We start from the raw sequence: 144,179 nt of genomic DNA, 5'->3' as shown, positions 1-144,179 counted from the left end.
TTACTACAAATACATACAGTAATAAATAAATACAATGGCTGGTTGTTAGTTTATTCACTATTAATGTCATTTTATATACTGGATTGAACTTGAGCAGTGGAAGAGAGAAGGAATTTAATGAAATTATGGAGATTCAGAGAGGTAATGTTGCGCAATGTTAAGTTAAGCACGGTTTAATTCAAACCAGCTGAATGTTAAACTTCAGTGCAGCTCAACGGATTTCAGTTAACCTTAAAGTAAAATAACTTTTTTAAAAGCTAAAATACACAGCAGAGAAATACAGGTTGAGAAGGTCATTCTAATAATGACGGACAGCAACTAACACAGATGTTCAGCGGTAAGTTAGCCACCTGTGTTAATTAGCCCGCTAGCTAACTTAGCCGCTTAGCTAGCTAACGCGTCCGGACCAACTGCTCAAACACGACAAAACACAACTCTTCACAAGTCGCTGACTTAACGTACAACAAAACAACGCTACAGGTTAGAAGTATTTATCTTCTTACCGTGTTTTACTCCAAAAACAAGATCAACAGCAGCCAGAGATGCTACCAAACGTGCCGACCATAGATATACAAAGGCTAGATACGCTAGCGTGCTGTCTTCTATGGTCTGACCAATCACTGCTCTCTGGCTCCGCCCTCTGAGAAACTTGTTGTCGTTTGGCTCCACACTTCCTGATGACCACTTCCGGTCTCAGAAAATGAAAAAACTGACCTTTTTTCGTTTCTGTCTCTTACTGATTTTACTTTCTTGTTATTCTAAATATAAAACGAAAATTAAAGCATTTAAAAAAAAAAAAAACAACGTATATCCCTTTTTGATCATGAAAAGGAAAAACACCTTGTATTTCAATTTTTGTATTTTAAAACGAAAAATCAAATAACCACTCGTTTTTTGTTTTTCAATACCCGTTTCAGAACGGAAAATCCAATAACCAGATCCGTACACGGACCCTCCTGGCGACTACTAGAGGCGGGGAGGACTAAATACAAAAACTCAAATACACTGACTCACATTGGGTAACACCCAGGCAAGAAAGCTTCACTAATATAAAGAACGAAAATACAAAAAAGGCTCAACTTAAGGCGAAGCTACAACTAGGAAGCCTGAATGATAGTCAAAAATAACCGAGACTACTTGGAAGATCGTTTCTAACATAAAACTAACTCTAGGAACAATGGCCAGATTCAAAATCTACAATTCACGAATACACTAGATACTGGGTTCAAAATCAGAAACTCAAGAATACTAAACTTGATTTAGGACACAAGATGATTACAAGACTCAATTCTAAATTCAAGAACACCTACTCTAATACACAAAGCTAGATTCAGATTTCTAGGACAAAAACTCATGAATACAAAACAAGATGCTCGGACTGGGCTCATAACTGTAAGCAGCAGGTGGATCTAGACGGATGGGTTTGAGACTGGACAATGAAAGGCGAGTTGCAGCAACAGGTGAGTGTGGATGGACGCCAGGATGGAGGAAAATGGCACAGGTGAGTATTTCCAGAATGCTGAACAGAACAGGATACTGGAGGTGAAGAAGAAACCAGGATGAATCGAAGCAGGAGCAGGTGGAACCGTGACTGAAACAAAGGAGGACAAACAGAGTTACCAGGAGAATGAGAACACTGAACTGTGGCTGGAGTAACATTCAGAACTCAGTATTGGCTGTGTTACAATCCGGCGCTGAGAGATAAGTGGCGTCTGGTTATATTGTGGCGAGAGTGGAGCTTGATTGGCAAATCTCCAACTGCTCCTGCACCAGCTGATGATGACTGTCAATGAGAGACACCTGCCGCTGCAACTGCACTGCTGACAAACCTAAAAAGGAAAAAGAGGTGGAGAAAAGAGGAAGAGGGCACTATCTGGGCCTGGCAGCTGCCAGCCTGACATAAGAACCAACAGTTTTAATTATAGCGTGAATTTTTCTGTGTAATTAAAATATGATGATTTAAACCCTGAAAAATTTAAATAATAAAAATTTCCTGGACAAAATTAAATAGCAATGTTTAGACCCTAGAAAATGAGTGACTGGGAAATTTAACTGACTCGTTTCTAAATGAATGCCTAGACCTTACAAAATTACACATGCAAACCTCACTGAATCCAAGAATTCCCTATGAGATCACATATTGGCAACCTCCAGTAGAGCTAGGCTCAAGGAAGGAAGCCGTCTGCCTCAACCTGGGTGAGGGTAAAACAAATAAAACATAAACACTGCACAAGTTGGTGGAACCATCAGCTGCAGATCGGACCTGTGCAGCTCCACATCTAGAAATACAAAGAAAAAAGGGAAAGAGCACAAACTACAGAGGAGAGGAAGCACAGAGTTAAATACATGCAATAGTGTCTATAAACACATGGAGGAAGTGACAAGAATGAACACGTGAAGACAACTATATGAACAGCATAGCTAAGGTGAAGTGTATTGGCTAGAGGTGGAACTACAAAAGCAAAAGAGAAAACAGGCAACCAGTCAAAAAGAAACTAAGAGATGACACGACTAGAGCAGCTTCATGAAGAACTAAAGGTAATGGAAAATACAGCAAGCCTTTAATTTTGATTTGACAAGATTTATCATAGCGTGGAAGACGTAGCAACAAAATAATCCCTGGTGCTTTTGATTTTGACACTTGAGTGATGGACTGAGAAGAGCAAAAGTGATCATGATCTAAAAAAACAGAGTTTACATTTTGTATTGTGGAGCTAAATCAACCAACTCAAATTTGTATTTCATTGTCAGTTAAGAGGCTGTCACAAGTTCATATTTGACACTGTTATATATATTGTGCTACAGTGGAGTATAAATTGAGTATTTATACCATATTGTTTCCAGGGTGAAGAGGACTAAAAAGATGGAACTGAAAAGAAAAAAGCACAACAACTGATTTGTCTGCTACTTCAGTACCAAGGACAGCGCCATGGATTTCTCAGTTCAGTTGGACTGCTGATATTTCAGAGCCACGATCAGGGTCATTGATTCTAACATGGACAAACTTTAGTGAGATAAAAGGTCAGTGAGTCAAGGCTAGATGCTCTCTGCCAGTAGGCGATAGAGCAAGGAGGTGGCAGGTTAACAAGGTTTGCTAACAAGGGGGAAGGTACCTTCTCTTATACCCTCTCAGATCACCTACTGCATATAATGTGTGAATGAGTGGGTTTTAAAGATGCTAAATTGAGATAACACTACACCAATAGTTGTATCTGCCACTGGCATCTATGAGAAAGGTACTGATTTTTCCTTTTTCTTGCATATTTCCCAAATATTGAACTCCTTTATGAGCTACGCTACCAAAAAAAGTCTTTAAGTTAGAATAATGTTCCAAGTTTGTAGCCTTCTGTTAGATTTCTTTAGAAACATCTTTCAAACACATCATTTTGTACTCAAAGAAAAATCCTTTTAACTGTGACAGAAGTAACATAACTGTATTTGAGAGCAACTTCAAGTCTACCTACTGCCCACTTTAGTCTCACCCATCTAACAAAGACTTTAGGAAAAGATTCATTTGAGGACATGATGGTGAAGAGAAACTAACAGGGAAATAAAACTACCCAAAATGTGGAGGAACTGGTGCAAAATAAAGAACGAAAGTGCAGGAAAAAGGGTTAGAGAAAGTAAAAAGAAGGGGCGTTTGCTTCTTGGGGACAAGTAGCAAACCCCTTTTCCATCCATCATCCCTGTCTCTGTCCCGTCCACTGAGCAGGGGAGGTAATGAAAGTAATTTAATGTACATCTATAATTAATATGCTCTCTTTGGGCGGTGTGGTTAGGCCGAACGGGTGATGGAGTGTGTTTATTATGTGTGTGTGAGGGAACTGGCATGACGGGGCACCGGGCCACTGACATGGTAATTCACTAGCCATCACTCCTGCAGAGCCGAGGTCAGATCGGTGCAGCTATATGGGGCACTGCCGGCTTCAGCACTCCCATAGGTACTCACAGAAAGTGGGTTTTTGTTCTCTCCCATCTCCTCTGTTTCTCTTTCCTCCTCTCCGAGTCTCCTGAAGAAAAGGGAGAGAAAGGAGGCCCAGCACGTAGCAGCACCTCAGGCCAATGTTCTCTCTCTATGTGTCCCTCACTTCCTCTCTTTCTTTCCCTTCCCTGGCTTTCCTTCTGTTGCCTTCCAGTTCATGACTCCCTCCTCTCTTATTCCTCTCTGGTCGTTTAGTAACCCCCTCTATTGCCCTGTCTGTCTGGCTCCACCACCTTCTCTTTATATCTCCTAATATTCACTCCCCTCTCCGCGAAAATTCAGTGAATGCACTTCAGGAATTTCTTTCTTTTTCTTTCTTTCTTTCTTTTTTTAAAAGACAGACTGCTTTGCACAAACACAGTTCAAACTCAACTGCCCTCAGTGCTGTCTCCTTTTGAAACTCCCTGCTCTTTGAATACCGTCCGTTTGAAGAAAATGCCCTCTGCATTTCTTTTACACAGTCACTCAAGCACACTCACTCAGACTCTCTTGCATTTACACACGTACACAAAATACACGGTCATGCTGGACTTGTGTAGAAACGTGCTCGTAATTGCACACATGCACACACATACACCGACTTGCATCAAAACACACATGTATGCACACCTTGTACATCACTTTCCAGTGGTGTCGAAAGCACAGAGAGTGAATTTCTCTTCAACTTTTAACTCCCTCATTTGAGTTCCCTCTTTCTCCTTCTCACTTGTATGCACGGCCTCACTCCGGCCACTGGCCACTCTCCAGTAAAGGTCTAATTCAGGTTAAACTACTTACATGCAGCTTTTAAATCCCAACAAAGGTTTACTTTTTATTTGTGCCTTGAGCAAAGCAGTTAACGTGCCGGTTCAATGAAATTACAAATGAACATTTATTCCTAATTTAGCTGCAGTCCAACAGAGCCATGCAGATACACTTGGATTTATTTGCAGAGGAACTTGTCTTCCTAGGGACAATGCCAGCATTACTGAGGAAGGAATATGATGCCAAGAGGTTTGTAGGAAGTAGAATAACCAAGGTAAACTTCATTGACTGCACAGAGTGAAGTTTAAGCACCACTGCAGCCGATGTAGAAGAACAGATGCAGAGATAAGTAACTTTAAAAACACTTTAGAATATCTTATTTATTATGAACATTCTGCTTCATGCAACTGAAGCATGAAACACTGAAAAAAGGGCACTAATTTCTATGATCACTACAATAAATAGTCATTTGAAAGTACACTGAATCAAATAGTCAAAAATATTGTTAAAAAACAAAGCAGTTGCGACAAAAATGAACTGTATATCAGCTGAATTTATGGAAGTAGAATCAGGTGGTGGGTACAAAGGAAGAAGTTGGATCCTCCTCTGAAGAAACTGGAGATTGGAGTCTTTCCTCCTCACTGTCTCTATAGAGATTGCCACTGACTTTCTGATAATGTCCTTCAAATATATTTCTGCTTTGTCTTCTGCCATATTTTGCTTTGAGTAAGAAGTACAATATTTCACTGCTTTTCTCTTGTGCTTATTCTCTGACCTAAGGGGAATATGGAGATGAGCCAGAGAGAAAGCAAAAGTTAGAAGCAAATCATTATAATTTATTTAGCAATCATTTAAGGTCTAAAAATAAAATGCAGCACATTTAATTCTATACATTGTCATAATTTGGGAGTTCCATTTAGCCTTTAAAATACAGTTAATGCATTGTCTATAGAAAGAAAGCAGTCCCGATAAGAAGAAACAAAAAATTGTTCACACAGAGATCTATTGAACACAATGTTTTGAATGCCTTCTTCTTTTTTTTTTTAAGAATATGATTTATTGTTGAGAGCAGCACCACAAGCCAATATTTGATTTCCCTCTGTTGTATTTTGGTGATGGGAAAAATATACCTCTTGTTATTCAAGTATAGTCTGTGTAAGCAGAATCTGGTACAGTTCAGCAGCTAATTTCTCTCCAGTAATAATGAAAAACGGTGTTACATCACTGAGCTACACTGTTAGACTATGTGACATGTTGCTGTTATGGTGCTGTTTGATGACAACTAATACATCTGAACCTTATGTTTAGTAATGGAAAGAGCCAGCATTCCCTCTGGTAGTCTTCTTACAGTTAATGATACTTTATTACATGATTTGATCTGTTTACAAGTCACCTGAAAAGTGAATGTTTGTCGCGCGTAAACGTCTCTTTTTGCTGTCCCTCCCCTGTCGGCTGTCCTTTCCCCCTACTCCGTGCTGCATGTGTTTAAGGCTTTGTCAACAGATGTGGAGAGGGTCACTAAGTGTGTGGACTTTCGCGAGCCGAGTGCCCACATGTCTGTTTTTAATGGGCAGCATATGGAGGTGGTGAGTGATGAGTGGGTCTCGGCCGGTGACAGGTGCTGAGTCGTCTGTTGCGCTGACCCCTCGCCCCACGACGGACCAAATCAGAGGACACCTTCATTCAGCAGGCCCGACCCTACCAGACACACACGCCCACGCACGCACACACACACACACACACACACAAATGCCTGTGACTCAGAGTTGCTTTTACATTCATTTGCTGGTAGAAGAGCATGCTCACTCCTACGCTTGCAATTATAGACGCATACGGAGAACACTCAGTCCTTGCTGCACATGTAGTGTCCTCCACTTGATTTTCTTGAGTTTCTGTGCAGCTTTAAACATTAACCTTCTCTCACCAGACAGGGTTTTACTACGGTTTTCTGATTGAATTTTGTCCTGTGTTGTAGGTTTTAAAAACTGTCACCTGTCTTGGAGCTAGTTTTGTAGAGCTGATGATTGATTCTCAGACGTAGACAGAGTAAACCTACTAACACATGTTTACGGTCAGATTTAGAGCTTTGGGAAAGAATGTGACTAAGAGAAATTAAACACGAATATGGGGAGAGCATGTGAACTTGTGACAGATAATACATCAATACAATACATCTAATAATGAAGATATAGTGGAAACAGTCTCATCAGAGTAAACCTTAAAGGCCACATGAGACACAGCGTGTTAGTGTGTCGGTAGCTAATTATGGAATGAGGTAGTAGTAACATTTCTGTTGCTTTGTGCTCAGATTTCTTTGATTTTATGTGAACTAGGGATGAAAACCGACACGATCTTTATTTTTTCCCATTGTCATGCAATAGTATACTATGTTTTGCTGCTACTTTCAATGTAATCACAGTCTTTATTGGGTTCATTCCAGGTCTATCAACCCAGTTTCATCTTCGTTAAACCTGTTTTTATGTTGGGGCTGCATTTGATGACTTAAAGTCCACGAGGTAAACATAATCTTATTAATAAATAACACAGTCTGAGAATGCACCGTGTTAAAAAGCTATTAAGCAGCTGCACATTAGTTATGCATTTGGAACTGGAACACCTTGCTGTCTGCATATTATGCTGTTTATGCAAAGAGATTATGAGCAAATTGTTCAAAAATTGTCACACTAAAAGTTTTTCACAGAGTCGTGAAAACAAGTTTGTGTCTTGCAAGTCAATGCCAGCATTTTGTGTGAGGTTAATTTGTTTAGTAATTGGGTTTTTTGAGGCAACGACCTTGCAACTTCCTTCCCCTTTTTTCTACTTCCCCGCACTTTCCTATGATTCAGAGACAGGAAATGCTGTTTGACGCAGGGCCCAGAAGATGCAGTTGGATTCTATGGCAACTGGCGCCTGCAATAAGGTCACATAGGAGGTGTTTAATTAGTGGGCTACAGCCGTCCCTGCGGAGGAGCTTTTTATTACCTCAATATGTCACAGAGTGCATCAGCTAGCAGTCACACACATGCACACATGCACACAGGCATGTACAAAAACACGGCAGTGTCGCCAAGAGAGAGGATACCAAGACGGAAAAAAATACTGAATTTGAGTGTTTTTTGGGTGATAGTAGAAAACAAATGAGACAAACAGGATGGCACAACAAGGGGGTGAAAATGATAAAAGAGGAACAGAAGTGTAGAAGAAAAAAGATGAAGAGACTGAGTGATTATCAGCAAAACAACAGCTAAGTAAGGATCAGCCCTAAAAACTGGCCAAGAGCAAGGAAAAGGACAAAGAGAAAGTAGGAGAGCTAGAAAGGCAGCCACTGTGGCGAGGCTCCACGCTGTGTTGTCGCCCAGCGAAGAATTTACTCCCCTCGTTACTAGCTTGCCCAGATTTTTTTAGGTGTTTAGCCAGCTTATTGCTGGGTCGCTTTGGCCAGCAGAAATGAGTGGCATCTGTTCAGCCCCAACTGTATGTGCTCCACTGAGCCAGTTGGATGTATCGCTTTACCGGGGGGCGTGGGGTGCCAGGGCCATTAACACATGCCAGCCCTGTGAATGGCGACGCAGCTACAGCATGCGTGCCAGCGCATCATTAGCGGAGGCAGAGGATGACTGCAAGACAGAAACAAACACACAGGAGGGGTGTATGGTTTTGAAAGTGCTCTCTGACAGCTGTTTGCACATAATTTTTTTAAATTAATTTTTATTTTCCTTTGGAGGCAGCGTGGGGTTTGTCATGTTAAACTGAAAGGAGTATATGAAAGTGTGCATGCTCGCGTGGATGTTCATTTACTAGAGTGCATGGGTGCATATTTGGTCAGTGTGACTCCACTTTTTTTCGGCTCCTTTTTGCACTTGCTCCTTGTCATTCGAGTCACCCCACATGGCCGGAGAAATCTATGAGCACGTCTGGGCCTGCGAGGACCCCCGAGGCAACCCTCCCCTCCACCCCCTCTCCCCTCCGAACATGCTCCAACTGCTCTGAGCTTGAGGTGGCATCTTCAGCCCAGCCAGGGGTTCTCAAATGGGAAAAAAATTGAAAAATTATGTCGATATAGGTGAGAGTGACATCCTGCTTGTCATCTTTTGTGCTTTTTTTTTCTGAGTTCACTAAGAGAGTGTGCTGTTGCTATGTCATTAGCAGCAGTGCACTGTTACCTCTCCCCTGGTGACCTTTTTAACTTGGGCTGTGGCAGTGGGGTGTTTAACTGCGGGTTGCATTGTGTGTGGCCCACACTGGAGCAGGTGATTGATTACATTTTTATAAGAGCAATGTCGAACCTGCGCCAGTAATTGGCACAGTGCTTTGTGTTTTTTTTCTTATTATTTCGACTCCTCAGCGTGCTTGAGCTTGTTCTCTCTCACTCACACAGCGGATGATTTAAGAAAGCAATTTTAAAGCCACTGGTGGAAAAGTGTGTGACAAACAAGAGAGGTGTGTTTGCCAGGAGAGGTCAGTATTGCTCCATTGATGAGGTTGCAGGTTAGTTTTCTTCATTTTCTCCCTTCACTGTCTCATTTTCTCATTCTCACTTTTTCCAATTCATCTTCCTCTGTGGGTCGTGTTTTAAGGGAACATTATGCTATGCACTAATCACAGTCTCCTCCCTCCTGATTCTGCCTTCAAGTACAGCAACTCTCTCCGAACAACTGTGTGCTTAAATTGCATTTGACTCCACTTAATCTAATGGCTTTGTGAACAATGGAACATAAAAGATGTGCTTTTAATGAGGAAATCCAATGAGCAACCTGTGAGAGAAATTAATAGAGTTGTGTGAGAGAGAGATCCTAACAGGGTATTGACACAGATTAAGACACACACACACACGAGAGAAAAGAGATTAAAATTCCACCATCCCTCCCCGATATTGATTGGCGAATGTGTTGTTGTCAACGTTTAGATTTGATTACCGCTGACACGCAGGGCTGAGGCTGAAACACAAGGCTTGTAATGGCCGCGATGCCTTGTGCATATCAAATATAGCAGGAATCCTACCGGAGTAATTAATATCACACTGTGGTTATGAATTTCCTGGCATAAACGACCAATCGGATTTGCATGGCTTGCACGGTGGTAATTAAGATGAAGCATCAGGGAAAACGTTACATGAATGTTTCAGCTAATTCTCCCCTCTGTGTTCCTTTTTTGCTCTCCAAGGACTTCTCCTTTAGTCACAGCTTTCTTAAATATTTGCAGGGAAAACGAGGTGTTGACATTTTGCCTTTTCATTGTCATGCAGCTCGGAGGGAAACACATTTGGGTAATTTCACAGCTGTAACATAAAAGGCCACGCCGAGTTATCTTTTACACTTATTCTTCCTCAGAAAGAAACAAGGCCTTCAGCTTGGGGTAGGCGGCCACAAAATGCTTTTCACAGGTCTTGGTTTTCACATGTTTCACTTGTGTTTAGATGGTTTTGAGTGCTGTCTGTCCCTCTAGGGGGGAAGGGGGTTTGATCTTTTTTTTTTCTTTTCTTTTTTTTAAAGCCACCTCTATCCCATTATACACTGGATTGTATTTCCCATGTGCTATTGGCCAAAACTCTCTGGGGCTTTCATGGCGGTTTCTCAAAAATCATCCCATCAAAAAGCTGTCAGTGTAGTTTGAGATCAGTCGGCTGTCATCAGGTGCAGGCAGATATTGACCTTGTGGTAGGTAAGCTACACCACACACTGCTATTTTCAACCCGTTGTGTGCAGATGTGGTGATTATCAGGCTGTATTAACAACTGCTCCAACTGCAGTGAAAGAAGGTAATTATGAATGCTTCAGTTCATATATATATATATATATATATATATATATATATATATATATATATATATATATATATATATATATATATATATATATATATATGTATATATATATATATATATATATATATATATATATATATATACAAACATGATATATATATAAAATATACACAAGCAACAAATTTAAAAAAAAAAAAAAAAACTAATTTAAAGGTATTTTTCAATTTATTTCAAGGACCATAAATGAAATTAAACTCACTTCAGTTGGACTAGGATGCAGGCAGAATGAGTTGGATATTGCAAAACTTTTTAATTGCATTTGCTGTTTATATTTGGTAAAGTGTTTGCAACTGTGATATTTCCGAAGGGGCTTTTTTGGCAAAAAAAAAAAACAAATAACACATATGGATATGTTTCTGCAATTTGAGTGAACAGACCTTTTAAAAGTACTAAATGAATATCTTTTTTTTTGCAAATCTGTTGGCTGTGTGAATAAAATACCCTCCTGCGCTCAGCACCTCTGAAGAGATCAAGTGCCCCCAATGTCCTTAAACCATAATTGGCCCGCATCATTCTCTGCATAATCCTTCTCTAAAGCCATATTTAAAACTCACACATAAAATATTATATTCTGGCGAGTGTGTGTGCAGAGAGAGCACGTGCACGGATTTCCCATGGTGAGTTTGTGTATGTGCCCGGCGGTGAGGCGATGCGTCTTTGTCCTTCCTCCTCTCCCACTGCAGATGAGATGACTGATGCTGGGGTATGGGGGCTCTTCCCTCACTCCATGTCATTTCCAGGCCAGCAGGCCCCCAGGGAGCCTCCATGACGTTCCCCTACCCAGCAGCCCCCCAGAGCCCCCCGGGCCTATGACACACATAACACATTGGCTCTGTCACTACCACAGCTTATTTTAGAGCGGCCTTCTTGGCTGCCGGGAGAACTTTAACTTTATGTAAATCATATTAATAAATTTGCGGGAGTTAGGGGAGGAGGGGTGAAGTTGCTCTGAGGATTTCAGCACAGCGCCAGAAGGTGAGCGGGACAGTGACAGTAAGTCAGCAGATGAAGGAAGAGGAGGAGGAGGAGGAGGAGGAGAGATGCCGTACAGTACGGTCCAGTAAGTACTGTGTTGTGCCAGAAACACAGAGTGAAAGAAGGTCAGGAGAAAAATGATTTACAGTTACCTGCAGGTGGGGATTGTTATGGCCGGCGATTTTATGGGTGAAACAAAAACACTGCAGCCAAGTGATAGATAACATGACAGATACAACACATTAGCTGTAACAAAAAGTAATTATGGTGGAAAATGTGGTGCAAAATGAAGACTGTTCAGTCATCGAAAATGTAAATTGAATGTGTTATATTAGAGCACACATCTCTGATCATGTGATTCTTGCTATTGAGCCAGGGGAATTTATGAATCACATCCCACCGTCTGTATCTGTGTGCATAGGAACAGGATGTGTTTGCATGTTCCTGTTTATTCTTTGATAGGATTGCATTCAGTTGGCTATGGGAAACCAAGATGAAAACAGTGTCTATTTGCTCAATTGAGCCCCCGCTGCTGGCTTCTAATGGGTCTTTCCACTGAGCTCATTTTCTTTACATCATCTAACACCTGCCTCCCTGTCACAGAGATGGAGAGAGCAAGAGAAACACTGATTCCATCTCTCAGCTGAGGATCACATTTCTGCTGTATTTCCAGATTTTTTCTCTCTCCCCCCACTGGAAAATGAACACATATGATGAAAGGAAATAATAGGAAAACAAAGGAAAATGCAAATCAACACGACTTTCTACATTTTCTAATGTCATACATGATGGAGACAAAACAGCACTGTGGCATAAGAAGCCACAGAGATGCGCTGATGTGTCAATGTTGGGTGCTGAACACAGCTCAGGTCATTGATTGTTGCGGAGGAGATGCTAATGCAATCGATGCAACACGCTGATGAGCATGTTTGCAGGAAGTGAAGCCCATCATCTTCCTCTTACACCTGACGTCCACATCAAGGAGGCAGATTTAAGAGACAGGGATGGAAAATGTGAAGAGAGGATGGGGGGGTGAACAGCTCTCAGCTTTCCCCTGACAGACATTTAACCTTTATTTACTAAAGACAATATGTGATGAACATGCAGCATGCTGTGTTCACTTGCTAAAAGTGCTGACACATTATGAAGGAGGAGATTCAGAGTTGTTGTATGATCTTTGTTCCAATACAATGTGTCTAATCATTTCTGTGTGTGCAGTATGCAGGATTACTAGCAGATAGTCAGTGCATCCTGTTAATGGTAGTGGCCTTTAATTAGAGGATAAGGCTAGTATGTTCTATATTATTCTAACTGGCAACAAACCCCCAATGAAAATGCCAAAAATAACAACATGTCATTTTTTTTGTGTTATAATCTGTTGCGCACAGTCCTCTATTTTTAAAAAATTATTCTAAAGGTTATAAATGTAAATTAAGGTCTAAATAATGTAATAAAACAACAGTATGCTTTGGTTTCCTGAGCCAATAAAACTCAGTACAACAAGGATAGGGAACATTAATAAATTGTGTACATGTTGGCTGCTATTTTCAGTTACAAATTAAAAGGTTTTTTTGGATGCATGAAGACTGTGCTAACAGTGGACAAATCAGAATGACCTTTTCCAAACTTCCAATGAGGATGTTTCTTACGACAATTTGTGCACATGGCAACTACAACTAGAGAGACACTCTGGCTACAGCAAATAAACCATGCTGAAGATTTTTGATCACGCAAACAAAACCATTCAGTTAAAATGTAATGATGCACAACTTCCCCTTCAACCACACTGAGTTACATGTCTGTGTTTTCAAATTTACTACCTAAAGGTCCCATAAGGTAGTATAATGGCATTGATTTAAGTCTTATATGCCCCCAAAATGTGTCTTCCAGCTAAAAACACCACTAAGATAATAAATTTTATTATGACTGTATAACCTCTGACTTTAGCTCTTTTCTAAAATGGTTGTTTAAGTGTTTGCAGCTTTAAATGCAGCTGAGATGCTGCCGTTTATGCCCGCTTCAGGAAGAAGAATCTCTCTGGGTCTGTGATTGACAGAGCAGCGTAAAACAGCTGACATAAATGAATTACGTGAAGGTGCATGTGAGACCTGGACTTTCAATAATTTCTAGATTTCTTTCTGAACAGTCATTTTTTCATTTTTAACACTGGTTATAAAATCAGTATTTTAGTGGTGAAGAACTAACTGCACACTGGGAAAAGCTCTGGAGTCACTGCTTGTTTCATTGCCTGCCGAGAGAAAACATATAAATTAGAGCAGCTTTATTGGGAACTGAGTTATATTAAAATGCAGTATAAGTGAGCACAGAGAGCAGGAGAGAAGCGAACAGATGAGTTTTGGTTTGCAAAGCAGGCAACACGAAAACACAGTAACCCACCTGGTACTTGATTAGTGGTTTCAAACAGGTCTTAAAGTTTCCACCATCTGTGAACATCCCTCAGGGTTTTAGTTTCTACAGACCTCTGAGCCGTGGACATTCAATCAAAACCAATGGTAACACTAGCCAGTGCATATTAAGGTAACACTAAGGATTTTCACTGTTTGTTTTGGTCACATAGTCATCAAAAATAAAAATAATCCATTACTCTTTAGTTCTTCAGGTGCTAGGCATGCATAAAGACTCTTGTGGTCACCCTTGCCACTAGCAACAGAAGATTCAGTGTACTTTTGCTCATGGCTAAGAGTTTTCAGAGTTAGCAGAAGCAGCTCCGGCAAGTAAATAATTCTGGTGGACTGTGAGGCATCTGTCCACTCAGAATAGCTTTCCTTGAAGCAGTGGGCAGTGACGACGCAGGGTTATATATATTTTTATTTTGCCAATTTTTGGTTGCTCAGTTTTTATTTACCAACTGATTAAAATTCTTACTGGTTTGTAAAGTTGGGAGGCTATCTAGGAAAGGCAGTAGTAAGTGTTTTCATATTCTCACAGCTTTTATTTTACATCTTCAAGTTTCCAAGACATGCAAAACACAATAAATAATACATTCTCAATATATGTCACCCTAAAAGGACACACCGCCTCCTACACAGGTATGGGTGCATTAGGTGGCCCAGTTTTGCATCACAATGTTAACCTTATTATGATTCAGGGAAATGAAATGGTTAAAAACATATATGTACAGTATAGCACAGTATGGCAGTATGTGAAGTGGCAAAATGTAAATATGTGGATGTGTTAGAGTTAAGCCCTTCACAGCTTGTTTATCTTGGTAATGCATCCTAGCCAGAGGGTTTTTATAAATGCAACCTGATGGGAGGAGTTGGAATGAGTAATGGAGGGCATGAGAAGGCTTCTTTGTGATGAGGGTTATTCCTTCTGATGCTGGACTGGGCTGATGTATGTAAAAAAGTTGTCAAAATAACTGCCCCTGTTCATCATTATGAAGTTTTAGTGCAATGATGAGGCCAACTGATGTCATTGTCTGTAGTAGTCTGGCTGTAAAGACATCTTTGCATAATATTTATTAAATATTCACTTAAAAGATTCAAACTACAATATATTTACAGTTTTTTTCCAGTGTTAATAAGTCCCTGTCATTTTCAACAGTGTGTTTTATTAGCACAATGGATCACTCACTCACTATATTGCTCCATAGATACATGCACATTCCCCAGTGTGTGGCTCTTAATTACAGGCAGCCTTTGGCGGGACGAGAGTGTCGGCAGGCAGAGTGAGGAGGCGTTGGGGTCTTTCTGCACCCAGAGGGTCACTGTCACACTGCTCGCACAGTTTACCGACAACCAGAGACGAATACTGATCGCATTTTACACACTGGAGGCTCACCACAGGGAGAGAGAGGGAAAACGGAGACGCCAATAAAATTAATTAGCCTCTGTCAGCCTCACGATGCTGTTCAGGCCAGTGATATTCCAATGACAACTGTGTTTGGATTATTTTTTTTTTCTGTGCGAGTGTGTGTTTTGTGAGTGTGTGGCTGTGAAAACTGAATGGATAATTCAGTCTGTTCACACACTGTAAATCTGATTTTGTTTATCACTTTCAGTGGAGAAGTTGTTTTTTTTTTTTATTTTATTATTGCTTCTTGGCTTCTATATCTGAGCACACATTTAATTTGGATACGCTTGTGTCATGGTTTACCTATTTCCCTCAAACCACAGAGGGAAGAAGTGCATTCATTCCTTGGCAGAAGCAAGCAGCCCTACAGCCCATGTGTTGATTACAAAGCCCAACACATATACATATGTTCCCTGTCTGTCTGGCTCAACAAGATACAGACTGGTTACATGCTTTGCTAATCATTCCAACAGCACATGCTCTCCAGGGACACGAGCCAAACTCTGTAATTCAGTGTGCTCTTTTCAACATAATGGTATCAACAGCCCTGGAAATGTGATAGTACGGGAGAGGAAGACAAACACTGGAGTCTGGTGCTTTCAAATAAAGAGACAAATGTATTCTTTTGGTTAGTTAGTGTAACATTTTATTAGCTTGTGAAGGGCTGCAGTAATTGTTTTGATTATTACTTGATCTACCTATGTTTTTTGATTATCTAATAATTTTTCAGTGAATCAAATGCAAGTATGCAAATAATGAGAAATAAGCAAGCCCAAAGTAATATCATTAAATAACTAGTTTTGTCTAAATAATAGTCCAAGATGCAAAGGTATTCAGTTTACATGTAGTAAGAAGCAGCAAAAACTTACAATTGGGAATATGACATAAAACTGTGAATTTTTCCTGGAAAATAATGATTGTAATTGAAAAATGCTATGAGATCAACAACAATCAGATTTATATTTTATCAAGCAAGTAGGATGTTGTATTACAACCGATATATTTTCTCATGTTTTTAATTCATTACATACAGATGGATAATACTTTCAGACATTTGCTTTGACTTTTTCATTTTTGTTCTACCAGTATTTAGTTTTTCCTCCTTTTTTGGAAGATATGGCTTAAATTAACACTATTACATTTAATTTTCTGCTTTTGTTGTTTTTCTAGTGGGTAGGAAACCGATACAGATGTTCAGCTGTAATTTCTTTCTAGTGGCAGGTGATCACGATATATCTCTCAAAGATGTTTTTTTTTCTGCTGTTGTGAATACTCTAATGAAAGCTTCATGTCGGAACACTGACTTTAGCACTGAATATATAAAACTAATTATTTCCAAATAATAGATCAAATAAAAGCATTCAAATGAAAATAAAAATGACAATTACATCTCCATGAGTACAGCTACCAATTTTGCTGTCATTGCTTCTTTCATTCCTTTTTCAGCACACACATCCTCTAGTGGTACTTTTCTCTTTTTTAAGCCTCTCACCAATTCAGGCTTATCTCACAAAAAAAGGGGGGATTAAGTGTTGAAGGATGAAGTCTCTCCCAGACGTAGATATAGTTTTCATTTCTGAGAGTGTTAGTCAATGAATAAAACTAATGACAGCCTAATAGGATATAATTCCAATGGACTGAAGGCAACACTGCCAGATAGGAAACAATACAGCAGCATTTCTACTGTTGGACTCTAAGATTTTGTCACTTTAGCTTGACCTCTTCTGGTATTTCTAACTTTTTTGCGCAGCATTTGGAAATAATACGTTACGAGTGATAACGTGCAGGAACAGAGCGAGCCTAAAACTTGCTCTCAGCACAAAGCTCTCTGTCTCTGTGGCGTAAAACTGGAGGAACGGAGCATTCGATCATCTTCACCCTGTCAGCACAAAGACAAAACGCTGCCTCCGAGCAAGCAGAGCTGGTCATAGGTGAGTCTCTCACACATACACACACACACACACACACACACACGCACACACACAGGAGGATACAGAGACAAACCAATGTACTTGGATACACACTAACACACACATCCACTCCCACATGCACGCTGAGCCACAAGAGACGAGGCTGGCTGCAGGAGTATCTGGCTGTGGTGCCCTTGGCTTGATCTTCAGGCCACTGTTCATGGACACAGCGGCTACACATCACACTCTTTCCACACAAACACACACACTTTTATCATGCCCCACCATTCACTAACCTTTGTTGTCCCTCTGACCCCCCACCTAGGGGCTCCTGCTGTCCTGTCACACTGCTCCGAGATCAACCCCAGTGTCCTGCTGGGCAGCCGGGAGGTGGTGATTGGACTTTGGGGCACATTGCGAGTGTGTTTTGAGGTGGAAAATAAAAGAGGACTCAGGGTGCATCAGCAGCCAGCTGATGGTTATCAATTGTCTGTGTATTATTCCACTTCTCCCCCTCTCATTTGTTTACCATCTCTTTTCTAAGATAAACTGGGGGAAAAAAACAAAACAGCCTTCTCCTTGAGTGACCCAGTGACTTGTTTGTTTGTTCAGGCTTCAAAATTCATAAAGCTTCTGAGGGAATTCCCATGATCACCTGCTACCCGCTGGCGGCCACTTACATGATTGACACATGGCAGTGTGTGGAGCAGTGTATCGTCCACATGTGAAAAATCCTGCGACACCCCACACCCCCTCAAAGTCCCTCACATGTTTTCTTCTGTCTCATTCGATGACAAACTGCCAATGGCTTCTCACTGTCATTCCTTCAGGGAAATATTGATGTGCGTTTTTTTTTTTTTTAAAACCTCTGCTTGTTCGTGTCTCACTCCAGCTCTTAGAGTGAGGCACAGGCAGATAGACCTGCTGAAGACTCAAGTTCACTTTACAGTTATGTAGTCTTGAATCCCTTTTATGAAGGTAATAATGTGCACTTTAGTAAAGTCAGAAGTTAAAAAAAAAAAAAAAGTGAGAAATACAATGGAAACGTGGGATATTAGCAGCCACAAATGTCATAAATTATGAATTATAAAGGTATAATCCAGAGATGGACATTTCACAATAAAACACACAATTGAATTCCATATTAATCTATCAGAATGGATCCAGTCTATGTTCATGTCAAGTTTTGCTTTGATAGATAGAAGGATTGCTGAGATAAAACTCAATTCTTCTTTGGAAGCTTTGCTGCCACAGAGTTTTGATGAGAAAAAAATCCATGTATGATCATCTTTGTGAAGTTTGGTGTGGAGGACATTTGAACCGCTCTTGGTGAAGAATGGGAAAAAGAATGTGAATTGTGATTTCTTTTCTTTTTTTTTTGTTTGTTCCTCATAAAATACAGTATAGTGGAAAAAATACTATAGAGATAGTAGATAGTAGATGTAGATAAAGATAAGACAATTAGTCCCAAAAACAACTCTTTGACCAGATATTGCTCAGAAAACAAAATTACATTAGAAAACATCTGTACCTAATTAGAAAAGAAACAAGATATAAGATGGATACATTATTAAAACTAAAAATACGCAAGCTAAAATATTAATAGAATTGAAAAGAAAGAAGACGTCATGATGGCAATGATTCTGAGATAGTAGAATATTAAAAATGATAATGAAATAATGCACTTGAAAAATTAAATATGACACATTACATTGGCAAATTGTAAATGGCATTCAAATATTTCACATGATACTGAAACTATTAAATATATATATATATAAATATTGCACAAACTGTTGAGAAAAAGTCTAAAAGTCATTTCCAAGAAATACTGTAAATGATAGTGACATTATTGTTTAGATTTATGCATCTGGTGTTTCAGCTGTGATTAAAGCAGAAAGAGGAGAAGTTTTGCAGTTTCATGGTGAACAAAAGATCTTCTGTGGCCTTCTGTGTTGTACCTCAGTGGTCTTAGTCTACAGTTCAACGTACTCTACACGAACTTCTCTTTTACTCATGCTTCACCTCTTTGTCAACTTTCACGAGAATCAACAAAGTAGTTTTGCAACCAAAAGCCACACAGATAGACAAATGGCACTGACAACAGAACCTTCTTGGTGCAGTTTGAGGGCTGGTTGGGAGGAAGGTAGGTCCTTTCTGAGAGAAAGTGGCTGCTTTAATGGACAAAACATCTCCTACAAATGCTTCTTCAATAAGTATGTGTATAAAATAACTAATTAAAAATTATAAATAGCGTGTGTCTTCATGCCACATTTCCAAATCCTCCCTCCTTCTGCAGTGAATGGCGGCTCTAATTTTGTTCTGGGTGCAGCCAGAACCTCTGCAGCTGTGCTTCTAAGCTGGGACCGCGATGCTGACCGACTGTGTTGCAGAGATATGAGTTGAGGCCTTAGGAAGTGTTTCCTGGAGGGGGATTTTTTGGGGGGTGGGGGGGAAGATGCTCAGTAAACCCCCACTCAGAGGAAAGCAGTGGGCAGCTTGAGCAGAGGAGCAGAGGCTGGATTAATTGGCGAGAGCCCTCACTGGGTGTCCTAGGCAGTTTTTACGGCTTTTTCAAGATTGTTTTTCTCACGTCTTGGCAGGGCCCATCAGTATTTTCTTTCTTTCTAGTTTCACCATGTCTAGTTTTCTGACCTTGCCTTTTGTTTTTGAGGGGGGTTATTTCTTTTCACTTCAGCTCGAAGATGCCCAACTCTGCTGAAACTGGCCTGTGTGAAAGTTGTGCTTGGTGGGAATTCAAGCATAATCCCAAGTGGCTGTCTCTATCTCCATTTACAAAACTGGAAATAGAATATAGTTGAAATTTGAAAAAGAAAAAAAAAGACTTGCTGGCTTGTATTTCAACTCCTGTATGCAGAAGGTTCCCCCATATTCATCAACATACGCATGTGCAGTAAGCAGTGTGCATGCGATGTACAAATTCACCTCTCCCTACTGCTTCCTTCCATGGATTGGTAATTCGTGGCCAAACAGGAGCCTGTCCAGAGCCAAGGGACCTGCCCTCTGCACCATCCTCCTGTTCCTGCTTTGATTTCCAATATGTCCTCCCATCACTACAGATGGATGCAGAGGAAACATTTCCTCGGCCGACGTTGCTAGCGAGGCCCTTGGGCCCCCGAAGCTGATAGGGGGCAGAAATTGGAGAATAATGTAATAGAATATTTGATTGGGCTCTGATGGGCAGGACACTGGGAAGTCTGCCATAGTAATGTGTCTGGGCTTGGCTGGAAAGGTGCATTTGTTTCCTCTTCATCCCGCTCCTCTCTCTGTTACTCATTTAAGCTGCAGGTAGTGATTTAATAATATTTGCTACTTGGCATTGCAGGGAAAATGCCCCGGGGCCTGGATACAGGAAGCCTCCACTTCCTGTGGGCTGTGAGAAAGATGCTAACATTGGTCAGCATTTACACATGTATATTTTAACTCAAACCATGACCTTTCAACCCTGTCTCACAAAAAATATTGTTTCTACACAATTACACTCATTCTCCATTCATACTTTGAAAGAAAATTCATCTTGAAACAAACATATTTTCACACTTAGAAGTAAGACTGATGTAGCAGGAAAGGCTTCTGGTTTGAGAAAACCACAAAGTCCACATGGGGAGGCAGGAGACCAAGCCTCACATTGATGCTTTCATTCACTGGTGTACTTCAAGCTTTTACTTGCTATTTGGCCACATTCAGATAACAAAACTGCGTGGTTAGATTCAGAAAAAATACCATGCTTATTTTACACTTTCACAACAATAACTACATGCAGAATATATGATACACAATAAACGTAATCAGAAAAAAAAGTGTTACCCTCAAAATATAAAAGTGAATGGAGTTTAGCTGCATAGGAGGAAAAATTGTAGTGACAAAAGGTGACTGAAAACAGTCTTCTGGGTGAAACACAACCTGTCAATCTTCTACTGTGAACTTGTTCTCTTTAAAAGTTGCTCTTTTCAGAGACTGAATCAAGTGGTGCAGATGCAGGCCAACAGAAAAGAATAGGCCAAGTGATTGCAAGCAACCTACAATTTTAGAGCTTTTAGTGTGAAACTGATATATTTTGAGCTATGGTCCAACAAAGTTATTACAGATTTTGGTGTGCAACTCCAGCCAGTGTTGAAATGAATTAAATAAAATTGCTAAACACATAGATTTGATCACTTCCTAAAAGGCTTTTCAAAAGTTAAAAGCAAAACACATTGTAGAAACCATCTAAAGGTGTGATCTTACGTGCTCTTAACACTGAATTAGCTGAAATGTGAGCAATAAATTTGTCACTTTGTCATTCTACGCTGCATTTGCAGGAATGGAATATTTGACAACAGCAACTAAGGAAGTTTGACTTGGTGAACAGAACATAACAAGACTTTTCTGAATGAAATGAACTCTAAACTGTGATGCATCTTTTGTTTGCAGTTTTCATCCTCTGGAGCCAAAAATGACAAAATTGGGGGCCGACACAGAAGAAACTTTTGAGTAATAGCAGCTTGAGTTTAGAATAAAAGACAGAAAGATCTCTATTAAAAAACACCCAAAAAGAAATCCCAGCCCCACCTGCCATCATCTGCTGGCTCCTCCACTGAGACAGATGCCCAAAAAGCCATCCATCAGCAGGAGTAGACGCAGCCAATCACGTCTCCTCGAACCACCCAGACGTTCATCCTCGTTCCCAGGTGGGTGCCTGGTAATTGCACGGTGCAACTTTGCCCACCTGGTAAGCTGCCATGGGACACTGACAGGTAGAGTGAAGTCTAAAATGAGAGAAGGGTGGAAGGGACCGAGGGATGTTTTAATGGAACAAACAGACGGTCAGGACTGGCACAGGGAAGCGTGGCCGAGCAAACCTGATGACTCATCGGAGAGTCACAGTACGACTCTGCTAATTCCATTGTTAAGTCACCGTCTTGTCTTCGCTCCTTGCTGAGTTTGGCTCGCGGTTCTTCCCCCAGTAAACACCTCTGCTTTGTAGTTCTACCATCTACTGTGGGGCTACCGTGGTGATTGTCATTATGCTGCCTCAGCAGCGCGGTGCCCTGAAGAGAAGAGATTTTAAATTTCACACCAGTACTGTGGGAGGGAATGGGACATGGGGGGGCTTTGGAAAAGGTGCTAATTGAGGAGACGATACACTGCCTATATGTGTTCCAAGGCGAGCGTTCATCCAAACAGCTGATGCAAGGGCTTCAAACCAGGCTGTGAAGGGAGGCGTCGGCTTGCTGCTTTCTTCCTTTGTGAGGATGCTGAGAGAAGCCGTTCTGAATGGGACCCCAGATATGCAACAAAATCCGTCTTAATTGCACTTGAATGTGGAAAACAGCCAGCTTACTGTTATCTCATGTCTGCGTGGGTGTAATACACCACGGTCTTCCAAAGGCGCGATTGTTTTTCATTGCGCAGGCATTTCAAGCCTAGATTTTCAAACGTTTCAAAATACAGAGCAGTGCAGGCAGTGAGATCTGCCAGAGGTTTCACGCTGGATGGTGGAGGGCCCGATTCCAATGTCCGCCTGGCGATTGGGGCTGTCAGATACGCTGGTCAGGGGAAATCAGAGCAAAGCTGAAGACCACTACTCCAGTCATCAATCACCTGCCTGTAGTCGGTGTGTGAGCCAATCTGCCCAGGCTTCAGGCCAGAGGATTCATCAGAGGGGACAATGCCTGACATCCAGAAAAATGAGCTCAACCCTCCACACGTCAGGACAAACCGGAGCACAATGTCACCGATTTGCTCAGCATGAGCGGTGGACATTCGAGAAGGATAAAAGAGATAGAAAATGTGTATCCATAAAGTATCTTCTCCTATTTCTGTCCACATTTTGACATGTTGGCCTCCGAGTCATTCCTATAGTGAGGAAATGTATATGTGCCTGTCTCTCACTCAGCCTCACATACACTCATCCAGGCAGAAGAGACGAAGGGAAGAGTCATCAGGCTGAAAATGATTAATGCTCCTTTTTGTCCATCCTGGCATCTGGAGCACATCTGCCCCTCTGGGACTAGGACAGATATGGTACCTGCTTCAGGGACTGAGCTGCCCTTTGCCCCCTCTCCTGGGGCTGCAGGTAAAGCATCCTTCCCTATAGCCAGCACCATCCCCTTCTCAAAACCCCCCCCAGGGTAACGCAGTCTGGGCCCACCTCGGAGCTCAGCACATTAAGCGGGGATGATATTTATGATGTGGAAATGGCCTGCTATTTATTCAGCGTACAGAGGATGTGGAGATGATTCATCGTAGCCCCTCAGACCCTTCTTTCTCTCTCTTTCTACTCTTTCTGTTTTTTTCTTCCTGCAAATCTTTCTCTATTCGACTCTAGTCTCCTGTTCTCTATTTCACTCCCCACTCCGTCTGTCAGGAGTTCCCTTTTCCGTATTTTGAAAAACTCCCCGTGTGCTTCAAATTGTCTGAGTTTGTTTTATTTTTAATGGGCTCGCAACTGACTGATGTGACCTAAATAAACTGTGGGTCAGCATGTTTCATGTTATTAAAAATATGGTTTGACTGGTGAAATTAAAAACATGAATTGACTTTTAATATGACATGCCACAATCTGTACTCAATAATAAATGCACTGTGAGTAGCTAAGCAGCAAACACTGTGAAGTTAATGGAGAAATGATGGTGCAGATTTCCAAAGGATAAAGAGTCATCATGTTGGGTTTGTGAGCAGATAACTGAGGAGTAGATGTGTTCATCCACATGACATAAGAGCATAAGAGTGATTAGATAAGCAAATTAAACTATTTTCAGCCTACTTGCACATGTAAATCAACAATCAAAACATCCTGCTTCATTTGCGGGGAAAGAAAAAATGTCCAGTGAACTTCAACTACACCTTCACTAAAAAACTACCAAGATCTACAGCTTTCAATCTCCTTCCACCTACAAACAGAGGATCAAAGATGTTCTAATCTGTTCCAAACATAGCGTAGAGAAAATAACGATGCTCTAAATTCACACAGTTTCCTAGAAGGTTTTTCTGGAAAGAACTGTGAAATTTATAGTAATAATCATTCAGGTTTTGCAATTATTAAATTCTGATCAGCTGCTAGTTTCAGTCAAATGTAAAATTTGTCCTCCACACAGTTAACATATTAGAAAAAATTGTTACAACATGAAGAATTTTTTGAAGGCTGTTTTTCTAGAAATCAACCACAAGCACACAACTAATTTAAAACACTGAAAAAACAACAATTTCGCTTTTAATTTTGCTGTAATTAGTACCACCATCAAACATCAGAAAATGATTATTTAATCTGAATTTTTGTTCAGATTAAAGAGCAAGCCTTCAGGGTTCACTCTTCTTACAACGTCTGTGTGAAAATGTGTTTCTTCATTGCTTTGCTCAGTGTGATGAATCTCTTATAGAAACAGGCAGCTGAGAGATAATGTAACAGTGCACAAGAAGGGTTCATTCTGCTTTATAAATCAATGGGATGTCAGTCAAAAAGAGAAAGGAAGATTGATTTTGCTAAGAAGGGAATAAACAGTAAGGCTTAGTTGTCCAAGATGAGGTCACCATTCACAGGTTTTCCAGGAAGTTAAAGTCCTATATAATGGAGCATAGTTCATATTTTGGTACACACCCACTGCAGGATATTTAGGGCTATAAATAGATTTAAAAAAATAAATGAAAATACATAGAAACATAATGCAGAAGTCAAAGCCCACAAGATACACAGAACACCAATAACACATCAATACCCCTGATACCACATCATGGGATCTGTGACCACTTTGGAGAGATTTTTTTTTTTTTTAGCCTCTCTGACACACACACACACACCTACACACACACACACACACACACACACACACACACACACACACACACACACACACACACACACACACACACACACACACACACACACACACACACACACCTACACACACACACACACACACGCACACACGCACGCACACTACCCAGACTGCTAAGAGAAAAGAGAGATGCCGAGGGGAGGAGTGTGTGAGAGTGTGACAGTGGATCAATAGTTGTGTTTGTGGCGGCGCTCCCACAGGAGTGGAGCAGTATATGAAAAGCCACTGCTGATGGCTGAAGGTCCTCTCAGAACATTCCCTGTGTGTTTAGCCCAGAGCCAAGGTTAACCCCAGCACAAAGACGCAACAAAACCTCAGCCTGCCTCCCCGGGGTTACATACACTCACACAGACGAGGGCCCACAGGAGCCTTTCTTCTTTTTCCGTGTGCGTGCCACACAGTGTGTGTGCCTCATGGCAACAAAACGGTGAATCCTCAAACACTGTGACGGACCCACAGGCCTGGACTCAAGCTTCACGCATCGTCGTTAATGTGCATTATTATAACATCCAGCTGTAATTAAGTTAAAGATGGTATCGTATTTGATGATAATCCTGCAGCGACAACAGTACAGAAAGTGATTATACAAGATGACAGCTACATTAGCACATCCGCGTACAGGGTTAATACTCCTGTTGTGAATAAAGTAATGAATTTCATTGAAGGCACACTGTAATTGCGAGCCAAAGCAGAGTTAACCTCAGTGATTTATCCAGACTTAATTTCCATCTTAACACCTCTTTATTGCTTTTACTAGCATTAAACAGCCCCTCTGAGAGAGATGCAATAACTGTGGGGCCATAACACTGCTAAATCATGCATTTAAAGCAGTACAATGTGTATATGGGCGTTTCACTGCACCCAGGGTGACTAGAAAAACTACACATGCTCAGACAAATAAATGTAGCATCGCTTTCTCCGGTTGCAGCCAGATATAAGAAAATAAAAAAATCCCTCTCCCAAGGCTCATTTTCCATCCAAATTATATCTTTCTTGCCAGATTCTCTTCAGACAAAGGATTTGTGTTGTTGCTGATTACAGAGATGGAGGAAAATAGGAAGCTTGTCATGCTCTCTACAGTAATGATAGGATACTCTGTCAAGCCGCTCTCAAGGTGTCTGCATTCCTTCTATTCAGCCATCCTCCTCTTGTACAGGCCGTAACTAGCTGCGATGAGCCTCGACAGGCCGTCATCGCCACAGAGGACTGATGGAATACTAATTAGCGTGCCACCACTTGAATTATTCATGCATCTTAATTAGGGGAGAGATTTCCCATTAGGCTTTCAGATGTGACTGAAGAGTTTGGCTCCTATTTTGTGCGCGAGTTGGTGTGTATGTAAATAGACGAGCGAACACACAAACATAGGCTGTTTGGTATATACATACAAGTGCACCTCTTTAATGCAAGCTGACAATCCACCACCCACCCAAAACTTAACATTAATGAAGAAAACTGAGTTGAAAAACAGTCAACTACATATATTTATTTATCACAAAAAAAACTGCTTTTGCAAAACTGCCTCACAAAACTGCCAAATCGCCACAACTTTTCTCCCCGTCAAAGTGCATGAATAATAAATAACAGCTGCTTCTCTGCAAGGCTGCACAGAAAACATACACATCCTGCTGCCCTGCTATAAGGTTCACTAATTAACTAATGTGCTACAGCTAAGACAGCAGAGAGTAGCAACCAGTGCATGATATTCCTCTCCGTGTCTGCGCATTTCTTTTATGCTGAGACACCAAACGCTAGCCAGGCCGAGCCAAAGCCACATCCATCTGCTGCAGTTTAGCAGGGAAATTAGGCACTCAATGTAGCATATTTGTTTAAGTAATTGGAAAGTAATTAATAACCTGAAAATATAATAATGAGCTCAGCAGCAGCTCCTCTTCTGCAAACCATTCAGGGGGAATGTAGTGGCGGCTGCCAAGTGTGCGTGTGTCTTGTCAGCATATTTACAGTGCAGCTGCTTTATGCATATCTAAGAGGGAGATAAATAGGAATGACAGTAGAAAAGGGGAGCAAGGGGAGAAATCAAATGTTGATTCATAGGTGAGGCGCTGACGAGGTGCTCTGCAACACATCACATGGCCGGGTGCTTATTGGCCGCCCGCTTGGCTGTAGACACTGCGGCACTGACTCCCATAACCACACAGCGAGGACAGCGGTGAAATCGGAGCCCAAGGATTAGGCCGACATTAAAGCCAGCCTCTAATTACGCTGTTCGGAGATTGTTTTTTATAAATATTTGATGAAATGTCATCTGCAGCGCTGAGGTGGTGGGAGGAGGGTGAGAATAGGGCTCAGTTTTCACACTTAGACACACAGTAACTAGATGCGTTGATGTGAACTAAACACACACATTTATCTGCACTTTATTTCATCAGTTCAGTAAATCTGATTAATTATTTTTGTATGTATTTTTGTTTTCATAACCCAAGTCTGATCTGACGGCTGCATAATGACGCAAGTTCAACATAGCCAGGCTGTATATACATTAGTATGCCTGGCAAAACGTAAATCCCAAATAAAGTGAATATCACAACAGCAGTAAACTACTTTCTTTGTTAATCCAGGATTTCTTTGTCAGACTCTACACATTCACATCAATAGGGTGTTTAATGCTCCATGTTTTTCACGCAAAATGGACCAATCGTATTCCTCAGACAGGAAGGTGATGTTGTTAAAATGGAGAACTATGGGAAATCTAAAAACGTATTTCAATAAAATGTGTTGCTATTGCAAAGTGGTCGAAAATTGTTAATCAATTAAGGAAATAGATTTATTTTACTGCCCAGTGCTCTCTTGCAATTGCAGCTGCTTACTTCTAATGTGGCAGCTGCACATTAGAGTTGCTTAACTTTAAACTGAACGCTATCACTTCAGTTTTAGGGCAAATCAAAGTGAAATGAATGCTATTGATGAAATGTTCCCTGTGATAAGTACGGATAAACTTTATATCAGTTATTTTTATCTGTATTCTATCAGCTGTTTTGCCAGCAGGGTAAAACAAACTTGGACCAAGTATAAAAACATAATGCATCACCAACTAAATGCATGTAGGTTCCCATGGGATCCCAATGTACAGTGTGTGGTACTGTAACTGCATGGTTAATTTTAGTGAGATTAGCAACGTACAGCTTAACAGGTATCCAGAAATAATATATTCCCTCAACTGAGAATCTGTATCCATCCAGTCTCATATATTTAAGTCACAATTTACTTCTGCCAGCATGAGAGTTTTGGACAGACTGCCATAGCGCCATAGTATTGCTACAACTGGGATATATAGACATCTAGTCAGACACTCACTAAGCACTTAATGCAGAATGTTTGCTTGTTGATGTTGTTTTCCAATCAGCCAATCATGTAGCAGCAGAGAAATGCATAAATTCCTGATAGAGCAGCTCAGGATCTCCATTGTTCACATCAAACATCAAAATGCAGGAAAAATTTGACCTCAGTGACTTTGACAGTGGCATGATTGTTGGTACCAGACAGACTAGCTTGAGAATTTCTGAAACTTCTGATCTCCTGAGATTTTCACCACAACAGTGTCTAGAGTGGTGCGAAAAACAAAAAAGCACCAGATCTGAATCCAATCGGACACCTTTGGGATGTGGCAGAATAAGAGATTGGCAGCATGGATGTGCAGCTGACAGTGATGCAGTCCTGCCAACATGGAGCTGAATCACAGAAGAAATACTTCCAGTGTCCTTAAAATCCATAAAATGAAGAGCTCATCATTGCTCACTAGAAAGATCTTCAACTGGAACACAGCGCTTGGACATATCTGGATTTGTGACATGAAATCTTCCTTTTTGCATGATTCCTTTATATTTAAAATTTTCTGATGACTTCCTCTGGGCAAATGAAAAGAATTATTTCATTGGATTAATCTACATAAACACTATGTTCTCCTCAGATGCTCTTCCTCTTTCTGTGTTTGTCTTTCACACACACTCGCTCTCACCCCTCTCCCTGAGCGGCCGCCTAAGCAGCTGCTGTTCGGGGCTCTTTGGGATCGCTGCCTACATTATGGAACTCCACCGTGGAGTTTGTCAGGTGTCCTTGAAAGTGTGCATCAAGGGCGATGGATCCAGGTGGAGGGAGACAGGAGAGATCTCCCAGCTCGCTGCTGCCGCTTTGCAGCTCCACCAAGACGGCAAATTGACAGCTGTTTCTCTGCTTGAGAGGGACGTTTTGAAATTCCTATTTTCATGCTATCTGTTGAACCGCAATAAACGATTCACCAAGAACAGTGGGTGATGCGGACACAGTGTTTTTTTGCTATGTGGTCTGAATGTGTATCTTGTCCACTGATGTATGGCTTGGTGTGGATATGTTTGGCAGCAGATGATATTATTGATGCTAATTTGTTATTTTCTTTTGCCTCTAATATAAAAACTTAAAATCTGCAGGACAGACTTTGCTTCCGCCAACAAAATTACATTTAAATCTAAATGTCAGTTACAAGAACTGAGAAGTCTCCATTTGTTTACAACTGTACAAAACTAAAATCCTATTACAGGACTACAAGAGTGACGGTGGGCAAAAAATGGACAAACCGGTGTCTGTTTCAAAAGTCGAATCAAACTGCATCTATATGGTTCATATTATAGAACCATATACATGACTTTGATGTGGAATTATTTTGATTAAACTTCAGAAATAAGAAAAAATTATTCTACCTCTCATCAAATCATGTGCACCTTCTTTACTTTACTATCCTGAGTTTCTCACCTTACATCTGCCTTCTCAGCACTTCCTTCACTCTCTGTCAATATAAAAAGCATCAGTTTTGACAGTGCACAGAGCAGGACTAAAACTTCTGTTTGTCAAAGGATCTGTGAATCAACAACTTAATGTCATGTGAATACAGCTTATGAGCTGTCAGGAAAACTTTAACTATAAAGGCGATAAACTAAGCAGTTAAAACACGATATGAAAATCACTTTGGTCCCATTTAAGAGCTCAACAATAGGTTTAACTTGATAGGTTATTATTTTCGTTTAGGTCCTCAAATGTCTTTCCACTGAATACTGATTCATGCTCTGCCCCATGAAAGCGGCTCCTGCAGTGTTTATAGTCTGCCTGTAGCTTCGACACAAAGGGTGTTTTAATATTTTTCTTTTTTTTTTAAAGCCTGTGTCGCACGAGTGGGTGGTGAGCTGGTTGTCTGTGTTGACAGGATTCACTGGGACACAGGGATGTTGTGTGGAAGCGGAAAGCAAAATGAATTATCCTAGAATTTCTACCAGGAACAGAGAGTGAAGCCGTGTTGCAGAGGTATAAACGCTTCTGAGGGAATTTGAGAGATATGTAAATAGTGTTTACGTGCACCTCGATTTCAGCTGTGGCTGCTGCATACACAGACAGGATGCTAGATTAGAAGGCTTTACAGGTACAGCAGCAGTAACTACTGAGGACAGGACAGTTGCTGAGAGCTAGAGACCTGCCAGCTCTACTCGAGAGATGCACAATGGGGTTGGAATACAAACTGATCATCACAGACACAAGAGAAAATACAGCCAAATAGTAAAATGGTTATCTACAGAGTATCTTGTAAACATGCATCACAGTTTAAACAGCAACGTTTTAACCAAGGAATTATTAGACATTTCACCAGCTTGTTTTTAGTCTTATTGTTAATGTGTAATGAGTACAGGAATATTCTTACTAATAAAATAACATTTATTATACCACAGTCTAGCAAAAACCTAATCAACACATACCTGTATGAGTTTATTCATGCACTCAATCCTCTCTCATATTAACCACTGACCAATGTACATTTTCAGGATGTCATCTGATCCGGTGTGAAATCCTCCACGTCAATCCAGATTGGATTATCGACGGCAGCAGAGCAGATAAATATGTATACTTGATTATGACGCTGCACCCCGAGGCGGCAGTGGAGGCTACCAGCACACAGCAGGTACCTGAAGTTATACTGGAGAGATGTGTGCGTGGGGACTGGATTGTGTTTGTGTTTATGCCGACCTTGGTGGCTTCATGGCTTCTGCACACACACACACACACACACACACACACACACACACACACACACACACACACACACACACACACACACACACTTCTAAAGAGGGAGAAGTGATCCCACACAGAGTCTGCACATACAAAAAGAAAATATATTTTCATGTGTCTGTGCCATATGACCTTGTGGGCTTACCAGAGCTCATTACAGAGGAAAGCAGCACTGGAATCAGTGGCAGTGAAAAGCAGACATGACCCTCAGATTGTTGGAGCAAACATGAAAGTGCTCAGCTATCAGGAAGAGAGAGTGAGGGAGGAGAGGAAAGGGGGTGGTACTGTAAGGACGGAGCTGTCCACAAATTCCAACGGGAACTGTACCGGTTTGCATAATTTAAGGTTAATGAGGAAACAACAGCAGATGAAATCTCTCTCATTTCATCCCGGTTGGCTTTGCTCTTCTAGGGCACCTTTCATTAAAAAGGCATCAGAAGCAGGGCTTTAATGATCTGTGAATTCATCAAAGTTTTACCTCATTTTATATTACATCACGTACATGAGTGTGAGAGTATATTTCCTTTTCAAAGACCCGCTCCGCCTTATTTGGTAGATCAGTGAAGCAAACGTGTGGTAGCTTCTCCGTCCCTATCCACCCAATATTCTGATATTACCACCCACTAATGCTCACGCACTAAGAATGCATACATATTAATAGAGGTAGGTTTCCACTAATGTGATGATGGTGGTAGATAAATACGAAAGAGCCGTCCTAATTGTCTGTAAAAGAAAAGCTAATGGTTAAAAGGAGAACACAGAGGAGTCATTAATACAGTTTAAAAACAACTTATGAGATAAACGAATGATACAAAATGTCCGGTTCGGCATGAAATCATCATGTGCATTACTGGTAATTTACCAAATAGCAAAAAACATGAGCGAGTTTTGTGTATATGCATGAATTTTTGTGCCAGAATACACACAACCTTGACTGGTAATAAGCGCTTCGGAGGCTGTGGCAGCCTTTGGCCCTCTATCTCTCAGTTATCTTTACAGAGGTAATTGAACAGAGGGATGCATCGTTCTTTTCTCCCACAGCCATGTTCAACCCTCTACCCCCCCCCAACGTGCCTAATCACACCTCCATTTGCATGGAGAGCACTGAGAATCAGCCTCAATAACGCTGCGCTGCCTTGAAAGATGAGTTTTTAATCTAGGAGAGGAGATGAGTTTCTGACCTGCACCTGTTTGTTTCCGTAGTTTCTTCTTCCTGTCGCACAAAAGTGACCCGCGGGTAAATTTGCAGAGGCAGGATAGCTGCTCGGCTCCCTAAGTACTGTCATTGTGCATTTATTAATATTCCCATATCTGACATGGCGGGGAAAATGGTTCTTGGCGATAAAGGGCACTTGTCGTGGTGGGTGAGGCTGCCTAACAGGCAATCAGATGGGCTGACAGCGAGTGTCAGCCGGCGTGTGTGTGTGTATTTTGTGTGCAGGCAATGAAGAGGCTGCAGTCTTTGTGAGAGGGGTGGGTATTTATTCTTCTCCCATTGCCCTCTATTGACCCATGTAATGGAGAATTTTACAGGGGTAAGTGTTTGAAATATCCTTTGGATATAGGTAATGTGTTCTTCCAGGAAAGTGGACCCTGCTTTTACTCCTTTACGATTTCTTATTCTTTCTTTCTCTCTCTCTCTCATATATATATATATATATATATATATATATATATATATATATATATATATATATATATATATATATATATATATATATATATATATATATATATATATATATATATACCATAGGAGACATCTTAATTGCTTAATTATTTAATTTATTGATTGAGTTAGTTGAGATTTGATTGGGTAAAGTGTGAAGTGTGAAAGAAGGTAGTCATGTCAGATTTGGTCTTCATTTTTACACTTATTTTGTCAACAACACAAATTAGTGTAATGTGCTGCAGATATCCACAGTTTTGCTGCTGGTTGAGTTTGAGTTTAAAACAATGATTAGATGAGGTCACTGTATGCAACTTGTGTCAAAGCAAAAACTGCTGCTGCAGGACTGGGAAATGTAAGATGCTGTAAAAAAAAAAAAAAACAACAACAAATATGTTTTGTTCCACTGCATCTATATTTTAACTGGAGATTTTTACTGCTTTGTAGAAAAAGAAACTGCAGTCAGTTTTTTGAAGCAACAAATAATTCATTAAAAAATGTATGATTAATGTTCATAAAATATATCGTGTTTACATATGTTTTTTGATGTTTCAGCATCAGCCAAGCTACTATACTTGAACAGTTGTACTCTAGAAGGAAGCTTGAGCAAATGTCAGTGACAAAGTGAGGGTCATTTTCAAAAACCATGACAGTACAAATAATTGACATGAAAAGCTTGAAATAAATATACACTATTTACTCTAATATAAAGTGGGACATTGCTGACGTACAAAAAGGATTTAGTGTTATTTTCTTTCTTAAAGAAAATTGTGGCAATATTTTATTTCATTCTTCTGGGGAAGGATTCCCTTGCTACAAGTTGCTCTGGTAGCAGCTTGTTAATCACATGGTAGCTCTGCCAGAGATCATACACCTATTTTATAGGACCATGATTTTCAAAATACCCATCATACTGTAATGAAGAATACTTAATAACAATTGAGACTCTGTCTCTGTCTTTTTATGAAAACGCTTACTTAGATAATAAATCAAGTGAGAAGTTGGGCGTTTTTTTCAACTTCTTTTTGCAACCAGGAGTCGCCCCCTGCTGGCAGTCAGAAAGAATACAGGATTAAAGCACTTTTTCATTGGCTTCATTTTTTCGTTTAAATTTGGTATGAAAACTCAGTAATATATACAGTAGTATTTTATGGGGTCTACATGATACAGCAGCATTTTCAAGGAAAACGTGAATTTCCCAAAATAGCATTATTCAATACTTGGAAAAAAAAAAAAACCTGAACCTCTGCAATAAATATGTTCAGACTTTTACTTGAGCACCCACAAAGTTGTTAAAACATTTTTCTGCACTAGCTTTCTACCAAGTATCACTGCTGTGTTAAAGCAGGTGAAAGCAAATAACACACCTCTTCATTCATTATAATGAAGCTGATGAAAAAACTCAGGGTCATGAGGCCAATTGAACCTGAACTTTTGCCAAGAGAAACCATATAGTCCTTGCAATGATTCCAATGATTTTGTAATATAAACATAAGACTTCTAGTGTTTACCTGATGGTTGCCATGCTTTCAGAGTCGTAAAACACTGCCTTATATTATTATAAACCTCTGGTTAGATTTGCATGCCAATAAACTCACAAAGAAACTGTCCAAAAAGACAAGCTGGCTATCTGGTATCACAAACTGTCATTGTCTGAAGACTGAACTAAGTCTGTGCACCTCCTGCAAAGCCTCAGCAAACACTATCTTGACCAACTACCATTACTGTGCTCACAAGCAAGGCTTCTAATCCCAAACTGCTCCAGTGAAGCAGCTAAGCAGCCAAGAGAACAAGAGGACAGCCCAGTGAAAGCTCCCACTAATGAATGCACACTACAGCGTAAACACACTGAAGCTGTGTGCTCAGCAAAAACCACAGCAGGTAAACAAAGGTAAGACAAAGTTTACAATTAGTCTACGTATTCAGCTCATGCAAATTGATGTCATATAATTTAAATATTCCAGGCTGGGATAAGTTGGCATGAGTTTAACTTTTGGAGAAAAGCAATTCACTTGCAACCCTGAATATAAACAAACCTTCAAGCATATTTCGCTACACAAACAGCTCATCACATCTTCCCACAGAGAATAAACAGAACACAGACTCTCACACACACACACACACACACACACACGAATATGCGCAGATTTGACATTCATGTGGATTTTGACACACATCCACTGTATACAAGTAAAAATAAACATGAATACACCTACTCTGATTACCCACAGCTACTGCATCTTCCACCAGGCACATCTTAACGCACATGCTAAACTTCATCACCTTGTTTACTGTGTCTGTTTGTAGAGAGTACCTCAGCGAGGCAGCAGCCTTCATCTTGCCATTACTGCTCTGCTTTATATTGTTGCCAAAATCACAGGTGACAGGCCACTTTTCCCAGGCGCTCGGCACAAACCCTCCTCTCAGCGCACGCTGCAGGCAGAGTCATTTGACGGCAATAGCGACCGACACTCACAGGTTTCATATATTCAGCCTGAGTATGAGACGACAGAGGCAGAAAAGGAGGCGGTGGAAAGTAACCGTTACCGCTATTAACTGTCAAAGTCACCTTCACCCCGAAGCACGGCCTGCACCGCACACACACACATTCACACACTGCATCCAGCATGATTCCTGAAGTTGATGGATCAAGTTATTGGGAGTGAATGCACGCTATTTTGAAAAGCTGAGATCAAAACCAGCCGAGTACGCCTCCATGTTCACCGGCGCTCGTACGTTTAGCCACCTGAGAAAAAATAGGATAAAGTGTAGGAGAGAAACAGAAAAAAAACAATCAGAACAACTCAAAAGCAACAAAAGCAACTCAATTTCAACACTGTGTTGTCATCACTGTGCCATACTGTTGCGCCCTCAGAATTGCATTTCACCCTGATTTTTACTCAGCAGACGGCCTCAAAGTAAAACACTGTGGGACAATGGAGTGTCTGAGCGTGTCAGCCGAACACCTGCAGAGCACTCCACCAGGATAACCAGGGAGCCTAATTATCAAGCAATTTCAAACTGCATTCTGTTGCCTCTGCCACTGTTTTAATTAGGGGGCGTTGGCTTTCAGAGGTCACACCAAATGAGCTTTTAACTACTGTCATTCCAGGAGTAGACTTTCTTTTCCACTCCAGAGGCTGCTCTACTGACGATGCTTTGTAGACGACAGAATCGCAGGCAGTTTGCCAGAATTTACGAGGAGAAAGTACGTCAGGCAGATGGGAGCTAAGAAATATTTTCAAAAACTTGTCGCAGGGTGTGTTTAGCCTAACTTTCCCCTCTTTCTTTCTGCAGCACCTATTATACTGGTGCTTTTTTATTGTTAGTGAAGGGTTGTTACCGGCCTACTCTGAGGATAAGTGGAAGTAAAAAACCATGACAGAGACAGATAGGGAGCAAGAATAGAATGAAGGATGAAGAAGAATGAGAAAATATGATGAATGAATGAAAGGAAGATGGTGCAGAAAGAATGAGAAAAATGAGTAAATAAAACGAAAGTAAAGGAAACAGTGTGGAAGTAAAAAAGAAAGGAAGGAGATGTTGGCAAAATATAGAAAAGATGAAGGAAGAGGGGAAAAGAAGGTCAAAAAATTAGAAGTAGAAGGATGAAGGAGGAAAGAATGACTGGGATGAATGGAAGACAGAAAGGGTTTAAGGAGGCAGAAAAGAAAGATAGATGATAGTAAAAATATGGAAGCAGGAAGAGACAGAATGATAAAATGATGGATGCAAGAACAAAATAAAAAGGCATATGCTGAGTAAGAGAACAAGTACTGCAAATGAAAGAGAAAGTAGAAGAAGGAAGGACGGATGGGAGCTATGATGTTGGATAAAAAAGTGAAAAAGGAACAGAGGAGGAAGGATGGAAAAAAACAGTGAGAAGAAACAGAAATAAAGAAAGAAGGAAGGAATAAAGCTGTAATGAGGACAGAATGGACAGATAAAGAGAGCATGGAGGGACGGAAGGCAAAGGATACATGCTCAGGTCCAGCTCTACTGGAAACACACCCAAATTTCTTCTCACATGTGTGCGCTAACTTCGCACTGGAAGCTAAGAGAGATGCTCGAATTGTATTGATTGTGGGAGCTGCTGGGAGACAGGCTGGAAACAAGAGATTGTCATGGAAAAATGGAAGATTCAGGAGGCGTGTTGCTTATTGCAACTTTTTAAATGCGCCTCCTCTTCGCTCAGTTTCTCGAGACAGCCAAGGTAATTTAAATCGATTCTAAGTCCTTCAATTACAGACATACTGACAACAGTTTGGGGAGAGGGAAATGGATTTTTCTGCTCATCTGTGAGCCAAGGCCAAATCTGAGGACCTCAACAGCAGTGCGGTAACAAAACGAGCTGCCGACAGCTTCGGCTCCTCCTTCACTTTTGACGTTTTTACTCTCTACCTCACTGTGCTGCTTCTCCTCCATAAAACCTGCCAACAGCTTTTTTTTTATGATATCAGGCTGGTGGTAAGACAATAATGGCAGCGCGGCGGCGAGGTTGCACCTTCTGTCTCACTTTCTGTGAATGAGAAAAGGAAAACAAAAAATGTTTCCATGTTTGTATGAGCCACCAGACGATATGTTACTGGTTTTTAGAACTTATGCATAACAGTGCACACAAGGATGGATGCATCAATATGTGGACACACAAATGCAGCACAGCATTGTCCTCACACACACACACACAGACACACACAGACACACACACACACACACACACTCTTATCTGTCCACTGCCTGGTCGACAGATGCACAGGGAGAAAATTGTAAATATTGAGCAACCCCTTGTCCCTGAAAGATGAAGTACAATAGCCGGAGGCAATTCATACCACTATTGCTTTTTTATGAACTAATATGTTCATAGTTGTTGCTTCCAAATTACTCAATAAATATCCAATATTTCCTTGGAGACGGCCTTGACCCTGTTGTCTGAAAGAATGTTTTTCACGAGCAGCGGTTTCTCCAACACGCTTAAACACCGAAAGCAGCTTCATAAAGTGGCAATTACCATCCTGACATCAATTCAGAAAGCACATAAAAAAGCTGCCGTGTTTTGAGAAAGCAAAATGGACAATTACACAGGCAAATAAAGTGAGCCACCAAGAGTGAAAGATAAAACTCCCGCGGCATAATAATTCAGCTTAATTAAAGGAGCAGCCCGTCCAGAGGGTCATTTAAAACAACACCCTGGTTCTCTCACCCACGGAGGTATTAGCTGAGTTAAAAGCAGCAGGCTACATGATAGAAGTCTCCAGGCTGACCTCCAAAGCTTCTTTCCTCCTCATCTATATTTATATGAAGGAGCGGCACTAATTTTGCCCAGTAAATCAGTGTGCACATTTCGTTGTGACCTCCAGCTTGACACTGAATTAAACAATATCAGGGCCCAAGAAGCCCGCTTTAACAAGCCTTAAATTCCTCCGTCCAATCCATCAGCGGGGATATTTCTGACACACGGAGGGAAGAGCATGAAATAAGGCAATTATTGAACCCTTCAGCCCATTTTTACGGCTCGGCTGGCTGGCACGGTGCAGCGCAGAGCTCCAGACCTCGGAGTTTGTATCTTGAGATGACTCTCAGTGATAGGGATGCTAAAAATTAATACATTGCAAATAAATTGTAGTAGCTGGCCAGCAGTTTCCCTTAATGTCATCCCGTTAATACACAGTATGTCACCTCTAACGCTAACAAAGCAGCGTGGCGACTGCAGCGTTTACCAAAGGGACTTCTGGAGTACTCTTGACTTTGTCCAGTCAGAAAAACAAGCTGCCAGTGTTTAAGAGCTCCAGTTTGAGACAGACTCCGTTTTCTCTGAGTGTTCCTCTCTGGTGCATACAGGAAGAAAAAAGTGCTTTGTATGTGTGTCTTTCATGGAGGTGGCAGTCGATCCTGTGAGTCTGGGCGTCCTCTCAGATTGCCTGACAGATAATCCATCACACAGTCGGTGTGTCTGACAGGAAGAGGTCTCAGTCAACTCTCTGTCTGTGTTCGGCTCACACAGGCCCTATGAAGGACAATCGCTCTTTTCAAGTCTCTCTTGGGACAACACACACTTGAGTTTCATTAGAGTGTGTTTGTGTGCAACAATCAGCAGATGAAAAACAAGAAAGAAAGCAGACTTGTAGAACAAAAAATAGTTGAAAATATCCAATATAGTGTGAATTATACATGTTATATTATATACACTTGAATGAATTCTTAGTGAAAACTCCGGCTCAATGGTAGACATTTTACACGATGCAGATTAATTCAGATCAATGTTTTAAATGTGATTATCATAACAAATGTAAAGATTCAAGTCTGGAAGAAATTAGTATCACTTTGTCCTTTGATTGAAAGTCAGCAAAGACAATTAATATGCTGTATGAGATAGCTGAACATAAAATCCTACAGCTGGAAGACCTCTAACAGAAATCCTGTTTTCAATCTGAAAAAATTCTGAATTACGCTTCTTCCTCAGCTTATTTCATCAGTCTTGGCACCTTCGTTTTACAGATCAATAGCCTTTATATAGAGATATAGAGTCTTTTAAGTGCTATGCATGACAGTATGTATATGCAAAAAAAATAAATACATACATTTTTAGAATTACTGGTAAGCTGTAATCAATAATTAATTCTACATGTAGTTCTTGAAGCAAAAACACCAAACATTCAAAATCAACACCAAACTTACTCAAGCAGCTTTAGAAAGCTGAATATCATTTGACAAAACTATACTTTTGAAGTTGCTACCTTGGACTCTAGGAAACGATGGTCAATGTATTTTTCACTATTTTCTGAAGTTTTATAGACTAAAAGACTACCAGAGGAACCCCCCCCCCCCCCTTGACCTCACAATTAATCTATATGAAAAACAGCTTTAAACTGTCCATGTGAATAACTTTTTCCACCAATGGTCGCATGTGTTTCTTAAAAAATTGCTTGGTACTAGAACTAGAGTTTTGGCCAGCTACCACATGGGTGAACCAATCAAAACAAAAATGAATGTACACTAAACCTGTCCTTCAATAGATTGATAGAAACATAACTGACAATTATTTTGATAATCTTTGTATTTTTTCCAGACAGCAATGTCAAATATTTGCTGATTCCAGTTTCTCAAATGTGAATATTTGATGCTTTTCTTTGTCATATGATAGTAAACATAATATTTTTGCATTTGGGACAAACTAATCGATCCAAAGCAAAAACAGACTGACTTGCATTATGCAAAGATCATTCGAATTACTTGAAAAGTATCTAGCGTCTATGCAAAAGTTACCTCAAGGCTGGACAGTGTTTTCTCTTGCTCAGGTAGTCGATAGTGTCACGGTTCAAAGGCAAACAACTGCCCAAACTGCTGAGGTTCTGCTTTCCCAACATTTATTCTGCAAATGTACTTTCTTCAGAGAAAACCAGTACAAGCAGTCGAATGTTATTTCCACATCCTCCTCACTTTCCATCTGCTGCCAGTTTTCCCCCAGGACACTCTAATGTGAGATGAACAAATGCAAGTAAGTCATCTCGAAACATTTGTTTTTTTATTATCTCAAATTATATACACAGTTTTCACACTGCATTTCAGAGATCCTGTCAATATACATTCATGATTATTTAAAAAAAGCTAAATACAATTAGTTTTTCTGATTCGTTTTCTTAACACCTCTGTGAGAAACTATTGCTGGAAATGAAAGCGTTGCCAAGATTGTTCACAAACCCGTTCAGCCTGCATTTAATAGGCACATATTAAAGCAGGCAATACAGAATATGATCGCAGCACTTTATAAATAAGACATGATGTACAAATTCACAGAGTGGGTACTTCATACCTCGTTGGAGACTTCGCAACTAACTTGGACAACAAAGTAAACAGACTGATTGATTCAAAGCTTACTGCTCACTGCACTGCTTCCATTAGTTTTAGTTATAGCTGGTGCCAATGAACGCTTTCACAGCTCAGGAATCGCCTTTTTTCAGTCTGTGACTTTAAAGTATCGTACACAAAGGCTGGACGTGAAAATGGAAAATGTCTTTCTCAGTTAATATTCCATTAAAATGAAACAATCTGTAGAGAGAAAGCTGCATTTTGCATAAGAAAATGGAATGCACAAAGTGTTGGCTCTCCATCTAACCGCTGACAGATGTCACAAGAGCTTTTAGGACAGAATTATGCTGACTTTAATAATGTAAACTAACAAGAAGCCAGAAAGTGATTCTCCCAATTAATATGCATTTAAAGGGGAGAAATGATTAGAAATTAAAAGCAGCTAATTTGCACTTCACAAAGGCAAAAATTAGAAAAGTTGAATTCTGTACGGCGTCAAACACCACCTTTAGGAAATGTGATATGGATGCTCAGTTGAAAGTGAAAAACATTTGCTCACGTTAAAAGGCCTGTAAGAACAAAGGCTTAAGAATCTGAGATCTGCATGTGTAAGAAAAAGTCTGATGGTGATGAGCTAAGGCTGACATGAATGTTAGTGATGGGCGGACAGAGTGTAGTGAGGTTTCACAGAGTTTTCTATTTCTTGATGGCGGCCACTGCTTTCTTGGCAGCGTCATCCAGATTTTCCGCTGCAGTGATGGGCAGGCCGCTCTCAGTCAGAATCCTCTTCGCCTCATGGACGTTGGTCCCTTACAAACACAAGAAAACGCTGTTATAACAGGCAACAACGAAAATGACTAAAAAAAACAAAAAAAGCCTTTACAAGGTTGAACGAGATCTGCCATCTGCCCCGATGTTAAAAACCACGCTGTGTGAAAGACGAAGAGTTCCTCGGGAGGAATCAATCCACGCAGACAGACGGATGGAGTTATGGGTCAACGGTGGCACATTCGACTGCTGATCCGAGAGCAGCTTTGAGCGTGAACGACGGGCAAAAAGGGCGATTTGTGAGTGTGTGTGTGCTCCCCTGGCTGAAGCAAGGTCAGGGGTAGCAGGTGCTGGGTGATACGGTGGCACCCACGGCCCTGATAGACCCGCAACCATGCAGAGAGAGGGAGAGAGAGAGGAAAGAGACACCCAGAGACGCTCAGCTCAGCCCTGAGGCTCTACACAGCCAACTGGCTGCCTCCCAGCACTGCACACTGTTCAGCCAAACACAAGTCTGACAAGCCTGTCACAACACAGGGCAGGGGGCGCCGCAGTGGACGGAAGGACGGGGGGAAGGAGAGGACGATGGGGGAGAGAGGGAGTGAATGAGAGCGAGAGAGAGAGAGAGGGCAACAGAGCAAAAGGTCAAATGAAGCAGACTCGCCCCCTCGCTGCTAAAACAACAAAAGCCAGCTGTTTATGAGGCATTTACTGACTTCACACAAGAATGTGGCCAAAAAAGAAAAAAAAAGCCCATTTAAAGAATCTGTATGATCTGGTATCAACAATTCTCTGTTCTGTCTAGTATGGGGACGGTCTATTATTATTTTGCATTTGATTACTTCCCCTTTTTATTATTTCTTATATTAATTCTACATTTTTAATTTCCCATTATATTTATTCATACTTTTTCAGCATTTATTTGTATTAAGTTTTCTGTCGTGCAGTTTTAACACCCAAATCTTCCCCTAGAGGATCAATACAGACTTATTTGATGTTATTTAAGATAGTTTCTGAAACGGCTTGCTCAAAGGGAATCCAAAAGAAACATTGGATTGTTGGGTTCTCTGTTCAAAAACTGTAAGGTTTTCACCTTACTTTGTTAAGTGCTATGAGATGACATATGTTGTGATTCGGTGCTATAATCAATAAAATTGAACTGAAGTGAAATTGAATAGTTACAGACATATACTGAAAACTGAAAAGCCACACAGTGTGAGCTGATTACTCACTATCATGGTTGATCTGCACTCTGACCGCATATTCCCAAGCTGGGATATACAAAAAAAACCCAAAAACAACAACACTATTGGACGAATAAAGGCTGCTTCTTGTGTGCAACAACTTCTATTTTTAAATGCCTTAATTATCTTTCATGATACTAAACTGAATCTGGCCTCTGAAAACTTGTGATGTGCATTTTTCACACTTGACAGAATCATTTTACATTAACTGTAAGATTTACAGAAGGTGTGATGCGACTGCAGCTTGTGTGCGTTAGTGTCTCGCTGACATTAAATGAGTGGATGTGTATGCGAGTGTGTTTGTGTGTGCATGCTCAGACGCTTACAGGTTGACCTTAGCTCTCCTGGCCACCGTGTAATTAAGACAGCATGATATGTGAATTCTCCGGAGGCCAGGCCACCCTGATCAATAGACCTTTCATGAGGAATTCTATTACCAGCGCCACTTAACGCCTAATATTTCATCTCTTTTGTCCAGCTATATAGTAAGTCATTCCAAACACATTTCTGCAGGCTCACACTCCAAACAATCAATTCTGCAATGTAATTAATTAGAATAAGAGCAGGAACAGACCTTGCTCTGGCACGTAAACGGGAGATAGGGTGTCTCAAGTCATTTTCTCATCAAATAACAGAGGCTATTCGGTGTGTGTGTGTGTGTGTGTGTGTGTGTGTGTGTGTGTGTGTGTGTGTGTGTGTGTGTGTGTGTGTGTGTGTTTGTCAATTGGAATGCTGCAATGAGACGAGTGTGGAAATACATTTTACATTCAACAGGTTGACCCATGAACTTCACTGGGATCGACAGATCTACACTATTACACTGACAGGATATTTTTGTCAGAAAATTAAAACAAAACTGCAGTGCAACAAAGTCGAGGCAACACTAGATAAAACTTACGGTGCTGGAAGCAGCCATATGGGCTCGCAGGATATACATAATGCAAGACATATTCTGAAAAGATAAATATGCCTATGGAAAATGTATATAGGGACGAATAAAGTAAACAACACATGCGCTTTTACTATTTTTTTCCCAAGCCATAAATATTCATTAGCGGCAATAGCGTGTGCTGCATTGTTTCGACGATGCTGCATCTGTGCTACCTGTGTTATCCATATTAAGCGTGACGGGGAGGAATCACACATCCGTGGGAGTGAGAAAGAAGAAATGTGCATTTATGTGGGTCTCTTTCTGCATGTGTGCGCGTCAGAGTCGACTGCAGTTCCACTGTGAGCAGCAGGGAGCACTGATAGCTCACAGCAGCAGCGGCAGCGAAGCCTGAGCCCAGCTGGAGACAGCATCACTGGGTGGGTGTGAAGTGTGTGGGTGTGTGTGTGTGTAGAGTATGCCAAGTATATGAATGTGTTCACCTGCAGCCACTAGGTGCTGCCAGAGACCTACTCACAGTCTGGATGGGGACATACAGTGCACAGTGTGAATACACACATTTAAGGCACATACACACTTAGAGGGACTTTTATTTTAAAATCAAATGCTATCTAATGAACTAAAAGGAAAATATAATGGGTTAGAGTGATATTTTTACAGGCATTTAGGAGAATATGATCACAACATACATGATCTGCGGGGTTTGAAGCCATTTTTAATCAGTCCAATAGACTTGTTAATTACTAGAACATGTGAAAACTCACTTGTTTGTCTGCACTTTGTTTGGTAACAAGAATTTGTTGGACTATCATTCCAGTCTAGAACTAAATCACCATCACTTTTCGCAACTCTGCATGCTGTCCAAAATGCTAAACAACGAATCAACTGACTAGCTTAGCCAAAAAAACAACAAAACAGCAGAATATCTAGCAGCCCAAAGTATTCTGCCATGTGATGTATTGCCACTTTACAACACATTTCTGCCGGATCTCTGCTCCAATTAGCAGGCTTACTTGTGGCTGTTGTGAAAATGTCACTTTAATCTGAGTCAATTACGGGCCACTATATTTCAACAGGATAATAGGGTTTGGGGCTGTGCCAAAGACTTGTGCCGGAGGAGTTCTGTTGATGCTGCAGATCCTAAAATTGTGACTAATTCCATCTTAACAAGCTGTGTTTAGTAAAGCTAGCATCTGATGTGAGCAAAGGACACAGTATTCTGTAGAGTCAGACATACAGAGAAAATCTGTCGATGCAGTGTTTCCCTATGTGTCATTGACATGAGAAAGAATGTGGTCTTGCATGAGGTAAAAATAAGAGAAGAAAAGATGCAAGGGTTGGTAGTTTATCTCTTTCAAATTCTGTTGGTGTGTAGCGGCTGTACACAAACCCAGAGTTTGTACATATTAAGTCTCAGTGAACTCTTCAACCCTTTCAATTAATCTCAAGCCAAGTAATCATATCAACAAGTGTTTACTGACGGACTGATGTGAATACAAGGGGTAAAGTCAAACGAATGCTCAGGACAAGTCATTAAAGTATTCTGCAACTGCTCAAGATTTATTTCTATCATGAAATCTGATAAACTACACTGAACTAACCATGTACAAATGACAAATGTGTAATGTATTCTACAATCTTTAAGTTGCATGATATTGTACAATACAACATGTTTTATGTGTTATTATTCTAGATCTCCTTTCAGTGTAAACAGCTGCAAATGAGTAATGTAAATGACTTCATGAGCTCACTGCACATATACTATGAAGTGTCAATATGATTAAAAAAAATGGTCTATTATCTTGTAACTGTTATATTTCACCACACTGGCTGGTGTTCAGAAATAGTTGCATATAGTTGAATTAAGTGACAGGTTTTTAATTAGGTTCCTGACAGCAGCAAAAAGTAAGCACTGAATACTTTTTAATTAACTTAACGACTCTGTAAGTGCAATATTCAAATTTGTATTATTTACATTGTGTTTATTTTTACTTTGTTAACGGCACAATGTTGAAGCTCATGACTGAGTGAAGCTATTCTGAAACAGACTAAACAGATTCCTGAGATATCTGAAATGTTTGATGAGGCTTTTTGGGAGATGCTCAGGCTTCAGAGTTTGACACCAGATTAATCTGATAGACTCTGGGATGTAGATGATTTATAGGCAGCTACAATTTGAGAGAAAAATACCATAAAACCCCACAAAAACAGAGAACGTTACTGTTTCATGCTACAGAATTTAAAATACGAGCGGTTTGGGGGCTCACCTCAAATTAAAGTAAAATCGAGCTCTTTTATCACTGAATGTCATCATGCTTCTTCTCACTTTGATTGGTAATCCCCATAATAATCAGCACTAAACAGTGAGAATTTTTCCCTTCACAGCCAAAAATGGATGAGCCATGTTTCTGTGTCAAACATCAAATGCTTCTCATTTGAACGCAGAGTGGGATACACCTTCTTTGATGTGCTAGTCAGCCATTAATTAAACTTTTCACGTTTCTTATGTTGTCTAGACTGTAGTTTAAAAAAAAGGCATACTATAGCTGAGTATGTTTCATTTAAAACACATCTCTGACTTAGACGTGCTTTGACCTATCAGTTATGTTTTCATCCACACTGACTTGAACAAAGAGCTTTACTGTATCACCAAATAACTACACTGCATTGTGTATTTGTTTGCCTGAATCGCGCAGCATTCATTTTCATGACATGACCAGGGTGGTGTGATGTAGCTGTAAAGCCTATGATGTGAGAAGTTCAAATTACTGATAATTTTTTATAAATACGACAAAAAAAGGTTTCATTTGAATTTAACCACCTTACTTTGAATGCAACCACTTCACCTCATTCATCAATGTATAGAAGAAATCATTTTTTAAGTTGTGGCAACAATAAAAAACAAAATTAAACAAACTTAAACACAAATCTATTTATTATCTATTTTTATCATCTAATGTATTTTTTTGTTCTATATATTTTATTGTTCATTTTATTCTCTTTTATATTTATTTTACTTATTTACTATTTATACTATTATTATTATTTTTTTGCCTTTCGTTTATGGTTTTACCTTCCATTTTCTGGTATGCCACTTGTGCTTTTCTCTTACTTGGATGTGGCATTTTATTATTTTATCTGGTGTTGTTATATTGATTCATTTCATTGTGTTTAACTTTATTTCTACACTTTTGTCCTCCTGGGTTTTCTCCTTCTGTTTGGACTGACCGGCCTTTTGTTGTTCAGTGGTCTTCCTGGGTGTTTGTCTTTTACTTTAGTCTTTTTTGTAAAGCACTTTGAAAACTGTTTATAAAAGGTTCTGTAGAAATAAAGTTGCTATTCCTATTCTTAGAAATAAAAACAAGTAACAATAAAGACATTACCTCACCTTGATACACTTTAAATAAAGAAAGCAAAGCAAAAAAAAAAAAAAAAAAAAGCAAAAAAACCTGAAAGCGCACAGAGGGCGACCAGGGTAAAACCGTTTAATGTTAAGACTCTGATTCTGCAATGATCTTGCAATTGTGTCAGCATTCATGGAGAAGGGCGCTGGAGGTGCGTCGCTTAAATGGAGGTGGTGTGGGACACAGGCTGTGGATGTTTTTTGACCACAAAGTCCACCTTGCAGGGGCAACCACTGTTCCACGCTGGCCACAGCCTCCACCTGGGGAGTTCTGGTGGTGTGGATTCGGCCGACCAGAGGCCCAGGCAACCACAGACCGGTGTGCCTGGGCAGATCCACATAGAAGCCACAGACAGAGTGACAAGGGGCAAACTGGCTCCATTATTCAATTCAGGGATAGAGTGGGTTGTTATGAGCCAGGGAGAGAACACGTTTGGGGTTTGTTCAGCAAACAGAACTTTGCATTTTCTTTGTATGCTTTCATGGCATTTGTATTTGGTGCATTTAAGAGAAATCATCAAACATTCCATTGAACTTTTTTCTTATAATAAAAGGTCCATTTGCGGAAAATGTTATTTTATCATCCAGGCCTAATTATGACCTAAACAATTCTTGTCAGAATCTTTGCAAAAGCAAAGAGTAAGAAAATGATTCACAAGTTCACAAATATCAGTGTAGACACCAGTCAGTGTGTGTGTATGAGTATAAATCTGTCAGTACACACGTGTACATGCAGTTCTGTTTAAGTTTATGGTGCAGCACATTGTTATTTAAGCTATAAGGATGCTGTCATGACTGAAGGAGCCATCTCAACCTCACTATAAGACCTTGCATCTCTTTTTAATTAAATGGGAGGAAAAATTTAAGGAGAAAGCAGCCTCCACTCTTTGACAGACAGTTGGGGAATGGCTCAGGAAATCAATAGGCTGGGGAACCGAGTTAAGTGAATGCAGTCACCTTTTTCCCTGCACCCAGAGGGCTATTTAAGGGGATCTTTTTTTTTTCATAGAGGCAGACAATATCCTCACAGAGCAATAAAATACAGACCATGTTCACACGGTAGCCAAAGAGGGCAGTACAGCACTTCCTCAGGTATCTCCTCCTATCCAGATCTGAAACACTTGTGCGAATAAGCGTGTCTGTTCTGTGTTGAATCTGCTGCCTGAATTTGCAATGGATGAGCATAAGCGCTAACGCTGAAGCTTACAAAGAGTCTGTGTTTTAGCTAGACTCTCCGTCGGCTGACATCAAACACTTCATGCATGCCCTATCAGCTAATACAACCCTATCAGCATCTAGACCACATGGCTCCTCTTCTCCACATATGGGAATACATAACTCTCCGCCAATGCAATCAACTCCTGCCTTTTAAAAGAGCCTTTCCAATTAAAAGTGTGCCTGTTAATCCATTCTGATCCTGTTGAAGAGTGCTGGGCTGCTCTCACTGCCCTGCCGTCAGCCTAGCAAGCTGAGCTGATTGATTCGGAACCAATCCTCTTCACAAGACTGCAGCCCAGGATGTAATGACCCACAACTAAAGCTTGGATTAGGCCCTGGCCAGGAAAACTTGGTTGGACCATCCACCAGTAGTGACCTTCTGGACTGTTTGCGAGTAAAGTTGAATTACATGGCCTACTATGAGAAATGCATGGTGACTAATTAGGGATCTATTTGGACTGTCAATCTAGTCGTTTCTATGGTAATAAATCTCTGCAATTGTGGGCTCTCTCTTCCGTCACAAGGAAAATATATATAAACTCTATGTTTAGCTGAATGCTCAGTCACAAACAAGCAGAAAAATGGTGTAAATTACACAGATGTGCATCTCGCAGCTTTACCATTCGAACTGGCGCCAATCTCTTTTTGTCACCCACTGAAAATAACTATAAGGGTCCAGATTTAAATGCAAGTCACACACCTTCCCTTGCTTTATATTGCAATGTTAATTGGTAAAGTTCTTTCACACAAAAAGGCACTGTTGGAGGTAAAATTACATACCTGCATGAGATTTTTCTTTTTATTTAAGTTGAAAGGTAATAAAAATGATCTACTGTTCTCAACCACGTCCATGCTTCGCTACAGTACCTTTACACACACTTGGATTTTAGAAACAGCTTACATGCCCTGACCTACAAACCATATTAGCAAAGTGTGTGCAGACATACAGTACGAGGTGCTAAGGGCTGACACACACACATACACACACGCACCCTCTCCTGGTCTGGACACACCACTCAGCAGGATCTTGACAATTAAGCTAACCACCAACTGGCCCTGTGCCTCTGTGAGTCACTTCTGCCATCCCACACACACACTGCACAGGTTTCATTAGCATATACAGGTGAGAGGTGAGCCAATCAGTGCCGTCACTACTGTTATTCTGGCTGGCGCTAATGACAGGTGCGGCAGAAGGTGACATGTATGAAAAATGCACTGCTGTTCTTACTGGGACACTGGGCCACAATGAAGATGGATAGGCTCCTGAGAGTACAGCGGCGATAATACAACAGCTCTAACATTTAAAATAAGGTGCACAAAAGCTTCTTTCTCCTTTTGAAACTACAAATAGGTATATTTCTAAGAAATGCAACTAGCATACTATCAGTAATTATCAGTCTATGTTTGTCTGTGTGATTTGTGGTCGGTGGAGCAGGTAGCCATTGGGGTTGTGGCTATGAAGCTAGAAGTTCTCCATAAAAAAAGCTCAAAAAACACATATAAATGAAAGATGGGGAATTGTCTGGAGTATGTCACTGTTTGCGTAATAATGATGTTACTTAAGCCACGACAAGGCAAAGAGATCATCAAGATGACTGACAAGCGACAGGGGTGTGAACGTATTGTAGGTTTAAAGCTATGCAGTGTCATTATCTCACATCATGAAATCTTCATTAAGGTCAAATGCTTTAATTACATTCTAGATGGAGATCAATGGTCGCCATTTCTAATGGGCGATGATGCTCGGTGTGTATTGTGCAAGTGGGAGAGTCAGCTGGGAGCAGATTACTAAGAGGGTCAGTACGGTGAAACATGGATTTCTTTCTATGTGTGTGTGTCAGTGCATGAAGTGGCGTTTTACCTTCAAGCCTGACCACCAGCGGCACCTTCAGCTCCAGCTCTCGGCAGGCTTTGGTGATGCCGTTGGCAATGATGGCACAATTGACAATGCCCCCAAAGATGTTGACGAGGATTGCTTCGACCTGTGAAAGAAGAGAGTGGGATATGGTTAAATCAAGTGGTGAAGACACACAGGTGGGCAACAGGCAAACTAAATTACAAAGCAATAACTATTATCTTTAACATCAGCTGGGATATATAGACTCCAGCCTCTTGCGATCCTCTACGAGATAAACCAGGTAACAGATGGATGGACCTTTACCATCATTTATAACTGAACTCTTGAATTTACATGAAAAGTGTGGATGCACATTTCAAATATCCAACATTTAATATGATTCTTGTGAAAACAAACTAAACTGTAACCTCCCAGGTTATCAGTTATAATAATAATAATAATAATAATAATAATAATAATAATAATAATAATAATAATAATAATAATAATAATAATAATCTATATTATCTGTAATTATCTGTAAAAGCACTCTTGTTTCTGGAATAACTATTTCATGTCAGTTCCGACTAAGAAGATATGTTTTTCATCTCTGCAAGGCTTTTTGTTTTTGGAAAGATTGAGTCAGCATTTCTTATATGTTATGGAAAACTGATCACAAGAATGAACTTACAAAACTATGCATGCTGTCCTTTGAAAAGAAATTTTCGAGGTGTCTGTTCACTATAAAAGCCTTTGTGTTTCTCATATTATTATTATTCTCCAAATTGCATACAATATTAAATTTACCAATTACTAAGCAAAGTGTTTTTGTGTTTTTTAACTTTAAAAGATATGGCAGTTTCCACAACATACTATCCATTAGCAAATCCACTGCAACATTATCACAGCAAAATGTCCAGCAAGGCTGTAAACACATTTTGTGCAAGATTAACTATTGCACAATTGAAATCTCATATGCCGTGGGTTATTATGAGGTTACACATCCGGTGAGATATAGCAGTGTTACAACAGAGGCAGAATAAAACGATGCATTGTGAAAATGTAAATGGTGACAGACAGCGAGGCCAAATAGAAAAGCAACATTTCAATTGGAAATGGTGACAAGAGAAAGAAAGAACAGACAATGCACACAGACTGGATTTAAAACCTTACTCAAAGCTATCATGTTTTTCAAATTTAAAATAAAAACAAATCAAAGGCAATACTAAATAAAAGAAAAAAGAAGAATCAAGCACATATAGAGGTCAACAGATCAAAAAGTTAACTCTCACCTTGCTAATACCCATGTAATTCATGCTGAGCTGCTATGATTTGCAGCTTCCTTACACTATCAAGGACAAACTTCTGTGTTTTGAACATCAAGTTGTGCCAAACCATCTCATCATCTGTGTTTACTTCAGCTGTCTTGCAATTTCTTGGGAGAAGACGTCCTCAACTTTCTTACAAAATGAGCACGAAACTGATATCACTAAGCGGAGAAGTAAGGCAGCTCATGTGTGTGTGTGCGTTTGCATGTGAGTGTGTGTGCGATTACACTTGCAATCGAGCACTTGGTAATTACCCTGGCTAGCTCAGTGGAAAAGTAGACTGAGAGCACACAGGATTAATCCTCCATGTTTGTTTATAATCACTGCTAATCTGTTAGTGCTGATTTGGATGAGCAGCTTGTGCATGTGTGTGTGTGTGTGTGTGTGTGTGTGTGTGCATGCCTGTTGTGAACGTGTATGTTTTCAGTGTGCGGTAATGATGTTTACAGGGAGAGAAGATCAAGGAGTTGGATAGCTATCAGAGCGACAGCCATGGCATTGTCCTCTACATGCTATCCAAATGAGCATCTCCTTATGAACAGCAGAAAATGACACAAGACTGGGAGACAGCTCCAAAACAAACACAGATGTAGGCAGTGGCATACAAGCTCAGACGCCCTGCAAAGAAACTGAGCAAGCAGTTAGGTCCACAATGAGAACAGTTTCTTGCTGATCAAGTATATCACAGAGATGTGACCAGTAATGCAAAACAACAACAAAAAAAAAAAAAAAAAAACAGGGAGAAAGCATGCTAATAGCTGCCTCAAATTGAAATTGAACATGAATTTTATGTTCCGCTAAAACAAAGAAAATCAAATGAAACATGACCTGCAGATTACATAAGTAATAATACATAATGAGGTGTTCCAGTATGTCACAATAATGGATGAGGTAGAGGCAAAGAATGGCAGCCTAGTTTGTTTTTCTACAACAGCTCACACTGGAGTCGAATATTTCTCTTCTTGAAGAACGAAAAAAGGCATTTTCACATCATCATCATCCAATTTCTAAGCTTTTGTGGAAATCGATTTAAACCAGATGAGGCTTATTTTATCAGAGTTACTGTACCGTTGTCACAATGGTTACTTGCAGCTTAATAAACTGCCTGGCCAAGAAAAACAAAAAACGTTGCAAACTCTAATATTTTGTTGGACTGCCTTTAGCTTTGAGTATGGCACACATTCACTATGGCATTATTTCAATAAGCTTCTGAATGTCATAGCCTTCATTTCTGTCCAGAGTTGGATTAATTTTCTGCCACGATCTTGTATTGCTGATGGGAGAGTCTGACCACTGTGCAAAGTCTTCTCCAGAACATCCTGAACCACTCATTCACAATGTGAGCCCCATAAATCCTGGCATCATCATCTCAGAATATGCCCATTCCATCAGGGAAGAAAAAGTCCAGTGATAGAAAGACCTGGTCATTCAGTATATTCAGGTAGTCAGCTGACCTCATTCTTTGGGTACATAATGTTGCTGAACCTGGACCTGACCAACTGCAGCAACCCCAGATCATAACACTGCCCCCACATCCTCGTACAGTAGGCACTAGGCTTGACGAGTGCATGTCTTCATCCTTTTCTCTTCTTATCCTGATGCACCCATCATTTTGGAACAGGGTAAATCTGGACTCATCAGACCACTTGACCTTCTTCCATTGCTCCAGAGTCCAATCTCTATGCTCCATAGGAAATTAAAACCTTTTTTGTTTTGTTTTTTTCTGATTAGCCTCACTGATCAGTGGTTTTCTGAGAGCAACACAGCTGTTTAGTCCCAATCTCTGGAGTTATCTTTTCATTGCGTGTGTGGAAATGCTCTTACTTTCCTCAAAGATGATTGTCACGACTATCTTTCCAGGTTTTAATAATGGGCTGGACGGTTCTTAACATGATTTTAGTAGTTTCAGAAATCTCCTTAGTTGTTTTCTTTGCTTGATGCAGGCCAATAATTTGACCTTTCTGAGACAGATTAACATCCTTTTCATGACCACAGGATATGTCTTCCAAAATGGTTGTTTAAGAAACGAGAAGGTCCTCACTGCATTAGCTAGAGTTAAATAAGCTGTTGTCTGCTGAAACTTGTTCATCCCTGCAGTAATTATCCAATGGAAGGCCCTTACCTATATGCTTAGTTAAATCTAGGTGGCGACTTTATTTGGACAGGCAGTGTGTATGTTCGGTGCGCATTCAGACTAATAACTAAACTCTCTGTCAAAATTAGCTTTGACATTTCTGGATGTAAGCCAGTCGTTGTACAAACGTTCACTGGCTCCTGGTCAAGTTCCGTATCTCACACCTCCTCCTCACCTATAAATCCCTTCATGCAGTTGCCCCTCAGCACCTATCAGACCTCCTGTCGTGGAACCACCCACCCTTTGGAACTCTCTCCCTGCAGAAATCCGCAACGCTCCTTCGATCGTGACTTTTTAAAAACACTCCTCAAAAACCCACCTGTTCACCAAAGTCTTTAGTCTGAGGTAATGTCTCCACAACAAGCTCTGCCATCATCACTTTCTGTTCTTGTGCTCTGTAGATGTAAAGCATCCTTCAGTGCCTTGAAAGGTGCTATATAAATGCAAGCTATTATTGTTAATATTCTAATTAATGATAACATAGAAGTTATTAATTTGGGAATCTAATTTATTCTGCAAAAACATCATTTTTCATGTCTCCCCAGCAATTTAGTATTACACTTTGTGTGGGAAATAAAAAGCTCAGTGCATGAGAACTGTGATGAAGATTGTTCACTCAGACTTAAAATCCACTGGGACATATTGTTTCACAGGCTGAATGCCACATCTCAACAATTAAACTGATGGTAATGTGCAAAATAAACAGCTTCCATTTAATGTATAGCAACTTTTGCTTGTAAAAGAAAAAGTCGAGCCTTTTAGCATCCACGTTGTTCATCACTATCGCTACCATGCGGTGATGTCTAAGGTTCTCATGTGTGCATTAAATGTGGATGTCCAGGTGCAAAGCCAATTACTACTGTGTACCACCTATACGGCTTTATTATAGACGGATGTGTAAATGGAAAAAAAGGCTACATTCACACACTTTTTTTAAGGAAACTGGTTGCATATATGTGTTCAGACCAGCTTGTACATGTGTGAAGAGCAACAGATGGAAAAGACAGATCTCAGATGTTCGTCTGGCAGCCTGTTGTGTGTGATCCTGTGAACCAAGTGTTTATGTGTCTATATTTTACATCTTATCCTGTTGTATAGGCGACATCCTGCCTTACAGCATCTCATGCGGTGTCGGCCAGCAGCAGAGGCGTTATGCCAGCCCAGCTACCACCATGAAAACGTATGCAGAAAGTTGATTAAAATAGAGGAGAGAGGCTTCTATGTAGCTGTAATACAACTAACCAAATCCCTAAGGGTAAGTCTACGGATTTAAGTTTTGAACAGAGATTCTTTGTAAACAACAGACTGTAGTTTTAACAGTGAAAAAACATTATTTTCCTATCTCCTACATGCATCTGCTAAGACTGGCACATGAAAACTACAATCCATTAATAATAGAATGTACTTAATATGACAGTTACATTAGAGTGCTGACATTAAGGCACAGCAACATGGGACACCTCTTATTGATATCAGTGCATTTACATTAAGGAGACCAAGCAACGCAAGGCTTTAAGTGGCTGAAACTTTAATACTGTATCCCAGTTGCGTGGTGTCACACACATGCACACACACACACAGCATTATACGGTGGCCCACTGGGGGGCAGCAGAGATTTAGCAGCCTCGCTAGAGAAGGCTCTATTCTTACCCTATCTACAGCCCATTTTTCAACTCTGTCTCTATTGGGAAGAACCATATTTCTTCCATTCATGCGTCTCCTATTGACACCCGTGTATATTAATGATACATAGGACATGATTTATGTTGCTTGGCACAGAAGTAAATGCAGTTTATAGAAATATGGATGTGGCAAGGACTGAGTTGCACTTTGCTGTAAGTTTGTTTTATTTATTTTTTCCTCCCTGGTTTTGGTTTACAAGAACGTGCACAACCTAGAGAACATTATTCTCCCTACATAAAGAGACGACACATAAGCTGACGTCTGATATAAATGTTCTTCCACTACTGCCTATTCCAAGCAGAGATCACAGATCCTGAGCTATGACAACCGACAGCCATCTCACAATCATTTAAGGAGAGATATTGCCGTTAAATACAGAACCGTGTGCTCAGAGGGAACACAGGCAACAGTGGTACAAGAGCTGAAAAGGCAAAAATGCATGCATAGTTTTCATTTTTCTAATTACATTCTCCATGGAAACAGCTCAGTAAGTTCAAAATGCAATACATGTTGTGGTCAAACATATGGTCCCTTTGTGGTTTTGCACACTGGATACAAAAGATATTGCTTCTTTTCAGCAGACTAGTGGTCTGTATGGGGTTAAAACACCACAATGATGAAAAAAGCCAAAAGAATGGATGCCAAATTTAGGGTCAATCCTCCTGGATTGAAGCCCTCTCCAATCAAAAGTATAAAACATCTCTGCTCCATTCAGAGACTCAGCATCTCAGAAATCCAGCTTTAGAGAATGAAATAGCACTGCTCACTTCAATCCGCTGCAAATCTTCAACATCACACTCTGTAGCATTTTACCTCATGTTACAGAAGTACAGTCTCTTTCCTTAAAGGCATTCATTTCAGGTGAGCTAAGTTGGCAGCAGGGTGGATTTCCTTCATCAGAGCTCAGCATAAAGGCATCGGGTATAATGTGCCAGTGCGCTCTTTTTAGAGGATCTTTGTGTGTTCTTTCAGGCAGAGTTACAGCATGAGCGGGTGCTTTCTACCTGGGTGCCAGTGAAATGATTCAAATTTTAGAAAATAGGATCATTGCTACCGGCATTCCGATATCCTGCCAAGGCTTTTTTTTTTTTTTTGCTCCGAAGTCAAAAAGGGCCTTCACAGGAGAAACAGGCTTTTCTGCCTGCTATTAAATGCCCCACTAACTGCATTTAGAGAAGAGAAAAAATATAACCCAGACAATCTGACATGCCCACATGGACCTATATTGTACTCCTTCCGTCTGTGTGTTTTCATGAAACGTGTCTTGGATGAGATGCATGCTTGAAAAAATATGCTATGTTATTATTATGGCGGCATGCACGAGCTCCTAATACTATCAAATTATATTATCAATGACCATCTGTATTAACTGAAATATGAAGACAACACTGGAGAGCAACATCACATGTTCAGAAAGTCGCCACACTCACTTCCATAGACTGATAAATAGCAAACAAACAAGATGTACTTTTCTCCTCCAAATTTTAACCCAGGGGAGAAGGCATTGTATTCTTCCTCATTCTGCAAGGCTCCTTGTCACGAGCTGTGTGTGCGTTGCCGAATTATCACTCAAATACACATTTTCATGCCCACACCCCTGTTAAGCACTGCTAATCTCTCTGCAGGAGAGAAAAGGGAAAGAATCTTGTTTCCTTTGTTACCAGAAGCAGATAGGAGTAGAAAAAGGCAGGCATGGAGATGGGTGTGTTTCTCTCTGTGGCCTATTAAGGGCTATTGTTCTGTCTTATCTACTGGAGACAGCCTGTACTGTCACCATCCGCTCTGGCATGCCTTGTTTATTTGTCTTCGATCTGCTAGGGGCCCAGCACTCGGCCCTGGGGCCACAGGTTAACATGCACGGCTTCCAAATCAAGGCAGGCCTGCTGGCTCTAATCACACATCTTGGGATGACAAGACGGCAGTTGGTCAGGAACGCTAATTCTGTTTCTGTCCATGTCTGAAGTGAGACAAGAGTAAATCTCCTTAGATAGTCAATGGGTTGTTTAGGATGTCTTAATGTACCTCACGTTTGGACTTCTGCCTGTCAAGTTGCACCCAAACCACAAAGTACTAAGTTTAGCTACCAGGCATTTATGGAGGTGACAACTATCACCTTCTATCAGGGCCCCAGAAAAACTGATGGAGGTACCGAATACCAAACATTTTCCCCCACACAAAGCAACTGTCATAGTACTGCAGAGCACTGTTAGATGTTTGAATATAAATGACAAAATTAAACAGAAAATCTTATTGCAAAAAATAAGTGAACACACTTTATTCACAGCACAGGATTCCAACTTTTGATAAAACCAACACATGTTCAGAATCATTTCATAACATGTGTGGACAAAAGGAAGACAAAGATTTGCTCTTTGTCATATGTGTGGGGAACACCAAATAAGTACTGCAAAGCATGTAATAAAGATGTTCATATGGCAATCTGTAATGGAACATTTACAATTTTGAGGATCAATTCTGTCAAACCGAGGATCTATTTTCTCTGTGCAAATCTATTCTTAGAGAGGATACAGAACAAGAAGAAGACAATGACACAAAGACAGACTGAGGGAAAAGAGGGTCTTGAAGTCAGAGAGTGAGGTGAAGTGAAACAGATGGAAGAAGGGAGATGGAGAAGAAAAGAGACAGAGAGAAGTGATGGGAAGTGGTGCGGGCCCTGGTTTCTATTGAAGGCTAGGATTGGCCCTGGCAAGGAGGGATAAGAGGGAAATAATTATCCGGCCTGGTGAAGCATGACAGCTCCTTCTTGGGACTGCGGAGAGACAGACTGAGCATTATGTCAAAGATTGGCCATGTCACTGGCAGAGACACCTTTTGACAGACAGCGGCATCTGAAGTTTCACTTGACGCTAAAAAAAAAATACTTCAACAGGCAGCTGGATACCTGTCTGATCGATGCACAGTGAACACAAGGTTTCAGCTGGAGGACACAAAATGTAATTACTGAACCCAGCCTTCCATTTACATATACTTTTGTTAGTTCCAATTTGTTTGTGCCATTGGGATTTAACAGTGTTTGCATTGACTTGGTGATTTTGAAAAGACTAAAGTACACCAGCACTTTTAAATTGCAGTTCTGACGACGGCCACAATCTGTTTGCTATCAACATGTTGTCCCATTTCTCTTTCCAGTCAACAACCCACGCTGATCAGAACTCCAGAGTGCCATTTTACAGCCTGAGCCCTGCTCTGCATTGGTGTGTGTTGCTCACATTCATCCACATCCTTGAGTCTTCTCACACCTGCCCTGACCAAAAGTACTTAATGAGCACTCAGCTACCTCCAACCTGCAGTCCCCCGGGATTCCATTTTTGTCTGGAGGCCAAAGAATAGAAACCAATCAAGGCGAGGATAGCTTTGCTTCCAGCCAAAAGAGGTTTTAGCGAAAGCATTGGTGGGGTGAGGGAAATGAAAGAAGGTGCAGCCTGGCTGAGCCCATGTGACCACAGAATAGATCCTGGAGATGGTCTTTACTTTGCCATGACTTGTGAATGAGCAGCGGGGTCATAGGCTGTGACAGTTTTCTCAAAGTCGTGTGTAACCAACCATTTTGACCTTATCCTCTGTCACAGAAAAAAGCCAGTATATTTGGACTGCTTTTTGATCAGTCACTGCACGCTAGGCTTCAGGAGAAGTCAAGTGAGGCTTATTTAACATTACATACAATGACTCAATGGGCTTTACAAGCTTACAAAAGCAAGAGATCATCAAATTTACAGCCATGCACAAGATGTCAGGTGAGTGTTCGTGAAGTGAAAGGTTCAATACTAAACTTCTAGCTGCAGAAAAAAAACAACCCAAAAATGAGGTGAGTAAACATTACAATTTCTGGGCCAACAGCTATGATTTGGATTTAATGGCTAATTGGACCAAGTGAGATCAAGTCTGTTTTAGACTGGGCCAGTTGGTGTTGACAGTCGGGAGATAAAACAACACAGCATGTGGCGTTTAATGATCATAATCATTTGCCTTCTGATCCAGTCATTGCCAGGCATTTCCATTAAGATTATTTGAAACATGTCTGACAGGTGTGAGTAGCACAAATAATATTAAATAAACAAAAAATGTCTAATATGGCAAGCAAACACAAAAACAGTGCAATGTGTCGTGACTGAGAGGATTATTTTATAATTCTTCTGTTTTCCTTTTTTTCCCCTTCAAAATTTCTCTTCTGAAAATGCTGGATAAATAAGGGAAGGAAGCAGTATTTTTTTTCATGGATCTCATTTTCTGTTCTTGCCTGGCGACAGTTTGTGTTCTCGTGAGACTTGGCGAGTTGCCTAGTGACACCAGTGTGTTTACCACTGTATTTACTCTGTCATTCAGTACGTAATTCTTTCTGTTTGTTGCGACTTGGAAAAAAAAATCTGTGAATGTTGGTAAAAATGGGTTATTATGTTTGAGATGATAGTCTTTATATTGTAGGATTCAAAACCCTTAAAGACTGTTCTCAGCTGTGCCTAGATTGATGTGAATCACATGGAAATAGGCTGAACACAGATGATTGCAAATGTCTTTCTCCATTCATCTGTAAGCTCGTTTATTTTTGATGTTGTAGACCATTGCAGAATGTTGCTTTTTGGCAGAAAACTGATGTAGCAACCAGCTTTTTATTTTTTATCCAATTCCAAAAGTGCTCCTGTAGTTTTTCTACCGACCCAGTATCCTATTCTTTATCCACGCCATAGCAAGCCATGATGATATATATATATATATATATATATATATATATATATATATATATATATATATATATATATATATATATATATATATATATATAGACAGACTACAGCCTAAACACAGGGAGAAAATGTAAAGTCCCGAAATACTGTGTTTATGCTTAGAACTAGGGCCAAAGAATAATCACTACTCCCCATTAATCATGCAGCGTCTTGTGGTAAACTGATTGGCTCGATTTGTGTGAAAGCCTAGAAAGAACCAGAACGTGGATGTTTTTAAAAAAGGCCTAAAGACCTTTCTTTTTAACAAAGCTTTTAACGAAACATGCCCCTGAAGTTTCTATTTTTTTTATTGTTATTTTATATGATTGTTTTGTTTTTAATACATGATTGTTTTGTTTTTATTACATTATTGTTCTGTTTTTTATCCATTTTATATCTTCAATGTAGGACTTTAAGATTTTGCCTAAATGAAAAGTGCATTACAAATAAAACTTATCATTATTATTATCATTATTATCATTATTAACCACTGCTATGCTTAATGTTGCAGTACTTTCGAAACAGCTGTGTATCTAATAGTCTCTGCAATGTGGAGTGTTGTTTCACAAAAACAATGACAGGAGTGAACTAGTTAGATGGTAAGTTTCCCAAATGTATCGATGTAAAGGTTGTTGATGATGCATCACATCAGTGTTCTGAACGTCTTTGTGTTAAAATGAAGCAGTGCCAATGAAACATTACTTATCCACAACAGCACAACATGATGCTGTTCAACCTGCCATCAACACAAACCACAGTTTGCCCAGTTGGCATTTCCACTCTTCCAGCCTCATCATGTGCACATGCAGCTCGGTCCCCATTCTTTAGAAATTAGAAATCAACACTAACACGGCGGATCTCATCCAATGTTCACTTTCCATCTGCTTTTACAGGGTTTGTATGTCGCTCTCATGAGTTTTTGGTAATCCTCACATTCTGTCAAATTCCACAATCAAGCAAAACTCCAGCAACTAATCAGACATGAAATAGTAAGAGTTTAAAAACAGCTGTAATACTTGTAAAAGAAAAACTTCTTAACAACATACTGTGAAGACATTCAGCCATCATTTACATTATTCTAATTCATATGCAAAAAAAACAAGCTTTCATCTTGACATAGTTTGAATTTAAGACGAGCCGTTTGCTGCCTCAGGCCAAACGGAATATATTTGTAAAGATGCATTTGGTAAAGTAGTTCATCTTACCTGCATCGCTGTCTTACAGTCTGAGTTGTAACATTTTAATGTAATACTTGGATAAAATAGAGTTGTGAAAAGTTGTCATAATCACAATAACTTTAATAACGCCATAGTAATAATAATGTGGATACAGAATTTCAATCACAGATTTGATTTTTCTTACTGTCAGTATATGCATGCATGTATTTGGAACATACATGCATTTATTTGTCTTTTTAATGCACTTGGGGTTCCTGAAAGCCCGGAAGGTGCCTCTGAAGGTCAGCTGTACAAAATGTACGTTGCCACATTTATCATGGAGATGGAAGCAGAGTGTGCACAGTGTTGTCTTGGAGGCACAGTAGGGGGATCACTTTGTTGTTGAAGGGTACAAGGGGCCTGTTAAGATACTTGGAAAGCAGTGGATGATTCAACTGAAGCAGATACTGAGTCTGCTTTGAGTGTGCTATTTGCTGTTCGTGTCTACATTCTTTCATGTCACCAGTGAATCCTTTTAAACACCTGGGCGGCCTAAGAGTCTCAAAGATGAATTTCCAGACGTCCTTAAGGGACATTCTTAAGAAATAAACACTGCTAGACAGAATATGAACACTATTTGTTTCCTGCCCGTAACCATGATTGAAATATTATGTCAGTCTGAGGTTTTATTTCAAAATTTTGTGATTCTAAGATCATAAAATAGTAGATCGTGATGAAATTCACTGTTGTGTGTTCAAAAAGGGAAAAGAAACAGAAAAGACATTAAAAAAAACTCTGTATTTTAAGATCTTACCCAGTTTTTGAGTCTATTTTTTTATATATACATTTTAAAGATAAATATTAAAGAAAAAATCAAATAAATGTAACTTCAATTTATGACTTTCTATCTTTGTTCTACTGCATTGAAGACATGTTTAGGTTCTCTCTACTTCTATGGCAGTAAAAAAAACCAATTATTCCACGGTTTAAAAAAAAAAAAACTGTGACGGGAGCAAAAAATAAACTATTTGGGGTCAGACATTTAAATCACATTTACAACAAGTTCATTGGTAGAAATAGTAATATTGTATCTACATCAAACTGCTATCATCTGTGATTGGTGGTAAATTGTAGTGTTTTTTTCGTCATAAAGATAACTGAAAATCAAAAATATCCTATATTTTATTCAGTTAATCTATGTGAGTCGCTTTGTGAGCCCAGACAAATGCTCTTGTTTTTAGGCCTCCACAACCTTCAACAAACAGAGATTAGAGTAGCACTGCATAAAGCTTGAGAGGTGACCCCAGGGGCAACAAAAGTCTACATCGCATTCACCCTTGATCCTGACGCTTATTGCTGTAATCACAAGGTAAGTGAAGTGAAGGTGGTATACAAGACAACATTTCTAACAACTTAGAGGTTTTTGAGCAGCTTTTAAGAGAGATTTTGTGGGACAAAAATCTGACTGAAATTCTAAAAGTTAAGTGAATAAAGAATTGGAAACAGTGGGAGACATGACAAGCAAGAGGATTAGCTACAATGTACGCTAATTAAGAAATAGTTACACTGACTGATGAACTCCCAGCTCACAACTTCTACACATCTAAAGTTTGAGTTGTTTTAATCCATCTCCGTTAAAGATACGGTCTATTAAAAAGACATACATCATACAAAATGCAAACAAAATTGTTTCAGACTACAGGTTTTCAGACATCTGTCCAGCCTTTCATCTTACATGACAGTCCTTCTAATTCTGATTTCGACATAATCTGAATTATAAAACGGTTGAAGGTTACATAGAGAACGGCTACAAGGCAAGAGAGAGACGCCAGGCATGACGCAGAGCGAGGAGGAGAGGCCGACCTCTGTGGTGAGCGGGAGGTTTGTCAGATGTCAGTACGGGATGTAGAACTTGTCTCCTGCTGCTCACCTCAGGGTATCAGAACGCTCCTGAACCCACACACTTACTGGACTCTCATCAACATGCATACGCTGCATACCTATCAGCAGGCACACCAACACACACACAAGCCATTTTGCCGTGAATTGGACTCAACAATTGGAGCCAGTGTAGGGCAGGCATATTATTCATCCCTGGAGGGTGTCGTGTCACTGCTGACAGGCAGACATAAATATTCCTCAACCCCTTCACCAAGGGTTAATGGCTGTCCATCAGGCAGCAATGACACATATGGGGCTGCACAGGCCTGCTGTAGACACACTTAGTATGAGCAGCGTTCAATGGAATGGCAAGGTCACTTATGGAGATGGGACAAACCTGGCAAGACATGTAGCCAAATGAGGCACAAACACTCTGTTCCAGTATGTTCACACCAGCACAAACACTGAGATTAATATACAACAGCAACCACCCACACACCTGAAATATACATACAAATTTGAATTCCAGCACACCCACACAAATTTGTGTGACTACTTTTTTTGCTAAGTCAGACTGAAGCTTTACTGAAAAAGTTGAGTATGGTACTGTGTCTAGCTGTGTTGTGCTCTACTCTGCTCAGAGCTAAAATTATTTTACTAAGCTGAAGAAATGCATAATAGTTGGTGAATGGCATACATAATCACCTCAGAGACTGGGTACAACAAACCAGCAGCTGAATATAAAAGAGCCAACATTTCCTGCTTTGTTCCTAATGCTGCACGGCCAATCAAAATTAATTTATTCTAATGTATGCACACAGAAGGTCAATTATCCAAATGATTCCAGTTCAGATTGCACCTGATCTTGGGAGCCAATGAGCCATCGAAAGGGCAGATGGGTGTGCTTTGCAAGGCAAATCATCACCCCAACCCTCTTTTTTTGTCACCTCCCAACCATTTACATGTCTAAATGTGCAGGCCATCCGCTCACCTTTAGTGAAGTACATTCTGCTAATGGATAAACAACTTAGCATTTAACTTATGCAGGAGTCAGACCACTAAGCAGTAAACAGTAGTGTAAATAGCAACTACTCCAAGCTAGTCTGAATGAAAGTGTTAATAAAATAAGGCTATTCAAGCGATCACAAAGACATTGTTAAAAACTATATTCAAATTAAGTGAAATAGAGGAAAATGCTTCCTAAAAACATTTGCTTATTATAATTTTTGCTTCAGGTCAAATCTGGTTGAAAGCCTGATTTTGCTATAATAATATCCAAGAATGTCTTATAAACAGCATAGGCATTGAAAAACTCTTTCTGCTCTAATTGCTTTTGGCAAATTGACAGGAGAAGGTTAGACTGTTTACAGAACCTCTCCAGTCTTAGTTCTGGACCTCTCTTCCATTTCCTGGAAAATACGTGGCACTGCAACTACCACTTTCTCCATAGCAACATCTTTCTCAGAATGCAAGAGCTTACATTGAGCAGCCACACCATTAACCTGCTCATGATGCAAACTTCTTCTGGGAAACCTTGTGTCCTACCATTCATAAAGGTACTACTCACCTAAACATTCTTGCAGACCAAGGACGCCCCCCTCCTCCCATAGTACCAGCATTTCCCAACACCAGCCGTCTCCCCCCAGCAGGACAATGCCCTCGGTCACACGGCAAAAACACTAAGGAATGGCTCGAACAACATGACAAAGGGCCCAAGCTCAAACTCCCTAGACACCAATTCAATCAAACATCTGAGGGATGTGGTGTAACAAGACCAGTTGTCCCCACAACCTACAGGACCCAAAGGATCTGCTGCCCCACAGAGGTCTTGTATCTGTGGTCTATTGGGTAAAAATTGGTTCAAGACATCAAGGGGGACCTGGTTTTAATGTTGTGGCTGATTGGTGTACAGTATCTTAGAGTCTCCTTAATGCTGTGAAAGAATCCAATGGCAGATAATTAAGCAATTAAGCCTGGAGCAGATGATTATGGCATCATGAGGATTCCGCTAAAACTAATATAATGTAATGGCATACATTACATACCTTGTGGAGAGCAACAGAGCAAACAAGAGATAAACTTGTAAGGATTGAATGTGTAGATGTACTGAAATGAAATATAGACTCCTAGTAATATTAGACTTGTTACAAACTGAGGGAAAGAAGGTAATAAAGACATGCGTCTGCATGTACAAGTCATTTCTACAAACCCAGTGATTTGTTTTTCATTCCAGCCAGTGACCAAATCATGGCAGTTATTGGATGACGATGACTGTTTTTTGATGCCACTCAGCTTTGACTAAATGAGTACGGTAATTTAAAAATTGATAGAACAGACACAATTCACTCTCCATTCCAGCTGTCTCCCCTTACGTTGCGTTCACCCCCTGTGGGCTCTACACGGTCTGGGTAAGCGGGTGCTAAATTGCCAGAAACACCTAAACCTGGTCAAAGCAGATGGGCACAATCACATTTTAATCCTCAAAAATCCAGACACGGATACATACACTGATTGGGCATGTTTTCACTCCCACCCCACACTTTTCTTGCTGTAGTGAGAGCTGTTGCATGGAGATTTCCCATGTCCTTAACTCTCATCAAATACAGAAGTGGTCTGCTCTCAGGATTTTTAGTTGTCTTAGATGGGAGGGGGGCAACCAGTGGCTCCATGGCTGACATTTTGCCCTGCAGACTTTTGATGAAGCTCTGGAGAACAGAGCAGCATATCAATTAGCCATTAAGGGTTTGCTCGGGTATTAGGGGGATCAGAGAAACCAATAAAAGCCTCAGGAGAAAAGGAAAAGCCTGAGTAGATTCCAGATCGATGGAGGTCTCGTCAAGGGGCTTGCTCCATGTCAAGAAGGCCGTATGAAGGGGACAAATAATGAGACCTTTGAACTTCTAGTGTGAGCTGATGCTATTGTCCTAATGAGCACCTCTGACCTTTAGCAATTTAACCTTTTCACGATTTGTTTGGGACATGTTCTGAAAAATGTACTTAATCAGATGGGAAACAACAAATTCCACATAACCTGGCATATGGCAGGTTAGTCCCAGAAAAACACAGAATCAATCCTTCCATTTTTGAGTGGCTGTAAAATCTTGTGTAAATGTTATTAAATTGCCAAAAAAAACCCTCAACCCAAAGACACAACCAACACAATCACTGATTGGAACTAAAAGTACTTCAGCTTAAAAATCTTGCCAAAATAAAGCAAAGACACCTGCTTACTGAATCCACCATATTTCATTAAAAGTTTCATAAAATTCCATGGGACATAAGGTTTTTCAGCTTTGAACAGCTGAAACGAGAAGTCCTCCAACGGTTACCAAATAACAGTTTAGTTCCAGCAGGCTAACGTGCAGCAGAGCCAACATTGAACATTTCTATTGTGTTTCAGTGTCACTGACCCTTTCATATTACTGAAGTGTGGAACAAACCTATTTGATTTGTCATATGAATACAAAGGTTAGAGTAATATAATGCTGTGAAATTGAGTTTTAGACATATTTCCATGAGTAAGCACTGTAAAATATTACAAATATTAACATACCACCCCGAACACTGGAAGGAAGTGATTACAGACCTTTTCCTAACATCTGGTTTTGAGAAAAGACTTTTCAAGGATAGGAAACACTTTGACTTCTCCTCTTGGGAACACTACTACAGCTCTAAGGAGAAGAGAGCCTTCATCACTACGGCCTTTTCTAGCCCATCTGAAACATGAAATACAGAGGCACATAAAACTCACATTTATGTAGCTTGTCTGTCAGCCACAGTCATACTTCCTAGGTGCTTGGAAGCCACAAGAATCATTTTCTCTGACAGTCAACATCTTCTAATGCCTTTTAAAGCTTATCGTCAATGACAGCCATAATTTTTGCCCTGGTTCATTTCTGAAGTACAGACATGCTATGAACTTGTCATGAATTTCTTTCCTCTATGGCAGCCAAACACATTATATGAGCCTTCAGAAACATTCACCTGTGGGCACTTTTATGGTTAATTTATTCCAACAGACATACCATAAACAGACTTTAAACTTGCTAACTTAGGGACAATAAAGCTACAAAAATCTTTAATGCAATGCTCCCTTTAAAAAAAAGATGTAACACTGTACTCTTGCCATTCCAAAAAAAACACCTATTAACAGTATTGATACATATTATAAACATGTATTAAGCCAAAATGGACTAAAAAGGTCAAAAGCCATCTTCAAATCCGTAACAAATTATGCAAACAATGGAAAGCTCCAGAGCAGCTACTTAAACAGATCTTGCAGTGCGAATGTTTGTTCAAGACTTATTCTTAGGTCTCCTAAGTTTGGTTCCCAATATGTAATTATTCTAGCACATATTTTGTGTGTCAATTAACACCAAGGAGCAGTAAGGCTGCTCAACACTCTATGGTTTAACTGCAGGTATACTGTTCAAACACTAAACTGGCAACAATAACATCATTACTTTGAGGAGGCACAATCATGAATGTCTATTTTAAATTGCGACCTACAGCAGCAAAGAAAGACAAAGAAAAGCATGAAAATCTGCAAGAATAACTGCAAACAGGTAAGTATTTCCATCACCGCTGTGTCAAAGCTAAACTGTGAAACGTGTGTAATGCATATTAACAGTTATTCACAGCAGCAGCAAGTTGTGCCATTGTTCACTATTCTGGTTGCCAATATCCTATGTGGTCCATTTTACCTGTGAATTTGACTAGCATTCCAAGAAACCACATCTATTCACTCCTATAACACACACACTACTGAAAGAGTCAAAGTAGGGTTAGGGGGGAGGTTTCAGTCCCACATCTCATTCGTTCTGCCACCCACTGTAGTAAAACTCTATTTAATTCATTTTTTTCCAGTCCATAAATCCTACTGCCTGCACCTTTAAAATCCCCAGCGTGTTCTCCACTCCTGCCTTCAGTGAACCAGCGAGTGAGGTGCCACTCTCACCTCCCATTCCCACCTCTGCAGATAAAGTCTTTCAGTTTCTTAAGAATAAACAGGAACACTCCCATCTTACCACTCTATCAACCGACTGTCCCATATACCAGTCAACCACAGATGGCTTCGGCTCCCACTCGCCTGTTTGTGTGTGTGTTTGTGTGTGCATGTGTGGCAGAAGAGCGAATGGAAGTCTTCTTCGGCAAGATGAGCTCCAGTGATTACAGGCTGAGACAGTTTTCTAATTATTCTGTCAAACATCAATCCTGTGGGCTGATGCCGGCCGTCCTGTGGCCTGATGGACAATGTAATCACTGCTGGAACTCCATCCCTACCCCTACTCCTCCACCCATTTTACCGCTCTCTACACCCATCGCCTCCCTCTCTCCTCACCCTCTGCACGCTCTCATTTTCCTTTCTTTATTGCTCTTTTCAACAACTCTCACTTACTCCTTCTCAGCCAGTGTTTTTCTTCTCATCTCCATTCACATACAAAATCAACCATCCCCATGCTTGCAACTAGTAAAGGTACTCTCTGACAGAAAAAACACAAGAGCCGTAGGACTGGTAAAATAACATAGCCAGCTGCAGGTAAAGGGAAATAATCTCAGTGTGAAAAAAACAGGTAGGAGAATCAGAGGGAAGAAACAATCTTCATTTTTTAAGATTATATATGAAGCTCAAACTTAAGGTTTTAAATCATTTTGAAGCATTGATTAGAGCCAAATGAATAGTCTATCAGTTTAACGCTACAACTTGTTGCAAAGACCATGGCGAGGAATACAAAAAAAAGTGAATGTTAACATGCTTTAGAGAAGCAGAGAGGAATCTTATGATAAGTGTGGGCTAAAAGAATTATGCATGATAATAAATAATAAAATTGCAAATTGAAAGAGTACAACTTTGAAATCTCAAAAGCTGCCATTTTAATAACACCATTAATCATAAAAAAGCAATCCTGTCTGTTACTTAATATGCTCTTTGCTGGCTAATGTCTGTACTATTTAAATTTGAACAAAGACGGTATTGCTGAAGAAGAAACAGCAAGGAGAGGGTCTTTTTTCTCCTCATAGAAGAAAATGTACAAGTCTTTTTTGACAAAAATGGCCAAGGTGATTGCTTTAGACAAAGTGACAAAGTGATTTCACAGACTGGTGGTGAACAGTTGATGGAATTTTGAACCCATCACACTAAAAAAGCTGGACTTGCTCAATTAAGACAAAGTATCTGAATGCATTAATGTAAAAGCAAGGGATGCTGGTGATCAAATTTGGTATAATTGTGTTTAAAGTTGCCCACATACATTACACATGGGTTTATATACATAGAAAAGCCAAAACAGTATGACCACTCAAAGATGACGTGAATACACTTGATGTTTTCTTGCATGTCAAGGTCTAAGATACAATGGAGGGGGAAGCGACCAGTTGGTTTCCTCGTTTTGTTGGATATGAGAGAAGCTGGCAGGTGTAAAGACCTTGGTGACTTTGACACGGGGAAAAACCAGATGACTGGAAAGGAGCGTTTCTGAAACAGTGAGGTGCTCCGAGTCAGTCATGGTGGGTATCTGACAGAGGCCAGTTATTGATGAACTGTTGACAGGGTGATGTCCTGGAAGAGGTGTGATCCCTGGTGACTTCAACTTCCAATTTAGAAGAAGGAGTTACTCCTCCAATCATCCGTTACCTTGAAGGGTCCTGTAGACTCTATCCCTCTTTGGTTTGAAGATGTGTTGGAAGCACATAAAGGACCAACAGCATATCTGGTAGTAGTAGTCACAATGTTTTGGCTCACTGATGTATAGTTTAATGAGTAGAAAATAATCATGTCACACTGGATTTATATATTTTTTTTTAAATTTTTTTAAAATGTTAAACCCTAGTAAAAACATTATCAAAAAGTTCGTCCAGTGTTCAACCACTATAACAAATCAGAATATGATAGTTCAATATGAGATCTCCTGATGAAATTTAACAACTTCACTTGTCCTAATTTTTGAAATCAGTTGAGAAAGATAAGTGTTAACTCATATACAGTTGGTGAGGCCACATATAGAGATTTAATTGTGTTATCTAATTTGAGAATCTGTAATCACAGAGTTACTTCACATCAGATTTCGCTGTAAGTGCACCAGATGTAGATCACAAATTTTGGAGTAAATTATATATTGAGACTGGAAATGGGCTTTCTTAAGAGTCACAGTACACCAAAGGTTTATGTTTTCATGAAAATACTGGCAACCTACCACAAACTATTACATTTGCCTGTAATTATATCATATCTAATCTATTTGCAGTCCCAAAAATATTGACATTTTACCATTATTTGCACTTCCATGTCATAACAACACTGTTTCTCTACTCAGCTTTTCTCCATTTATTTTAAAAATGAATATTCTGCCGATGATTCCATTGAGTAATCAGGTAATTAGATTAAAAATACTTCTGGCTTTAATAAAGAGCAATTGTATATACCCAATAGTGAAAATAAGACAGATCATTAAAATAAAAATAAGATAAAATAAAAGAAGGCTGTCTTTCTTTAAAAAAAATAAATAAATAAAATTTAACGGTTTACAGTACAGTTTCCTGCTAATCTGAGCCCTATACTGAGTTCAGACAAGAGACAAGCTCTTTGGGCAAAGTTTAAGGAGATAAGAAACATATTTTGACAGGCAGAATGACAGGTTGCCAAAACAGCCTCCATGGTTACTTTGATATAGATTTGATATAGATATAGATATAGATCTAAACTTGGGCAATTTAAAAACAAAAACAAAAACAAAAAAAAAAAAACATGGCTTTTAAAAACCCACTGGTGGGTTTTGGTGTTTAGAGGGTTAAAACACATTATCTTACCATAGTACATCCTTCAGATTCACTGATAAAACCCCTGTTTTAACTTAGCCAGGCAACTGAGGTCACAACATAAAGCTACTGTGGCTCTGACTGAAAGTTTACGGTTTCTCTTAATTAAATCATGCTGTACAAACGGCAACAAAGAGCAGTAGATGCTACAAAATAGGACTGGAGTGGGTACCAAAATGGAAACTTGAACTTCTTTACCAGAAGCATCTACCAGAGTCCATTAAGAATCCATTAAGGTGAGGAAGCATTTTTACTGTGGGAGCACTAGTCCGCATTTTGATCTTTCCAAACCTATTTGCTATTTACCTTTATCAGGCATATTGTGACAATTCAGTAGACTGATATTGTGTGTTGTAATGAATAAAATAAATCTGAGAGCAAATGGTCTCAGAGTTTGTTGTCCTGGCAACGAAACTTCTATAAAGCAAATGTTGCATCTTTCATAATTACATGAGAGCGGAGTGAAGGGGAGGAAATGACAGGAAACATAGAAGTATTAAGACTGTGTGAAAGCTGTGTCGTTAAGTCGAAACATGGGCTAATACATAACAGAGAGGGCATTTCATATCTGTCACTTGAACATTCTAAGGAAAAAGCCTAGTTTTATAAGTGCAATTTCTTCTTGTTTCAAATGAAACCAGGCAGTATTTATTCTGGTGATGTTATGGATTTTATGAATACAAACATGGAATGCAGAACTGCTGCTGCAGATCAGTCTTCTCTCTGCCTTTACAGTTTTCCCATTGCAAATATTCTGTCCATCTGTATCTTCCTCTGGCAGCAGCAGATACTGACTGAGATAATAGCGTAGGAGAGCCGTGTTCTACATCGCCTCTGCTGCTCGGTGAACAAGGCAGAGTGCTGCAGCAGCAGACAGTCACGTCAGCTTGGACAGAGTACTAGGAATTGAACTGGATCATACAATCTGATAGCAAATTCTTCCCACCGGCTGTCACTTATCAGGAAATACAGGGACAATAAGATCTGGCAAATAGAAATGTGGGGTAGCACACAAACAGACCTAGTGCAAAGTATTAACTTCTTGTAAAACCTTGAATATATCTGAATGTTTCAATGCATTAACTGTTGGATACAGACAGTAAATGTAAGATGTACAGTGGATTTCTCTCTCCAAAATTCAAAACCCTTTCCTTATTTTGTCCGCAGATATCCGTAACTCTAATTTGAGTATTCTTCTGTGGCTATATTGTGAGTATTATGACTTCACACAGATGCACTGCTATCTATCCTGACCCACAGCGTAGAAACAAAACGCAACACGTGATTTCTCTGGAGATATGACGAGACGAACGTTTTATGTGAGCCTCATCGTCTTTCCATTACGCTTGATAATAAAGAAGTGTGTGGATCAGACAAGAGGCTCGTATCAAATCAGGCCTGGAAAAGCCAATTACAGTGACAATAATCTCTCGCTGTACTGCTGCCGGCATGTCTCGCCATTCAAAGCAACAAATACCTGAAACATGATGAGCGGGAAGGAGGGGCACTGAGAAGAGAGAGTACATTTAAACAGATACTGTCCTCAGAAATGGTTGCCCATTAGGCTACACAGTTGGTAGAAAGAAGCCGTATTTTCAGAGTAACCTCCAGTGGTCTTTTTTTTTTTTGGTATATGTCATTCTATTGTAATGTTCTAATGTAAAAAAAATAAATCTCAATTTCACATTTTTCAAAGTGGACAAAGATGTTAAAACATAATACAAAGCATAGTGCTACGATGCCTTTGGAAGTGCCATATTGAGCGTGTTTTGGAGGTAGATAGAACAAAAGAGATGGAGGAGAGTAGCCGCTGTCTCAACCCATGACCCTCCCCAGAACCCGGAGGGCTTCACCAAGAGAGAAGGCAAGAGGGCTGCTGGATTTGAAAGCTGAGTCTAACTAAAATCAGAAGGTTAATGTGAGTTGTTCAGAGCCTAGGGTCCTTTACAAACACAGGCAATGCACAAGAGGGCAATCTACAGACAGAACTAAGCAAACAGCTAGATGCATACAGATACAAAATGGCGCAGATTAAATATGCTCACATAGCAACTCCAGATAAACATACAAATCAAACAAAAGGAGTTCCAACATAGTCTCTCAAGACCTGACATATCTGTAAGGCTGTTTGGGAAAGAACACTGATGCTCACTTTAATCTTTATATTAAACTGAGCTGTTTCAGGCAATTGCAGAGTTTTAGTCAAATTTCCAAATTAAAGAAAAATAAGGCCAAACAGTTTAAGTCCTATAAAAATGAGAGGAGCTGCTTCATAATCCAGTCTGTGTTTCATCATTTCTCTCTACAACAAAACATTAAAAAAGGAGCATTTTTTTTAACCTATTCAGGTATAGCCAAGGTAAGGTTCTGTATGTGCTATTAGTTGTACAAGTTTCAAAGTCTCCAAAAATATTGCAGATTTATTTGGGCTGTGCAGATTTTACCTCACTAGCATGACAGCAACATTTAGCTGCAGGATTTTATCACCTTTTATCTTATGCCAGTGAGGTTGGGCAATGTCTTCTATTTTCAGACTGCTAAATCAACCAGCAGAAAGAGCACTCCACTGATTTTACACAAGTGATACTTGGATTGAAAACAACTGCATAATGTCTTCTGTGGCTCTTGAGGAGCATTACTAACCACTGAAAGCCCCTATCGAGTCACATTATGGGAAATGTAGCCTTTGTTTCGCTCATACTAAGGACTCAAGGATATGAGATTTCGGCATCTAATGCATTGTATATGTTGGCTAATTTTTGTGAAATAGCCAACATATATGACATGCAATACTTAAAGTGCTAAAGCAACTGTTTACAAGGAAGCTGACAGGGGCATTAGCAACTGTCAATCATCCTTTCAATCCTCAACAGAAAATGTGATGCATATGTACATCTATATGTACAACAAACTCTAGTTTAATTGCATTCACCAGTTACAAATTCCTATATCAGAGTCTCTAGGAGTATGCCATGCTAGCTGTTAATTTCAGAGTGTGTTTAACTAGAAATCTACTAATCTATGTTGGTAATATGATATTAATGCTGTTTTATGTGTCACCTGTGAATGGTGTGTCGTGTTGTGACTCATACTGCAGTAATTAATGCGAGGTACACTTTGTCTACCTCCAGCCAAAGAGAATAGGCTTTGGCAAATTGTTAGTTTATCGGCATTTTTTTCTTACTATGTTAATTTACCACAACATTCAAGAGTTCTCATTTTAATAAACCTGTCTTTCAATGAACAACACGCAACTTTGAAAATATCACCCTCATTATTAACCCCATCGCACAGGAAAGGGGGCAGTATTTGTGATGTCAGTACACGGCTCCAAGAGCACAAATGATTCCATCAATTGGGTGGTTTAGGGACCTCACAAAATCCCCCACTCTGTGAACACATGAGCACCAAGAGAGCATGAAATGAAGGAGTGTCTAACAGTCATATTTCTGCTGCAGTGTCTCTCAACACTGTACATGACAGTCGGCGATGGTCACACTGCCACGAGTCTTGGAACATGGACAGATGGAGGGATGGGGAACTGGAATGGTGGCAAAGGGTGGAGGGACGACAGCAGATGGTTTGGATGGAAGAAATCTCCATTTTTAATACCGAGAAGGGGAGAACACTGGCTGGCACCACGTGTCACATGTATTATGAGGAATCGTCGTGGGTGACTGATCCATGATGATGTTGAAACCATGTGTGAAGTGTAAACACAGCAGACCTGCTCCTCTCATGGCATGATATTTATAGCTAGAGAGAATTGTGGGTTGGTAAAACTGCCAAGACAATGGCTTAAGTTTATTTTAATTCATTCCCTGGATGTCTCATGCTTAGTAACAGGATGGAAAATACATGCAAATAGATGCAGTGACCATTATGCAGTGTTCTACTGAGGACCTGCCTGAGCGGCAACTAAAATAGTGATGGGGTAGCATGAAGCCCAAAGTGATAATCACTGCTGTAATGGGTTTGCTTTCCAAAATGGTCCAACAGAAAATACATTTGTATTTCCTCTATCATCAGGTGAAGAGGGGAGATATCAGGCAGCTCCTATAGAGGCACATGAGGATAAATGAAGCCCTTCGTTGCTATGCCCTTCCTCTGAGTGCCTGACTTTACAAGGTTGCTCAATCACATGCAGCTCCCCTCCCTGTGGCATCCAAAGGCCCTATCTGATCGCTGGCTGGCTCCCCCTGGCCCCCATGGTGTGAACCAGGTGCTGTGATGACAAAACGCTCCTGGCAGCAATAAGAGAACAGAGAGTGCAGAGCTCAATTAGCCTGAGCTCCAATCCCAGATCCTCTATTGATTTCCCACAGATGAGGAATGGCAGACAGGAGAAAGCTCAATCAGACATACCCATGGGACCTGTCTCTCTCTGTGCACGCATGTGTGCATGCATGTGTGTGTTTGCATGCATGTATGCATGTATGCATGTGCGGGAATCAACGGGGGACAAATTGGTGCCAAGACGAGGTGCTGAGATGAGGTGAATATATTAGCAAACCGTGGTCTTTATGCATATATGATGGTTAAATAATAGTGTTCTCTACTGATGGTTCTGTGGAAAATGACATGAGTCTTTAAAAACATGCTGTGCTCTTCTAACCCAGATCAAAAGGAGAAGAAGACAGACAAGGTATTCGTTCCCTGAAGGGCAAATCAATTTGACAAGTCATCAGCTCCATGGAACATCTCTGGACAATTCATTCGCTTCCTTAAATTAACCTTCAGTTGAAGAAGGAGGGAGAGAATGTCTGGAGTCTGACAGCCCTGTTTGACCTTCACTTATGGGTTCATCCTCCCTTCATACATTTTTGATCAAAATCATGGCATGGGCATTAATTTGTTATTTTGTCCACAAGTAAGGGCAACAAGTATGTATGTATGTATACACGTAAGTCTAAAGGAGCGCCTCAGTGAGTAAGTTCAATTATCAGCTCACATGTAAATGCCCTGTCACAGTATACAACTATTCAATACCACTTTCAAACTGCAAAGACATGTATGATGCAGGTCTACTCCACTCTGTGCATGAGACAGCTGTCACTTCTCACTGCAAACAAAGACTCCAGTCTGCATTGTTCACACTTCACTGGTAAACCTCAGAATTACACTGACTTGCATCCAATTGCTGCCAGAAAAAAGTTAAGATTCAGTTCCACCTCTCTCTGCCCATATAAATACTCTGTTTCTCTGATCACTGGGTGTGCACCATTTCTCTCACCTTTTCTCTCTTCCTTTCTTCAGCTAGTCGGCAATGACATTTAAATGCTGGTACCATTCAGTTTTCTTCAATCCGTGACAGCAATGCCAGATGACCAAAGCTATAGGCAACGCTCGACCCACATGAAGCCGTAATCAAAAAGAGGGTCGAACCTCACAGGTCGACTCCTGATGTGAATTTAACCCGTGATGCTATCTCACAAAAGGATACAAGTTAGAGGTTTGTAACTTTGGCTCAAGTCCAAAGGGCTCCATCAAATTGTAAATGTACATGATTTGAAATGCATATCACTATTTGTGTCTTTGCCTCGATTTATCATACAAATGCACAATGTGACATCTTCTTGAAATGCTCAGGAAGCTTGTAATCCTGGTGGCATGCAAGCTTGTAATCCTGGTGGCATGCAAGGTGCAACTTCCCAAAGAGCCAAAAATTGCAGTTCCTTGAATGGCCACTTGAAGGTGAATTCAAAACCAAGTCAATTCCCACAGAGATTCCAAAGACCCCAACATTAAAATATTCAACTTTACACTCTTGCACAGAGAAGTTTTTGGTCTGTCAGGCTAATTTCATACTCCGTTACATCTGTACGGGGGTTAAATTTTTACATAACTTAACCATTAACATCTCATTAAGGCTTAACGTTATACATAATTAAGGGCATGGCTACAATGTCAAGATGCAAAACAGCAAAAGACAGCACAGTGAGCTTCTAAATTGCTCTTCGGGAAACCTGTAGGTGATGTAAAGGAGGGTTAACCCATTTTTTATAGTCTATGGCAGCATGGCATGTTTGTGAGGTATGCCACAGTAGACTTGTTTTTTTTTTGTTTTTTTTTTATTTAAAGATTTTTGTGATTCTGGCTAAAATCACAAACTATCACTTACCTAAATCAAAATGTTAATGTGGGGAATGCATCACCATGAAAAAGCAGATTTCCTCATTATGTAAAGAAATTTAAAGAACAATTAGGCAGATTTTTCTTCTCGGGTGTGTAATGCTATATTAGTTAAACCTTAGAGAGTTGATAACCCATAAGCATAAGCACTTGTAAGTACAAAGACATAGCACAGACAAATTAAATTAAAATGAGCAGTGAGGAAACATCTTTATAGTCACTGAATCTATTATATACAGTGAGAATGAATACTTGAATACTATACATTTACAGTATAGATACACCTGATGTGTGCATGGCTACAATACAAATCTACACCTACACTTGCTGTAATATGAAACAGAAATCTGCCAACATTGAATAAGTCCCCAAAAAAGAAAAAAAAAGAAAACAAACAAACAAAAAGACCCTCCAGAAATGTATAGTGCTGTCACGGATCTCTACCAATAAACATTTCAAACACAAACAAGAGTGTTAGAGAGTTTATCTATGTTGCATTAGTCTGTTGATGTGGGTTTAACTAAATTAATTAAGTTTTGTCCTATATTATGGAGGCTTAGAATGGATAGCAATAATAATGCATAATACACAGACCAATTGCATTTGATCAGGCTCGTGGTGAATACATTCAATGACTAACACAGGGTCAGTGCACTCTGAGTTTAGCCTATAAGCTTCCCACAGTGCTGCAGTGATTTTAAATGCACTGGAGCAGTAGAGGTCCCATGATAGACAAAAACTCCAACCTATATCTGTCACTAGAGGACTTTAATGCACCATAAGCAAATCTGCAGAGAAAAAAAACATTATATAAGGTAGAGCCTTTCTCAAATAATGACAAACCAGGAAAATGACCTACACAGCCTATAACTGAAGGAAAAAATAAAAGAAATACACTGCACAAACTGTCTGCCTGTCACAAACAATGTTCACTCTTCCTGCGGCTTGGCCTCAATGTGGCAGCCCCAGTGTGTTGGCTGGACTAAGTATGCATCCCTCCATAGCTGGTCCTCTATTTAGTAATTGTGTAATACTCTGCGCACTGGGAATGAACTCCATTACCGGGGTAGCTTGCTTTCTTCTCTCTCTCCTTTTCTCAACAGCTTGCATTGCTTGTTTTTATAACACAGGGGACCAGCATCTCCCACAGGCCTTGAGCTCCAAGCGGAGAGGTGATTTCTCTCCCTGTAAAGCAACACAGCATGGGTCTCTCACATCATAGATGACTCTTGTGATTAAAAGTTGGTGGGGTCCCTGGAGGACTGCATGTGTGTATGATGTGGGTGCGACAAAACAATAGTGCATTTGCACCTATTTGCATTTCTTCACAGCAAAACAAAGAGCTGTGTGATCACAATCATGTGATGGAAAACCCAGAGGAAAACAGCCCACAGTTCCTTTCTGTCTTTCCTCTGAGGATATGATGGCGTATTTTGCATTTCTGTGGCTCACCTGGCTTGGACCAGAGTCTCTGCCTTTCTGTGACTACATACATGTTGAAGCACATTGGATACGGGTTCAGACATCTCCATATGGGGATAAGAAAGGCAGCGCCTGGGCTCCTGCAGGATTTAACTAGCAGGCATGAAACTGAGGGGAGCTCCTCACATTGACTTTAACAGGATTTAGCTAGATGAAAGGCTACAGGCAAGAAAAGAGAGGCACAAAGAAGGAGGGAGATAGAGAGAGAGAGAACAAGGAGAAAGAGAAGCAAAGGACGAAAAACACAAGGTGAAATGGTGAGGTGACAGACTGGCAGCAAGTGACGATGGGGCATCACTAGAAATGCTCAGGTATGTTAAGTTATAAGTTTTAAAAGGCTTAGGTGCTTTCTGGATTCCGGGGGATGGTGGTTTTGAATTGGGGGTTTTGAAATTATTTGAAGGCGATTTTAAAAGTCCCATATGATGAAAATCTATTGTTATTGTGTTTTGTGGCTGTTAAGATAAGAAGAAGTTTACATTTGCCATTCTTCAAGCTCCCTGACAGCTAGATAACCTCCCAGTTTTACAAGCCAGTGAGAACTTTACTGAGCTGCTATACCAGATAACGAACCAATAGTTGTCTAGCTCAAACATCACATTATCCTGCCATCTCATGGCCCGCTGCTTCTTGGCAATCCATTCAGAAAGAGTTGCTTCCTCACAGTCCACCAGTTTTGTTTACTTTCTAGAGCTGCTTCTGCTAACTCTAAAATGTCTTGGCCATGAACAAAGCTCACCAAATGTTCTGCTGTTGGCTGCAAGGGCAAACACAACAATCTTTATGTACTTCCAGCATCTGAGGAACTGAAGATCCAGTGGATTACCCTTATTTCTGAGAGAATTTCCTCACAACCATTGGAAAATCCTTAGAGTTAGTGCTCTGTGTTGCTAGTGTGGCTAACTTTATCATTAGCTTTGATTGTATGCTCATGGGTCAGAACTCTGTGTGGAAACCTAAAGACGGATTTGAAACTCATAAGCAAGTACTGGGCGGGTTACTTTGTTTACACTTCTCTTCTGCTCTCTCTGGTCATGAAAACTGTATTTTCATAGAGCCAAATTCCCAATAAAACTGTTTTAATCTACATATATTTTTGTTTGTGTCGTCAGACAACAGAACGAGTACAATATAGCGAATTAAGACTACGTATTTAGTGAAAGTCACTTCATAGCCATTCTCTAGCTGTGATGCTGAGGTGCTGATTTTACACCCATAATGTTGTCCGACAAACACACCAAACACATGAGTAAAAAGCAATGGCTGTGCTGTGAATTCAATGATATTTCCATGTAAAATGATTGCTCAGAAAGAAAGCCAGAAGCAATAGAAAGCGCTGGTCTCATACTCTCAGTCACATAGGTGTCAGCTGCTATGTGGTCCGCTGTTTTGCTCCACACTGTCAATAACAAATGCAGACAGAGTTGTCTTCCTGTATAGGGCAGGACAGCAGCAGCTCCATTGCATTTAACGCTACAGACATTAAAACAGCCCATTTAAAACAAGGCTAAAACCAGGGGTTATATGGACATGACAAAAGGAACCATTTTTGGGATGTCTGAAGATGGAAGAAGCTCAGAGTCACATTCTGGTGGCATGTGAGATTCGTTTGCTGTAAAGAGGCACAATATGGGACCTTAACGTCATTACAAGCTTTTTTGTTTTGCATTATTTCTGACCACCATCCATATCATATTTATGAAAGAAAGATGGCAGCAACTATTGTATTCAAAATTCTATTTAACTCGCCAAATAACACATTGGACATGTAACAAAAAGATTTCTCGATAACCTTAACTAGCACATTTAAGAGGAATAAACATGTTGCATTTCTAATATTCATCTGGGGACTGAAAACTGGAAGGATATTCAGAGATTCTGATTGATAACTGTGTTTAGTAACAGACACTATCAAAAGTAGCAACTACTACCTAATGTTAGGTCTAGGCAATGGTAACAGAAGACACTTTTGACTACATTTTGGAACAGCAGTTTTTTTTTTAAAATATGAAAAAATGCATGGTGTATATGTGAAACCTTAACTGGTTTTGCAAGCTAATTTAATTCAACACACTGATAACCATGTAGTTAGGTTAGCATTTTTTTAGTTGCAAACTATCACACTCACACAATCTGGTATCAGTTTTAGTAAAAGTCCTAGGAATTATCCCCTCACAAAAAAGTCTAAGCTTCATGTGCATTTTGAGGGTTTTAGTATCAATGGGTTTCAACTTGATTATCTAAGTCAATGACTGTAATTAAAATACAAAGAAACATCCAATAAGCCGTTTGATTAGTTTGGTAATGAGCATGTGTCACATGCCAAGTCCACAAACGTTCATCCAAGCACTGATTGACAATCGGCAGGCCATTCCTGTTGCCCGCTAATCTTTCCATTTTAGACCAAGCTACCTCTACAGTGTTTTTTCATAGAACTGTGACTGTTGGTTTTTATATGTTTTCTGATAAGTTGCCTAAATGCCTTTTTACATTTATGTGATTTAAAGCATTTCACAAAAACACTGCATCCAATGCTACATAAAATCTTGCTATGTATGAGCAATTAAGTAAAGGTGAGTAATATATCAATGAAAACACTCAAAACAGAAAAAGATATTGAAATAGTTCCAACAGTGTTCTCAGTAGAAGCAGAGATGGGACTTGAAGCTTGCAGTGCTCAGAAGTGTCACTGCAATAAGGAGGAAAATGGTTAAAGGGGGACCACAGGTGAGTTAAAGCGCAGCCACTGAGCTGGAAAGAAGCAAAATTGTGTGTAGCTTTCTTTGAGGGCAATGGGGGCTGGAGCGCTGGGGGGCACACATTATAATCCCACACAAACAGAGTGGATAGGGAAATGCAGCAAGAGCGCCAAAGGAAAAATTACACACACACGATCCTGTTTCCATAACTTCAGAGGACATTATGTTGACTTACATTAATTTCCTGCAAACTTAACTACTATTTTCTTATCCTTAACCTAAACCTTACCTTTACCTTGGAATGTATTCACCCTAAAATTTAATGATTTAAGTTACAGTGTCTTGGTTTTTGGCATAAAATAAGGAAGGCAAGTTCCAATAACGTGACTATCAACCGATTTAGGTCCCCGCTATGCGAGTAACACCCTCCCACATACATGCACACATTTGAGCCTCAGCATTTCAAACTGAGATCACACACACACACACACGCCAGCGGGAGCTGAAACATGTTTCCTGATCAACAGAGTGATTATGCAACAACATTAACAAATGCATATGAACACACCTCCGTATTTGCCTTGGAGGTGGGTCACCCAGCTGAACTAATGCTAATTTGCCAATCTGTGCCTCTTTCACCTCAGAGCAGAGCCTCCCAACTTTGCATGCCTACTCTACCTTAAACAATGCAGCGGCACGACAAACTGCAGTATGCAACAGGCCTGCAGGTAACAATCTAGAAAGCAAACACAAAGCCATACTTAGACGCTAACCACATTATATGCATCAGTGTCAGCACTGAGGGGTGTCACATGTCAGTTTTCATGATCTGAAAGACAAGTATCGTGCAGTTTCCTAGCTTTGATATTATAAAGAAAAGGCAAATGGATGCACTACTTTACTTAAGCTTGATTTCTTTTTATTTGCACCTTTTTCTTACAGTATATTTTTTATTCTTCCCTTGTCTCATTTTTTTCTTTTTGCACACACAGAGGAACTGAGTGGGAGGTAGAACATTCACAACTCAGAACAACAGAAATATGACTCTGGCTCTGCTGCCAACTTAAGTAGAACAAAACGTTATTCTGAAAAGAAAGACTTCATCTACCCCCCAAACAGTGCACTCTCTGCTTGGAACACTTCAGATTCTGTAGGATGGAGTTGAGGTTTTATTGATTGCGAGTAGAAACACAAAGCCGATGGTCAAGAAACAGATCTAACCTCACAATTCAGCTCCACAGTTACCACCCTGCTTTTCAACATACTTGGTGGTATGCTTGGTTGATCAGAATGTAAGTTTATTTAGTAAACACCTAAGATACACTTGCTATAATGTTAACCAATCTTGTCATGCAGACACACACAGCATGGATATTCACGCAGGTATTCATACATTACTCCTATATATAGCTATATTCTGGATATTGTAAAGATGAGAAATTTGTGTGATATTTCACATTGTGATAAAAAATAAGTTTTTCCCCATCAATTTCCAAGAAAGAACAATTCAATGTAGCAATTAAAGCTTAGACCGGCATAAAAAGTCTACATTTAAATGTGAAAAATAATGTCATTAGGTAATAGTGGGATTAACATGTAATGACATAATAACTGACAAAATAAAGTGACATGATAATTAATAGTTTGATTTAATGGTGGTCCTAATACAGACATACACCAACAACAAATGTGTTAAGGAAAAATGTCATCATTTACTGTAGCCCATAAAATTTACAGAAAATAGCCTAAAGCCCTAAGAACAAAATGGATGTCGAGTTGGACAAAACATCCATCTGCCACTTTCTTTATGGCACAGGCACAAGGCAATAACAAGGTTATTTGGCTGTTGGTATTTCCTGCCTGCTCCTGCTTCGTGCCTACAGGTGATGTGAGGGAAACCTCAATAAATTCAGCCATTCTGTCAACAAACTGTTCTATACGTGGATATGAAGAAAGTGGAGCTATTTATTTTAGCATGGAAAATAAATATGTCCCCGCTTAAAAAGCCGGGGGCCTAAATTCAAACAAAGCTGAATGGTCTAGTAGACCCAGCTGAGCTACATAACATCTCACATATTTAACACAAACACACACACACACACACACTGGGATACACACTGCTTTGTGATTCAATCCCCCCCCACCCCTTCATTTCATTTTGACTTTATTTTCTGTGTTGTTTCCACTTCACATACAGTATCCCCATTTCATCTGTTTTCTCTTCCCTTTTCTTTCGGAAAATAATCATGTTTAAGGTAATGAATGCTTTAAGGGTAGATACTGGAGAAGTGAGCAAACAAGAAAAAGGAGGCTTTGTCATCTCATGCTCCATCTCTGCTATTCAGTGCCAACAGTACACTCGCATCGCTTCCACTCCTCTCAGCACAATGAGCCTGAGACATCAAAGCAGAGACTGAGAGAAAGAGAACGACTGAGGACGGTAGACAAAAGCGCAAAAGCAACTGCGGAGGAAAGACTGAAAGAAAAGACGGACACCAAAATACCTTTTTTTTTGTGGAAATGTATGTCGTCATTTTGGAGGGATATTTCCTGCTGCACTGCCTGCCTGCCTGCCGAATGGTCTTCTATCTTTTCCACGGGACATAAACCATTTTAATCTTCACACTCAAAAGTCATAGTGGTCTCTAATAAAAAGCACATATTCATGTATGTAGCAGAATATTAATGGGCTTCCCTACAGCAGCCATCAAATTTGTTTTATTCATAGCAAGAGGAAAAAAGCATCCTCATAATGCATGCCATCTACACTATTAGCCAAAAGAAGAAGCACTGTTTAAAAAAAAAATCCTGAAATAGAAGAAAAATTATGTGAAATGCGAGTAAACCAGTTCTTCTGTGACTTTAAGCTGTAAATGGTCAACAAAAGGTTGCAAATATGAAGGCCACAAGCATTGATGCCTTGATATTCAAGGCAAAATGAGGATAACAGAACTTATTGGCACTTGAAGCCAATAATTATTGCCTCATCAACTAACCCAGGCAGTGATTTTTTTTTAGTTACTTAGTTTCTGCTCATATTTTTAAGTTTGAGAGTGGTAATTTGCAGGAGAAAAAAGAAACTAAATGCAAATGAGCAGCTCGCTCTTATTGTGAAATGATTAACATTCCCTCCACAGATCAGAGCAGGTTTCTCAGCTCCCCTGGTTGAAATGCTAATGGTGCTTCCAACCCAGTTTAATGTCAATCCTATTCTACTTTTTTCACTGTTAGGGAGGAGCTCCCTGTCTCTATTTCCATACACAGCAGCAGGAGGGACAGACAGCAAGCTTACTCCCCCATCTGCATTTGGGGAATCAGCCCAAGACAAAAAAACAGATTTTGCCTCTGCAGTTATCCAACTTGTTTTGAAAGGGTATAATCATAAAGATAATGGCCCCAACACCAGGAAAGAGTGACTAATCTTTGTAGTTCCTCTTTCTCATGTTGATTAGATTTCTTTTTCATCCACTACATGCATTTTTATTGTCTGCCACACTCGACTGGGTTGAATTTACGAGACCAAATCAATCACACAGCCGATATTTGAGTCGGGCAATGTATCACCCGCTGGGGTGTTAAGGTTAGTAGGTTTTCAACATTCATCTACAAAGGTGTGCAACAGTGGTCTGTTTACTGCTGTTTTTAAAAATGCCAACATGAAAAATTCACCTACAGTATTGGATTTAGATAAAATTGTGTTTCTGGTAGTGTAATATTGACACAATATCTATTTCAAGAGTAGACTGTGTTTAATATTCCATACAGTATATCTGTATTCCCAGCATCGCCATTGTTTCTAGGTGGTAAAAATAAGTGAGCCTATCCTTACTCTTGTCAAGTTAGAAAAGCAGAGGTGTAAAATGAAAGGAAAGTCAATTGGCATTGTGTATTAGAATGCTATCTTTGAAAACCTCCAGATACATATGTCTTTTAAAAATAGTATGAAACATATACTTGAAAGCAAGTACTGATAAGTCAAGTCAGCATGTGTTCATGAAGATTTAAAAATTTGGACCTAGAACAAAGTTTCTATCTAATTCTGCTCTGTATTCTACACAGAGGCAACCAGAGATCAGTCCAGGGATGTAGGAGTGACAGCAGTGAGGGAATTAGCGATGTGATGACTGTCAACACACAATCAGCTCTGCGCTATCGTTACAAGGCTCACATTGTTTAGTTTGGAGTTATTAGCTTTCTGAACATAGAGCAGAATCACTTGCAAAACACCCCGAGCTGCCACTCACTCTGAGCTGCAAGACTTTCACAAGCATGCTTTTGATTTTAAGCTTTATATGTGCATTTGTTTTCAGTTGCAGATGAGCATGTGTTGCGTGTTAATATGCACGTGAGGATGAACATTACAACAAGTCTCTAAAAGCCTTGTTTTATTGCCGAGTACAGAGGACCAATTTTTCATGCCACGGCAACTGAAATGATGGCATACATAGCCTTCCAGAGTCTGTTTCCCTCAGTGAAACATGGACATATGCCGAGGTCCCTAGTCTAATGAGCGCCGTTGTCTCACTGACAAAGCTTACCAGATAGACAGAGCTTTATGAATGTGCTATAACAAGATACATGACAATTCAACAGGTGGGGAAATTGACTTTTTTTTTGATGCTGTGTTTTAATATAAGGAAACAATCTGGCTTCTGTACTCAGTTTTTATAATCAGGCTGCAGAATAAAAAAGGTACACAATTGCTCTTTTTTAACAATTTATTCCTACCTTCGGGTCAGCGGTGAGCAGCTTAAAAGCCTCATACACCTGTCTCTCCTTGACTCCGCCCCCCAGGTCCAGGAAGTTGGCCGGTTTTCCTCCATGCAGGTCAATGATGTCACATGTGGCCATAGCCAAACCGGCTCCATTCACTGTGAAATATGTCATTATCAGTTGAATAAAAATGCATAAGATTATGTTGTTAAATAAAGAGCATTCACATTTTTAACCATGTGGATGGTATCGTTCCAGACCAAGATTTCTGGTATCAAGCATATTCTTTTTTGTACACTATCTTGTGTGGTAACGACCTAAAGTACAATGTATTATCAGCATAATGAGGCTAAACTTGTCCACTGTGTACAGGCTAAAGTCCAGACATAGAAACAAAAGTCCCTGAGTGAAAAGTGTGATGCCAGCAGACATGAGTTCATTAAAATAACATTACTGACACTGAAGGAGAGATGGCATGTACTGTAAGAACACCCACAAAGAAATCTAGCACTAAATTATCCACCAAATAAAAGCAAATAGCCGAAAAAATGTCACACTTGAAAAGTGAATCAGTTGGAAATCTTCTAATCAGGAACATTCAAGTCAACACAGAGAAAATTTGATTACAACTCAACTCTCGACTTCAGAGAAAAGAGTGTTGATTAAAAGAGGTTCTGCTACGCTTTTTTGTGGACTGTGTCATCATTTAGCCAACTGCCAGCGCCCGCTACCCTGCTGGGTTGTGTGGGAGCCAAGTGAACAAAAATGTCTAACCTCATTTGGTTTAGCCAGGCTGAACTTGTGTGCTGGCAAGCTCCCCAACCGAGGTCTCAATAAAAGGGAAATTCGCTTTAACAGCTGTCACTTTGGTGGCATACAGAGCTCTTAAGGAAACTGCAGGGCCTTAAAAGCTGTTGTTACTTTAAGAGAGTCTGGGAGCTGGGGATGCAGAATGGGGTGTGTGCCTGTGCATGAAGGGGGAGTCGTGTTAACAGACATCTAATGTGTTTATGAGGCTATGGGGTGAGAAGCGAGAGCACCTGTTTGTGCTGCTGTACACTGTAAAAGCTTTGATTTATGACAAGAGAGAGGGTCTTTAATGAGAATGCTAACAATCTGGCTCACTGGAGACTTTCTGGGTGGATTATAGCTAATTAGAACGCATTGGTTACGGCAGCAGTCCTTCTGGAGTCCTCAGAAAGCTGCTTGTAATGTGGACTGGAGGAGAGACCAGGCTGCTTTTAGTTTGACTAAGTTTTAACTGTGTCCGAGCTTTTCACTTACGCAACTTAAGAGAGACATTAAAGCCATATGCCAGCAGGGGTTCGCCTATGGGATCATTCATTTTTTAGTTGCTGTGTGCAGGTGTAGGAGTTCTGTTACGGGGCGTTGCATCCATACCAAAGCAGGCGATGTTTCCGTCCAGTCCGATATATTTGAGGTCCCACTTGGCTGCCTCCATCTCTGTGGGGTCGCTCTCAGTCATGTCATCCATAGCAAACACAGCCTTCTGACGGAACTCGGCGTTGTCGTCAAAGTTGATCTTGGCATCAAAGCAAACCACTGGGGTAAAGATGTGGACAAATGAGAAGATGACAAACACAGAGTCAGGAATAAACATGGTAGCAGCACTGGCAGAAAAGTGAAGAGAAAGCAGAAGATGGCAGGCAGGGGAAAAGGAAATAATTGGATGACTGTAGATATATATGTATATATATAAAAAGACAGCTAATTATCATTTCTAAAAGCTAAAATTAATGAACTGAAGGGTGTCCCCTTGGCCTACTGGTCTTAATTATTTCAGAGGATGGCTCACTGAGGTATGTGTTTTTGACACTGCCTCTGAGGGAAAGGCTATTATAGTAAATGGACATTTTCTTCATACTTCAAAGAGAATGAATTTCAAAGACACCACATTAATGGAGCTACCTGGAAAAATAGCAGCCGCACTTTTTTTTTCTTTTAACAAATCAGTCAAAGAGCTTACACATAAATAGTGACTGTAGTTTAAAAGGGACAGTTAAAGATTTAGGAGAAATACATTTATTTTCTTTCTTGGTGAGATTTAAATAAGTCGACTGGTGCCACTGTCATGTCTGCACAGCAAACATGTAGTCTAAAATCAGGAAACAGAAAACCTTGGTGACTTTGCAAGAAAAGTTAATAAAATCAGCTAGTTTTTTTCCTCATTTTGTTCTGCTATAGAGGTAAAACAGTCGTGCTTCTTTGTATTTATTTAAATGAATCACAATCATAGTGGATGGCGTTAAGCAAAAGAAGGACGATGTTGATGCAAAGTAGTGACAGGGGAATAGTTTTGTACGAACATTTGCATGCAGGGAAGCAAGAAGTGTCTGTGATATGCCTAATTCATCAATTTATAAAACTGTAACAGGCAGATAGCAGAAGTCGCATGAAAAGTGCGGCAAATGGTGGACTTATACCTGCAATCTACATCTGATGACATTTAAAGCTCATTAACACATCACATCTCGCATCATAAACTAAAGTGTGAAAATGACACAATTTTACAGAAGCTCATGGGTCAAACTATTTCCTCATCAAACCAGCCTTACTGATATCATGAGGATGCCAGGCAACCTCTAGCACAGTGCCATCTTTTCGTTTATGTCCAGTTGTTTTTACTAAGCTGATTTGTGTGCTCATTTCAAGTTCACCATACAGACTTTAGAGTGATATTAATCATCATTTAACGCCTCAGTGAAAAAGAAAAACCCAAACTGCATAAAGAAAATCGTTAAATAAAAGGAAAGAGAGACTGTAAACCATCAAAAATATAACTGTTATAGTTTCTAAAGAAATTATGGCAGTATCTAATTATCTTCTGCATAAGGTTTTCTAATGAACAGTACAAACATATAGACACAGAAACGCAAACAAAACACATACATACAAACACAGTACATGCAGCAGGTAGACTCTCCTGGGACTGAATAGTAGACATACTGTGTCCCGCAGGTAAAGTAGCTCTTCCACAACACAGTTCCTTTTGTTTTTGTTTTGACACATCTCTTATTGCAGCCTATCTACAAAATGAATTCAGCTATTACCAAACAAGACAAAGAAAAAAAAATACAAATTTTCTACTCTTGAGAAATTTTCCTTTCTGATACACGTCTGTTGAATGCCTGCCGGAAAATAGCTGCGCTCCCTTGCGACATGTGAACAAATCGAACTAAAGAATGAGTAGATGTTAATGTGAAGCCTGTCTGCAAAGCCTGCTTCAATCACAGGCACTGCTTCTTCCCGCTGTTAGGAAAGGAAACTCATACCTCTCAGCGTAAATCCACCGTTTGAAAGGAGTCATTTTCTTCATTAATATTCATAAGAAATCATGAAATAACAAACTTATCTTGTCAATGCTTGATAAAGCATACTTTGAACACAAATCTGTTTTTGAGGAGACTAAATAACATCAAAGAAGTGATGCATCTTCAGTGTGTTGTAATACGTCTCAGCAGGACACATCACAGTCAATCTGTGTTCAGCCGCACAGACAAGACAATCGCTCGTATTTCTTTGGGAAAAAAACAAAGTTCAGCACAGGTTCAACGAAACCCACGTCACAAGGGCTGAAATACTGCTTCGCTACGACGTGTAATGCGTTTCTCCTCTGAATGATGAGCACTTGAAATGTTAGCCTGCTAACCTCCGCTTGTGTCATGTTGTGCAAATTTTTGATGCTACGTGACAGCAGGGAAATTTAAATTCACATGTATCTCTGTTTTTCTTTGTGAAATAAAGTACTTTCTTCCAACAGGGAATACTTAATACAGTGAAAACACATACAAAGACTAAAGAAACTGTCCGTTGAGCTTGTGATTTTGAGCCTCTCATTTATTTACCCATGACTTTAATAAGTAATGTTTAAATGCACTATCCACACTATTACTGAACTATCACTATTGCTAAACAGACTGAGTTACACTTGGGGACTTTCTGTTAACATTAGACATGGCAGTTGCACTGAAATTGACTTTAATTGTACTCTAGGTATTACTTACAATTATTCTTTTAAAAATACATTTTATGACCAAGTACAATACAAATCTATGAATATTTTTCTAACTCATTTGGGATGGTTTGCACTGACAAGCAACAGAAGAAAGCATTTCTAGGATTGTTTTTATTATAACTTGACACTTGAGAAAGGCCAACTGCTAATTTACAGCTTAATTAGTCTAATATTAGTACCGCTATTTCACACAGCCTTAACAGCATAACAAAGGTCTGAATTCAGACTTGTTCCACAATTTATACTTCAAGAACAAAGACTTGACTGACAATAGAGACATTAGTTACTGCTCTACTGCAGAGTAAATTTATTCTGAATCTAATTACTGAACATTAATTTCAATGGACTGAATATCTAATGGGTTAGGCTGCACGACTATAAATACTATGAATTGAAGCCGGTACTATCTAAACCTTTTAATTTGTTAGAATCTTTCATCAACCTTACATCGGTTCATAGACACTCACAGAACTTTTCAAGGTTTGTGTATATAATTTGGTTCAGCCCATTTGTAGGTATTAGGTAGATTCCAGACAGTTCCAGAAAACTGTTCCTTTAGGACACAGTGAGGTAAGTGAATAGAATGATAAATCTAACAATTACTGACTTCTGAACAGTGCTTTAGGGGGAAAGTACTAAACATTTTCTGACTCTCAGATATAAAGTTATTAGCCTGGCTTTAGGTTTTATGAGCTCAAAATTTAAACAGCCCCTCCAGTTAAAATCAAGCTTTTTATCTAGCTTTTTGTCCATATTCCGTTTTTTTATATGCTGGAAAACATGAGTGAAATAAATTGCCAATGCCACAGCTGAGCACTTTCGTCTTGAAACTACAGCGTATCAATGTCTCAATAACATGGATTCAGATTTCTAGGGTTTCAAAAGTAACAAACCTAAGAAACCAATCCTGTCACCTCGCAGGATTGAGCTTTCTGTAACACGATCCTTCTTCACAATTATTCTCTGGTTCTACATGTAGTAGTTTTACAGCGTTTGAGTAGAGTCTTAGTTGAGTTGGTGTGGGGACTTCATTCATAAAGCTAGAAAGCGGTTATTTTAATGGAAAACATTTCTAAATGTATCATTTTTGTAAACAGACATGAGTTTTCAGGTGTTTAATCAATGCTGGGAGAGGGATTTTAAGATTTTGCTGCTGAGGAGGTCAGCTATTTCCAAGAATTTATTTTTAAAACGGAAAAACCTCATAATGACTTTTATGGTTTGATATACAGTATGTATAATTGAATTCAAAACATTTTAAGGGCCTGCCAACACCCTACATTAAGCTGACAAGCTATTTTTTTTTTTATTTGAGATATTCACAGAGCAGGCCTGAGTGGTTACTCCTCGTCAACAGTGGAGAAAATGGTGAAAATGTCTAAAGCAGCTGCTGTAATTTGTAATTCCTCATTACTTGTTAATGTTGGAATATATGCCTGTAGTTAATCATCAACAGCTACGGAACATCAACAAACATCTACATGCTGTGAATATGGAAAGCTCTGCTCCCTGAAGCCTTATGGATTTTGATCCAGACAAAGTCATGCTGACAAGAAGCTGATGTCAGTGTGTTGCAATTACAGTACACTTCACGTTCTGAAATGCATTCATACCCGAGGAGGTGGTGTGTCTACATCTCACAGTGAGTAATTAATAGATCGGGTGTATTTTCATGCTCAGTTCTGTATTTAAAATGTTGAAATATTCAACAAGATTTAGGATCTATTAATACCAGGAAACACACTTGCACAGACATAGACAAACACCCGAGATAGAGACTGGTCAATGCACACACACAAGACAAGCACTTTCTATCATACAAGGTACCTTGTCCTTCGGGAGTCTCTCCAAGAGGATTGACTTCGACTTGAGTGGCGTCGACTTTCAGGAACAGATCATAGAGCCTCTTAATCTGATCTGCTGCCTGCGAGGTCCACAGAGGACAGTAATTACCTGACGGTTCGGCTCTGAGCTGTCGGCCCCGCCAAGGCCACTCAGCCTCCCACACAAGCTACATAAAACATGGCAAATCACCTTCAACGTCACGCTGTCTGAGCTTGATTTGCATGAGTACGTATGTCTATATATAAAAGAAAACATGTAATTCAGTTTTCAAAACACGTAACAACTCACAAAAAAGGATTGAAATATACATCACAACATGTTTATCCAATGCTACTGCACATAAGGCTATGGCACACTTCATTACATTGCACATTGTTGTAGTATCCATGCATACAAATTCGGTCTCATATTGTTTCTTGTCACAAAGGATTGGTATTTACAAATGGTATGTGGGCCGAAGACAAACAGTGAACGTAGCAACTGTGAAATGTCAGAGCACTTAGATCATCACATTAAATCATCATCATCAAAAATCTCCATTTTAAAAGGGATTTTAATTTTTATCTCAATCGCTTCAACGTTATACAAGTAATGAAAGCAGCTTGACAGCACTTTGTCGACGGACACTCCACAAATCTTACCCCTTTTTCTGTCACACATAAAAAACATATATGCATGCACATACACAATTGCATCTGCACAAAGCTCTTTTCATCACACAGCTCATTCAAGACATTTAAGGTATTTCAGAAGAGCTGTAATTATTGCTGAATTAAACAATCTGGCAGCTGACTCACAGCAACCAAGGAAAAGGGCACAACAATGCAGACACTTAACCAATCATTTTCTATTTCTCCCTTTGCCTGTGTAAAATCAATGCTCTTTCAGCATCGTGCCAAAATAAAAGGATCACAGACAATGGGATGCAACCAAAGCTCAAACATCTTCAAGTCGAATATGTTACACAGAGGCAAATTTTTTTGGCTGATTTATACCAATTCTCTGTGTTACCATTTTCAGCTTTTCTAATTTCTCATGTCAAGGTACCAGTGAGAGATGAAAAGGCTTTGAAATGAACTCATGTAAGCATAATAAAGCTGGGTGCTACAGCTTTAATAGTAAATCATGATCAAATGTTGTATTTCAGTCGATATCAATAATTATTGATCCCTATTTTTAAATAAGAATTAAAAAAAAAAATTAACCACTTTACTTTGCATTACTTTAGCTTTTAGGAAGGAGGGTAATTGAAAAAATAATTTTAAAAAATGCACACAAATAAATGTAGGCACATAAATTGAAACAGAGAAAAGGAATGAGCTCACCTTTGTACACTTTACATTGAGAAAGCAAGCATAAACTTGAGGCGCTCGAAATTTACAAATGCTTTCATTGCACTTTCCTTTTGCTGCATTTAAATAGAACTATCCAAATTCTTATTATTCATATCTATTGCTGGTAAATATCATTTTGTCTCCCAGGACTGAATGTGAAGTTCAGGTGCTTCTGTGCTTTTCTTCTGTGGCCTTTCACAGAAAAACAATGCCTGTATATGACTTATAAAATCTGGGGTGACAAGAAAAAAAATGTTTGTTTCAATGTCCTGCTTTCCCACTGAGATCAGTTTTGTTGCTTACTGCAACACTCACCCACAAAATCAATGTGTGCATGTTCTATCAAATAGTGGTATCATTAGTGATGTCAGTCTCCTCAGACTGGCACAGTGCTGTGCGTCACTGCCAGAAATGACAATAGGCCACCTGGCAAGCAAGCCTAGTGTAATAACACTTCACAACCTGCATCTGGAAAACTAATAACAGCCAAAGTACGGTCTGTTTGTGAATAAGCGCGCATCAGTCTCCCTATATGAGTGTGAGAAGAAGTAGATCCTTTGCATTGTGAATTTAAAGCCTTCAGTACGCCCATTACCTGTCTCTGCAGAGGTCCTTTGAAACCCAAATTAGCTGCCATACCAAGTGCCTGGTCGTCTCGCACACCTTGAAAAATATCTATGACTTCCTGTAAGAGTCAAAGGGAGAGGACGACAAACAGATGAAGACGGGAAGTGAGCAAGAAAAGGAGGCTCAAACACTATAATATGACAATAACTGATGATCGTATGAAACCGCACCCATAATTAAGTAGTGGCAGGCTGCCAGGAAGGGAGAAAAAGGAGAGCTTGGACTGAAATAAAGGATTTATGACCATTAGACGTTTTTATGTTTAAGGAAGTCAGAAATTTCCTTGAAACATTTTTATAGGATTTCAGGGTGTATATAGAGTCATTCTGTAGAAACTACAGACTCTATATAAAGACGTTTAACATGAGAGCTCTTCAGAAGTGAAGTCAAAATCTTTTGATTGTCTCCTAGTATAAATAAACTAAAAAATAATAAAATAATAAAGTCATTCTAATGTATTGTAGTAGATGGTTGCAGTCATTAATTCCCCTTGCTCCCCCAACTAAAAAAACACAGTGTACACCTCAAGCATTTTCTGTCATATGCGAGTTCCTGTCATATTAAACACTTCTTATCACCTTGATGTATGTTCAAATGTTCATTTTCCTGACAAGTTTATTTCTGATCAGTTATCTGATGCTATAAAAAGGATGCATGCAGCCAGGATTGACAGCTGCTCTGCATAAAGTAGTCACAGAGGCAGGTGTGGACCTCTGTTTAGGAATTCTACATTAAAAATATTGAAGGACTCTTCCTTTGCTGGACAGCATTATTATACGTTGTCTGTCTCAAACCACGAAATGAGTTACACTGCAGTAAAACTGGACTGGCCAATACTGAGAGTGATCTGTGGAACCTTTATCTGTAGGTTTGTCTTTTAAAGCCGAACCTAAAAGACAAGTCTGAAGGACTTAGGAGTCTGTAATAGAAAAAATGGAATATAATATGTACAGTTATAGTTTCACTAGTGTATCTGTCACTATGAATCACTGCGTTTTCAGTTGCAAATGTTGAACCAGTATCTATTTTGTACATTGGCAGGAAGTAGTGATGCATCATCTATCTTTATTTATAGTATGCCTATATGGTAGAAACTAGGTCTAGAACATATCACTTTTAAGAAAACATGTAAAAAGTGTACTACGCTGTTTGATTTGTGTTTCATGGAAAATATTTAATCTTCAGTGGAAATAAATTCTGTAAATCTTGACTGGATCTTTAATATCTGTAGACTTGCAAAAAGCATAATATAACAATTAGAGGCAGACATCTGTAATGCTTTAAGTGTACGTCTGTTAACAAAGTCAGGAAATGTTGCAAAATAGCTGTAATCGAAATCTAATTAATTGCAAAATACATTAGAGAAGTCTTCTTCATATGTGTGTGTAGTTGCACACATTAAGCGCCAGTGCATTGCTATATATGTGTGTACTGTGTTCTGCTTCTGCTATGTGCATGCAAGCAGGACAATAGATATACATGAATTAGCAGAGAATACAAACAGAGCATAGCTTCCATCTGCAAACTCCCCTGGGCAACTGTTAAAAACATATAAATTAAGATCTTTGAGAAAAGATGGTGAAGTGGCCTTTTATTTTTGGTCCTTGAAAACATCTCAAGAGGAACATTCTTGAAATGTTTTTCAGCCTCTTGAAGGAAGAGGTTTAATATTTTCAAAAAATCAAAAAGAGAAGTCCAGTTCATTTTACCAAAGCACTTAGGATCACCATGATCTGGATGACTGAGATTCTAAACAGATAAAATAGAAAAGATCAATCCATTGCTAAAAAGACATAGTTTTTAATTCAACTTTTGAACTGCCTAACGGGACTAGTCTTCTTATTCTTGTTCCTGTTACTATTTTAATACTTTATTGATGAGCAGAAACCTTAAATTGCATACCTTAAAGATGAGTTCTGGGGAGCTGGCGGCTACCTCCTCGATATCCATACCTCCCTGGGGGCTTCCTACCATGACAGGACCATTACAGGAGCGGTCCATTAGGATGGCAAAATAGGTCTCCCTGCTAATGTCCAGGGCCTCAGCAACCATCACCTGGACATGACACAGCAGGACAAAGAGGGGCTGGTTGGAAGAATACCATACTTAATCTTATCTAGGCCAAAAAGCTTCATTTGTTGTTTTTTTGACATTTTCCCATAAAACCTTTGCAAATTTTACCTTATTTACATTTGAATGCATCTTTAAAGTTACCAGATTGAAAACACAAGCGAAAAAGCAGAGTCCATAGATTAGTAGAATCTATGAGGAACAGCTTTAAGGAAAGCTCATGCACTGTGAATAAAATTAAGGGACAAACAAAGAGCACAAAGAGGAAGCAAGCAAGAAGCTCATTTGGAAATGAAAAACGGAAACTATCACTTTTGTGGTGGTTAATGGGCTGCAGGTTTTCTGAATGGGCTAGTTGTTTGAACATGCACAGCCCTTATGTTCTGCTTCCACACTATGGCCCAGTAAATGAGGATGGATAGCCTTCTCTATGCTCTGTGTTAACAGACAGTTCTCCTGTCTTCTTGTCCAAATGTTGTTCTCCCCAGTCACTCAAACATTCTCTTAAGCTCCCTGTCGTTTGACTTGTGGACGGTTTCTTTTCTCAAACTAAGCATATTCCATTCACACAGTCTTGTTCTTACTTTTCCCCCCTCAAACCCACTTTTGTCTCCTACAGCCACCTTCCTAAACCAGCTTCTACACCCCCATCACATCTTTCCGTCGTCTTCCCTACATCAGTGCCATGACAGCAAATCCACGTAGATGCACAAGTGTTGCCCCTTTCCTGTGGTGCTCCCTGCTCTGCGGGGCAGTAATATAGGTTGAGGGTTTGTGTGAGCTCCATTGGTACCTTGATAGCTAAGCTCTGGCTGTCATCTGAAACACCAGGTTCTCACTACACTCACTTTACTCGATCCTTCAGGTCAGTCAAAGGCTGCTCTTGCCAGGTCTGATTTCTGCGCCATAGGCGATGTTCTTGGTAAGACAATTACTGCATATGTCCAACTGGAGGTCATGCCTCTTCTCACTCACATCTAAGTCAAGCTTTGTCCAGTTTATTTTGCTGGTTGCTTGCCATCCCCCCCTGCCTGTGAGACATGGAGTTAATTCTGAGCTTGTCTGAGCGTCTTTTGCCGTAGGTGCTTTCTAAAAAAAATGACAAGTGTGACACTCATTTGATTCCATTTAAACTCTGCAGTAGGAACAGGAGCAGGAGTTGGATGGAAGTGGGGGGTAGCAGAGGTAAACAGAGCTGAGGAGACAAAGAAGAGGAGAAGAGGACCCACACACAATACTGAGCAGGCTTCATCACCTGGAAACATCTGTTTGACGAGGTACTGCATGCAGCATGCAAGCAGAGAAAATGATATTCCTGCTTGTTAGTGGCACATAGAAACAGTTGTTTACCAAACACTTTAAATTCACAGTGGGCCTGGTTCAATTTATGCAATGAGCCATAACACCAGCCAGCACAGGCCAACAGTAAACAACAGTGGACAGCTACTATTTAAACCTCGGAACGAAACAAAAAAGAAAAAACATAGAACCAGAATTCCTTCACAGACATTAATTTCACAGAACTGCATTACTGGACGGCATTAAAATGAGGTCAGAAAAGAAGAAAAAAACATCAAGAAAAAGAAAAGTATATTTTCATTCCTGTGCAGTGGCTTACCGTTTTCACTTTCACTCCATCTTTCGGTGTCTGCTTAGTAGTCAGATTGAAACCCAGCATCTTATTGGCCAGCTCACCAACTACTGCAGGGCTGAAGGGGAGAGGTTATAAGTGAAACAATGTTTTTACTGAGAAAAATCACAGTACAACATACACTTACAACATGAAAGCTGAGAAAAGCAGATTGATCTACAGATGAATAAGTATTTTTTCACTTCTCAATAGCTTTGTTCAGCTGAAGAGAAATATGCCACAGCACTTTTGGAGCTTTAAAGTAACATATTCTGACAAAGCACACATTGCTGTGAATGAATCTCTACTTATTCTCTCTATTTAAAAGCAGCCCACAAGCTTGGGCTGCTTCTGTAAGCCTGCTCTGGTTTTGTAAGTGAATACAAATGAAGCTAGGGGTTGTACTCATCCTTTGATAGATGAGAGGAAGGTGAACTGTGCACTTGTGTCACTGTCTGGGGACGATGAACTTCAGCGTATCTCACTTTTAAAAAGTTTCGGGCCGTTCCAAACCCTGAAGTAGGGTGATGATGATGTCTGGGACAATTGTCATAAATCACCTTTTTGCCTTTAAGGTGGCAGTAAGTGGTAGGTACCTTTACTAAAAAGACAGCACTTTTTTAGTTCATGGAAACATGGTGTGGGGAAATGCAGTTCCTGAGCAAAGAAAACCTCTTTCAAGTTGTTGTTTGGCTTTCTGAAAAATGCAGAAGATTTCCAAGTAAACCTTCATTGGAGGAATACATCCATCACACTTTGTAACTGTGAGCTAGAACAAAATGAAACTTTGGCAGTGGCATAAAACCCAATCAACCTGGGAGAGGCAAACTCAGTATGGGGTGCACAGCGCCTTAGCCGAGCTTAAAGTCCTTTTTTCAACATTTAATTGAGGGTAGTTGTTCAAAAACGAGACGCTGTAAGAAAGAAAAACGTTTATTTGCAGCACAAGTAATCCTGACTCTGTCTTTGTGCCTAGGGAGCATCTTCAGAGAGCTCTTTGAGCCTCCTCACCGTAAAAGCTGCCGTCGTTGGAGAAAATAACTTGAATCTGTCTCCTACAGTAACTCACAGCGTGAAATGCACGTAGGGGCATACTTACTCCTTAGTTAAGTGCACTCCGCCTTTAAGGCCACTGTCGAACACACCCTTGCCTCTGCCACCAGCCAGGATCTGAGCTTTCAGCACAATCTCTTTGGCATCTGACAGAGTGAGACAGAGAGAGAAAGAAAAGGAGTAAAAGAAATACAGAGAAAGTTAGAAAAAGCACTGAAATTATAGGGCCCTTGAGTGTGCTACTTATTTGTCCATACGAATGAAGGAAGAAAGGAAGAGGAAAACAAAAGGGTGAGTGTGATGTGTGAAAAGAATTAGAATTAAGTAGGAAAAGAAGGACATCTGAACCAAGCTGCCCTCTGCATGGAAAAATCCTATTACTGCTAATTACAATGTAGCACAGGAAATGTTGTAAATATATTGAAATGGACATAAAAGATTTCTTAAACAGGACTAAAGTCTACAGCCATGACAGCAATTGTGTCAGCGTTTACAACTGGGACTTGCGTTAAATGTTAACCCTGCATGCTAACAAGCTCACAGCAACATAACCAACAAGCAGATTTTTAGTGGGTAAGCCATGCTCACCATTTTAACTTAGTGTGTCGACATATTATTAATTAGCACAGAACACAAAGTACAACTGATTCTGATGCAACAATGTAACAGCATGGAACAATTAAAAAATATGACCTAATGATGGCATTCATTTTGTCTGAACAAGATGTTGTGCCATTTTGTAGACTAAGAGATACTTCCCCATAATTTCCCAATGATTAATCAATCAGACTTTATGTGCATAGTACTTTTCATACAAATAGAATGAAAAGAACACAAAGTCATCTATAGAACAAAATCAAAAAATAATATCCTCCAATTTTTTCATAGATAAATGCAATGAGGAAACAGCAGAGGCAGAACAATGTCAACAATTCAGAAAAGAAAAAGAATAATAATAATAGCAGAGAAGTGAAAGCTGAAGGACAAATAAATTACACTGAAATGTGTACTTACATAGAAATAAAATACAATGCAATAAATAAAAGTAAAAAAAATCAATAAAATCAATTTAAAACCAAACAAAAAACATCAACATTCTCTGCCGCTGTCAGGTTATCCGGAAGACTAATCCTGAGACAATATAACCAAAGGATGGCTCACCCTGAGTTTTTGTTCTGGCTTTGGATTTAATGAAAAGGCTACTTACCAGAAGACCTGAGGGTTGTAGATGTCTGATGGGCTAAAAACAAATCACCAAAACCATTAAGAGCTTTATAAACCAGTAAAAGGATCTTAAAATCGATTGAAAACAGACAGGTAGCCAGTGCGGAGACTTGAAAATTGGTGCAATGTGTTCTCTCCTTCTGGTTTCAGCCAGAAGCTGCACAAGTGCAGCTGAGTTTTGAAGCAGTTGTAGTTTAGAGATATTCTTCTTGGTGAGACCAGATAGCAGGGCATTACAACAGTCAACCCTGCGGGTAATAAAAGTGTACGGCACTGCCTCCGTGTTGGCTTGACAGAGAAACTGTTGTATTCTGGCAATGTTCTTCTAATGGTAAAATGCTATTGTTCTTAATGTTCAAAATGTTCGGTTCTAAAGTGAATACAAGTTTAGACAATCTGCGATCGCCAACACAGGCTCTTCTCAGTTTTGGACCTATGTACTGTGTCTATCTGCAGGTCTGCATCTTGGATCCACATGGTAAAGAATTGCCAGAGGAAATGAAAAAATGACAGTGACACTTCACAAAGATGAAAAAGGGAACCAGAAGATGAGCAATGAACTAAAAATCAGTGGAAACACAGTTGCTGCAATAATCAGAGGTCAAAAGTTATACAACGAGCTATAGTACCAATAATCGGGGTTGTAGTGGTCATCCAATCTAAAATGACAGTGCACTACTTGCACAGTCTAGCTCTAAAAAACAGATAATAAAGTATTACAGACTTACCACAGAGGTTATCAATGAAAATTTGAGTTGCTGTAACAGCTTAGACAGTGTGAAGGACAGTTTAAAATGTCAACCTCTATTGACAGCATTTAAGAAAAACACCATTGCTTGCTGTGCAATAAAAAATTGCAAGATTAAATTTCTTTGGTCAGATGAAACCAACCAGTCCAGCATGTTTGGAGTGATCTTCACCAGGACAACCACAGTGAATTCATAGTCCAGACAGTGATGCACAGGTGTGAGTATGATGATATGGGACTGCATGAGCGCAAAAGCTGTTGAGGAGATGATACGTACAGATGACTCCCAGTCTCTAGAAGTTTGGCAGAAGGGTAATTCTATGTAAGATAAAAGGTGAAAACTATGACCTGGCCAAGCTTGTCACCTGACTTGAATCCAATAGAATACTCTAGGGTATTTTAAAGAGAAAGGCAAAGCAAAACACAAACCCTATAGCAAAGAGAAGCTAAAAGACACAAGTCTTTAAAAAGTATCAGAAGATCTCTCCCCAAATCTGTGCAACACTGACATCCCCTACACACAGGAGGACTGAATCTGGCATCATATATAAAAATGTTGACATATGAAGTATTGAAGAAATAAATGTGCAAGGACTCTTGTTGCACCAGGTTCCTACTATGGGGCCTATATTTTTAATAAAGTAAAATCTAAACTGCTTGCTTTTAATTTTAGACAGTGACGTCTGTCTAAAAGAACTGAGTGATCTACAGTATAAAAGGCTGCACTTACGCTAAGCAGTACTAATGCAGAGGGTTTTTCACATCCATACTGGGCAGATCATTTACAGTCTAGACTAGTGCTTTGATAGTCCTACGATTGGTACAATAAGCTGATTAGTATTTTTTGAAAATATGTTGGACTGAAGTGATGTACGCACCAACAGGCTGAAATTGCTATCTCTAGAGTGATGCATTATCACAACTTAAAATAGCATCCCTAAACAATATCCACATAATGAATTTCACTTATGTGTTCCATCACAACTAGTGCTCAAAAACAATCTCAGTGCGAGAAGGGAAATAAGTAACTACAGGAAACTTTCACATGACCTTGCCCCAATTATATAACCACACTGCATCCCCTTTGCTGTCACTGCCACCGTGCAAGAACTCACACATCAGGAGGAGGCCCCTCAGCTGTCTATTCAGCATCCTGCCCACAATCTATTCAAATGGAGCGAGGACACTTGATGAAAGATGGTCTCTGGCTAGGTTATTATTATCTAGGTGGGAGAGTTCAACCATTGACAGGTGGCTGCCATCAGGGCGGGAAGTAGGTGGTAGGAAGAGTGGAAGGGGATGATCTGCAGTGGCTAGAAAGACACCTTGACCTTGGGGGTGGAGACAAGCTCCTCCCTTGATTGTGTTAAAAAAAACAACAAAAAAAACCCAACAATTCTATCGGCAGGATGGAGAACGTCTAAGCAGCTGGTGAGCTGAGAAAGCCTAAAAATGCTGTCTGCGCTCACTGCTGCTGTAGTAAGAAAAAGAACCAGAGAAAATAGCCTCTGACAGGGCGGCAGGGATTAAACTAACACTGCATTAGTGAGGCCCGCTCTGTGTGGAGAGTTAAGGACTGAGAGGGAGAAAGAAAGAGAGAGAGAGAATAAAGGTGTGCTCATATGCAAAGGGCTTTGAGAGGAGTTATAAATGAATAAATATGTTAATAAAAAACTGCTACTGCGCAAAATTAAAAAGAGTTCAAAGCAAGATGAGAAAGCGTGTCCTGCGGGCATGTGCAGCAGAGAGGGACATCACAGAGGAAATGACTTTTGCTTTTAAGGAGAAAAAAAAAGAAACTAGAGGAACAAAGATGTGGCGCAACAGGGAGATTGCAATGCTGAGGTGCGAAGAAAGGTAAAAAAAAATGACACCCTGATAAAGACTTTACAAAAGCATGATAACATTTTAAAGCAAAGACATATTTAATATATTTAAAGGCATGAAATATCTTAAGAAATGTAATGGGGAGCAAAAGAGGCAGGTGTTCATTCCTGCTGCACAAGTAATTAAAGTAAAGCTGCTCATTACGTGGCACACAACAAGATATTGTAGCAATACCAGTAATAATGACTGGGTACTGAGGGAGCAATTTGCTGATAATAACTGAAAACTGTAAGAAAGAAGAAAAAAAACAACAAGGTGATGAGATATAATGTGATAAAATGTGGGCACAGTGCATCACAATCACTGCCTTATGAAAAAAAACTACACAATTCTCAAACACACAAAATTTCTGTAGACAACAAATTCACTGGTTAACATTGAAACAAAACTCTCCGTTGCAGTATGTGGAGAGGATAATGATGTCCTCAAAGATCACAGTGAACATGATGCATGGTAAAGAGCAGTGCGACCATTATCTGGTGCTATGACAGACATGAGATGGCCTCTAACACTCAGACAAAGGTTGGTCCATAATGAGCATGGAGCAGAGTGAAGAGTGGATGGAAAAGGAGTAGTAGTAGTATGTAAAATCAGAAACAAGTCATGCTTTTATATTTGACCCAGACGCTGCAAAGAACAAGGAGAAAGAAGGGCACATGACTGAATTCAATTAGTAGAGACACTGTCCGAGAGTCAGAGTTCAAAGTGTTCATACATGTGGAAAAATGCAATATTAAAACAGTAAACTCAGAGGTCGCGCTACTGAAGGGTGATGCATATGTGCGTTCTATAAGACGGCGAAATGTACATTCTGTCCATGATGCTTCATGAATGTATGTTTTCATTACTGGGTATGGAATAAACAAAGCGTATTGGACAAATGAGTAATTTCTCTATTCACTGCAGGCACAATAATTAGAAATACGTCCTACAGACAGTGATTTGAGTATTAGTTGAACAAGAACCATTTTCTTTCTGGGGGATGGGGACATTGTTGCATAATCAGTTCTCCGGTTCCATTTGTATCTGGCCCACTGTGAGGATGTGGAGCAAGATTTTCATCTCCATTTATTTTCTATTTCTTGGGGACACAGGGGAGGAGATTAACATTGCACAACATCTCCAATCACATCACATGCAATCTGAGTAATGCGGTCATCATCCTCAGGCCTGACTCATTTTCCAGTAATGAGTGCAAATCAACTCCCAGTCTGCTTGCCAGTGACAGCAGCTGGCAAAGAGATGTTACTTCTACAATCAGCGTCTCTTTCACCCCTTTCTTTTCAGTGCACTTCTGAAAGGCCTATTCTCTTCTCCCCCACCCCTTCTTCCCATTTCATGTAGCCCATGGGCAGCTAGCAGCAAAGTTAGCTTTGGTCTGATATTTAATTAAGCCTTCGAGGCTGTACCATGAGGGGGATGCAGCCTGGTAAGGGACAGATGTAGGCTGTGCGCCAATCCAGAGAGACTAAGATGAGGCTACCATCTGCAAGGAGAGGGAGAAAGATCAGGGTGGCCCTCCCCAGAATCCATGTGTGCTGTAATGAAAGTAATGTGGCGGCTAAATGGGTAAGACTAATCAAACTCTTGGGAGAAGGGAGAAAACAAACATGAGCGCACAGCCACAATCAAACATCAGAGAATGTGAGTCTTCCTATGGATAAATGCCATTAACACCATGGGAAAGAGGAAAAAACAAAAAAACAAAAACCTTTTAACCCTCAGCATCTGTGCTCATTATGACTGTATACCTCCTGGTTTTAATGTTGGACAGTGTTGATTGCTGTCGACAGACCGAAAAAAGAAAAGTTGGCAGTGTCAGTTTACAAGCCCATGATAACAAGTAATGTAGGCGTAGTTATACTTTCCCTTAAGTATTCTGGTACTATAAGCAGCAAATCAACAATCTGTGCCTCCATCTAGTGACACATGGTGCGACTTTAAATAATTTCAGTTATGCTGTCAATTGTATATTTGGAGAAACAGGAAGTTATTGGAGTGACTCTAGTTGTTGATTCACTTCAATAGGGTGTTCTGTTGTGTCACGTGCATCGCTCACTGATGTCGGCAAAATGAAATTCATACTATTGCAAGAAGTACCATAGGCAATCCAGGATGTTAATGATTCAAAACAGAACAATGATCCAATAAGATTTGCTAATTGTATGAGCAGAAAAGTGAATACATGTACCCCATTTTCCATTTGATTTCTACTTAAAGGTCAACATTCACTGTGCAATGTTCAGTGTAATAGCCTTACTAAGACATTGTTTTAATTGCTCTCCAACAGAACAGGTTACATTGAGGATACAACTCCTTCTATGATGACTTCATTTTAACCACAGCAGTAAAGCTGACATTGTCTTGGACAAGTTCAGCTTTCCATAAACTTTTATCATTTTAAATTCTACCAGACTGTGAAAAGGTCAGACAGCAAATGGTTCTCTATTCATGCAGTGATGGCAGGTGAACCAAAAGGAAAGACGGGAAAATAAAACCTTCAGTCTTGTATCTACCTTGACGTATAATGGCCTTGGAATTCTTTAAGCTAAATGCGTTGCCTGTGCAGTTGAGGTTGGAAAGTCAACCAACATTGATAAATCCTAACCACGCTCTGCAAAGCCCTCTTGCAACTGGCATGCCAGTCAGAACAGGTGCATGCGATATAACAAGAAACTAACAAAAAAAAGTCAAAGACAACAACAATTTGACCTCTTGTTTCACTATAACTAAATATATCATTACCATCTCGCTGTCTTGTCTGGTTAAGCCCACTGCCCCTGTGTCTGTCTCTGCATCTAATGATGCCATCTCAGTGCTGCTCAATGGAGGAGAATATCAGTGTCCCAGACCGACAGTGGCACCTCTGTGTGACATCTCCTCCAGTTACTGCTTGCCTGACAGCGGAGTCCTCATTAGAGGACAAGTCCACCTGGCTTTCAGACATAGACAGCACCTCTAATGACAACCGGAGACGGCCCCGGTCTCCTCTCAGTGACAGAGGGGTGCAGTTCAAACCCCTGGCTGAGAGTTTTTCATTGCCATGCAACCAGAGGGGTGACGGTAACGATAATGGTGTTGTGGAATGATGGGTGCTAAATGACCACGGGGATATCTGCGGGGAGAATCATTTGTCTTGGAATGAAGTCTCTGCAGAGACATTTACTTCTATCAAACCACATTGTGAAACGGTTAACTAGACAAACACTAACTCTAGTTGCAGACAAGAAGTCTCCAGAAAATTTCCATAAAAACACTTTAAACAAGTGACCAAGGGTCTACACAAAATGAACTGCTCAGTTCTCATTACTGACTGAACAGTTTTCATCAGTTCAGCATGGGGGAAAAAACTATTCTAAAAGCAACCAACATCTGCTGCTGATGCATTAGTGGGCAGGAGGACTACTCGCAATGCCATTTCCACTGAGTAATGAAGTGTGCCTAATGGTTGGCGCTGCCTACAACAAAACACAATGTGTGTTCATCTCACTTCACTAGTGTGGTTTCCATGTCTAACCTGATTTAACTCTTAACTTTAAGTCGTACTGACACAACTAGGCACCCTCTATTTATGAAATGTACCCTGACAACAAACAATATGCAACATGCTCACTTCTACTGGCACATTAGTATCATCCTAATACGATAGAGGGGATGTGTGAGAAATAATTCCATGTCTCACCCACAACATGAATAGGTTAGGGTGCATAATGAGGAGGTGGAAACACTAAGCTGCTTACAGAAATCAGCTCTTTGAGAGACAGGCCGCTTTACCCTGTAAAGCCTATTTACAGTTGTTAAGACAATTTCAGATGCATTGCTTTTTCTTCATGAAAGACTTAAGAGGCTGCTAATGTAAGGGATAACAACAGGTCCTCAGAAAGGACAGCGTAATGTGTGCCTCAGTAGGCATCTTGGCCTATCTTTGAGTTCTCATTTTGTGTTTGTTGATTCTCAAAATATCTAAAAGTATTTCTTTCCACGATTATCATACAACCTACACAGAGTTTGCTTTGGTGGTTTCTCAGCGGGCCGCTGTGCCTGTGTTAATAACCTTTTGTTTCACACCAGCCCCTCCACTCTTCTATCCTCATTGTGGGTTTTGTGTGTCATCGCTGCAGGTAGCGGAGACAGAAAAACTGCAAGCTAACATCTGTATTCCTGTGTGACAGGCCAACCCTATAGAGGGATGAGAGCTGTTCTGTCCATCAGCAGGAGTCTAGCAGGGAGCTGTGCAGTGAGACAAAGATACCTGCAAATCACTCCAGCTAACATTTTGCACCTGTTTATTAACAATATGATTAACATGGCAAATCAGTAGGTTACTATGTATAATTCAGGGAATGGTTGAGCATAAATTGAGGTGTGTTAGGCAATATAGACAATTTAATTTTCCCTTAATCGGACGACAACTGAACTTGTCAGCTTCATGTCTGAGTGAGCACTCTTCTCTAGAAGTCACAAAGGCAATCTTACTTGGTCAGACCTAGTACTTTGTCACATCACTATCTATATGGCACAAGTCTGGAGTGCATGCAGTCACATTAACAGATAGGTACGCACCATCAACTTACTCAAAGCTGTCTGGAGCACTTTGAGGAAGGCTTCCTTCACATTTCAGCTCCAATATTGGTCCAAAACATCAGAGAGCTCCAGCGATACAGTTTCTGGCCAAAACACATTCTTATCCACAAGGCCCTACAATGTTATAAACTGAAATGTCCATAAAAACAAAACTGAACAGAATTCATCAATAAAGAATGTAATCTGGGATTTGTAAATATGTTAACAAGAACTGAAGTTTAGTTTGTTGCTTCCAGCTGAGTTTGTTAAATATGAGCGCCTCCAGAGAGAGAGAGTTGCATACATTCACGCATGTGGAACAACTGCAGTAAGTTCATTAGCTGCATATACTTAATGCAAATGTAAATACGTAATGTAAATGATCTCAACATGGAGACAGGATGGATCAGGATCTAAAGGCAAGTCAATCAATGCACTTTTCTTCAGACGGTGAGCTGTCACTCACAGTTTATAAGCTACAATTAAATGATTTGCTACATAGAAGATATGAATTGATGTAATAGCCTTTTGCTCATTAGGGCATTTTTTTTTACATTATAAATCACCGGCTGTGATGTCCAATCTTGCATTTATGGAAGATATTGCATGTGAATCATGATGTAGTTTTTTTCAATAAAGATAACATTAAATTAATTAGAAATACAGTCTAGACATTGTTAATGTGGTAAACGACTATGGAACATCTACAGAGGGGTACAGAGGCCCATTTCCAGCAACCATCACTCCTGTGTTCTAATGCTACATTGTGTTAGCTAATGGTGTTGAGAGGCTAATTGATGATTAGAAAACCCTTGTGCAATTATGTTAGCACATGAATTAAAGTGTGAGTTTTCATGGAAAACAAGAAATTGTCTGGATGACCCCTATCTTTTGAACAGTAGTGTAGGTATGCCTACATAAAGGGCTGAAGATAAAGGAAGCTACACAATGGTTAAGAAGGAAAAAGCATCAACTGAAGTAAAAAAAAAAAGAATGACAGAGTTAGCAGAAAGTACATGAGGGGGCTAAAAAGAGTGGGACTAAAGCCAAGAAGAAGGGAAAGGTCAGAATGTGTGGGTAAAATGAGAAAGAGCAATGTTGTTTTGATTTGACATTACCAGTTAATAGCTATGTAAATGAACCTCAACCCATTTAAGCAGTGAGTATTAACATAATACTTGTTCCAAACTCTGGTCATGTAAACAGCAGCAATATGGTTAATGGACAGAAATTTGTCACATGGATTTCTTACATTAGTGTGAATATACTAGATCAGTATGTATATATAAGCCTCAACAACTATAGTCCAGTATTTCACACAAACAAACAAGGTGCAGCGAAGTGAATTTAAACAATATTTTATTCTACATAAAATACATAACATCTACAAATTGCACTTGTAGAATGTTCTGTCAACAAAAAGGCAGAGTGCTGAATATGAACTGAATATTTCCAAGAATATTTCACTGCAAATGGAATCCAAAGGCTCTAGAGATGAACCAGTCAAATTAACACACAAGTCTCTCTCACATGAAAGCTTTTCAAAAATGTTGCTGAATTATGGTCGCTTTTTGATTATGAAATGAGCTAGTTAAATGATCTCCCCTTATATATTGTTTCTGCTTAACCCTCTGTCTCACAGTGACTGACAAGCTCTACAATTTGAAATGGACATCAGAAAACAGACCTCCCCTCATCAACGATGCTATAACAACCAAGCAGCCATAATGTTTACACTGGGAACAGTAGAGGTGGCAATGATAACCACTCACTGATGGAAAGGGAAGCGCTGGCAACCAGAAAACAAGGATGGCAGCAATACAAGTGCAATATCCTCCAAGACTAAGGCTGCATATTCTTTTGAAGTTCAGGAACCCATTGTAAGATCAATTGCCCTGATAGATGAGCAGCTGCTTCAGTGTCCTCAGTCCAGTAGACTGATGAGAAGAGGACACGACATGGGCTCCAGGTGGCGTACATATGCACACAAACATTACTTCTGAGAGGACCGCCTTATCTCGCACTACTTCAGACAAAGACAGAAATGAAAGGGCTGTGGTTGAGCCAACACTACTCAGCACTAACTGCTACTGTCAGCGATTTCCACCAGAGACTCTGCCTCATTTTCTAAAGGGGGTAGATGAAAGTGGTCTTAAAAGACGCTTGAAATGTTGAAGTGCATAAGGCAGCTCCAGTGGGGACAGTGTGAATGAGAAGGGAGGGGATGCACAGTGAGGAGAGATCTGGCCCATGTTCCATGTTTTAACCATGTTTGACAGTAAGATATATTTGTCTGTCCCTAGTGGAAAGGGAAGTGGGCCCCATGTGCACATTATGTGTATAGTACTACTATGACTGTTTTTTTTCTTTCAACACACTATTAAAGTGCTAGATCTGTCCAAACATTTGTTATTGGTGAGACAGGATAGGTATCACACACAGACAGCTGAGCATAATAGAATGAGAAAAGACCGAGGTCTTATACAACTCTGTTTTCCAAATCCAGGTAGGCAAAAATTGGAACTGAACAGGAGTGAATACAGAGAAAAAGCACACAGAGGGAAAGCAATAAGAAGAAAATATCACCGCACTGCTTCTTACAAATTCACTGCTCAGTGAAGCATGGAATAGCCTTAATAAAACATGCAATTTAGAGCTAGTATTATCCAGATAATGGCTCTATCACTGGGCAAGTGTTGGGACACAATGACATAAAAGAGTTGAAGAGAACTGAAGCATGAGTGATGCTAATGTACCACAGAAGTATATCAAAACTCAGTGCTCATGACAGGGCTTCAAAATCTGTTTGTGAAAATCACTGCATATCTTATACCAAATCAAATCACACCACAGACATTCAGCTACTAAATGTGTTTTCCTGTTTGGGAAGTTTTCAAGAAAACGTACTGCATTAATGGATAATAATCAAATCCATTGTTACTTTTTTGGCTTGTGTTATATGAATTTAGCCTTTGTGCATGTTAGCATATGTAGCTTGATCCCGTGATCTCCACTAATTCACTTCAGTGATGAGCTAACACGCGATGTTAGGTACACTGTTGTGTTAATAGTTGAGATGACATTTCCTTTTTACAAAGTAGCACACTGCCTCCTATTTATCCACCGTGTTTCCCTCTGTGGTGTTGAATCTAAAATGTTTCCACACAAAACCTCGCAGAGTGATTATCCATTCAGGCCTGTGATTTCCTCCTCTGACTGCATGACATTTGCATCCTGAATTTGCCGATCTTTAGAGGAATCCAGTCTTCTGTGCAGTGCTTCCTGCGTCACTGGCTGCTGCACAACCCCAAAACACAATATTTCTACTCACAAGTTTTGCACAAAGGTGTATTTTTCATCAAATGCTGCTCTGTTTATTCTCCAAACACACTTTGGCAATTGTGGCCAACATGCTAATGTTCAACTTTATCTTTTCATATTACTTGTTTATAGATGCTGCTTGGCATAAGGCAAATGTTGCCTTCTGTGATAAAGTTGCAGGTATGGTTTCCTTCTGATGACTTTTCCAATTGTTCCTGCTTGTGCAAAGAACTTTGCATAGTTCAGCATCACTCCTGTGTTGGTAAAACCTTCCTGCAGCTCCTTTGTGGTTCTATAGTGGTTTTTCTTTGTACTCTTCCGCCCACAGACATGCAGTTTTAACTTTTCTTCGTCTTCCGGATCTTGTCTCGACTTCCACAGTTCTTTTTAACTGCCACTTCTTAATGACATTTTGGACAGTAAAAATGGTTAGCTGGAAGCACAGTGATATCTTTTGACAGCCTTCCTCTGCTTTGTAGGCGTCTATTAGCTTCTTTTTTAGATCCTCAGTCAGCTGCTTAAAGGAGTCCAGGCTGTTGAGTGTTACCACAAGGTTTGAAGAGTCAGACACTTTATCAGTTCTGGAATTGTCATCAGCTGACAATCCCTAATGAGAATCCTGACCTGTCTTACAAGACCTGGTGAGTCAATTAAGGCCTAATGAAGTTGTAAAACACCAGAAGAAAACAATGAACAAAAGGTTCACAGTGTATTATACAAATGTCTTGTGCTGCACAAGGTATACATGTTGTGCTCTTATGCGGTGTAAATTCCAAATTTGAAAACCTATTTTTCCCCATGTTTGAAAAGTAGTTCCATTTTCAAATGAACACTGGCAGCCTTGTCACATGTAATGATTAAAAATAAATCCACCCTACAACATACAGGGCATTCCAGAAGCTACATTAATGATGAACACCCCTAAAAGTCTCTAATAGAGAAAGACCACGTTAAAACATAAGCAAACGTGACAAAATAAACTGACTCAGAATAGCACAGCATCTCCACCGGCACATGGGCAAATAAGGATGAGGAGAGGGGAGGATGATGGAGGATGAGGGTGAGATGCGTCATGGCTGCATAAGGAAGTCCTCAGAATGGCTTGTGGTGATGCCCATGGTGGGGGAGTGCATTTTAGTGACAGATGGTACAGGCTAGGCAGAGTGTTGGGTTGGTGGAGAAGCATATGGTACTCTCTAGCTGATCTCATAGAGCAGTGCCAGGCCCATTCGGAGGTGTAAATGCTTCTCTGCACCCTGCCAGAGAAAGCGAAACCATTGATATCACCAGGAAAAAGTGCGAGCAAGTGTTATGTCATATCTTATGTGGCTTTAGCATTTTATTTCAGACCTTGAGTAATTAACCAATCTGATATATCAACACCACTGAAAACACAACCTGTTCTGAATAGACTGAGTTTAGGGATATACTTTGATAATTACTGGCAAATAGAGAATTAAAAAGCCAGTAACTCCTTCTTAAATAAAGTCACAGTGATATTCAGCATAACATGTGCTTGTTCTACATATGATTTTCAAACATATCAACCCCCCTGTTACATATATTTTCACAACTACAAAAGTCAGAGATGCACAGTACTAATTAGCCCTTCATCAGCTGATGACAGCTCCAGATTTGGTAACTATTTTCACTCTTTGAACCTTGTCAAAGTCGGTTTATTACTCATTTTTACGTTTGATTGTATTATTTTGCTGTCTGCAAACAGTCAACACAAAGCTGGCTAGTAGTCAGCTGTTGACAAGCTATTAGCAGGCATTTGCAGAATGCCCCAAGCTTGGTAGGTGATCTCACAGTTATAACAAAGCACTTCTGTTGGCTGCGCATATATGTCTGTGTATGGCCTTGGCAGCACATACTGATCCTTAGTTGAAAGCTCTGCTGTGTTTGTCGCTTCAAAAATGCTTGTAAAAAAGCTCAGTAGTTTGTGTGTATGCTACCACATTACTTGATCAATAAAAGCGCTTTGCTACAGAAAAGTTATTTGATTCAGAAAACAGCAATATTAACACTACACTACTTAGAAATGTAGTTACACTTGTAACAGCGTTTCTTGTAAAGATACTACTGCACCACACTGTTTATGGTTCCCTTTATTTGTAATTGTTAATTTTGATGCTATCCCAGTGCATTTTTGTAACATTCAATTTGTTTACCCTGCTACTGTAATGAACCCTGACCAAAAAAAAAAAAAAAAAAAAAAAAAATACAAAACCAAACAAATAAACCCAAAAAACCTCAAAGCTTGACTTAAAGAATCCGGTCAAGCGACGATTCTCCAGCAGATTTGTCTCATTGACTTTCAGGCGGCATTCCTACTGTTACTGATAGGGAAATGCTCCGGATGTGTCTGAGAATCCATCCCGCAGAGGCTGCTGTGCAAGGAATTACCTCTGTAGCAGAGTGCACAATATGAAACCCAAATGCCAGAATAAAATGATAAATGACATAAGGGATTTTTTTAAAAATCTCACAAATCATTGTTTTACTGACGCATGTCTTTACTCTTCAGATGTTTTGCTGTAAGTTGAATGATGAATCACATCTGGATGGTTTATTGTGTTTCAGGCTCCAATGACAATTTTAATTAAATGGGTACCAACATTATCATGCACACAACTGAATTTTTGATGAATCCAAACCTGCCACACACTATTTAAATGGGCATATATTGAACATTAATTTATTGACTGTATTTGAAACTCATCTATAATGCTCAGGTCACTCTGTTAGAATTGACACTGACAATGAAGCAAACATGACACAATGCACTTTAGGCTAGTATTGTGTGAAAAGTTGCTACCTCCTGGTTCAAAAAAATTACATTTCTTTAAATATGCAGATCATAAGCAAAAGGCCGAGAGGGCTCTGAGCTGCCACCAAGAGCAGACAAGTAAACGAACAGATCGAAAACAATCACTTTAAGATACACATAATAACAGCGTCTCTGGCATTGATTTACTTTAATTTACACATCAGCTGAGGCACATAATGAGCCTATTTGACTTGTACATAAGGGCTCTTGAATATTTCCAGCTGTCAAACAAAAAACCTCCCTCTTTCCTAGAGAAAATAAACCACTATATATAGAATAGCCAGTAAAATGTTTTATGTTGTCGAGGCGGGAATTGATGTTTGACTCAAGCAACAATCTTTGAGTGTTCTCAAGCATGTCGACTTAAGATAGCAATGCGTGGCAGATTGAAACTGATGGAGGAGACACCTCAAACAAGTGTGAGGTGAGCAGATCCTATAGATCTCTCTTTTTCCCTCTCTATCACACCGCATCACAAAAATCGCAAGTATAACCAAATCTGCACGCCTGCACAAACACACACACACCTGCCTCATCAAAGAGTTGGCTGATGTCAAGGTAGCTTGATATTATTCAGTAAACCAACATATCAAGCTAACTATCCCCCTAATAAGCACACATGAGATTTGACAGCCATGCATAAAAACTGTTTACACTGAATATTCAAAACAGAGTGAAATAAATTAAAATGTTTCCTTCCACTGTTAATTGTCATTCTGGCAGTGAGGCAGTACTAAGCACAAAGAAGAGAAAAACGAGCAGCGGAGGCAGATTGAGGTGAGCGAGGAGTGAGAAAAATTAAGGTAACCTTAAAAGCTGAAAACAAGACAGGACAAAAACAGAAAGATACAGAAAATGTAATCGCAGCACAATTTTTCAAAGCAAAGTCAGGAAGATGACAATGGTAAAGGAGAACATTTTCCCATCTCATCTGATAGGAGGTGTACATATACACAAGTATATGTTGCTCCCCTTTATCACAAAGGCTCAGCATGCGGTGAAGATAAAAATCCAAGGCAATGCTTTCTTCCATCACTGCTTTCTCAATGAATGATTTCTGTGGGAGGCAGGAGGTATGCCAGACATGAAGTGCTCTTGTAGCAGGGAAAGAGAGGGAAAATGTGGTTTTGATTAAGAATTCAGACTGAAAATCCATCAAGATTTGCTCAACAGATGCATCTGTCAAGCGGGTGGCGACACACAAAGTGGACTGCATAATCATATTCTCTTTGGCTGTGGCAGGGCACAGGTATGTGTGTATGTGTTTGTGTGCATGTGCATGGCCGTGTAAATCTGCTTCTGAGGCAAACACAAAATCTATATTCATTAACGGAGTTGCTCTGAAATCTCAAAACTGCTAGATATCATCAAGGCCTTTGTGAAAGCCTATATAAAAGTTTCAGGCAGTATGAGAGAAGAAACAGAATGCTTTCAAAAGTAATGTTACTGAACAGTTTTATTCATCAGAGCAGCCCAAGTGTCCAACACTGTCGCCTCAAAGCTACAGGGTCCTCGGTTTTAATCTCAACTGGGTGTTTCTGTGTGGAGTTTGTATGTTCTACCTGTGTCTGCATGGGTCGACTGGGATAAGCCCTCTACAAGATAAGGCGATGTACAGATGAAGGACAATAGATGGTTTTATTCATCAGCTGCCTTTCTACACTGCAGAAAACAACCTAAAATCAAATCAAGATTTGGTATGACTACGCTTTATTTTTAAAACAGCACCAGATCTCCTCGGTACACTTGCAGACAGTGTTTCAAGGTACTTGGCAAGTAAGGCCAGGCTCACACTACACAAGTTTTAAAATCCTAACAGACTTTGAAATCAGGTTGCATCACGCACACGAGGAGAAACTTCACAGATATTCTCCTTTCTAATCTCAGACATGCACACATTACAAGAGTTGAAAATACTGGCACATCATGCAGGATATTATTAAGATGATGGTGCCAGAGGGAGCAATCAGGGAGCAGAGCACCAGCTCATGTAATCTCATAGGGAAACAGATGTAAACAAAGTGGAGACTGTGGTGCAACAACCTGCCAGAATGTTAGTAATACTTTGCAGGGAGGAAAAAACAAAGGCAGACGGCTAACTGTTTGGGGAGATGCAGTCAGCACGGGTTGTTTAGTATTTGGGAAGAACTGAAGGTGAGATTTTAACTATGATTTTTAATATCTGTAGCTAATGCGAGTCTCAAGGGCTAGAGTGTTTTGTGTTGCAGACAGCCAATGAGCTGCATTTTCTCCATTTACTACTAAAGAGTGTAGCACAGCATCATACTTTAATGAGCAAATGGACAGAAGGACTGGATACCTGAATGCCAATGATCTGGTGAGAGACAGTGAATATTCACAGATGGTACAACTTAACATAAAATGACAGGAATCTTTAACATTTTCAGTCAAAGCATTTGGATATTAAAATCACATTAAGTAACTCTGACGTCCAAAAGTTTATTTTTTAAAATCAGTTGACACACAAACACAATGCAATTAAAAGCTTGGGTGAGAGACTATTGGATGTGGGTCACTGGTTTTGGAAACACAGCAGCAGAAGTGTGCCACTCTCTCTGAATCCCAGTGGAGCACACTTTACAAAAGCTCTGGACTCCCTGCAGTACTCGCCCAGTGTGACGCCACAAAAATCAAACCCTACTTTCCATGAGCCATTAGGCGGTTGCGAATCACCCATCTGCTGCAATGCAAACTCTCTCCTAAGAGTTGTCATTCAAGTTAAAGGGAATCAGTGGTCCATGTCGGATATGTGTTTTATGTTTTGATAGAAAAGGAGAAAGATTTTAAGCTATTTGTCCTCAGCGATAATAGAACAAATCAATCTGTGTCCACTTTGGGAGAGTTGGACCACTCTACAGTAGATGAGAGGAGTGAGAGGTGGTTTTATATACCATAGCTGCGATTGAACTGTCAACTTAACCACTTCATGCTTAAGTGAGTGTAGCAGAGAGGAGAATGCTGGTTGGTGTGCATGTGTGAGTGTTTGTGTGTTTGCGTGCTCATATAGGCAAGCTTTACCCTATGAATGTCATTCATCTGTGTCTGTGCTTCCATGCTTGACTAGTTCATTCTATTGTGTGTACAGGGAACCAGGGGTTCACAGTTGGATATCAGCACCAAGCAGAAATCCATTTAGGTCGCTCCCGTTCAGCTCAGATACCTCAGCCATCCATATCTCCTGTACAGAGCCACACCACATCTCCTCTACAGTGAAAAGCCCTGAAATAGCGCTCCATCCAGGGTTGGCTCCATACCCTGCCCTGCCCTCCCCTCCCCTCCCCTCAGCCGCTGGGAGTCGGATCTTGGCAGTCTCAGCTTGTATATCAGCTCAACAGATCTTAACCAAAGGGGTTATTAATCTCCCTCTTTCCTTCACTCTCTATCACATTTATGCATGACCTAACATGCCCCAAGAGAAAGCCATTCACAGGCACAGTATGTATCTGAAGAAATGGAGCGTCTGTAGATGCTCACTCGCATGCTTTTTTAGTGAGCCAGCAGTCGTCACAGGACGCAAAAAAGTGTGAGAGACACACACAAGGACACCAACCAAAGCTCAGCGCTCAAAGACGAGAAGACAAAGCAGCTCTGAAGTACCCTGCAGGAACCGAGGAGTTGATTTACTAAGCTGACCGCAAATTACTGACAAAATTTGCGTTGGCGCATGTTTTCAGTTCAGCTGGGAATTTACTAACACTCATGACATGAGCGGTCACAACCACAGAAGCGTTAATTTGAATGCGCTGCAGCTAATTAAGACCTGATGCTGAGCTATTTAACACGTCTATTTCTGGAAAGCAATGGCGCGCGAATCAAAGTCCAAGTCCTCTGCTACTAAGCTTGAAACACTGGCTGAAGAAACCGACAAAGATATTTTAGAAAAGAAATTAGCTCTACCGCAGTTGACAGACCGCAACAATAAATCACTTTGAGTAACCATTTGTATAAAGTAGATTTTACAGTAATACAGCATGCAAATTTTAGTGGTGCCACTTCAATGCAGGTCCATAACTATGTCATAAATATGGACCTAAGCTATCTGGCTTGTTAGCAACTGACAAAGCACTGCATATCTTGAATCATATGTAAATCAGCTCAAGTCTGGCCTGGATTTTATTAAACTGTCTGTTCCCTTTTAGCTCCCCTTTTCTGAGTTTTCCGTTTCATCCCCTACCAAGTAATATAGCTCTGTCATAGAAATATATATATAGTCTTCCTCCTATTCAGTTTATCTTTGTCTGCATCATAACCACGGCCACTGAAAGCTGTGCCCCAGGCAGTTGATCCCAACGACAGCAGTAAGAGTGGCACCTTACTATTTGACAACCATCCTGGATGTACTATCAGAAAGCCGCAACTGTAGTTGGAGAGGGCACTAAATAAAATATAAAGCTGAGGGTGGAAAGATAAAATGTATGTTTTGGACAGTTTGGTATGTGGAAAGAAAGCAGAACAGGAGAGATGGGGGACAAAAGAGAAAGCTATGGGTGGGTGCATACAAATGTGTGTTAAACCATCTTTGTTCATGCGAGTGCAATGTGTTTGTGCAGATTTGTACTACAAGTGCAGAATTAGAGCTTCAGTCACTTCCTTACATGGCTTTGTGCAAGTGTGTGGGGGCAATAATCCAAATTGTAACCAAGGAACAAAAATACATATATTAAAACAAACAAAACAAAAAAAAACAAAAACAAAAAACGTGCATAGTGTGAGAAACTCACTACGAGAGGTTGTGAAACAAATTAGCGCGGATGAGAGCAGTGATGAAAAACAGAGCAGGCACAATCACTAAGCTCAAAAAACACAGGCTCCCACACACAAGCAAACGGCATAAAGACACGATTAAACTTGATAAAACTTCAACCCTTATTAACCACAGCCATTTGCACATTCTGTAGCTGGGCCAGAGAGTCGGGCAGCACAAATAGGACTGTTAAGTTTTTACTGTGGGTAGCAGTACAATTACATCTACCATAAAACTAAGTCATTATCAACAGCAAAGTAACAAAGCATTAGCGTATCTCTCAGTACATCTGTAGTTACAACAGAACTGCAAATGCAATATACCAAAGAGCAGGTACTAAATCTATGCAAAAAAAAAAAAAGAATACTTCTGCACTTCTGCAAGATTGATGTACCCATGTGTTTAAGCGACAAATTATGTAAAATAGTTAGAAGTAAAAGTGATGCTACTGAGCCTGAAACAGACCCCTAGAACACACACTCATCAATTTACCTGTCACATAGCAAATATCACATCAACTCTCGTCGACACACAGCTGAAAATGGAACCTTAATCCCCGTTGGGTTTTGGCCCAAATGTGCCTGAAGCACTGACTTTGCATTAGAAGTTGGAAACTGTAAAGCACCCCAAATCAGCATAGAATACTATGTCTGGGTTTATTCACTTAAATCTCTGAACAGATATTTCTTCCTTTAAGTCATACATTTGCCAGCTTTATTATATCCTACATTGGCAAGATCCTCAAAGGCTGGTGTTGCAGAATATGTCTTGTTATGTTACATGAATAAAGGATTCAAAGACAACAAATCAGCACAAAAAACAGATTTTCCTCAAACAGGTCCATGAAGAAAAGAAATAATGAAAGGTCTGATTTCAGCATCGGTAACTTATTTTGGATATCTGAAAACCTGTACTATAAGATTGAAGTTCTATTAAGAAAAGCTGCTCCTTTGGACATACTTGGACCACTTGTGTCCTCTACTCACTGAGTCTCTTTGCAGCTTCCAGGGCCTCAGAAGCTGTGTCGGCCACATAGAAGCGTTGGACGGCCACGCCACTCTCTTGCATCAGCTTCTTGCTCTGGTACTCTTGTAGATTCAGCCATCTCCTGGGACTCGACCAGGTGCACTGGAGAAAAGAGCGAAGTAGCAGTGAGAGAGTGAAAGATGGTTATCACAGTGCGATAAGGTATCCACTTCCAAGGCATCCATCGTGGCTAATGATAACAATTTCTCCTCTTCAGCTCAACATCTCCACAAGCCTCTGCACTCCCTGCATTTTTTTTTTTTACATTATACAACAACAAAGCATGTCTTGCAGTGTACAGGCTACATCCTCTACTTCTTTTCTCTCTTTGTTTCCCCCCCTCCAACCATCTTACTCTCTCTTTTGCCTGTAATGAGGCAGGCAGCCGGGCCTAAGCTGCAGGACAGCTCAGGAGCTGTTTGCTCCATCAGCAGACACCGGCCCTGTCAGCTCCAGCTGTTGTTGCTATTAAAAAGAAATTGGCTTTTTAATGTGACGGAGAAGCACAGGCTGTGTTAGAGTTAGAACCCCTCCGCATCGGCACACACTACTATGTGCATAGGTGTGTGTTTGTAAGCACGCATATGGGCATGCAAATGTTTTCACAGGAAAGGTCTTGAGGGAGTCATTAGAAGAGAAAAGCCATTAAAATAAAGGGAAAACAAGGATTGTGAGCTAAATTACGGTTCAGCATGTAAATGATGCTTCAGTGTGTGCATTTTCTTACCCAGTGAAGATTAAACTAACGTGATGATAAAAGATTGCGCTGTGATTTGTTATGTTGACTAACTTAAGTTAAACTGACCTGCGCTGGTAACCACGGTTATATCTGTTTGAGCTACACAAGACATTTGGTATTTGAGGGCACCTGCATGAACAAAAGGGGCAAATACACACACTATAATGCAGAGGCTGAAGACACCTTGTGATACTGTGAATAATTTAATGTAAAGTACGTTGCATATACCACCATTATTGACTGCTACCAGAATATTGTTCAGACTACATTGTCAAAAAATCAATACAGCAAAATCAAATGCTACATCGCACCCACTGTGCTTAAGTCAGCATTATCGATATTCAGCTCTTTACAACAATGACCCGTTTTTAAAAGAAGCACCCAGGTGGTCCGGTACAGTTCTGTGCTTGACAGTGTGAAAAATACATTTCTGCGTGGGGCAACACCCAGCCTAAAATGTGGAAACAGCATCAAGCCGTGCGTTACACCTTGAACTAAATCTGCAGTCTTCTAAACAGACTGACAAAAACACAACCTACTGGTGGATTTTAGATTTTAAGACTGGGACATCCATAAACTTCTTACAATTCAAGTAGGATAGTGCTGAAGTTTTACCTATATGGTCAAAAGCTCAGAGCAAGAAACGGGCTTCAATAAGGTCTTTTCTAGGACTCACCAAAGCCAGCAGGCAAGAAGACATTGTGTTATTTTCGACAAAGTTATAAATTCTAATGCTTACAGTTGGTATTACACATTTTCTGAAATGCTCTTCAAGACAAAGGCTTGCTTCTCTGATATAATAATAATGTTTTGTATTTGTTTCTTCTAAAGATTAAAATATTAGAGTTGAATATCGTACTGCACAATACCAGAATCATGACTTTGACATGATACCTGCTTAAATATGCCAATACTAATGCTAAAATGCACAGCAAAACATTTTAGTCACCCATTGTCACTGTTTCTGCAGGAATTAAGCTGATCATTATAACTGGTGCTGTTGATCGACTTGCTTAGCAGCCTGCACGCTGTGGTAAAGTTAAGGTTACCAGTGTGAAGTATGGATATTTGTCAAAATGGTAAGTTAGCAAAAATATAAGATCAAATTAAACATTTGTTACCAAAACTGTCTCCTCAAACTCAGACGGTTAAACATATTCTCTTAGAAATTACATAATAAATCACACTCATCTGACTCACATTTGAGAGCATGGCCTCAATGTAACTACACAATCACATTCACAAACCTGTCGCTCTCTGAATGCTTTGATTTGAGTCAGGAAGTCTGCTGGAGAGATGCTTTGTTAAGTTGGTGGACTTTGGCTCTCCATCTGTAGGTTTAAAATATGTTTTACAGACAGGCTCTCTGGTGTCTGTGGTCTCACCCCGACTGGACGCTGTAAGCGAAATAATGCCATATTTGGCTTTGTGCGTCTGCTTTGTGGACAATCCATTGATTGTCAGCAAGAGGACTTGTACTGGCAGCCATGTCTCTCATTTTGTCATCATAAAAGTTGCAGTGTGCTTATGAGAGAAGAAAAAGCTGCCACTATGCCTCCAGAGAGTGGAAGGGATGTTTGGGGAGTCTGTTGGGGAGCTGGGGAGGCATGTGGGTTATTCTGGAATTATTTCATATATTGATTGTGTAATCTACAAACTGAAAAAAAATCAATAAAGAGTAGTTTTTAAAAAAAATTATCCTGAATTGAAGTGTTTCCCTTGAACAAATTATTTAAAGAACAGCAATTTTGTCCTGCGTCTATTGAGAATAAAGCGTCAAAGCTGTGTTTTCATGCATTATAATTCATGTAAAAATATTCAGACATCTCCAGATTATGCTAAAATGTTTGCATGTGTGAATAGGAAACATATAAACATGTTTGCATGTGTACAAGCATATCATAATCAAAATCTGTCACACAATGAATGAAGAATATAGGAAGTCAAGAGCAATACAGCCAGAGGAGCCAATTGAGAAAAAAATAATACAGAAGGAACCAAAAACAGACCGTCAAAACCAAAGTTGTTTTCTTGCATGTGTGTATACGAATGGATGTTGTGTTGAGATCACATTTTAAGGCAGCAATTTGATTCAGTGGTGCGTGGGGCGTCACAAGACCACTCTGTGCATTTTAAAGACGTCAGTCACTCCATCATTCACGAGGGGGAAAGAATAAGAACAGAAGGCTGGGAGCATTGGAATGGAGAGTATTTGTTCAGCATCTTTCAACCATTTAGTGAGGGAAGGAGTGAAATGCAATGCAGACTAGCCCTTAATGGTTATTAGTGATTAAAGGATAATGAGCTTGACATGGTCCCTTAAATAGTCAACAGCCAAACCTTTATATTCCAGAAGCAAGCGCAGTCATCAATGGGCCTCAAGTGAAAACAAAACCGCATCCACAATTCACGCCAAAACCAACCCTCCCTGTGCCACAGAACACTATATTAGCATGTTTTCTCCATTCCAACTCTCGTGAGAGCCTGTCGGGAGACTTCATTAGCGGGAAAATGGGTTGTTTTCTTGAAGAACAGTACACGTTGATATATATATACTGGCCTCTTCTTTTGCATAACTGAATACAATAATGAGGGGCATCTGCAGGTCACTTCTGCAGTCTTGTCTGTAATACTATACAATTCCTATGTTTCCGTTATTGCAGCTTGCATGTGTATATGTGGACTCATGCAAGTCCCAGAGCACCGTATAACAGTGAATACTGATGATGAGACTTTTTTTGCAGCAGCATTGAGGAGTTCAAAGGCAGGCCAAAAAATTAACTGCAGAAGTACATATAAATCTGTATATCAATGTAAACAACAGACAGAAAATAGAAAAAGTAGAAAGTTAATTTGGACAAAATGGATCTGTCTGGGTCTCATCGACCAAAACTTGGCAGTTGTGTATGGCTTTAAGGATTCACTCTTTTTCTGCCTGTCACTCATTCCTACATGTCCACTTTAGCGGAACACATTCACACAGCCTTAACAAGCCAAGCTGCAAAACAATTTTCCTCTGTTTTGTGGACTCATTTGACTGCTGTCAGGCACCTGCAGGGCCTTCTCTCTTAAAACATCCACTTTCCTTGCCATCCAACTGTTTGCCTTAGGATGATCAGCTCTGCTGCCTGGATGCATGTTTCCATCTGTCAGTCTTTTGGTCTATTTTAGGCTTTGAAGAAAATGGCAAATGAGGGCCTGTCACAAGACCAAGTTAAATGTTGTTTAAAGAGGAAACACCATCAGATGATACCAAAACATATTAACCAGACACACTGAACTTTCACTTCAGTGATCAAAACCACAACACAGGATGGTCTGGCTTGCACTGCAAAGAGTGAAAATGCTGGGGGCCTGTAACACACTGATGGCTACATCAGCAGTGGCACTCTGGACACTGAATCTAAAATCCACTAATGCAGGTCTGTGTATGCATCTATCACAACACAGGATAAGTTTCTTGGAGACATTGAACTTTTCAACATTTCAAATCAATTTGCAATGTTGATGCTCAGACAGCAAAAGCCCTGTTCCCCGCCATGCTCTGGCCACACCCTTTGCAATAAATGCAATACATCATATAGGCGGTTGTATCAAATTTACTTGTGGTGTTGGACGGCACGGCGTGACCGGTGTGTAAGAACAGACTTACAAAGTCTAGCTGAAGCTACAATGTGTCCCCTAAATGCTTCACATGCATCAATAGATGCTAGCTGGCAGCTGTGCAAAGAGAAGCCTCTAGTCCCCATGCAGCTACTACAACGCAGAAGCTCAGGCAGATATATAGCCAAAAATCAGTTTGAAAAGAGATGTGAAATACTATGTTCTAATGCAAGAGAAGCCTAAGTTAAAACCGAAAGATTTTATCTACTCAGACAGTGCACCCAGAAACGGATAAAATTGCTAAATGTCAGCCGCACGAGTGTGACCAACGAAAATATTTAGTCGCACTAGACAGATTTGGGGTCAGACTCTGAAGCCCTAAAGTATTATCAGTTTATCATTTCTACTTATGGCTTCACTTTTACAGAGTCCAAAATAACATTAGCAGCATAAAGCCCCATTAGTTGCAGGCTCTGGCACCATGAATTCATGCAGGGCAGCAACTTGGCTCTATTCTGATTATCAGTTAAGCTGCCTGTTATATTTAGTAGTTTGTCAATAAAATGATATTAAATAGTGAATATCTAATATGATTTTCCAGATTAAATTGGCATCTTTACCTGCTACTGAAGATTTGACTTTTACCGTCTGACCCACAGTTGAAAATCAAGAAGTATTCAGCTTTCTGTGTTTTATGACTAAAATTATTATCCGATTATCAAAATTGTTGCAAAGTAATTTTTAGCAAATCAGATTACTCAATATGCAGCTCTTAATGTATGCATTATAAACTTTACTCATTAATTATTAAGAACATTGATTGGAATATTAATGTGATCCAAACACAGAGTTAAAATTAGATTCTCAAAGGTACATTAAGGTCTGGAACTTGTGATCACACAATATCCACTGCAGAGAAACTGTGCCCACCAGTACAGGATAGTCCAAGTAAAGTTGAGGACACAGAAAACCTCCACTGCCTCTTAGTAATGGGAACATTTCTCAAGTGCACAGGTTCAATAACATGGGAGAGTCCTAAAACCTTTGGTGGATAACAAAAATGTGACCTGAAAGCCACTGCCATCGCCTGAAAGGAAAAGACAAGTCTTTAACAAATAATTTCTGCTAAATGCGCACACATTTGCAGAGACAAAATCAGCAATCATGTAAATGTGCTATTTGCCTTCTCAAACAAGTCAACTAGGAACCTCAAACCAACATTTCAAGTATTATAGCTCTTCTGTCACCCAAAGAAAAATGGAGCAAGCATAAAGACACTACGCAGACTTCCCAAAATAACCACTGCTGCTGACTAAAGAAGTCAGGTGGGGCTTGAGGTATCCCTCTAGGCACTGACAGTTACCTTGGGCAAAACACCAGGGAATGTAGAGGAACCTAGGGCACATATTACTATCTACCAAACCAACAGACACCCGGTATCAAAGATGGGCTCTTACAAAATCAAATAACAATAAACCTAAAGTATTTTTACTATACAACTGTCAGCTAATGTTGATATTTTCTTTCTAACTTCTTCCATACGTGTGCATAACCATTGTGTTATAATAATAAACTTGATTTAAACAGCACTTTGGTTAGCATATTTGCATAGTACTTTACAGCAAAAACAGAAAGGCAAATTAAAGAAAAGCTGGAACTGACAACTTTTTTTAAAAAATGCTGCCTGATTGTTAAGTACCTTTTCATTACACATATTATTCAGCCTGCAAATCTGTTTAAGACCAGTGCAGCCAGTGTAGCTTCAAGTCACAACGTTCATTTGTTTCTTGCCGTCATCTGTAATCTATAGCCGGTTTAACAGCGTAGCTACATAGATATGGAGTAACAATTAGCAGGTAATTAACATTTATAAAATATAAAGACCACTACTATTACAGTTGTTGTTATTATTGCTTTGTTTTAATGTTGTGCACAACTAAGCTCTAAAACTAACTGATTAAATCAAACCATACTGCCACACTACCGTAGCAGGTATAAAAGAATGTGAATGCACTGAAGATTCAAGAGAAAAATCTAATTAGAAACAAATTGCATTTCTTTTTACTTGATGATTTTAATACGCCAGGATGACTCCACAGAATTAATATTTTTAGTTAGCATATTCAAGGCATGTAATTGTTTTGTCTTTTTTTTTTTTTTTTTTTTAAATGTTCAGTGTATAAAATAGCATTTTCTAAATTGACACACTGTTTTCTTTGTTTATGAGCATGCAGGTCACGTTAGCAGACTGAAAGCAAAAATAAATATGGATGACCACGATAATAAAAAAACTGATATTCATAAATGATGAATTTTATGTCTGTGTAATTTTGTGAACTTTGGCCTGTAACTGCTGAATGATGCTGGAGATTTAAAAGATTATGCCGTGCGTGTGTGTGAAGTGTGGCTTGATATTGATGCAGCTGTGAAATTTATCCTAGAACACACAAGGAATGCTGTAATACAACAAGCATGCTGGCACATTTGGCTCAACATCAGAGGAAAAAAGTGAAAAGGAAAAAAAGGCACAATTTGCATATATTGGAAGGCATTTGTTAAGATTCATTCTCATTAAAAACAGATCTTAACCCTCTCGTTCCTGAAACCCACCTGTGGGTTTGAAAGGCATGCTGTCTTAAAAATAAATAAATAAATAAAATGAACCAAAGTGACACCATTCATCAAACAACTGTAAAAACAGAACTGTTGGATTTTTTTTTCTTCATAATGGCCCTAAAACAACTCACCTCTAGCGAACTGTTTTGTTGGCAAAAAACCAAATCTAACCTAAAATTGTGTTATTTCATCAAAATTTCTGTATTCTAAATTTACCATTTGAACATTTGACTAATAAACAATAACATATTCATAGTACATGGTCTCACAATTGTTTTTTTAGTACTGAAAACACCAGGAGGCACTTGAAAAATGTTGTACATGTTGATTCCATTTTTTTTTAAAAAGTAATCAAAGAAATTCAAATTTTGTTTTTCATTTCTGACTTCAATTTAGAACATAAAACCTGTGTAATTTTGCACAGAAGACATTTTTGAGTTTTCTCTGCTTCTAGCTACTTTTGTGTTGTTCCCATCAAGGTGCAAGACTCAAATGAGCAGACAGTAAAAGTGTGAACAAACTGCTTGGGGTTCGGAAAGTTAATTTTCACAACAATGAAACACACTGTAGATCTAAATACAAGGAATCTTACTTAAAATATTCTTAGACGGGACACAACTGTGCTGGAGAATCTATGGATTCGGGGCATTGTAGTAGATTAGTGGTTCAGGTACATACAATATACTATGATCACAATGTTTAAATCTTTGCTTCTCCTTGACTTGTTTCCACAATTTCTGGTCAACTCTCTACTGCCCACTTTATAAAACACCCTAAAAACAAAATATGTGGTTCTGTGATTTAAAAAAACAGACAGGCCTGTGTACAGAGAAATCTAAGTGAAGAAGTAAACTTTGATTCCCACTGAGCTTTTTGATAAGAAAAAAAATCTTATGACAGCGCTTCAAATTCAGTTTTTTTGAAATCTAACATGATCTGAGGTTGTAAAAACCTCACAATAGAGCAGCTTCCATCAATCTACTTTCAGACTCTTGGTCAGGATTAGTGAAAACTGTCAATTATATTGTTGTGTATTGCAATGATGAAACATTGCATTTTCAATAGCTCGAATTTGCACATTTGACTGGCTTCATTTTCAGAGCGACGCTGGCTGAGTCTCATTGTACAATAATAATCAGGGCCATTTGTCACACTAGAGCTACAACCAAAATTGGACTTATCAGAAGCAAAAATGAAATAAAACAGCCCATAATATGAACCTGTAATGGGGCTGCAACTGTTACTGACACCGACAAACAATCCAGCATTAATTTTCTTAATTACTAAGTTATTTGTCTGGTTGGTAAAACATCATCACAGAGAAAATTTTACATTACAACTTCACAGTCAAATAGTTTGCTTGAGCTACAGCCCAAATGCTGAAGATATCAAGTTACAATAAAATGCTGTAAGGCTTACAAAGGTACATCTTTACATGATGAGAATGTAGAATAAATTGATGCTTAGATTTTTGCTTTAATTAATCGACTAATCTTCTTAGCTATAACCTACGGTGAAATCATCAAAGAGAAGTGCATATTTCAGAGTGGAGGAGTAAGAATACACTAAGAGGATAAGACTAAAAGAGAAGTTTCAAATGGGGAATTTACAGTGTTACAAAATTCTTCTCATATTGTGCAACTCTGTACCTAAAGAATTATGATACAGACCAATCTGACACCTAAAGAATGGATACATCACAGAGGTCACTCCTCCTGACGACATCACTACTTTAAGTTCCTCTTCAGCCTAATCATCCACACAGTTATTATTTGAGTCACTTCTAGTCATTCTTAATGCCATCAGATAGGACAGTCATGATACTGCAGAGGTCTTGACAGGAGAGGAATAATCCGAGTGCTGCACGTCTTCCTGGAAGAGAACAGTAAGTGGTAGATGACAGTATGGCAGTGAGGCAGGCAGGCAAGCAGGCAGCTGGCCTGTAGTCCCATGAGACGCTCTCTCTACAGTAATTATCATCAGCAGCCCTCTAGAGAGAATCCTACCCAGTCCTTCAACCTAACTACTGCTCTACTTATTCTTAATGCACACACACAAAGAAGACAAGAATAGGCACACATGTGATGTGGAGAAGAGACATTGGAACAAATAAAGTTGTAAGCCATGGGCCCGAGATGGGATAAAGTATTCTCAGCAAACTCCTCGACACACAAACGCACTCAAGATCCTTCTTATGAATGCATCCAAGTCAAGAGAAGTGGGACGCAGAAAGAGAGAGAGGTGGAGCTGAGACAATCATAAACAATACTATTCTTTATATATATATATATATATATATATATATATATATATATATATATAGGGATAAAGAGGATGAACATAGAAAGCAGATTTAACAGACATGTTTTGTTCATTTTGTAAATAAATATTGAAAAAATTCCTTAGTGACACTAATACTATTGAACATGCCGAAAATCACAAAAAAATGAGCTCAGTAGCGATCATGCTTTATGAATCAACTGTCAGAGCTGTCTCCTTCCATAACCATGAGATCATACAGTATTAATGCAATACCACTGTAATAATAGCCCATTGTCTCCTTGGCACTTTTCCAGCTGCATTTCGCTTTTGATACAAAAGCGCAGAAAAAAAAAACTTTACTACAAAACAGATACTGGAAAAACAAGAAGGTTAGTTATATTGAGGAAGCCCTGATTCCAAGAGAAAATTTTGCTTTCAGCAGGCTTGCAGCAAGAGTCTTGACATTCAGCAAGTGATCACAAAATGTCACAGCTATACACTGTAGCTGAGGTGGATACTAACTTATGTTTGTTCTTGGCAAAGGGTTTTTAATTTAAAGTCAGAAACAACCGTCCTAATATCAGCCAGATCTTGATGGTGCATTTGACTATTGTTTTGAACAAAGGTTCTAATTTTGAGAACACCTGCAGTAAAGTGAAGACTTGTCAGAATGTCAATATGTCTATGAAAACCAAACATGGGAAATTAGTTCTGATGAACTGCAGACAGCATTTGACAAATAAAGCATTTAAACAGTCAATAGAACATGTACAAATAATTTTAATTTGATGGACTGGCATTTGATTGATGGTTTAAAATAACATCCCTGTCGCTACACTTACTGTACTATAAGTCACAAAGACCTTTGAGATCAACATATACAAATATTAAATGAAATTAGTCAAATATTCCAGTGACAATTATTAATATTTTATGAATATATTTTGCAATATGAGGCAAAACTGCATTTTAAAAAGACTTTTCACATTTGGTTTTGCAGAAGAAAAGGTCCCTAAAGGATACATAAAAACATTTTATATTCATGCAAAGCTGACATTTAAAGGCCTGCGTTGTGTTTTTATTTGTGTCTTTGCGTATAATGGAGCTTTTAAAACACCTAATGTAGCCGTGGCAAGAGTGCTAGTAAAGTGTTGAGGTGATCTCCAAAGTTAGACGAAAATTAAAAGTTCCGATGTTTACGTGGTCCTCTGTGAATTAGCTATAAAAAAAATATTCAACACAACTGACATTAAAAATGACTCATACCAACAAGACAGATTAAAAAAATAAATTGTACAGATAATTGCAAAGATTATAAATGACAAATAGTTGAACAAACCTAAAAACAACTCACAAATGTATTTCCTAACACTAAACTCTGTTGACATGTGCAAGTAAAAAAAAAATAAAAAATTTGGAAGGCTGAAATGTACTGAATAAACTATGACGCCATGCAGCCGCTCTCTTCACAGAGCACTCAGAGTGATTGTGCCCTCACACAAAGACACAGAGAGGACAGACAGTGCTATGGCAGCAGATGCATCAGATTGCCAAGTCCTTGTCGCAGCTGTACCGATCCACGAGTGGCACTGAAGGACAAAATCTTGGTATATGCAGCACTACTCCCCAAACACTTCTCTGGCTGGACCATATGGTATTCAGCACACCATCATGCAACATCAGGACTTCTCTTCCTCCTAAGAGGCACAAAATTGCGCAGCCTCATGTTTGGTTGAGAGCACAATGCACAATGTCAAACCAAACTAGTTGTGAGAAGTGTCATCACAGTGAGGGGATGTCTGATCTTGGCATTTTGCAAAGTCATTTCAAGACATACCACTACTTTGTCGTTTGCCCTTCTGTTAAACTTAAGGAGTCAATATCCTAGGGCTAATTTAAAGCAGTTGTCTTTATCACTATGAGAGAGTGGAACAATGTCAGAAAGTCACCAACTGACAGGGTAGCTCTGGCTCCCTTGGAAATTTATTAGAGCCATAAGCCTTAATTTACAGGGGAAGGTTACAAAGCAGGCAATCACCTCTGATCAGGCCCATAAACAGCAGCGAGTCAATGCTGCGCTGCTCGTCAATCTGTCACTCAAAAATTCAAAGGGTTGACACAAGAGGTCAAAAAAGGCATTAGTCTTGGAAGCAAAGCCAGACAAGATCCAGCCAGCAGTGAGTGAAGATGTGATTGTTCCCTGGCAGTTGGTAACACTAAGGAAACATGATCAATCAACACAGAGAATTTATCTAACCAGGGACTTCAGCACTGTGGTTTAAACAACTCAGCTTTCTTTTAGTAATGGCATAAAATTCAGAAATGCCAACAGTAACTAATTACTAATACATTTAAGATGTATAATATCAATATAATAAAATTATTAATTTATTTAGTGATCAAATCCTTATTAATCCCTCCACAAAACCCACCACTGAGTTTGAGAGGCATGATTTTATTTTTGCTTGTTATTTTTGGATTTTATTGGACAGCAACAAGAGCAGTATGAGAACCTATAGTTGCCAGTGCCCTGCTAGTGATGAAGCAGATATCTTGAAAAGATTGCTCTGACTGATGAAATGGAAGACACACACACACACATGCAAAGTGAATGCTGCTTTATGAGCAAATCAATACCTTATAGGACACCTTAACAAGTGCCTTCATCCCTCACACCCTTTCACAAGTCAATAAAAAGTAAAAAATTACCTTATGGAGTTTTCATTCTAACAGTATATACATTATGAATACAGATAAAGCTTTTATATGCACCATGAAAAGCTGCATTAAGGCCATAAAGAGAGGTACTGAGTGAGAATGTACACTGAGCACAAGACACCATCCCACTTACAAAGAGGCTATCATCATTAAGAAGTCTTAACGGTCGGACACAGTGTGGCTCCATTAGGGGAAAATTCAACACGTCAATCCTGGATTGATGCAAAAATGAAGAAAGGCTATTGGTGTCTCACCACTTCAGAGAATGAGGTACAATTTTAAGTAGGAATATTCATGAGGACATTGCAAATCTGTATTGATGCGGCCCACATGACATTCTTTTTAAGAACTAAAGAGACGTTTACAGAGTCCAGTCTTGGGTGTTTCAAAAGGGCTTTTGAGATCATTTTAGGACTATAAATGTCCTCCTAATGACTGCCTTTTGAAAGACTGCAGAGTATTCCCAGACGGTCAAAATCTATGAAGAGCTGCCTTATTGAATCTTTTTCTCAATTGTCTGAAAAAAACACACCTTTGAGCAAACTTAAAAGATGTAGGTCGTCTTCACAGTTAGTGAAGGCAACTGAGGCCACGCTAGTAGTGAGACTCTACAGATGGCAATGCCAGTCAATACTTTGTTTTGAATTGAAATGTTGGGACAGATTGACAGAAGATCTAGTAAAATTTCAGAACATACATTCATGGGTTCAAGATGATGAGGTCTTAAAACTTGAACATGAGGTTTCAGTTTATGGTTTTGAGTCTAAATAAGTTGGCAGCTATTGGATTGATTGTCATTAAATTAGGTACACACTACATGTTGCCTTCAGGATGAGTTGATGATCCTTTGACATTTCATCAAGTCAAATCTTTAAGCTGTCCAGTAACTTGGTTTCTGATCAATTTCCTTAGCAGTTTTCTCATCAGCCTCAGCTACACTTTGTGTTCTGGGCAAATTTGCGCAAGCCATTATACCTACCTACAACAGAGAACATGGTAAGCATTATAGCTTTTAACAGTATGTAAGAAGAACTGTCTTTGAGAGAATGTTAGAATTCAGACAAGCATTTAGTTCAAAGCTCTGCTGTTCCTCAGAACAAGCTCACAGAGCTCCTCGGATGGCTGCAATGCTGAAAAATGCTGAAAAATTCAACTGTTGTTTTATATTTTGTTTGTTATTTAAATGGAAACTGTTAAGTGTTGCTTACATTTCAAGTAAACAATGAGCCTTCAGTGTGACAACTATGCTTTTTACATAAGGGAGTATTAAAAAGAAAAAGAAGAAAGAAAATAAACAAAAGATAGAATAAAAGACACATCATTTACCACATTTACATATCAGTTCTGCAGTCTTAACAGCTGCATTTTTTCCTGCCAAAAACAAAAGCCTTAACTCTCACCTGTGCAAAGCTGTGCACTTTCTTTTAAATTGCTCGCCACAGTCAGAGGAAAGCTTCCAGAGGCACTGAATATCACATATTATGAAGCACTATTCCCAGATGTCTGGTGAGGTTAAAATCCTCATTACTTTCCATGGCCAGACCCTAACCCTTTGAAATGACACTGCCCAATTAGTGACAACAAATGGCTGCAGAGTTAATTAACCAAAATGCTCCTTAAGGGGCATTATTAAATGTTTAAGAAATTAACAGATTGCCAGTTCACCAATTCTAAGTAATTGATTTGTTCCCATTCAGGTTATGAACTCGGTCCTTTTCCCCATCCATTTAGCTAGCCAGCCGCAAAGAATTTAAAGGGGAACTTTACAGTGTCCACTTCCATGAGCACAGGCTGAATCAGAGAGCGGTCCTCAGAGAGATGATCAGAATTGCTGTACTGATTGCAGTGGAATGTTTTTCTACTAATGAGGTGGCACATCACTACTTTACAGCAACTCAAATACAGAATGTTTCCCAATTACACACTGTGCCGTAAGCTGTGATAGAGGTGACACACAGTGAAAGAAATGGATGAGGCAAAGATGCAGAGTTTGTTCATAAACATGCCAGAGTGAATCACAGGCATCTTTCCATTTAAAGCCAGCTATGTAGCAGTCTCATGCCTCATGAAGCATTAGTGGGTTAATTCGGAAAGCCTGTTCACTTCTAATTAATAAAGTGCTTGAGTGTCGATGGCAGAAGTTCCTCTCTAGCTTCAGCTTTGGCAATCCCACCATAGATTTGGATGAAAAGAAGATGGCATGTAACACTGCTAAAACGTTGCCATTTGGTTTAAGAAAAGTATAATTATTTGTCCCTACAAAAATAACACTACAGGTTAATCAACTGCATGTAAACAGTTAGATTTCATGAAGCTGCCACAGAATGGTGTCTGGGAGACTTCTCTGCATATCTCGTAAAGCTTTGGCAATTTTTTGCCCGAATTAAAAAATCATGACAGCCATCCAGCTATAAGAGAAAAAAAGGCCAAATTATATAAAGCCCGGTGTGTGGCAGAAAATATGAGCTTGTTGCTCTCATTACTACCAATACCAGGTTGTAGCTTTCTATGTATGTCCTTGCCTCTTAAAAGCAAAGGTCGTACCCAGACCATTTCAGAATGAAGAGTGAAATGACATGTGCCTGTTACAGAGCTGGGGATAGAACAGCACAGCAGAGATAGAGGCAGGAGCAGTAGAGCATGGCTTGGATTTAGATCAGTGAGATTTGCATCATTGGCAGGTCTTTAGGCAGGGCAGGTCTAATCTCCTGCAGACAGGCTTAAGAAAGGAAAAACCTGACTGTTGTGTCTCTACTGATAGGGATTTCAGTAATTAGCATAGTTAATAAGAGGAGGGTGTACAGAGTCATATTCAAAGGTGTCAAGTCGAAAGGGAAGATAACAGTAAGTAAAGAAGAAGGTAATACAAGGATGCACAACTGTGTTCAGTTCAAGTTCAGCTCCATATATATACAAATATATACTGTAGATAGGAACTTGGCCACAGGCATCAACCTGAAGTCACAACTCAAGAACTGCTTTTACAGTAATAGCAATCCACTCCTGCTTCAATAGTGATTCACTTATGTTAACAATTATTGTTTGGGTTAAGTTGCATCAATAAAAGAAGTAAAATAAGGCTAATTTAATATGTTTTTACCACTTAAACAATTATTGTGGCGTCCATGTCTATGATAAACACAATTTTCACATCTACACAAAATGTCTGGGGTTGTATAAGTGGAGTACAGCTAGCAGAAGTCTGGGGACTTTCAAATTAGCATCTCCAGTGGCAGCTTTATGACAAGTGGCTGCTGCCATTTTGCTCTTACACACCATGTTTTCACTCACACAGTAATACTGCCACCACTGGATCCAGTAGCAAGATGGACCATGTCAAAGTGTTCTTGCTTTGATGAGGGCGAGTCACATCCCCATGACTTGCACAAAGTTCACAGAGACTGACCCCAGGCCCATGAAAACTCAATTTTGAAATCTAAATCACATTTACAATATGTTTGAAGGTCTAATTTGAAAGATGATGGATAAGCTGAACATAATCTTGAACATACTGCACTTTTTTTAATGAATTACAGCTGTCAGCAATCACTGACGTAATTTTCTCAACTAACTCTCAACATCACTCCCACTTCTCCCTCATTATCCACAGCGGAACAACAACAGAAGTTGAGCTGACAGGAGTGCATTCAGTCATTGCATTCCCCATTTCAGAAGCTGGCAACATTTCCTAATGACTGCAGCCCTTCTAAATTATTGAAAAAGCCTAAGCACCTCACCAGCTACAGAAATGGCTATTAACCTTGGTGAGCGATATTCAAATCCAGTTAGAGCTAACTTCGTCCTCCAGTATCCCTTGCGGGAAGGAAATGTAAATGTGTTCTTGCTGAGACAGATGGGGAAGCCTCCCGTCGTTTGAAGTTCCAGCAAAAGAAGTCATTGCAAGCAGAGGGCTCTCCACCCCCCTCTGTAAAATATTCAGGACTGAGTCTCATTGAGCCACCTTTCTTCCCAGTACACTCCTTCAAACCATGCTGGGCCTCAACACCGTTGGGTTATTACTAAGCACAAACACCTTAAAAAAAAAATAAAAACTTAGCAAACGTTTACAAATTCACCACTGTGCAGCGACAGTGAAAAACAGCCTGAGGATTATCTCACTGTGCAGACAAGAATTCAGGAGATTTGATTTATGAGAGAGAGACAGAGAGAGAGAGACAGAGTAAGAAGACAACATCCCAGTCCCCCTTTAGGAGTGTAACCATCTGAATATTGTGATGTCCTCTGCATTGTTGCAAATCATCACAAATTGAATTCCACAGCTTAGCCGACGTACTGTCAAAGCTGATTTGATTCAATTGTAGCGATACCTGACTGTCAATCAGTACAGGCTCTGATACGGCGCTGCAGACCAGAGAGAATCCCTGATCATTACTCTTATCACCTGGCCCAAGAGAGAGGGAAAGGGAGACAAGGGGAAGAAGTGGAAGACAAGCCGGTGGAGGAGCCAGTGAACGTGAGATTAGAAGTTTTTCCAAGAGTATACTTTATTAGGCTATGCCACCACAGAGTAAAACAACATCCTTTTTATACACTGCCACACTATGGCAGATGATGCATGAACATGATACAAGCAAAGACAGAAAATGTCTTATATCTGAAAAGGAGAAAGCAGTATCAGGACAGATACCAAAATTCTGCCTAGCATCATGCTTATTTCTGGATAAGTAATTTTTTCTTTTTTAAATTAGTTTTTTCATTCACTCCAGCTATAATAGGCTATTTTTGTAACTACATGGGAGCTTTGGCTAAATTCAGTATAACCCAGTTTGTGTTTTAGTATCTATTTAATTTTAATCTTATTTCTCAACTGCCACATCTAAAAAAAAAAAAAAAATACTTAACAGTATTTACCAGCCTCTCAGCTGCCAAAAGGGCCAACACTTGCCTTTAGAAGCAGCTTCAACAATCATACACAGTCTGAACAGCATTTCTGAGGAATGTCAGTAAATATGAGGAAAAGGTTTTTGAGAGTAATTCATTTTGAGACTTCAGTTAAAATATCTTGCATCTGTGCCAAGTACTGATTGAAAAAACAGCAACTGTGATGTTGTAGCAAAGCTAGAAACCAAGGTTTATTGAGTGTCTCCTCCTTTGTTCTAAAGAGTCACTCTTATTTAAGGTGTTAACAGTGTCAATCTGGAAATTTCACTCATTGGATGGAAACTGTTCAGGCAAATAACCAAGTTTGAGGTACTCCTTGCCTTCCTTGATTTTTGACATACTTAACAATACACATCCCCAATATGTTTCAGTTGAGCTATAAAGCAGCCTAACCCTACGACTGCATGTCTACACTGAAGACGTAGCATGAACAGCATGCAGCTCCGGTGCTCTGTGCATGTCTGTGTAAAAATAAGCTTTGCCTTGCACTTAAAGGCATATAGCCTGACAGTAATGTGAGCAAGTACGTGGCACATGTAGACACCTGGATGGATCAAAACAGTAGTGTATTTGTTCCACCACACATACACACACACGAGAAAACTGAAAAACATGGCTAAAACTTTTCTGCTTCATCCACTTTAGCGCTTTACAAAGTCAGAGCCACATGATCCTTGCCATTGTGTTATTTTGTAAAATTGCTTGGACATTTTCTATGGTTATTATTAAGTGAAAACAGTGTTTGTGAAAATCAAATCAAATCAAGCTTATTTACATAGCACATTTAAAAACAACCAGAGTTGACCAAAGTGCAAAAAGCTATCAGTTTGTGAAACGCAAGGCAAAGTCAGAATGAGAATCCAAACAGGTTAAAACAAGTTATAACATTAAAGTTTATGACAAAATAAATATAAAATACAAAAAATTAGGACTTTTTTAGGGCATTTTTCTTAAAAATGATTAATTATTGCAAGTGAAACACTATTCCTGGAAGGAACTTATTTTGCAGTTACTTTCTGGATATTTTCACACTAAAATTTGAAACGCTAAGGGTCAGAAATCATTGATAAACTAATCAATAATCTAGCAGAGTTCTGAGCTGCAGCTCATCACCATATCTACTCTAGCCTCATTACGATGGATATACCAAGCTGGTCTGTAAAATAAAAATGAAAAATGTTTGAATTTAGCAGCCACAGCAGAACACATTTTCAGTCATGTGTTTAATGCAATCCATTTTGCTCCAGGCACAATAACTATCAACAACACCCCATTCCACTCTGTATAAAATCTGCTCTAAATGTCAAGAGAAAAAGCTATCAGTACCAAAATCTATTAGGGCAACACGCCAAAAGTAGAAATGGAAAAGTAAATATAACATGAGATAACAAAAGTCCAACTGCACTGTTAACACAGTGCCAAACACATGGTGCCTACTTGGCTGGATCTGTGTTTATAGCATCAACAGGTCTCTGCCTTGCCATTCCAGTATACGTACTTATGCAGGCACAGTTAGAATAAACATCAGATTTCAGAGATTAACTGGGGAGAAAAATATCACACTGAGACACTGCACAGCAGAGTAGGCTGATTTATTCATCTGGCAGTTCTCAAGCTTTAAAATTTATTACAAAAACAAAACTGTGCTTTCTTCTCTGTAAGCCTGCATTTGTTTGTTAGTCAATACAAAGCAGGGAGATTTATTTCCGACTCCTTTTTGGGGCTTTGGAAGCATTTGTTTAATTCTGCTTGTGCTCATTAGGCCAAATGCTTTGTTTGCTAAACGAATAAAGATGTAACTGTAATCATTGGCCATTGTGTACATAGACTAACCTAACCAGATGAATTCTGTGAGCCGTTTGCAGCTTCAAGACAGATATTGGGAGATCAAAGTGTGAGAGTTAACTTTTTAACTGTGGTCTTATCTAAAATAGGACTGCAATCAGAAACTTTGAGCTATGTCCTGAGGGCAGTGTTCAGGCACAGTTTATGTCCTTGGATTAGTGTTTTTCAAGCTGTGGACATGTATGCGCTGTTAATGATGAACCAAGTGCTGACAGTCCACTGTGTAAGAATTAAGTCTAAATACATAAAATATCAAAGATTTGGGGGAAAATTCTTACAGCATATTGTTTTGACTTACTTAAAAATTGCTCATTTAAAATTGGCATGACAGTGGTGTCGTTGGGACTGAACATTAAACTTAACCCCTGAACCACTACATATAATACATATTCATTCATGCTTCAGTTCCAACAACAGTGCTTCTTGCTCTGTTGCACTATTTTCAACCTACCTAATGTATGTAGGTTATGTATTGTTAATAACTGTATTTATTCCTATATCACTAGAATCTGCACAATTTACACTAAGCCTTTGGTTCACTTTTAAACATGCTCTTAGACATATCTATAGCTGTACATAGTAGGTAAACACTTATTTTAATTAATTTAATCTGCTGCACATGTTTAAATGCATGTGTTTTTTATGTAAATTCTTTGAGAGCAAAGAAAAGTCAAATCCCTGTTTTGTTATCACATAGTTGCTGCTGATTCTGAAATGTTCCACCATCTCAGGTAAATTCTTTATTATTATTATTATTATTATTATTATTATTATTATTATTATTATTATTATTATTATTTGTTTTTTTTCACAAAAGCAAGAACACAAAAAGGGCCCCTGATCTATGGATCTGCCGTTCCGATCATGCATTAATGCCCTTGAAGATTATATGATGCAGTCATTCCTGCACTATTTAAATGCTCAGTCCCCTAAAATACAATTTATGAAAAGAAGTATTTTCAAGACACTACTTTAATGATTATAGCAATGTAAATATTTACAAATAAGACTAATTCCAGGCACTCCATTTCAGAACTACTGCTCTAACTAGGCTGGACTCACTGTCACAGTAATGTGCAACATGGGGTAAGCATGAGCTGAAAGTGAAATGATCTTACTGCTTTGCCTTGAACTCAGTGTCTTTCACTTTGACACTGAAAAAGAAAAAGTGGTGCAATTGTCAAGTTAAGTTTGCTAGGCTGGGATAAGATTCCAATGTAAAGACCCCAACAACGCCTCTGATATGCACAAGGTTATCATGTTTAAAGTGTGGCAAACAACATTAGTGCTATTAGTTAAGTTTTATTCGGAAAAGCTCCTGTAAAATAACTGTATTTTCAAAGAACCGCACTAATTACATGGCACGAGTGATTACACTTACTAGAGGTCTTGAAGGTTGCGGTAAAGAGAGCCTGGTTGCATCACCAGTGGACTGTCACACTGTTCAACTTTCATCTGTCAAACCTGTGTGTGCTCACACATGCTAACCTGCTAGCACGGGAAGCTAGGCTAACTGCTCCCTGAGGCGATGACAGCGGACGAAAAAGAACAAAAACAGAGCCGTGCCGTGACAGGAGCGTGTCTTCGGTAACACAAGCCGCAACGCTACCTTGAGTTTGTCCAGAAGTATGTGTTTTGAGGTAGCCGTCCTCAGTCCTCTTGCTGCAGCCTGGGATGCCATGGATGCCGCCATGTTGACACGCAAGACCAAAGGCACATGACGCATGAGGCATGTGTGCGCGAACAAGGAGCCGTTCATTGGTCAACAGACGGAGATGGGCGGAGCTTCAGACAGAGTCCATTCACTTGTACAGACGGTCCACAGTCCAGACTGTCATGTGCATGTTTATTACGCATGAACAGACTGAGGAGACAAGTAAAGAGCCAGAGGTTGAAGTTTCAAGTTCTTTAATCTAATGAGAAAATTCCGCATGTTTTAAATCCCACAGACATTGCAAATTTTATCTCAAAAACTTGTGAAATTCAGCTGTGTTATTAAAGTACATACATTTTACTACATATCACAATGTGAGTACGTATTTTAACAATTTATGCTGTAATTCTGTGAACAGTTTACTGTTATTTTACAGATTTCCCCTGTTTTGTCAATTTACATTTAGGACTGGGTAAAATCACAGACAGGGGTTTTGAATTCATTCATTAAACTCAGAAATGTTTTTTTCGTTCTTCTGCAATGTTGAACAATAAAAATACACCATTTTACTGTATTTAGTAAGTATTATAATATTATTTTACAAATATACACCATTATTTGAAAGAAAAAATATCTATAGTAAGGATTGGAAAATGATTTGTCCTTACTGTCAGTTCATAAATTTCCCTGTTCTGTTAAATTACAACTAAAATGCCATAAAGTCATTGGAAAAAAAACTGATTAATTTACCTGTTGAGCATTTTTAAAAAGGCAAAACTGTACATAATGTCCATAATGCTAAGAATATACTTATTTTACAGGTATTTGCTGTTATTTTTGCTGTCTTTAAAATTTTTTGAACAGTACATTATTCAAGGTTTGTTTATTTTTACTGTGTAGGGCTAAGCGATATATACCTCAAAGTTAGTACCGTTATTATTTTATGTCAGTTGATATCAATTATTGATCATTTTATTGACATAACAAAGGCCAACAGAAAGCAGGCTTAAATTAAATACATTTTAATTCATCCACAATACTTTGCAAGGTAACATTGACATAGAAATGAAAAAAAACACAAATGAATACATTTACAGAAAAACAGAAATAAATATAATCTTCTTCCCGCATGATTCACATTAAATAAAGAAATCAAGTGAAACCCAGACAATAACCAGGGTGACGCTGCCACATCATAATGAGGGTAACGTTCCACGTGGCTGCCTGGACTGAGTATCACTGGACAGTCACCCCACACACCCAAACATCAGCCCACAGAGCAGACTGCCGAGTGTCACTAAGGTGGAGCTGGTGGGGGATACAGGGTCCCGGATGGTTTTCAAAACCCGTCTCACAAGGACAACCACTGGTCCCTGCAGGCTACAGACTCTTGCAGGGGAGTTTTGCGGCGCTGACAGAGATAACAAGAGGCCCAGTCTGCCACCAACTAGCCCACCCCAGGGGACCTGAACAGAAGCCACAGAGAGGACAACATAAAGCAAAGGGCTCCATTAACGAGGGGCGGCTGTTGCAATCCACAGAGGAGCACACTTGGGGTTTGTTTATACAAATTAACTCTACCTTTTTCGAGTGTTTTCACGCAAGTTTGTATCTGATACATTTAAATAAAATTTCCTTACTGTTTTTGCTTGTTTTTTGTCTATTGCTGATGCATATCACTACAGTGTTATTGCATAGGCCTATGTAGAACAGAAGATTTGGTCTAATTAATGATATCCAATATTATTATTTTTAATTATCTTTTTTTCTAGATCTTTAGAGAGTGCATATTTCTTCAATTCAACTTACTTCTCTCCTATAGTACTACAGCTACAACTGAGGACAGAGATTCAATTGCTAGTATTGCCTGTTGTTTCTGTGAAATTTATGGTTTTAACCAGCCAAGAAGGAGCTTGCATTATACAGTTAAACTCTTGTTATACATGCTGAATCTCTTAGTTTCTGGTATACAGTATACAGTACCTTGCAACAATTGATGTGGTTTCAAGAATAATGTCATTAACCTGTTTTTCAAGGTATTTGACAGGAAGGTTGTTTCAAGCATCATGTCTCTCTTCATGTAACCCCAGACTAGTCTCTTATAGTCAGACCTGTCTCCACAGTTTTGTGCTATCAGTGCAGAATGGTCTGGCTGCACTTTAGTATCATCCCTCTGGGATATCTGTATTTCTTTAAACCAATCAGTCTTCTTGGGTGGTGCCCCTGCAAAATATTGACAGGGAAATTGTTTTGGTGAAGCACCATCATTAAAATGGTTAATTTACCAATATAACAAACAAACAAATAAACAAATAAACAACTACTGCCGTATTGCACAATCCAAACCTTTGGCAAAAGTTCTAATTTTCAGCATGTGGGTTGGTGCTCTGAAGCTGTTGTTTATTTACACAGTGAACTGGATTTTAAAAACAGTAACACACAGTTAACTTCTTTCTCCAAAGGGAAGAGGAAGTCATATAAAAAATGCACAGCATAAAGGTAGTTTTATACCTGAAGTTAACATCTGTTGAGTCGGACTAACCCCAAGACTGACTGATGTTAAGATGAGGCCTAATAGGCCTAATTGAATGGTTTATACCGCCCTATAGCCCAATCGGCTATTGTCTAAAATTTCCATCAAAAATTCCCTCCCCAAAATCTGTCAGTAAAGAACAGCTGTAAAACTGCAAGTCCAAAATGTACGCCTGGCTCTACGATTAAAGAGAATTTTGAAATACTGGCCAGAGCAAAATTTGAAAAACAACAATAAAACGTTTTTGCTGCTATTTTTTTCTTCTTCTGCCTTATCAAAACTGTAAATTAAAGGAATAAATGATAGCCGTGTAACAGGGTGTCGGTAAACTGCTATTAATGAACCCATTCTAAAAATTCTCAACTGCAGCTCTACCAAACTGAACCCTCAGAAATAAAGCACAAAAAATAATATATTAGTTTTAGTCACAGTAGTACTGTACTGACCTCTTCAGACAATATGTCACATTTGGAAACCTTTAAAAGAAGGCACTGGTGATGTTTTTATAACAGATGGAGCCTTGTCCCGGTATAGAAACCTCCAGGGTGGAAAGAGTTAATTACATTTAATGCTTAAAATTAACAATGTGATGAAAAATTATGTTACAAAAATGATACGTTTCCCCAGAGACAATGCTCTGGTTTGGAGACATAATTACAATAAATCTTTTCATTTTCCACCAAAGGTCGCAAGACAGGAGTGAGGGGGGAAAAATTATGGATTGCATATACGATATATGATGTGACTTGGGATCACAATATGCTAACTGAGATAAATTAGTATAAATACACTTCGTTTTGTTCATTTTTTGGTCTTGTTTGTTTGGTTTCATGCAAGCATGTGTGAATTTATTTAAGTTGCCTGTCTGTATGTGTTTAAATATTCATGAGGCCAGTACATTTTTTGTAAAGTAAGATTCTAGTCCTAATATTAAAATTAGTAATTGCAGTCTAATTAATGTGCCTGAATAATAGAAAGGATGAGTGGAGTTCACATTTATATTTATTTATTCATATTTATGACAATATACTCTGTACTTTAAGTGTCTTAAATTCAAAGTTCACTAAGTCAACAACAACAAAAAATTAAATTCAAGCAGCATTGCAAAAGAATAAATAGTGTGTAGCTGTGCTAAAATGTTAGTACACAGATGTACATACTGCATAGGATTTTTTTGGTGGATATGTATGAATAACCCCACGAAGAATGATGATAATAATAATCAGACACAAAAATTAAACAATATATATATTCTTTAAATCAAAGTGACCTCTGTTGATATGTATATTTAAAAAAGTGTTTCTGTCTTTGCATTTGAGGAAACTGTCCCTTTATCCTGTCACTGCAGCTATTTCACTCCATAAAATAATCTCAGTACATCTTTACATTTGTCAGTGGAGTTGAGCTACATATTCAACTCGCCCATTTAAATCATTCAATCAATTTACATAAAGTCAGGAGACACTTAAAGGCCCGTCATGGATGTTGAATGTTGGAGTCGCTCCAGCTCCATCCAGCATGTGACCTTGTAAGCAGGACAAACAATCACTGTGCTCAGCTGAAAGGTATTGGTAGGGAGTCGAGTTAGAGAGCGTGGGATGTGTGAGCTGATCTTGTCTGAATAGCTAAATGGCCCACTCACATAGTCCTCCGGAGCCCTCATTACATGCCGCATCTTGAAAGGGCAGAGAGGGCAAACCGATCATAAAGAGCAGTGATTATGACAGAGGGAGAGAGAGAGGGATGAGATACTCACTTAGAAACCATCAGTGTCAGCAGGCCAGAGAGGACAAGACAGAGGGGAGGAGACGATGATGAACAGCTACAACCAAAAGATCTCTTTCCAAGCCCCTGTTATGGTCAGACTCAGATAACTATAAGTCTACATGATAAAACCTTGGAAAACTTTTTAAAATGTGCAAATGTGAACCACTTTAATGTCAACTGGGAGAGAATTTGCCTCATGTTTATTTGATATTTTTGCTCTTAACCCCCTTCTTTTGGGTGAGAGCTTTTGATAGTCAGTGATCCATATTCCACACAGTAAAATATTCTCTCGTTGCCAGCCTTTTTAACGTAACCACAGTAAGAGCACAAATGAAGTGAAAAGTGCTGCACTGGCATAATATCTCAGTGTCAACAAATCCTGTCGCATGTATAAAACGGCTGCCTTGTCTCTTTGTGTCAGTGAAGAGTAGCATGCTCAACTTAAGTCTAAAAATTCACTAAGAGCTAAAGCCAAGCAGAATGACTAAAAGATGATTCACTTGAGTATTTTCTTTTTTTTTTCTTTGTCTCACCAGGGACGTTTTCCTCTCTCTAGGGAACAGATATTCAGATAGGACTGTCAGAATATCAATGGCTCTAACAAATGCAATTCAATTTTTCTCATTTGGGACAACAAAAACATCAGACTTGCATCTTAAAGATTTTGGCCAAGAAGCTACCAGTCACTGCCAGCCATAAAGGAGCTGTGATGTAATTAAGTTGGCTTGTAATGCTATGACAATATTAGATTACATATAAAGTTCTACAAATGTCTTGCTAACATGCATTTCCCTGTCATGAGACATTTTGCATTAATGCATGTGTTTGAGGTGAGATA

The 144,179-nt window shown here is 39.5% G+C and overlaps 1 protein-coding gene across 1 annotated transcript; it reads right to left on the bottom strand.

The window, feature by feature from the left end:
• Positions 1-40,309: 40,309 nt before the first annotated feature.
• On the bottom strand, positions 40,310-139,135 carry suclg2 (succinate-CoA ligase GDP-forming subunit beta). Its single transcript, XM_055010910.1, has 11 exons — positions 138,997-139,135; positions 118,663-118,804; positions 98,382-98,481; positions 97,271-97,361; positions 95,485-95,637; positions 93,551-93,640; positions 91,604-91,700; positions 87,142-87,303; positions 85,756-85,898; positions 49,999-50,119; positions 40,310-41,424 (listed from the first exon to the last, which is right to left on the bottom strand). Exons 1-11 carry the CDS (start codon positions 139,111-139,113, stop codon positions 41,312-41,314), a joined length of 1,329 nt encoding a protein of 442 aa, XP_054866885.1. The 5' UTR covers positions 139,114-139,135; the 3' UTR covers positions 40,310-41,311.
• Between the last annotated feature and the right edge of the window lie 5,044 nt (positions 139,136-144,179).

The sequence above is a fragment of the Amphiprion ocellaris genome, chromosome 5 (genome assembly GCF_022539595.1).
Source record: "Amphiprion ocellaris isolate individual 3 ecotype Okinawa chromosome 5, ASM2253959v1, whole genome shotgun sequence".
Lineage (NCBI taxonomy): Eukaryota > Metazoa > Chordata > Actinopteri > Pomacentridae > Amphiprion > Amphiprion ocellaris.
Note: the sequence above shows the minus strand (reverse complement) of the source record. Positions and strands in the feature narration are given on the sequence as shown.

Coding starts and splice junctions, on each gene's coding strand:
- suclg2 (XM_055010910.1), bottom strand. CDS start 139,113: ATGCGTCATGTGCCTTTGGTCTTGCGTGTCAACATGGCGGCATCCATG. Junction 118,805..138,996: donor TACTTCTGGACAAACTCAAG/GTAGCGTTGCGG, acceptor TCTTTTCTCCAG/TGCACCTGGTCGAGTCCCAG. Junction 97,362..98,381: donor GGAGTGCACTTAACTAAGGA/GTAAGTATGCCC, acceptor TCTCCCCTTCAG/CCCTGCAGTAGTTGGTGAGC.